At 40.0% G+C, this 144,179-nt stretch overlaps 1 protein-coding gene across 12 annotated transcripts; it reads left to right on the top strand.

Moving 5' to 3' along the window:
- The first annotated feature begins 23,640 nt into the window (after positions 1–23,640).
- On the top strand, positions 23,641–140,343 carry ENPP2 (ectonucleotide pyrophosphatase/phosphodiesterase 2). 12 transcript variants are annotated; one of them, XM_063643524.1, is made up of 27 exons: positions 23,739–23,901; positions 41,945–41,965; positions 58,868–58,970; positions 70,453–70,608; positions 75,662–75,787; positions 77,869–77,929; positions 79,629–79,726; positions 79,949–80,028; positions 80,809–80,928; positions 89,515–89,570; positions 96,027–96,092; positions 96,730–96,802; positions 101,400–101,555; positions 103,548–103,656; positions 106,768–106,893; positions 110,320–110,351; positions 111,074–111,201; positions 113,339–113,426; positions 113,584–113,671; positions 114,784–114,968; positions 117,228–117,279; positions 126,632–126,768; positions 128,116–128,251; positions 129,231–129,308; positions 132,487–132,619; positions 134,430–134,586; positions 139,738–140,343. In XM_063643524.1, exons 1-27 carry the CDS (start codon positions 23,881–23,883, stop codon positions 139,906–139,908), a joined length of 2,757 nt encoding a protein of 918 aa, XP_063499594.1. In that variant the 5' UTR covers positions 23,739–23,880; the 3' UTR covers positions 139,909–140,343. The 12 variants fall into 12 exon arrangements, with proteins under 12 accessions (XP_055143101.1, XP_063499594.1, XP_063499597.1 ...); XM_055287125.2 differs by lacking the exon at positions 101,400–101,555 and adding an exon at positions 125,233–125,307 and having other exon boundaries at positions 23,743–23,901; positions 114,784–114,956; XM_055287123.2 differs by lacking the exon at positions 101,400–101,555 and adding an exon at positions 125,233–125,307 and having other exon boundaries at positions 23,743–23,901.
- Positions 140,344–144,179: the final 3,836 nt, after the last annotated feature.

The raw sequence follows: 144,179 nt of genomic DNA, 5'->3' as shown, positions 1-144,179 counted from the left end.
GCGTCTGATACCTCTTTTCAAATCATTTTAGCTTTGCATTTTAGTGGTATTCTTTCCCTAACTATGTATGTTCTTATGGGCAAAGTACAATGTACTTGAATCTGGGTTTTCTTACCTATAAAAGATGGAGTTGGATGAAATTAACATTAAATTCTTTCAGTGTCCTACATGCTATAAGAATACGTGGTCCCTGCCTTCAAGAAACCTGCCGACTCAGGTCAGGAGCAGTGGCTCAGGCCTGTAATCCCAGAACTTTGGGAGGCCGAGGCAGACAGATCACTTGAGGCCAGGAGCTCGAGACAAGCCTGACTATCACGGCAAAACCCCATCTCTACTAAAAATACAAAAATTAGCCGGGTGTGGTGGCACATGCCTGTAATCCCAGCTGCTGGAGAGGCTGAGGCAGGAGAATCGCTTGAACTTAGCAGGTGGAGGTTGCAGTGAGCCAAGATCCCGCCACTGTTCTCCAGCCTGGGTGACAGAGTGAGACTCTGTCACCAAAAAAAAAAAGAAAAAAAGAAAGAAAGGAAAGAAAGAAAGAGTCTCTAGTCTCTAGGCAGGTAAAAAGATAAAAAGATACTAGCAGATACTAGCAATGCTTGATGCAAATAGAAGTTCAGGGTAATAATTGAAATATCTCTTAAGGTGGTCTTGGAGTCATTGCTCAATGAATGGTAAAAACTAAGGAAGGCATAACACTAAGAGATGACAACAGTACTGTCATCAGAAAATTTCTCCAAGGGGATAAAACTTAAACTGGGTTTTAAAAAAGTTCAGCCCAATTTGGAACTTAAAAAAATTTAGAAGATGGATACATACTGTCTGTAATGAATCAAATACTACAGGAGTAGGTGAAATTGAAGAAGAACTAAAATAGGTACGGAAAAAGATGAGAACAAAGGTCTACAGGGAAGCCCTTGCCCTAATATAGGATAGTTTTTCATTTTGCATATTCCCATTAATATTTCATACACATTTATCTAACATCACACTGTATCATCACCATCTATTTATGGTCCCTTTATTTATCTGCAGCTCTTTGTCAATAATTCTCTATCTCCATACTTGGCACAGAGCCTGCATTGATGATTCACTTAATAAATAACTGATTGAATGAATATTGGCACCATTTGGAGATATTTATTCATTCATTAAAAGAAGACAACTCTATTGAGCATTTTGTGGGTTAGGTATACCATGCAAAGGTTTAAGCAAAATTGGTCCTGCCCTCACGTTTCTCCATAGTCCCATTCATAAATACCTGAAATGTGAAGTAAGAAGGGAAGAATGCCTCGAGGGAAATTTTGTGATTGAAACTCTGCCAATTTGGATGGACCAGAAGGAAGAGTTCAAATAACTTTTAAACTCATAGTGCCTAAAGAGAAGAGAGAACAGGCAAATATGATCCTGAACAGCTAATTTTTTGGTCTTGTTTCTCTATTTTCAGGATAGATTAGTTTCCTCAGGCCTTACATGTTTCCTCTACTATTCTAGCCTCTTGTAAGGCTATAAACAAGAGACTAAGATCATGTTCTGACTTTTTGGTAGAGGTGTATCTAATTCTAGAAGAATGCAGAACATATATAAAAGCAATGCAATAAGAGCATTGCTTCCCATCATTGACTGGAAAAAAACTTGAATGTAAATGCTGGCCTTGAGATTGGGAGGAAAAGGAGAGAGGAGGCTGAAGGAAAAATAGGTTGGTGTTTTAATTTCCATTTGTCACTTCGTAGAGAGTTAAAGCATAGGAAGTCTAGATAAGTGATGGTTTCATTTTAAAATTAATCCACTCATTTTATTACAAACACAAATGGTGTGCTTACATAGTGTCCAAGGCACTATACTAAGCTTTCAGAGACCCAGCCCAGAGACTCAACATTTGTGTAAATCTGAGACAGAATATCCAAAGTGTATACATTTGCTCAAATGGCCATAACAAAGTATCACAGACTGGATGGCTTATATAAGAGCAGTTTGTTTTCTCACAGCGCTGGAAACTAGAGGCCTGAGATCAAGACGGCGGCAGGGTCGAGTTTTTCTGAGGCCTCTTTGGCTTTTCGATGGCCATTTTCCCCTTCTATCTTCACCTACACTTCCTCTGTATGTTGTCTGTGTCCTAATTCCCTCTTCTTAGAAGGATGCCAGGCATCTTGGCTTAGGGCCTACCTGTATGACCTCATTTTACCTTAATTACCTCTTTAAAGTTCCTAACTCCAAATCCCATCATATTCTGTGGTACTAGGGGTGAGGGCTTCAACATATGAATTTTAGGCAGACACCGTTCAGCCTATAATACTAAAGCTTCAAACATCCAGTCTTAATTCCAGAAGGGGAAGAGCTTGGGGCTTTAAATTTTATTCAAGTTGTTCTTTTCTAGCTTTAAAAGGTAAATAAATATATGTTCTTCTCAAAAATTAAAAACCAATTCAAAACATTCAAAGCATTAACATTTTCCATTCACTCAGGATTTTGCTGTTTGATAAAGATGGTGATTTTTCAATTTTTTGGCACTAGGCAGTGTTAACCAGCCCTGACTGTTTTGTTTACTAAGTCCTTAGTTACAGCTTGGGGTTGACGTAGAATGTCTTGCTCTGGAAATGTGTACACATTGTACAAGCCCTAAAAGAGAAAAAAAAAGTGATACTTTGTTGGCCTTAGGTTAAGATTTACTATAAAGGAATGCTTCAAGAGTATTAAGAAAGGAGATACATGATGCCTAACAATTCCCTTCCATTGGGCACAGATTAATTGTTTGGACTTGGATAAGAGAAAACATTGTTATTTGGAATTAAGGGGAACAATGTGACATTAATATTGTTGGTTGTGCTTATCAACAGGAACCTACATGCTTGTTAAAGTCACTTCTGTTCCCATAGAGGACAATTCCATTTTTGAACTTAACAACAATGTAAGAGATGTCATGAGGTTCTTGTATTGGTTGGAATTAAACCGAACTGTGGGAAACAGGAAATAAAGGCAATAGCTTAAACAAGTAGAAATGCGTGTCTACCACACATTCAAGAGGTCTGTAGGCAGCAGCCAGTGGTCCATGGTGCAAGTGGCCTAGACAGCTTTTTTTTCTGATTGTAATGCTGAGTACAGCTTCTATTCCAAAATGGCCTCTGGAACTGTAGTGATTACATGTAAACTCTAGCCAACAGGAAGGAAAATGTAATGAAGAATGACGGGTCACCTCCTGTTAAGAATACTTCCCAGAAATTTTATATGCCACTTTTGCTTATATCACATTGCCAAAATTTAGTTGTAGCCATAGATAGCTGCAAGGGAGGCTGGGGAATGCAGACTTTTTTCTGGGGAGCCACTGGCCTCCCTAAATATGAAGGTTTCAATTACTGACGAAGAGGAAAAATCAGGGAGAAAACAGGCAGGAACTGACACAACTCCAAGCTCCTAAAAACAAATTTCAGTGCTGATATTTCAGTATGTATTTTTTTTTTTTTAAATACAAGGTGTGGGTTTGGGGGGCAGGCCCCTGGTCTCTGATCTTATGATTACAATTGCAGACTTTATAATAAACATACCTGATTGTGCACTGGCACTGCAAATTACTCCGTGTGTGAGTTTGGCACACACATGGAATGATTAAGGCACATAACGCATAGGAGTATTGGAAGAGTTAAGCCACATTCCCTGGCACATTTGCAGTATGGAATAAATGATGGTGTTTATTGCTATTGTTGTTCTTTTTAATTTCCCTGTTGAAAAAATGTATACCCCAAAACATGTCCAATAAAAGATATGCCATCTGGGCTGGGCCTGGTGGCTCACACCTGTAATCCCAGCACTTTGAGAGGCCGAGGCAGGCAGATCACAAGGTCAATAGATCAAGACCATCCTGGCCAACACGGTGAAACCCCATCTCTACTAAAAATACAAAAAAATTAGCTGGGCATGGTGATGCATGCCTGTAGTCTCAGCTACTTGAGAGGCTGAGACAGGAGAATCTCTTGAATCTGGGAGGCGGAGGTTGCAGTGAGCCAAGATTGTGCCACTGTACTCTAGCCTGGCGACAGAGTGAGACTCTGTCTCAAAAAAAAAAAAAAGATATGCCATCTGTATTAGTTCATTCTCATGCTGCTATAAATAACTGCCTGAGACTGGGTAATTTATAAAGGAAAGAGGTTTAATTGACTCACAGTTCTGCAAGGCTGGGGAGGCCTCAGGAAACTTACAATCATGGCAGAAGGGGAAGCAAACACATTCTTCTTCACATGGTGGCAGGAGAGAGAAGTGCTGAGCAAAAGGGGCAATAGCCCCTTATAAAGCCATCAGATCTCATGAGAATTCACGCACTATCAAGAGAACAGCAGCATGGGGGTAACTTCCCCCATGATTCAATTACCTCCCACCAAGTCCCTCCTGTGACACATGGCGATTATAGGAACTCAAATCTCATGTACTCACATTTCAAAACACAATCATGCCTCCCCAACAGTCCCTCAAAGTCTTAAGTCATTCCAGCATTAACCCAAAAGTCCAAGTCCAAAGTCTCATCTGAGACAAGACAAGTCCCTTCTTCTATGAGTCAGTAAAATCAAAAGCAAGTTAGTTACTTCCTACACACAATGTGGGTACAGGCATTGGGTAAATACACCCATTCTAAATGGGATAAATTGGCCAAAACAAAGGGGCTATATGCCCCGTGCAAGTCTGAAATCCTATTGAGCAGTCATTAAACCTTAAAGTTCCAAAACCATCTCCGTTGACTCCATGTCTCACAACCAGGTCACACTGATGCAAGAAGTGGGCTCCTACAGCCTTGGGCAGCTCCACCCCTGTAGGTTTGCATGGTCCAGCCCCTCCCCTGGCTGCTTTCATGGGCTGGCATTGAGGGCCACTTTTCCAAGTGCACAGTGCAAGCTGTTGGTGGATCTACCATTTTGGAGTCTGGAGGATGGTGGCCCTCTTCTCATAGCTCCACTAGGCAGTGTCCCAGTGGGGACTTTGTGTGGGGGCTCCTACCCCACATTTCCCTCCCACACTGCCCTAGGAGAGGTTCTCCATGAGGGCTTGTCCCTGCAGCAAACTTCTGCCTGGACATGCAGGCGTTTCCATACATCCTCTGAAATGTAGGCAGAGGTTCCCAAACCTCAATTCTTGTCTTCTAGTACCCACAGGACCAACAAGTGAAAACTGTCAAGGCTTTGGGGCTTGCACCCTCTGAAGCAATGCTCTGAGCTGTACGTTGGCTCCTTTTAGCCACAGCTGGAGCTGAAACAGCTGGGATGCAGGGCACCAAGTCCCAAGGCTGCACACAGCAGGGAGTCCCTGGACCATTTTTCCCTCCTAGGCCCTCCCACTACCCATCATGTCTCTGACATACCCTGGAGACATTTTCCCCATTGTCTTGGTGATTAGCATTTGGCTCCTCGTTACTTATGCAAATTTCTGTAGGTGGCTTGAATTTCTCCCTGGGTTTTTCTTTTCTACTGCATTGTCAGGCTGCAAATTTTCCAAATTTTTATTCTCTGTTACCTCTTGAATGCTTTGCTGCTTAGAAATTTCTTCTGCTAGATACCCTAAATAATCTCTCTCAAGTTCAAAGTTCCATAAATCTCTAAGGCAGAGGCAAAAAGCTGCCAGTCTCTTTGCTAAAGCATAGTAAAAGTCAAGAGTCACCTTTTTTCAAGTTCCCAACAAGTTCCTCATCTCCATCTGAGACCTCCTCAGCCTGTACTTCAGTGTCCATATCACTAACAGCATTTTGGTCAAAACCATTCAACAAGTCTCCAGGAAGTTCCAAACTTTCCCACATTTTCCTGTATTCTTCTGAGCCTTCCAAGCTGTTCCAACTTCTGCCTGTTACCTAGTTCCAAAGTTGCTTCTACATTTTTAGATATCCTTATAGCAGCACCCCACTAATGGTGCCAATTTACTATATTAGTTCATTCTCATGCTGCTATAAATAACTGCCTGAGACTGGGTAATTTATAAAGGAAAAAGGTTTTATTGACTCACAGTTGCACATGGCTGGAGAGGCCTCAGGAAATTTACAATCATGGTGGAAGGGGAAGCAAACACATCCTTCTTCACATGGCAGCAGGAGAGAGAAGTGTCAAGCAAAGAGGGAAAAGTCCCTTATAAAACCATCAGATCTTAGGAGAACTCACTTGCTATCAAGAGAACAGCAGCATGGGGGTAACTGCCCCCATGATTCAATTACCTCCCACCAAGTCCCTCCTATGACACGTGGGGATTATGAGAACTACAATTCAAGATGAGATTTGGATGGGGATACAGCCAAACCATATCACCATCCACTCAGCTAGAGAAGAACACATGCCTAGCAAGCTGCAGTCACTACAGTGCCAAAACAAGGAGTTATTCTTTGCTTCTAATTAAGTTGGTTTGGGAACCCATGGCTGTGAATATTCTGTATATATAAATCCTGGTCCTGTGGCCCCCATGGAATAGCCTTTTCCTCTTAGAATTCTCTGGGAAGAGGGGCTAGGTGCCCTGGATAGAAATAGCGTAGAGAAATTCCAGAATCTTTGAATATCTTCCCATCGTACATTCATAAAACATATCTTTTTCCCCTATTTAGGAAAACTGGAAAGTTGCTGGTACCCCTTGCCACCAATATCACTGGTTGATTGGTTTTGAATCAGTTGAGCCATGAAATTGAGCATCAGTTCTGTACTCCAGACTTGGTGTGTTCTTGGGCTTTTTTTTAAAGAGGCACATAAGTTATGGATCCACCTGCAGTGACCTCAGCCTGGAAAAAACAGCTTGGTAGAATGAACATTCATTGACCGTCTGTCATGTGATAGGCATTTTACTGAGCAGCAAAAAGCACTGATGTATTGTGGGAGAGACAGGAGCTGAAAAAATAATCCAAGAGATTCGATGATACCCTCAGAAAGAGTACTTATGATATCATCTCCCACGTCAAGGAATTTTGTGTATTCATCAACATACAGAAGTTGGAAATGAATAAACACAACTCGATATGGAAAAATTTCTGTTAAAGAAAGTACAGGGGAAGCATAAAGAGATTTTCATTGTTGCCCTTCTTTTGGTGCCAATTTTGTGACCTCTATTAGTTTAGTTTCCATTCATTGGTACTTACCATTGCCAAGAATGCTACCGGCACAGTCTGGCTAATCTGCGGGACAGAGGCTGATAAGTTAACATTATACCAAAACAGTCCTAGGTAGAATAATTATGTTTTGCATGGCAGCCAGAATTTGTAAAAGGAATCCAGCCACAGTTTTCTAATAGGAGTCCCTAGGAAACTATTATCTAAAAGCATGACTTTTTTTTTTAGGTTAAGACATTTGTTAATTTAATATAATCTGACTTGAAAGTTAGCATAATGGAAATAGGATGGTGCTTTGAATCCAGGATGGGATTGTATGTAAATCTAGCTTTCTCTATTAGCTTCAACATGATTGTGCAAGGGTTACTGAATGTCTCTTAGCCTCTGTTTCCTCTTCTGGAAGATTTTTCTGAAGATTAAGTAAAACGGAATATGCAAAACACTAGTGTATTTCCTGGTATGTATTAGATTCTTACTTAATATTCATTTGTCATCTTCCCCTCCACTCTCCTTTCTTCCTCCCCAAATTGCTGTTGTCAATTGCCAAATTCAGTGGGTGACTTTTAGTGCCTGTTTTATGACACTTTTCACCATGTGGCCCCTGTAGACTAAATCCCTTTTTTTTTTTTTTTTTTTTGGAGATGGAGTCCTACTCTGTGACCCAGGCTGGAGTGCAGTGGTACGATCTTGGCTCGCTGCAGCCTCCGCCTCCCGGGTTCAAGCAGTTATCTTGCCTCAGCCTCCCGAGTAGCTGGGATTACAGGCGCCCACCACCATGCCCGGCTTATTTTTGTATTTTTAGTATAGATGGGGTTTCACCATGTTAGCCAGGCTGGTCTTGAACTTCTGACCTCAGGTGATCTGTCCACCTCTGCCTCCCAAAGTGCTGGGATTACAGGCATGAGCCACTGTGCCTGGCCTACAAATCCTTTCTTGGTACTCTTTCTCCTGTTGGTTTTCACAACGCGACTGTCTTTGCGTTTTCTTCCTACCTTTGCAATGCTACCCTTCGTGAACTCAGCTTTCCCCACAAGTGCTTTAAAGACTGTTGTTCTTTAGCTTACATCTTAACCCTCTCTCACTTTATACTATCTTTCCTGTCAAATTAATCGTGGTTCCAGCCACCACAACTTTCAATCTATTGGTGACTTCCAAATCCATACCTGCTGCCCTGACTCCTTCTTGAATCCCAGTTCCATGTTCGCAACAGCCTGATTGATATCTTCCTCAGAAGGTCCCAGGCCCTTCAACATATTAAAAAATGAATTCGTTCCCTCTGCTGTATTTCCTGTCTCAGTTAATGCATGGCATTTACTAAGTTACTTCTTCTTTTCTGCTAACCCTAAACTTCCCTTTCAATCAGTCAAAAAGTCTTGTCAATTTGGTCTGCAAAATTTTTTCCAGACTTTTCTTCCTGTCATTACTGGTACCCCCACCCTCCGCCCAGGTCAGTTTTGGTTCATCTCTGTTCTTATTTTTGATGGCTGCATTAGCTTCCTAATTGATTTCCCTGCCTCCATTCTCTTTCCCCTTCTAGTCTCTCTGTCGATTAGTTTTACATCAATATATGCTCTCCTGCTTAACTGTTTTAAAGGGATAGATGCTGGTTAGAAACAAAGAATTAAAGCCATTTCCACCCTAACTCTACCTTCTAAAACGAACTGAACAAAAGAAAAGAACATTTCATCTTGAAAGAACTTAGAAAATACATACAATCCCCAAACTCTGAACAATAATTGCTAAACATAGTCAAATTTGGATCTAATGGGAGGAAGACACTAATAGTTGTTGAAGTCGAATAAAAGAGAGAGACGAATCTTTGAAATTTGAACACTTTATTTGGGAAGAAAGAATTTCAATTTCAAGCCCAGGTGTGATGGCTCACACCTATAATTCCAGCACTTTGAGACGCTGAGGGAGGTGGATCACCTGTCAGGAGTTCAAGACCAGCCTGGCTAACATGGTGAAACTCTACTAAAAATATAAAAATTAGCCAGGAGTGGCCAGGCGTGGTGGCTTACACCTGTAATCCCAGCACTTTGGGAGGCCAAGGCGGGCAGATCACAAGGTCAGGAAATCAAGACCATCCTGGCTAACACGGTGAAACCCCGTCTCTACTAAAAATACAAAAAATTAGCCAGGCATGGTGGCCGGCGCCTATAGTCCCAGCTACTTGGGAGGCTGAGGCAGGAGAATGGCATGAACTGGGAGGTGGAGCTTGCAGTGAGCAGAGATCACGCCACTGCACTCCAGCCTGGGCGACAGAGCGAGACTCCATCTCAAAAAAAAAATAAAATAAAATAAAAAATAGCCAGGAGTGGTGGTGCATGCCTGTAATCCCAGCTACTTGGGAGGCGGAAGCAGGAGAATTGTTTGAACCTGGAGGTGGAGGTTGCAGTGAGCTGAGATCATGCCACTGCACTCCAGCCTAGGTGGCAGAGCAAGACTCTGTCTCAAAAAAAAAAATTTAATTCCAGGCAAACATGCAGACCAGGTGGTTTTCAGTATGTCGAAAGAATAAAGAGAAGGTCGGAAGTTTTATTTTTTTAAGAAGATAAGTGTTATGTATTTCTCTTTGACAAAGTTCATTGGCACTAGTAAGGTTTTGGTAAGCTTTGCAAGTTTTGATTGGTAGGTGATGGCAATGGATAAGACTATTCTTAGAGTCACAGCAGGTTGTTTCATCAGCTGTTAGATAAAACTGCTTTCAGCTTACAGCAGACAGTTTCAGCAGCCAAGCTCACAGAGAATTACATTCTTGGAGCAACATTATGTGCCCTGAGTGCTTTTTCCTCCTGATCCTACGACTCTGATTTAGTTGGGTGTGACAAGGATGACCCAATTTGTATAATCAACTTTCACATTGTAAATCCACATTTCCACAGAGGTCTCCAAAAGGAGGCAGCACATCTCTGAAAAGCCATTTGTGCCTGAAACAGCAACACATGTGGTTGTGCTTAGACTAGGAGAGCATCCTTGTCCCTGTTCCATACTGCAGAGCATCATGGGAAGCAGAGTCAAAAGAGAATCCTGCTACCATGCCATCCTTATGGGAATTCTCAGTGAGAGAGAACATCATAACCCTCTCAGAGGGTGGATGGCATCGTATCAGAGTCAACTGAACAACACAGGCAGATGCAAAAACACACAACACTTGTGATAGAGGAGGCTTTACTGTGTGCCAGGTAGAGCTCCTCTTCTTCCATCAGATAATTCTCCATAAAGAAAAACAAATTGCAGATAGATCAAAGAAGATGAAAACAGACCATGTAACCAAAAAATGAAAAACTGAGAAAGAATAAAAAAAAAAAGAGAAAACAAATCAGAGAACAGAACTAAGAACAAACATATGTATTATGACAATTTTAGTGAGGGTAAAATAATCTATTAAAAGAAAGACATAAAGAAGGAATAATAAAATAAAATCCAGATCTCATACCCTACAGCAAAACAAGATCTTAATTTATCAAAAACATAAACATGAACTAGGAAGTCATAAAAGTGTGAAAGAAAACATGAGTGGATTTAAAAATAACATTGGCATGGAAGAGGTCTTTCTAAGCATTGAATAGAGCCCAGAAGCCGTAAATGAAATGGTGGTCAATTTTCTTATTTCTGTAAAATATAAATAGCTCTTATAAATCAGGGAGGAAAATAAAACAAACTAATAGAAAAATTGGCAAGGAAAAATAAAAAAAGTTTTTCTTAGACAAAGAAGTGCAAATGGTTTATAAACATATGAGCCATTGGTTATCTTCACTCAGTTAAAGAAATGTAAGTCAAAACAAGGGAATAAACAATGTTCAGTTATCAGATTGGCCAAGACTTAAAGTTTGATAATAGAGTGATGTAAAGAGTATACAGAAGTAGATACAGTCATATTCTAGTTGTGGGAATATAAATAGGTATTTTTTTTAATGGGCAAGTTGAAAATAACTCTCAGATTTAAAAAGCACATACCCTTTGATCCAGCAATTCTCGTTTTAGGAGTTATTTTTCTACAGCGATACTCCCACATGGTTGCAAAGGGTAGATAGTGCAAGAATGGATTGAAGCCTTGTTTGTAATAATCAACAACTGGGGACAACCTAAAAATCTGCCACCTGGGGACTATTGAGAAGATGATGTAACAATCTGATGTGTGGAATACTGTATAGCTATTTAAAATAATGAGGTGAAATTATACATACTGAAATGTAAATATCTGTATGCTATATTGTAAAGTGGAAAAGAAGCAATGCGGTAGTGTATAAATATTTATTCATTAAAAAGACTTATAACACTATTTATTATACATGGACAATTTCTTGAAGGAGAAGGAATAAAGATTTGACACTGGTTACCTCTGAACAACAGACCCCATAGTCTGGGATAAAGAGAGGGATTGATTTTTAAAAGTGTATCTTTTTGTACTGCTTGAAATTTCTTTTTACTACATGCATGGTTTTTATAATGAGGATAGAAAATACTAAAAAGAAAATATAATAAAATACAAAAGAGAAAATTTCAAAGATCTTTAATGAGATTTGCCTTAAGCCTGCATTATTTATAGAACTCAGTCTAGATACTCTGCATGATAAGAGCTTGGTGAACTAGCTCAGTTCACCTTGCCAGCCCCATCTCTCAGCATTTCTTAACATACTTAACCAGTTATTGTTTCTTGAGCACACCATGGCCTCCGTGTATTTATTCATATACCTCTTTTGTATAAAATTTCTCTTACTCCCCCCAAGAAAATGTTACTCATCCATTAAATCCCAGTTCAAATGATACCTCATCTATGAGGTCTGAGCTGATTATTCTAGACTATTCCATTGTCCTTGCTCTTGTAGGGGAGACCAGATTTGTTTTTGTCTCATGCACTCGGAGTCAAAGGACAACTGGATGAAACTAGGCCCTCTACAGAGCACTCTGATCAGGTCACCAGTTGCTGTGTAAATTGGCTCCAGTTCCTTGGGACTTCTGGGTATGAGAGTTGCGTTCAGTGAGAGTTTGGCTTTAAACTTGCTTTGGCAGGTCATCAGACAGAAGGAAGAAGGGTCAAACACATTTGTTAACATCACGTAAGTGTATGTGTTTTACATAAACGATTGCATTCAGTCTTTACAGCCCTCCTTCAAAGTAGGTCTCATCCTTGTTTTGCAAACAAAAAAACCTGAGGCTCAAAGAGGTTAAGTGAATTACTCAAAGTCAATGGGGAAATTTGGTTTCAAATTTGGGACTTTCTGTTTCCAAAACCTGTGTTTGTTCCACTCTGGAATTTGTGTTTGGATAGGAGGCAACAGTGCTCTCACGTGAGAGGCTCCATCCTCCAATTTCCTCTGATACGAAGGTGAGCAGAGACCAGGCTGAGGGCAGGGGCATGGAGGCAGCATTGGCAGCAGGGTAGGGGAAGCTGGAGGAAGTAGGTGTGGTGATCTCCATTCTGCATGCCATTTGTTCGTTAATTTTCTCTCTATGAAAGTCCTGGATTTGTTGGATGCTCTCCTGACCCAGGTTCTGTCCTTCCAAGGGCCAGCTGGGGTAATACTGTTTTCTGGAATATCATAGGGTATATGATTATTAATACTTGGCAAACTTTGGCCTAGGAAATGTGAAACACGTGCATGTTTGTGAGGTTCCTTCACATGTTTCTAATCAACCAACCAGATTTCACTTGAATCTTTTATGGCTTCCCTGAAATTTGTAGTGAAACTGGAAGCCAAGTGTAGCTCTGGGCCAATTTGTGGTTGCTGTAATAACCATCCCTTTTCCTGACTCCTTCAACCACTTAGTGAAAATTATTATTGCAGGAAAATTTTTTAGTCATACTTTCCAGGGGGTTGCAATTTCTTTACTTGTCCTATGGATAAATATTATATTAGAGCAGTATGGTTGGATAGGTCTTTGCATGTTTTACAAAAGACACACCACTGACAGTAGGAATTAAATATATTGAAAATTTTATAAGTAGGATGAACTGCACCTTCAATTCAATTCAAGAAATATTTTGAATACCTCCTATGTATAAATTCATCTCCATGAATTTAAGGCATACCAAAGAGGGGTATACAGACACAGTTACTATCTTTGTTTCTTATGAAAGTTCACAACTTAAACTGAACACATCTTAAAGAGAACTCAATATCTTTTGCACGGTTCTGAGCTTGGATGATAGCACCACCGGGACCCAGTGCTGAAACTAGAAACTCTGGAATCATTTCCAATTTTTCTCCTCCCCTTACATCCATCAAGTCCAGGAGATTTTGACCTCCTAAATGTTTCTTGATTCTTCATTTTCACGTTCACTGCCATGATCCCTTCCCTGGTCCAGGCCTTTATCATGTCTTGCCTGGACTGTTCCACTGGCTTTCTCTCTGCCTTCCCTGGCCTCAGACTCTCATATTTCTTACTCTGCCAGAGTGATTACTCAAAACACAAGTATGAGCATGTCACTCCCCTGCTCAAAATGCTTCATGAACTCCCTATCCCCGATAGGGTGAAAACCAAACTCCTCAGTAAGACATTCAAGGCCTTTTACTGTGTTGCCTTGGCTGCCATGCTGGGGAAGGGTGGGTAGACCTGTGAGTGAAGACATCTTAGAAAGACTGTTATCTTTTCATATCAAGACTCAAAGGAAAGAAATTTGACGTTTTTTCATCTGTAAAATCTGAAAGTTGTGGTTTTGGATGAGCTAAGATAGATTCTCAGTCCCTAGAACTGCACCTCTGCAAGGGCATTCTGTAAAGGCAGAGAAAAAAACTCTTAAGATGAATATCGGACAGTAAGTAAGAAGAAACAGAAATTCAAAATTTTTAACGTATTTATGCATCCATCCATTCATTCATTCCTTTGATCAACAGATATCTGTTGAATATCTAGACAAAGAGATTACAAAAGAACATGGTACAGACCCACTCTCAAAGGAAGACAGATAAATAGGCAATTAAAAGACTATAGAGGCTGGGTGCGGTGGCTCACGCCTGCAATCCCAGCACTTCAGGATGTCAAAGCGGGTGGATCATGAGGTCAGGAGATCGAGACCATCCTGGCCAACATAGTGAAACCCTGTCTCTACTAAAAATACAAAAATTAGCTGGGCGTGGCGGCGCATGCCTGTAGTCCCAGCTACTCAGGAGGCTGAGGCAGGAGAATTGCTTGAACCCAGGAGGCAGAGGTTGCAGTGAGTTGAGATCACGCCACTGCACTCCAGCCTGGTGACAGAGCTAAACTCCATCTCAAAAAAAAAAAAAAAAAAAGGACTATAGAATGATCTCTCTCTGTATGAAAAACACTTGGTGCTTTGGGAACACATATTTGAGGCACTTAACTTATTCCAAGAGGGTCTGGGAAGATGATGTTTAAGTGGAGAGCAGGAAGAAGAATGTGACTTACCCAGGTGAAGAGAGAAAGAAAGAGAAGTTAAAGCAGAGGAGAACATGGGTAAAGGGTCAGAAAGAAGATAGAGGGAAATTTTGAGACACTTATATGGTGGGATTATAGTGCTGAGGTTAGGATGGAAGCAAGCGTAGGGACGACTAGATCTGAGTTTACAACAGTATGTAATAAACCCTCGGTGGCACCTCTAGTTCTCACTAGATATTAGGCAAAAGTAGGCCATTGCCCGGGTTCATGGCTTAGCATGTGGGTTCCAGCCCCACTCAACTTCTTAGCCAGGTGCCTGTGTCTGTAGGCAGCAATCTTGGCCAGATGATTGCTAACCTATATTAAGGAGTTGATGCTTTCTTTTCAGGACAGTGGGAAACCCTGCAGGGTATGACTCAGAGGAACTAGGAGGTCAGGTTAGAATTTTAGGATGATCTCTCCGGCTGCAGCATGGAAGGTTTTTTAGAAGATTTCAAACTGGAGTCAAGGAGAACGGTTAGGAGACCTACTCGGTGGTCCAGATGAGAGATGATGGTGGCCTGACCTAAAGTTGTGGCATTCATTGGTGTCAGTGCCATCATGACTAATTAAGAGAAGTGTATCAGCAGCCTTCATGAGGCAAAAGTCTTGCTCTTTCTCACCAAAGCCTGTCTTGGTGAGAGACACAAAATAATGGATTTGCTGAACCATTATTTAGACTCAATGAGAAAATAGATTCTTCTATTTTTTAAAAACAACTTTATTGAGGTATAAATAATATACAAAAACTACACTTGTTTAATGTATACAATTTGATGTGTTTGGGCATATGCGAATATCCATAAAACCATTACTACAACCAAAGTAATGAACGTATCCATCACCTCTATCCAAAGGGAAATAGGTTCTACTTTTTTTTGAAACAGGGCCTGGCTCTGTCACCCAGGCTGGAGTGCACTGGCACCATCACAGCTCACTGCAGCCTTGACCTCCTGGGATCAAGGGATCCTCCCACCTCAGCCTCCTGAGTAGCTGGGACTACAGGTATGTGCCACCACTCCTGGCTAATTTTTAATTTTTTTTTTTTTTTTTTGTAGAAACAGTCTCACTTTGTTGCCCAGCCTGGTCTGGAACTCCTGGGCTCAAGTGATCTTCCCAAAGTGCTGGGATTACAGACGTGAGGCATTGTGCCCGGCCTGGAAATAGGTTCTTAATAGAAATTACAAAGAGCAGTAGGAAGAGAAAAAGGGATTTCATCTGCCTCCTAAGCTGGCCCAAAGGAGCATCCCCTTGCTTCCTTCATTTGTGTAATAACCTCGCTTGAGCGAGTTGTTTGTGACAACTTATTCCATTTTTTCCTTCCAAGGGGGTATTGAAGACTTTCATTCATTGCTTCAAAAAGCAATTCATGCTTTCAAGATTGTGCAATTGCGCTGAGTTAAATTTTTACAGGCCCTGGCTTGGGCGAGACATGAGCCTGCAGGACGAAGGTGTGAGAAGTGCAGAGAGTCAGGCAACAGTGCGATTAGCCACAGGGAGAATTTGGGTTGGTGTGTGTAGATATCCTCAGCCACCAGCCCAGGGGTGCTTGGAGGGCTAGTCCTTGAGCTGGAAAAACCACTAATGAACACAATCACTCAGATTTTTCTCTAGTTTTCTTTTTTTGAGACAGAGTCTTGCTCTGTTGCCCAGGCTGAATTACAGTGGTGCAATCTCAGCTCACTGCAACCTCCGCCTCCTGGGTTCAAGAGATTCTCCTGCCTCAGCATCCTGAGTAGCTGGCACGCACCACCACACCTGACTAATTTTTCTATTTTAGTAGAGATGGGGTTTCGCCATGTTGGCCAGGCTGGTCTCGAATTCCTGACCTCAAGTGATCCACCCACCTTGGCCTCCCAAAGTGCTGGGATTACAGGTGTCAGCCAGTGCATCTGGCCTTTAGATGTTTCTCTAGTTTTCTAACCAAGTTATAAAAATTCTGCCATTTCAACCAAAGGAAAAATCCCTGCCATAAAAGAGCAAGGTGTATTCCTAGAGTTTTCCCCACCTAGGCATTGGGATGCTCAATAAGACCTACTTTCTCTGGGGCCTCCTTTGGTCCCCTCAAAATTCCTGTCAGAGTTAAAATTCCATGCTTTCATGAAATGTTTGCATTTTGAAGTATCAGCACACAATAGGATCTCAATGCATATCTGTCAAAGGGAGGAATGAGCATTTTTTTGTGCTAGACCCAAGGCTAGACTGGGAGACACAAAGATAAAGGAAAAAGGTCCTTATTAATGCTCACAGTGCAGCAGCAGAGATGGTCATATACACAGGTGATAACCGGGCACTGTCCTAGGCGCTGTCCTAGCTGGGGAATCATAGAGAAGGGAATGGCAAGAGGGATGGTGGAGCGGAATCTGAGCAAAGGTTTGTCAGATGTGCAGGCAAGCCCATTCAAAGCCGTGGAAATGAGACAAAGGTCCACTAATTATGCTACATGACTTGAAATAGACATGTGAGGCTTACATGCGAGAACAGCTCCCCTGGAGCTTGCAGGATAATTGTCTGACCAGCTGACAGCAAAATCAAGATACCCTGTGGCTCCTTGCTGCAGTGTCTGATGCAGACAGATGGTTGTATCTGACCAGTGGATTGCCCACGGAGGGTCAGCAGCCCAAGTACTGATTTCAGGTGTATTTTGGAGACACCTGCTGAGGGCTTGTATTCAGATCTATTTAGGAGACAGCACATACAGGTCTGGCACATAAGACTAGTACAAAGAAAATAAAGAAATTTTGGGAGAGGGGTGCAGGTGAATAGATGATCTGCCCTTGGTGAACAGAACCAAGTTCCATAAAGCCAACAGACTCTGCCTACTAGTGGCACTGGTGAATATATGGTAGGAAGAACTAGATCCTTTCCATCAACTTTAAAAAAAAATTTATTTAAACAGTCTCACTCTGTCACCCAGGCTGGAGTGCACTGGCACAATCTTGGCTCACTATAACCTCCACCTCCTTGATTCAAGCAATTCTTGTGCCTCAGCCTCCCAAGTAGCTGGGACTACAGGTGCTCACCACCACACCTGACTTTTTTTTTTAAATTTTGTATTTTTAATAGAGACGGGGTTTCACCATGTTGGCCAGGCTGGTCTCTAACTCCTGGCCTCAGGCAAGCCACCCGCCTAGGCCTCCCAAAATGTTGGGATTATAGGCGTGAGCCACCCTACCCAGCCTTCATCAACTTTTTGTGCTAGGAATGAACCTAACCTATCTCTCCCTTCACTTTCTATGAATTACTCTTCAACTTCATCTAAATCTTTCCACTGTCCTAGCTCACAGTAAGCAGAACACAGATGATCATCTGGCATTAGAATCCTGCATGGTGTGTGAAGTTTTCCTAGAAAAATGGTTTGCAGTACTTTTTAAACCATCAGAACCCCCTTTTAATATTAAATATTACTTAGAAGAACAATATATAAACAGCTGTGGTCAAGCAACAAGTGTAAACATGCACTGGTATTTACAATGTCCCAGGTGCTGTGCTATGACTTGTATGTGTGTTTTTTCATTTAATCTTCACAATTCTATGATGTGGTATCTATAAAGTAGGAATTACTTCTATCGTTTTTTAAGAGATGAGGAAGCAGGACATAAAAAGTTACAGGTAATGTGTGGCAAATCTAGATTTTCACTCTGGAAGTTTGCCCTCAGTGTGGGGGTCTTGATGGTGCAGGAGGTCCTGTTCATACGGCCCAGCTGGGACAGGCTGGGGCGGCAGGAGGCACAGCTGAGCCCTGTTGAAATCCATCTCTGCTTCCCGTTCTTCTGGGGTAACAGGTGTAGCTAAGTGTCTCCATTCTCCTTCCTCCTTATACTCTCTCACCTTGGGGCTCAGGAATTTGGATGATTTACCAGGCTGCTGTGAAATATGGTCTAAGAAATATTGCCTTGATTCATCCTTCAAGATCTCTACCAGAGTCCATATTCCATCGTGTACACTCAATAGGAAAGAGATGCTTACGGCCAAATGGGTCTTCAAAAATGGAAGTTAATGCCAATCACAACAGACCAGGTGTTGTATGATTCTATTTATATGAAATGACCAGAATAGGCAAACCTATAGAAACAGAATTCTGTCTCTATGAATGGTTACTGAGGCCTGGGAGAACGAGGGGTACAAGAGGAATGACTGTTAATAAGTATGGGGTTCCTTTTGGATTTGGAGTGATGAAATGTTCTAAAATTGATTGTGGTGATGGTTATATACTTTTGTGACTATCCTAAAGACCATGGAATGGTACCATTTAAATTGGTGAATTGTACATTATGTGACTAGGTCTCAATAATGCTGTTAAAAACAACAACAACAACAACAAAAATCACCCGAAAATGAAAGTAGAGCATCTCGTTTAAAGTTCATTAAGTGTGTTACTTCATTTCCTTCTACAATATCTGTGGAATGCCATTGCTGACTAGGCAGCCTGCCACACATGGGGCACAGGAGAAAAGAGCTCTTGGTCAAGAATAATCATGACACAGCAGCAGGAAGCAGCCTTGACTGCACTAATAGCATGTCATGAGTAAGCAGAGAAGAGGCCCAGAGCCTGGCAGAGGAGCTTGTGTTGAGCCCAAACCCAGATTTTACCAGTAGGGGAACTCCTTAGGGAGCCAGGCTGGGGCGTGGATGTTTTAGTAGAGCTAGCGCCACTTGAAAGGTTGGAAAAATGAGAGGGCAGGGCTTGTTTGGGGGTTTGCATGCCTAGATAACAGATTATGTGGGGAGAGACCAAGGAGAAGAGGACTAAAGATAAGCAGAAGCTGAATGACCCCATTCCCTGAATCATTCATTCATCTCCTTTATTGAGCCTCCCTTGTGTCATGCAGAGGCTAGGTCAGTGGTTCTCAAGCTTGGCTTTTGGAATTACCTGAATCTCACCTCAGTGATAGCTGGTCTGAGTATGCTTTGGGCATTAAGTTTGTTAAGAACCTGGGAGATTCGAATTTTAGTTGATGTTGAAATTCAGTAGGCTGTATGATAAAGAAAAAATTAAAAAAAAAGATTAAGGCAAATATGATGCTGGCACCTGGCGTGTACAATCAACAATGCTTTCTGAGTTGCATACTAGGTACGAGATACAGTGCTGAGTAAAACATAAGAGTCTCAGTCCTCATGAGGGTTCAGACTAGTGGAAACAACAGAAAATAAGCAAGTGGGCAGACTGAGAAGCTTTTCATCACAACGTGAGATAACTGATATGAAGGAAACAGGAAAGGTTAAAAGATAGCCAATAATGAAGAAAAAGATGGCTCATTCGATCGGCTGGTCAAGGAAGAACTCTTTCTTTTTTTTAACATTTACTCACATATGTACATATAAATGCATACATATATATACAATCATCAACACAAACTACCATCTCCAAAAATTTCTCATGCCCCACTGTATTTTTTTTTTTTAAATTTTGCTTTGAGTTCTGGAATACCTGTGCTGAACGTGCAGATTTGTTACATAGGTATACATGTGCCATGGTGGTTTGCTGCACCTATCAACCTGTCATTTAGGTTTTAAGCCCCGCATGCATTAGGTATTTGTCCTACTGCTCTCCCTCCCCTTGTCCCCCACCCCCCAACAGGCCCCGGTGTGTGATGTTCCCCTCCCTGTGTCCCTGTGTTCTCATTGTTCACCTTTCACTTATGAGTGAGAACACGCAGTGTTTGGTTTTCTGTTCCTGTGCTAGTTTGCTGAGAATGATGGCTTCCAGCTTCATCCATGTCCCTGCAAAGGACATGAACTTATTCTTTTTATGGCTGCATAGTATTCCATGATGTATATGTGCCACATTTTCTTTATCCAGTTTATCATTGATGGACATTTGGATAGGTTCCAAGTCTTTGCTATTGTAAATAGTGCTGCAATAAACATACATGTGCATGTGTCTTTATAGTAGAATGATTTATAATCCTTTGGCTATATACCCAGTAATGGGATTGCTGGGTCAAATGATATTTCTGGTTCTAGATCCTTGAGGAATCTCCACACTGTCTTCCACAATGGTTGAACTAATTTACACTCCCACCAACAGTGTAAAAGCGTTCTTATTTCTCCACATCCTCGCCAGCATCTGTTGTTTCCTGACTTTTTAATGATCACCATTCTAACTGGCGTGAGATGGTATCTCATTGTGGTTTTGATTTTCATTTCTCTAATAATCAGTGATGATGAGTTTTTTCTCATATGTTTGTTGGCTGCATAAATGTCTTTTTTTTGAGAAGTGTCTGTTCATATCCTAGGAAGAACTCTTTGAGCAGGTGACATTAAGCCAGCACCTAAAGTATGAATAGAAACCGGCCTTGGAAGATCTATGGAAGAACGTTCCTGGCAGTGGGCACATGCTGGGTGCGCGTGCTGTTGTTGTTGTTACTGTTGCAAGGAACTGGCACATATTCAGACTCCATGAGGAAACATGGTGTGTGGGAGGGACTTTAATGTGTTTATAGGCTGTAATGTTTTATTTATCCGTGTATGTGCAGAATCAAAGATGCTCGATTATAGTTGTTTTATAAATGCCTACTGAATGAATGAACTGATGTTATCAGTAGAGAAGAAGTTGAAAGGAAAGATGATGGTTGATGAGTTTTCCAAAGGAAGTGGGAAGAGAGGGAATCTATAGTGCACAGAAAAAGAGGTACCTCTGAGGTAGGAGGGGAGAAGTGGAGAATAGATATATTTTTCTGGTGCAGGGACAGGAAATAGAATTTCCTTCTGATAGCTACTGTGTTCTTTATTGGGGGAAAAGAGTTTGTTTGCTGAAAGCAAGCCAGGTGGGAGTGAGATCAGGGTTCTAAAGAGGTGAGAAGTGTTACTTTGCATAATTAGAGAAGTGAGCTGGCTGGGGACATTTGTAAGAACTGAGGTGGTGCTGAGTGCCCAGCCAAGGGTAGGCCAGACATCAATGGTGGTGCCAATGGTCATTATTTTGGAATGATGTCTAGCTCTAGCAGATAGCTACATCTTGGGTGGATAATTTGCAGATGGGTATGGCAATGGCAGGACAAAGAAATGAACAAATTAAAGTGGAAGGAGAGACAGATTGAAATTGATATTAAAGACTAGTCTGAGACATAGAGGAAGTATTTTCAAGAAGGAGCTGAGGTCAGATGCAGTGGCTCACGCCTGTAATCCCAACACTTTGGGAGGCCAAGGCAGGTGGATCACTTAAGGTCGGGAGTTCGAGACCAGCCTGGCCAACATAGTGAAACTCCACCTCTACTAAAAATAGAAAAATTACCCGGTTGTAGTAGTGGGCTCCTGTAATCTCAGCTATGTGGGAGGCTGAGACAGGAGAATCACTTGAATTCAGGAGGTGGAGTTTGCAGTGAGCAGAGATTGTGCCACTGCACTTCAGCCTGGGCGATAGAGCAAGACTCCGTCTGAAAACAAACAAACAAACAAAAGAAAACCCTGAATATAAGAAGAGAAAGGAACAAGGGATAAACTTCTAATGAATCCAAAGCCAGAAGTATGATGAGAATGAGGGAGTGAGAGAACTGGGAGAAAGAGAGTGCCTTGTTATTCCACGGTAGGCACTGCACATATTAAAGTACTTTAAAATATAATAGCCATCTTTTATTGAGTATAACTCCATGCCTGCAGAAAGGCCAAGGGTTTTATCTACAGAATTTCATTTAATCCTCATAGTATATATCACAGCTCCAGTTTTACTGATGAGAAAACTGAGGCTTGGTGAGGTTAAATGTATTGCTCACATTTTCGCAGCTAGGAAGAAGAAATTGCATCTGTCTGATGAAGCAAATGCCCCTAACTACCGACCTAAGTGATGTTGAGCTATATCTTTTTGTTGTTGTTGGAGAACAATGCATGACTCCTGTGTCCTTTTCTTGTGAGTTGATGCCCCAGAGCCAGTTATATTAACACATTCAGCGCTGCAAGATGAAGTCCACATCCCCTATAGTGACACAGGAGGATGGTCAGAGTCCATCCCACACCCCCTTCTCTAGATTCACCCTCCCACGCCGTCTGCTCCTGCTTGCCCCAACTATTTTCAAGTTCACTGAATGCACCACAGCAGCTTTGTACCTGGTGCTGTCTGGGTCGGTGAAGTCCTTCCCCCTCTTCTTCTCCTGGCTGGCTCCTCCAAGTCCTTCAAAATCGAGAGTGAGGGTCACCCCCTTTCCCCTTTTCTGAGCTGAAAACAGTGAAAGTACTATTGCCTTTCACACTGGGCAGGTCTAGGTCTAGGGCTTCTCTGCAGACCTCCACCGTAACTCTCTGCTGCCCCTCAACCCCGCCTCCATCACATTAAAATTCTGTGATGCTGACTGCTTGTCCATTGTTCATTTCACAAGCTCACAGCCCCTTCCCTTTTGTTTAATATTTCACTGTCTGGAAGGACCCAGAAATAAGATAGAAAGAGGTGCTGATAGTAGTTAGTGATGGACTTTGGTAGCAGCCCTGGGAACACCTGGCTTATACCTCTAAGTGGCTAGTCTGGTTACCACAGCATCCTTTTAGCAGTAGACTATTAAAAAAAAAAATGTAGCCAATAGATTCAAGATATCTGTGAATATCAGGGAACAAAACATCTATTATCTAATAAAACAATTTCTGACACTCACTTTTGTAATCCAAAAATTAAAATAACCGTAGCTACTATTGCTTTATATTAATTGTGTTCTCGTTAGTAGTGTGGGTCACTCAGCAGGGTGGTAGGTGGTTTCGTGGATGTGGACTGGATGCCAATTAAGAAGACCAGGATTTCACTTTCTGGTTGGGTGATGGGGCAAATATTTTTCTGAGCTTCTAATTTTTTATGTGTAAAATGGCAGTAATAGGAGAGCCTCCCCGGCATTGTTTGGGAGGCCAAATGACAGCATGATTGTGAAAAGCCCTTTGTAAACTGTAGCGTGTTTTAGAAAAAAAAAAAAAAAAAAAATGGTGGTGATATTTTCCAGAGTGTCAGAGGAACTTAAACAACATAGGCCTGCCCCTGTTTGACCTGGAAATGCTAGTTCAGGGAATGCATTAACAACACAGCAGGAAACTTCTGCTGCGAAATCCTTTTGGAAACAGACTGAATCCTACAGAAGGAAAGAGAAATGGCAAACCAAACCTCACAGAGGTTCTCCTTGAAAGATGAAAAATTAACTAGGCACTGTCGGGGGTGGGAATGTGGATGGCGGCGCTGGAAGCCCCGTCTTCAGCCTCCCGACACTTTCCTTCCCCAAAGCCATTTTAGTCAAAGGTCATGTGTGTGTCTTGTCAAAGGCCAGCTTCCAATGGAATCATTGTCCCCCGGGACAGCGGCCCCCTGACTACATCTGCACTGGAGAAAGCCCAAAAGCAAACGGCCAGTGCAAACAAGAGCAGTCCGCAGCAGCCGTCCCGAGCACAGCTCCCAGGTCGCGGGGCTGCAGCCCAGGCCGCGTCCGCAGCGCCCGGGCAGGAACAGACGCCGAGACTCCCGCAGCATGACCCGCCACGCCGATCGGGTACGGTATGCGCCTCTCTCTACCCGTCCTCCATTGCTTGGGCTCCCGGGTCACAGCTGCCATTCTGTCAAGCAGAGAAACCTTGCAAAGAGGGCCTCCAGGTTTGCCGGAAAACGGTCCCTGTTGGGCTGCGTTCCCGTGCACTCAGCTGGAGCAATTTGCAGGCGCGCAAATGCGGAGCTCAACTTATTTCGAGTTTTCATTGCCAGAGAACGAGTTTGTAAATATCGAGTTTACCTCTGGTTTCTGGAAAGCGAGCCGGTCCAACTTGCAAGACTCTCGGTTCACCACGGCTCCAGACTGCAAGCGGGCGACCCTTACTTAGCCTTACCAGCCGCAGGGCACTGCAAGCTCTGCCCTCCTGGGCGGCGAGACGGGCCCGGCTTCTTGTTTATTACCGGTGGGACAGAGGCTTGGCAAGAAGGACGGGGATTTTTAAAACAATATGTTTAGTAATGTCCTCTGGACTCCCACACTTGCCTCCAGGAAACAGAATCATATCCCTGAAGGAGGGAGCCCCTTCCCCACAACGCGCCCCTCGCAGGCTCCACAAAGATGTTGATTGACGTGAACAATTCGGCACAGCCAGTCTCTTGGCCCTTTGTCCTCTTCTATTTGAACAAGCCTTTCAAACGAATCTGGCTAATTTTGGATAAGACTAGAGGGAGCCTTGGGTCTTAACTGATTATGGGTGCTTTTGATTTGGACTTGGAAATTTCCAAGGGTGAACACTGGGGAGCGTCCGCCGGGGCAGCGGGCACCGGCACAGCCGGTCTTCAGGTGCGGAGCGGGGGTCAAAGGGTTCCAGCGATTGCTGGGCTTCCACACTCTGGTTTCATTTTAACAAGTGAAGCACGAGCCACTTCTCACTGATAGAGGGAATGGAAACAAAAGCCGCTCTAGTGCCCAGCAGGATGGAGAGGGAACCCGATTCTGGTATTGCTTATGTATTTATCACATACCCGGTTCCACGGTGCACAAGAGGTTTTCTGCACTTCTGCTCATCAGGTATTTAATGGAGCTTCCGGTTTCCCCTGCAGTGATCACCTCTGGCTGCCACCTCCGTTTTCTGCTCCTCTTCCCACCAAACTCCTTGAAAGAGTGTGGGTGGCATTTGCTGTCTCCCGACATGTCCTCACTACCCTTTTGCTCCTTCACACCCAGTCACCTGGCGTCCGCCCTCACCTCTGAGGGCCAACCTTTGGCAAGGCCGCCGAAGACCTCCTTGTAGCAAAACCATAGAGCATTTTCAACTCCCCCACTCCCACGCACACACACAGCCTCTGTGTCATTTTGAATTATTGGTCCTTTCCTCCTCCGTTTTTGACTCTGTCCTGGATGCTACCATCCCATGCTTCCCTGGCTCCCTTCTGACCTTTTGAGTTACAATTGAATACTTAAAGGGCTTCACTTCATAAATGTTTGTGTGCACTGCTCTTTCTTCTTGACTCTTCCCTTGTCATCCTGCAGTCTCTCTGGATAATCTCATCCACTCCAGTGGCTTCAACCACTACAGATACATGGTGTCTCCCAAACCTAGCTTAATCTTTCTTCTAAAATTCCAATCTCTACTTTGATGTTCCATAGAGCACCTCAAAATCACCGAGTTAGGACCTGGATCTGTCTTCTCCCTTCTTCTCCCAGGCCTGCTCTTCCTCTTCTCTTTGCCACTGCAAATGGAATTTCTCAAGTTGTCCAAGTCAGACACAACAGAATCACCCTAGGTGACTTCTTCCCTTTCATTCATGACAATCATCACTAAGCCCTGTCTACTGTCATTGCTGAGTATAATTCATACACATACCTGTGTCTCCACCTCCCCCACCACTGTTATAGTTATGGCCAGTATTCCCTCAAATTCCATTCTGGCCACAACTTCCCATTAGTCTCATCTGGGGCCAGTCCTGCCCAGCTCATACCTCCATTTTGTTTTTTGTTTTTTGTTTTTTTTTTTTTTTTTTTTTGAGACGGAGTCTCGCTCTGTCGCCCAGGCTGGAGTGCAGTGGCGCGATCTCGGCTCACTGCAAGCTCCGCCTCCCGGGTTCACGCCATTCTCCTGCCTCAGCCTCTCCGAGTAGCTGGGACTACAGGCGCCCGCCACCACGCCCGGCTAATTTTTTTGTATTTTTAGTAGAGACGGGGTTTCACCGTGGTCTCGATCTCCTGACCTCGTGATCCGCCCGCCTCGGCCTCCCAAAGTGCTGGGATTACAAGCGTGAGCCACCGCGCCCGGCTCATACCTCCATTTTGTTTCCACAGTGTGTCAAATGATCTTTCTTTCTTTTTTTTGAGATGGAGTCTTGCTCTGTTGCCCAGACTGGAGTGCAGTGGCACAATCTCAGCTCACTGCCACCTCCACCTCCTGGGTTCAAGCAATTCTCCTGCCTCAGCCTCCCAAGTAGCTGGGATTACAGGTGCTAGCCACCATGCCTGCTAATTTTTTTTTGTATTTTTAGTAGAGGCGGGGTTTCACCATGTTAGCCAGGCTGGTTTTGAACTCTTGACCTCAAGTGATCTGCCCGCCTCGGCCTCCCAAAGTGCTAGGATTACAGGCGTGAGCCACTGTGCCCAGACTGTGTCAAATGATCTTTCTAAAGTATAATATGATCATGCAGTTCTTTTTGGAAAAGTCTTCAGCAGATTCCCATTTTTATTTTCTTTCAAGAATAATTTTGGTGGATACACGTTCTCCACAACTTGCCTTTTACCTTCCTCTTCATTGTTATATTTTACTACTCACTCCCTCTCCACATTTTATGCACCATTTTTGTACATTTTATATACATTTTGTCCATATCATATATGAATTTAGGCATGTTAAACTATTTATTAAATAAGACTTTCTTTCTGTATGTCTGTGAGGTCTGTGTCTAACCTCTATTTTTATTTAGACCCAGCTGAAAGCCCCTTTCTCTTTTTTTTTTTTTTTTTTTTTTTTTGAGACAGTCTCACTCTGTCACCCAGGCTAAAGTGCAGTGGCGTGATCTCGGCTCACTGCAAGCTCCACCTCCCGGGTTCACGCCATTCTCCTGCCTCAGCCTCCCAAGTAGCTGGGACTGCAGGCGCCCGCCACCACACCCAGCTAATTTTTTTGTATTTTTAATAGAGATGCGGTTTCACCATGTTAGCCAGGATGGTCTTGATCTCCTGACCTCGTGATCTGCCCGCCTTGGTCTCCCAAAGTGCTGGGATTACAGGCGTGAGCCACCGCGCCTGGCCCCCTTTCTCTTGGAAACTATGCGGATCATCCTTCCTAATGGGTTAGGTGGCCCCCTCTTGTTCTCCCAGAGCTTCCTTTATTTCTGTGGGTCAGAGCACTTACCATTCTTTATTACAACTATCTATTTACTCGTCCATCCCACACCAGACCTTAGGGATCAACTCTTTTTGTCTTAGTATCATTACAGTTAGTGCTTAGACCCAGCTGGGATGCTCAATGAATTTTTGTGCAGTTTTTGTGAATGACTATTTATGTTTAAGCATTGAATTAGATGACAGAGATACAGAAGCTTTCAGGAAATTATCATCCATAATATGCTAAGGAATAAAGATTAAGCATGATTGTCAGGGAAAACATAGTTTTCTACTTATTTAGCAATGGAAAGATTTAGACTTTCTGGGTATTTGAGAATAATGCCTCGAGTCTCTTGGTCTATCAGCTCCCTCTCTAATTCACATCTCAACAGGTGGGCTTCTCCTATTGCTATTGCACCTATCCTAACCTTCCCCAAGGAAGAGCTGCAAGAAAGGCCTTTTGCAGTTTTGTCTCTGTTGACTTTGTGAAGGCAAAGGAGTCCTCCTTAGGCTGGAACCTGGCATGGGACAAGGACACTAAAGGCCTAGATAGGTGGGCTTCTGAGAGTTCTTTGATAAGCTTGATTCAGAGAAGGCATCCAGAACCTCAGAATGGGCCAGTGGGCAAGCCCTCTAAAAACTCTTTAGAAAGTGATGGAGAATTTGGGATGCTAGAGATAAGAAAATGCAGTTTTGATTTCCTAAAAAGAGAGATGTGTGCAATCTAAACCTTCAGACAGAAAGGTGAATGATGATTAACTTTGATAGGGAGTTATTTAAACTTGAAGTTGTTCTCAAACTGTTTGAGACCAAGGTCCTTTTCAGGTATAGATACACACTACTCTTCTCAGAAAAAAATGCAGGATATACCACATATTGCACTTTGTATGAACTTTCAGTGGGTTCATTACAAGTCAACTCTGAGGCTCCTTTGAGTTGTAATGAACCTCCTGTTAGGAATCTCTAATCAAAGGAATTAATTAATTCCACAGATATTTGGGAGAGTGAAGTAGGTGGCGAATAGTGGAGCCAGCATAAGTCAAATTATGCATGTTTTCTTTTTTGAGATGATCCCAATATCATGTGTGCTAATGACTATGAGCTTGGAGTCACAGGACCTGAGCTCACATCCCTGCTCTGGCAATTGCTACTTGTGTAATTTTCTGAGAGATGATTTTATTATCTGTTAAAAAGGAATAATAGATGCTGGAAGATTTAACTAAAATAAAGTATGTGAATGCACCTGGAACATGGTTACAGTCAATACACTTTAATCAGTTTACAGCATTGATTTCAGGAAGGCACAGATTCTGTGATCTTCTTCTGGATTAGAAAAGTGCATATGGGCTGGATTAATGACTGGTTGAATGCATTTATTAAAGGAGAGCTGATTAAGAGATGGATTGACATGTGAATGTCTTTAGTGGCATGCTACTGGCCTCTGTCTTCATTCCTGTTTATTCAGCATCATCGATATCTATAAAGGCATAATATAAGGCTCCCATTTGCTAAGAGAAAAGGCATAAGGATTAGGAGTCTAAAAGTTATCAGTAAGTTATAATCTGTTTTGACTTTTAATTTTTGGGGTGTGTGTGTGCAGAGACGGATATAAAAAGTCTTATGTGTGGATCCCAAAATTCAATTGCAAATTACTAGGTATGTGTGTATGTGTATGACAGAGGGAGATGGGAAGTAGAGGGAGAGGGAAAGGGAGATTGAGAAAGGAAGAGACAGAAAGAGGAAGAGACAGAAAGAGAGAAGTGGCAGCTTTATATAGTTAAGGTTTAGAGATTTAAACTGATGATAAAATCAGTAGTGATATGTTTCTTTTAAAATAGAATTTTGTTGTATTAAAAGAGGTCTAGAGGCCGGGTGCAGTGGCTCACGCCTGTAATCCCAGCACTTTGGGAGGCCGAGGCAGGTGGATCACAAGGTCAAGAGATGGAGACCATCCTGGCCAACATGGTGAAACCCTGTCTCTACTAAAAATACAAAAATTAGCTGGGCGTGGTGGCAAGCGCCTGTAGTCCCCGGTACTCGGGAGGCTGAGGAAGGAGAATTGCTTGAACTGGGAGGCGGAGGTTGCAGTGAGCCGAGATTGCACCACTGCACTCCAGCCTGGGCAACAGAGTGAGACTCTGTCTCAAAAAAAAAAAAAAAGAAGAAAAAAGAAAAAAAAAAAAGATGTCTAAAGTATAGAACATGAGACATGATAGTCGTTGCTCTCTGTATTGTTCAGACCATATTTAGAACAATTGTATCTAGTTCTGGGTGCTATACATTAATTTATTAGCAACTGCATTGTCTATTATTATCTGAGCACCTACTATGTGACAACCACTCTGCTAGATATTGAAGACAACAGTGCTGAAGAAGACCTGATCTCATGGTATTTACAACGGAGCGGAGGTGTTAGATGAGGAACCAGGTGATTTTAATTCAATATTATACTTGCTTTGATAGGGGAAGCTTAGGTCCCCGTGAGACCACCTGAAGGGATATTTAATCTAGACTTAATGGGACCAGGGTAAACATTCTATAGGAAGTGATATCTAAATTGAGACCCAAAGGCTGAGTAAAGATGAGGAAGGTGAAGGTGATGGAGGGAAGAGGGCTCCAAGCAGAGGTGTCGGTACCTTCAGTGGGCTGTGCAAGGGACTAAAGAAGGAATGCAAGAGAGGGGAGGGGAGGGGAGGAAAGAAATGAGACTGCAATGGTGACTGAGGCCAGAATGGCATGACGCTGTCCTTCCTGAAGCTGTAATTGATCTTTACGAAAATGGGGAGCCAATGAAGGTTGTAAGCAGGCCAGTGTCACAATCGGTTTGGGGTCTTGGAAAGATCAATCTGGCTGCAGTGTGAACAATGAGTTGGAAGGATGGCTGGTAAGAGAGAGACCACTTAGGAGGCACTGTGTCATAGAAAGAAGAAAAGATGGTGGCCCTAAACAAAAGGGTAGCAGGGAAGATGACAAGAGTGGATTAATTCAAAAGCTAATTAGGAGTTATAAGAGTACAGTGACAGACTGCAGGAATGCTGTAGGAAGGATGGGTACAGGACATTTTACCTGCAAAAGAGAAGATTTAGAGGGTCACGTGTCTGTCTTTCCCTCTAATGTGGAGAGAGATAATCATTGTGTTTGTCTTTGAGAGGGCAGGATGAATGAATGAATGAGCCAAATAAATAAGAGACACAAGGAGATACATTTCAGCTCAATACAATAAAGAATTTTCTAACAGGCATCCCAAGGCAACGAGTTCTTTGTCACAGAGAAATTTAAACAAAGCCTTGATAGCAATTCTTGGAAAAGTTGGAGAGGCAGGAATATGGTTAGCCAGGCTGGAGGGCATTTACATTTCTTTTCAACCCTAGGATTTCAAGATTCTGTGTATAAAGTTCACATATCTGAGCTTGGCATTTAAGGCATCCTGGGATCCAGTCCTTTGTTGGGTGGACATATGTCCTGGTTTCCTGGCACTGTCCTAGTGTATGCTTTTGTTTCCTGCAGCTATTAACAGCAGACTTTTTCATGCTTGAAAGGGTCTTAGTTTGAACAATAAATTTTATGACCATCCAGCCCTATGACTTGATTTTCCTGCCTCGACCCCTGACATTCTTTTAGAATTCCCATGAACTACTCATACTAAACTATTTGTTACTCTCAGAGTAGATCAGGCATTTTACTACAAGTGGGTTTACTTATGCCATTTCCTGTGTCAGGGATACCCTTCCTCTCCATCCTCTATGTACCTCCTGGAAAATGTACCTTTTCATTAAGTCCTAATCTAAATCAAATGCTGAGTCCTTCATTAAGCTTTTTTTTCTTTTTTATAGACAGTTTTGCTCTTTTTGCCCAGGCTGGAATGTAATGGCCTGATCTCGGCTCACCACAACCTCCGCCTCCTGGGTTCAAGCGATTCTCCTGCCTCAGCCTCCCAAGTAGCTGGGATTACAGGCGTGTGCCACCACGCCTGACTAATTTTGTATTTTTAGTAGAGATGGGGTTTCTCCATGTTGGTCAGGCTGGTCTTGAACTCCTGACCTCAGATAATCTGCCCGCCTTGACCTTCCAAAGTGCTAGGATAACAGGTGTGAGCCACCATGCCCAGCCTTTTTTCTTTTTAAATTGTCTTTTTATAATGTGATAAGTTGCATTATATTGCTGAATATATAATTATTTTTATACTTTTTTGAGCCCTTTCCCTAAATTATCATCTCCTAGAAGTAAGGTACTAAGATCTTTGAAAAATACAGTAACCCATTGGAATGAATGGTGCTTTGTTTGAAGCAATAATCTTTCAGAGGGAAATTTTCGTTTATTAAAAAAGGTCATATTTTCTTTTTTTTTTTTTTTTTTTTTGAGACGGAGTCTCGCTTTGTCACCCAGGCTGGAGTGCAGTGGCGCAATCTCGGCTCACTGCAAGCTCCGCCTCCCGGGTTCACGCCATTCTCCTGCCTCAGCCTCTCCGAGTAGCTGGGACTACAGGCGCTCACCACCACGCCCGGCTAATTTTTTTGTATATTTAGTAGAGACGGGGTTTCACCGTGGTCTCGATCTCCTGACCTTGTGATCCGCCCGCCTCGGCCTCCCAAAGTGCTAGGATTACAAGCGTGAGCCACCGCGCCCGGCCTCATATTTTCATTATATGAGTGATGCATGCATTTTGTGGAAAAAAAATCAAAAAAGGAAAGTACAAAGAAGAAACAAAAATTATCTACAATCTCACTATTTAGAGATAAGCATATTAACTCATTAATGAATATCCCTTCTATATTCTTTTATGTGTATGTAGTCTTAAAAATTGGAATTGTCCATAGCCTTCTGTAACCTGCTTGTCTTTAATGGCATACCACAAATATCACCCCATGCCATTATATATTTTTCAAAAACATAATCTTCAATGGGTGCATTGTATTCTAGATGTAGCCTTCTCATGATTTGTTTGGCAAACTCCTGCTCGATATTAGGCTATTTCCACATTTTTGATGTTGCAAAAAGAGCTATAATGACCAACTCCCAAGACAAACATTTATGCATCCATTTGGTCTGGGACATTTATATATTTCTAAGATGGCAAGACAATTATTGATGGAAAGAAGGATATTGAGTCACTAAGAAAGGATGAGCTAAAAAAAGGCTAACTTTGCTTTTAAAAATGTCATTTTTATTTTATGTTACATATATCGATTATATATGAGATTTTTATATATGTGTATATACTTATTAGTCCTATAAGTTAATGAAGGTGCCTTGTCTGATTTGAGAATGTGACAACAACCTGTAGGCTTAGTACAGAAGGGACTGATAACTGATAAGTAAGTTTCTTGAACAAAAAATTGAGTTTGAAATCTAAAAACTTCAGTGCCTTTGTATCAATGTGAGACATAATTTCATTCATAAGCTAAATATAAGGGAGAGTGACATGTTTGCCACAGAATAAAGGCATTTCTGTGAAAACAGGGGCACTGCACTGCCTAGTGTTTTGGTGTTTGGAGAAGGTATGAGGCCACAGACTTGAATCCTCATTCCAAAGTAAATAATTTATCGTCTTAAAGACCCAACAAACAGGAATGTGTCCATTGTAGAGTGGAATGTTTTTATCTGAGGGGGAAGCAGGCTTTGGGACACACTCTGAACCCATTTGACCACTTTTTAATAGAATAAATGAAAGATGTTGTTATGGGTTGAATTATATCCTCTCTCAATTCAAATGTTGAAGTCATAATCCCCAGTTCCTTAGAAGGTGACCTTATTTAGAGACAGAGTCTTCAGAGAGGTATTCAAATTAAAGTAGGCCATAAGGATAGGTCCTAACCCAATATGACTGATGTCTGTATAAAAAGGAGAGATTTAGACACAGGAACACACACAGGGAATAGATGGCCATCTACCAAGCCATGGAGTGAAGCCTCAGAAGAAACCAATCCTGCTGCCCAACACCTCGATCTCAGACTTCTCATCTCCAGAATGTGAGACGATACATTTCATTGTCTTCTTTTGTTGTTGTTGTTTTGTTTTTGTTTTGGTTCACTGCAACCTCCACCTCCTGGGTTTAAGCGATTCTCCTGCCTCAGCCTCCCAAGTAGCTGGGACTACAGGCGTGTTCCACCACACCCGGCTAACTTTTGTATTTCTAGTAGAGATGGAGTTTTACCACGTTGGCCAGGTTGGTCTTGAACTCTGACCTCAAGTGATCCGCCTACCTCTTTCTCCCAAAGTGCTGGGATAACAGGTGTGAGCCACCGCGCCTGGCTGATACATTTCATTGTTTAAGCCACCCGCTACTTTGTTATATGGCAGCCTGAGCTAACTAACCCACATTTCTTGAAAGAATAATGTCCTTAGCATGGTTTCAGCTGGTAACACTCAGTACAACATTATTTCACTTCCCAGTCACCAGAGAGTTTGCTCTTCTTCATGGAAATGATCGGGAGAGTGCTTTGCAGTTTCACGACTTGCAAAGCATTTTCATTTCTATTATCTCCTTGACCCTGACCGAAGCGTGTGAGATGGGAATTCTCATCCTCTCTGTTTTAGAGAGAGAAAATAGAGTTCAGAGAGACTAAGCGAATTGTTCAACGCTGCACGGCTTGGAAGCGGTAGTGCTGAAACTCAAACATGGGTCTTCTGATGCTAAATACTGTGGTCTTTTAATTAAAACTCAATGCGTTCATCTTCATGGACATGTCAAATACCATCTTCCTTCTCTGAAGTTTGAAAAGACATAGGTTGTAGCATGCTGAGCCACATTTCCCCATTTTTATAACTTTCATGAGAATGATTTTATAAGCCCTCTTGTTGGACTATATCTGAAGCCTGAAGGCACCTACTCTGCCTGTGCGTCATCATTATCAAATATTTACCAGGAATCCTTGATTTACGCCCCTGTGTTTACTTGCAAAGAATATTTCGTCTCTACTTAGAAACTTTGTTTACTAACAAAATAGGCTTTCTCAGTACACAGTTTGATTACCCACAAATCCAACTGCAAAACTTTGGATATGTTGGATATATTTGAGTTTTTCCATCATTAATACTCTTCAGATATTAATTCAACATAGTGGCGCGAGGGAAGCCTACATTTTCCTGGAAGCTGCTTGACTTTAATCAGCAGGAACAAATGCAAGATTATTGTACTTTTTCCTTGGGTGACCTAAGCTTGTTCTTGGCACCTGTGAGTGCAGAGTGCTTGGTTGTCTCAGAGTGTTTCAGTGGCTTCTACACAGGGGAATTATTAGTTTTTAACCTTGGGGATAATTCCATAAGAATGCAATTCTTTTCCTCCCTGAAAGAACAAAATATTGCTTGTGTTAGGTTACCCCTGTTATGCAATAAAACCAGTGGTTCCCAGATGGTGAAACTGTAAGAGATCTATAGGTAGGGTTGTTAGATTTAGCAAAAATCATCAAAACAAAAGAGACAAAAACAACAAAATCCCAGGATGTCCCAGTTAAATTTCAATTTCAGATAAACAATGTATACTTTTTTAGGATAAATACACCCCTGATATTGAAAATACTAAAAAAGTATTGGACCTGGCAACGCTATCTGTAAGATAATTTTGTAGGTGGAGTGTTAATAATTTTTCAATATTTTAAAAGTCTATGAAAATTATGCATTTACGCAAGTAAGACTTCAGAGGTTACTGACAATGTGTTAAATTTCCTTGAGTTTGGTTGGGATTTTGTTTTTTGACCTAACTTGAAAAAGCACGCTCATTTTGTGGGAACCGCAACAATTGTACTACCGATTTTCTTTTCTTTTTTCTTTCTTTTTTTTTTTTTTGAGACAAGAGTCTCTCACTCTGTTGCCCAGGCTGGAGTGCAGCAGCGTGATCTTGGCTCACTGGAACCTCTACCTCCCAGGTTCAAGTGATTCTCCTGCCTCAGTCTCCTGAGCAGCTGGGATTACAGGTGTGCGCCACCACACCTGGCCAATTTAAAAAAAAAATATTTTTGGTAGAGACGGAGTTTCACCATGTTGGCCAGGCTGATCTCGAACTCCTGACCTCAAGTGATCCTCCCCCCTTGGCCTCCCAAAGTCCTGGGATTACAGGCGTGAGGCACCGTGCCTGGCCTATACTACCCATTTTCAATGACTTATATTCTAGGGATCATGCAAAGCCCATACATTATCTGTTGCAATGCTCAAAATCAGGGGTTGGTTAACTATGGCCTGCGGGCCAGATACTGTCCTGCCTGTTTTTGTTGTTTTCTCCAGCACGTGTCAAAGTTTTATTTCACACTTGCAAAGCAAAAGACAGTGAAAAGAAAAAGCTGGTTCAGAAAAACAGTCCTAGGAAAGGGTGCTATTAGAAATAGAAATATGTAGATCTGTAAATCTCAAATTTCAGCTGCATCAGAATCACCTGGAGGGCTTGTTTGACCACCTGCTGCTGAGCCCCACCCCTAAAGTTTCTGATCCAGCGGGTCTGGTGTGGGCAGAGGATTTGCATTTTGCACTAGTTCCCAGGTAATGCTATTTTGACTGGTTTGGGTTCACACTTTGAGACCCATTGGTCTAGATTCTAAATAAAATTATTTGTTTATATAACTATGCAATTTACTTTATTGTTTATTTAATTGACAAATAAAAATTGTATGTATTTATAAGATACAACATGAAGTTTTGATACATGAATACACTGTTGAATGTATACATATAAAACAAACTAATTAACATTAGTTTATCACCTCACATCCTTATCATTGGTGATGAGAATATTTAAAATCTGTTCCCTTAGCAATTTTCAAGTATATAATACATGATTTTGCCCTAGTCACCATGCTGTATAATAGAGCTCCAGAACCTATTCCTCCTGGAGGAATAAGATATCTTTTCTAACTAAAACTTTGTACCCTTAGACCATCAACTTCCCATTTCTCCCACCCCTAGCCTCTGTAACCACCATCCTATTCTCTGCTTGCATAAGTTTGATTTTTTTAGATTCCACATATAAATGCAATCATGTGGTATTGGTCTTTCTGTGCCTGGCTTATTTAATTAAGTATCATGTCCTCCAGGTTCAACCAGATTGTTGCAAATGACAGGCTCTCATTCTTGTTTAAGGCTGCATAGTATTCCATTGTGTATATATACCACATTTTCTTTATCAATTCATCTGTTGATGGACACTTAAGTTGATTCCATATTTTGGCTATTGTGAATAATGCTGCAATAAACATAGGAGTGCAGATATCTCTTCAACGTGCTGATTTCATTTCCTTTGGACATACACCTGGTAGTGGGATTGCTAGATCATATGGCAGTTCTATTTTTAATTGTTTGAGAAGTCCCTACACCGTTTTCCTTAATGATTGCACTGATTTACAATTCCACGAACAGTGCACAAGGGTTTCCTTGTCTCCACACCCTCGCCAACACTTGTTGTCTTTCATGTTTTGGAGTAGCTGTTCTAACAGGTCTGAGGTGATATTTCACTGTGGTTTTGCTTTGCATTTCTCTGATGATTAGTGATGTTGAGCATCTTTCCTGTACCTGTTGGCCTTTTGTATATCTTCTTTTGAGAAATGTCTATTCAGGTTCTTCATCCATTATTTTTCATTTTACTTTAAGTTCTGGGATACCTGTGCTGAACGTGCAGGTTTGTTACATAGGTATATATGTAACACAGTGTTATGTGTATACTAGAGCACAGTGGCCCCTCCTTTTCAGACGATAGCTAGGAGAGATACATTTTCAGCTTCTCAATATTTATATTTATGCTTGTACTTTGGCCTGTCTGCATTTCTTAGTCCCTTGGCCAGCCAGGGTTGCCTTGAAAAGGCCTGTGGTGAGATAAGATGTTTATCCAGTGATTGCTGAACCCTGAACCTCTTGTTATTGTTACCCCTGATATTTATAGTCCCAATATCCATTCCCAGTGGCTCCAGATTGATTAAAAATGTAGTCAGGGCTGCCAGAAAATGGCCTTCTTAAATAATACAAGACAAGCAATTTTCCTCAGAAACACCTCCATCTATAATTTGATCCTTAGGCAAAAGCAAGAAAAGCAATCAGTTTTTTCACAAATATTCCTCACCCTTTGAAGAGCATTTTCTTATGGAATCGCTAGGAATAAAACCTGTGTGTGGTGTGTTAAGCATATTAGAATGGCCTTGATCATCTGACGAGATTAGGAGATAAAGTTGTTCCCTGAGAGGGATGGGACTGGAAGGCTTGAGACATTGTCCATGAACTAGTCAATGGATGGATAATATGATGGAGTCAAAGTCCTGGCAGGGAAGCCTGGAGGCTTTGCTGAAGTGAAGCCTCATGAATGCGTGAATGTGTGTGGATAACATTAGCAGGGTTTTGTAATTTTTCCAGCATGTTTTGGGTGCCTTGGAACAGGGGTAAGAAAATAGTGTTATTTTTCTAGGGTTGGGGATTAGTACTGCACTAGGAAGTGACAAAATTCTTAAGAACTCTGTTTTGTTTTTTTTTTTAATTGAGACAGAGTCTTGCCCTGTAGCCTAGACTAGAGTGCAGTGGCACCATATTGGTTCACTGCAACCTCCCTCTCCTAGGTTCAAGCAATTCTCATGTCTCAGCCTCCTGAGTAGCTGGGATTACACGTGCACACTACCATGTCTGGCTAACTTTTGTATTTTTTTTTGTAGAGATGGGGTTTTGCCATGTTGCCCAGGCTGGTCTTGAACTCCTGGCCTCAAGCAATCTGCCTGCCTTGGCCTTCCGAAGTGCTGGGACTACAGGTGTGAGCTACTGTGTCCAGCCAAGAAGTCTGGTCTTGGGTGCCCAGGTTGGGGAGGGATGGAGGTAGAAGGGCCCAGCAACCCTGCTGCCACTGACAGAGAATAAAGCTGCAGGGAGTTGCCTGATCCCTTTTCTCCTCTGCCTCAACCCTCCACACTCCAGTTATATCTTCCTTCCCCTTTCTTCGGCATTCTCTTCCTTTGTTAAATTATTCAAGCAATGTTAGTTGAACGTCCCTGTGTGCCAGGGACAGTGCTGGGGTCTGGGGACTTAACGGGAGGGACATAGACTTAGTGTCTACACTGGTGGAGCTTATAGTCCTGTGGCCTGGGGTGGACAATGTCAGGAGTTGGGTGAGTGCTCAAGGCATCAGCACAGTGGAGAGAAGGGTGAATGGGAGGGGATAAGGTGGTCAGGGAAGGTCTCTGTCTGAGCTGAGAACCGAGGATCCAGTGAAAGCAGGGGTGGAGAAATAGGAGGAATTACATTTTCCAAACTTAGCCAGCTAGAAAAGTGGCAGTGCTGCAGTTTGAACCTAGATGTGCCTGACTCTAGGAACTGTCTGCTTTTAGCCTGGGCAACACAGTGAAACCTCTTCTCTACAAAAAATTAAAAAGTTAGCCGGCATGGTGGCACATGTCTGTAGTCCTAGCTACTCAGAAGGCTGAGGCAGGAGGATCTCTTGAGCCCAGGAGTTTGAGGCTGAAGTTAGCTATGATTGCACCACTGCACTCCAGCTTGCGTGACAGAGCTGAGACTCTGTCTAAAAAAACAACAAAAACAGAAGCCCCAGTCCTTACCATTACACAGGCAATATCCACATAACAAAGAAGCACATGGACTCCCCAAATCTGAAATACAATTTTTGAAAAAAGAAATATAAAGTATTTAAAACAAATGCTTGGCACATAGTAAACACATAATCAATATTATGTGTTATTATTTTAAAAACTGTCTACTTTTCACTAAATCTTAACAAAAACATTAAACTTCCTCTGCAAGCATCTATATGTAACTGTATTGCGTTGCCGTGAAGGAACTTGAACAACAACAAGACAAAAAATCGTTCATTCACCCATTCTAATAATTTACTATGGCTTAGCCGCGTTGTGTGTTTAAATGCACAAGGCAAAATCCTATTGTGCAGCTGTGAACACCAATGCTGAGGAATGCTGAGAAAAGCATTGTTAGCCTGTGATTGGGGCAAGACAGCAAGAGTCCACACACTCTTCCAATTCATCACAATGCCCCCTTCACGCCATAGGATGACAGCTCTCATTGAAATGCAGGGCATGTACATCCCACTTGTTGATTCCTTTCATTCCTAGACAAACACACATCTAATAAAGAGGCACACATGTCTGTCCAGGTCACAAGCCTGGTTGGGAATGAGGGTATTTCAGAGAGGTTAGGCTGATGCTAGCATGTTGCCATTGCATCGTGAACTTTGAAGGTCCTTTAGCACTCTGGTGTTCAAAAGTCATGTTGACTGCATCGCTAATTACATGCTGCAACCCACTGCTAAGGGACGATGAGAAAAACTGGAAATTAGAATCGGCAGACTTCGACATACAAAGTTCAACACTTTCTAAGCCAGATATTGTAGAACTTTCGGGAGATGATGGAGATGAAATCTCTGTTCTTGAGAAACTTTCAGTTTAGTAAGAAGAATTTCCAATAGAACAAACTCAATAGAGGAGGCATGGTACGGTGTAAAAATCATGGACTTTGAACTATGCAGACTGGGTTTAAATCATTTCTCTACCGCAGCCTAACTGTGTGGCCTTGATCAAATTATGTCATCCTTCTGAGTCTTGTTTTCTTCACTCATAAAATGAGATTATAGTCTAGCAGCGGTGGCTCATGCCTGTAGTCTCAGCACTTTGGGAGGCCGAGGAGGGTGGATCACCTGAGGCCAGGAGATCGAGACCAGACTGGCCAACATGGTGAACCCCTGACTCTACTAAAAATACAGAAATTAGCTGGGCATGGTGGGTGCCTGTAATCCCAGCTACTCGGGAGGCTGAGGCAGGAGAATCTCTTGAAACCGGGAGGCAGAGGTTGCAGTGAGCCAAGATAGTACCATTGCACTGTAGCCTGGGCAACAGAATGAGACTCCATCTCAAAAAATAATAAAAATAAAATAAAAAAAGATATTATATAAATACTTCATGCAATTCTATAACTACCTTAATAGATGGTAACTATTACAATCATTGCTGTGATATTGATTACTGTTATTATCAGAATATAGCAAATTCCTGCTGTATCACTGATGTGGTGACTGCACAAATTACTGAAACTCTTCATCTATAAAATATGATAATTCTAACTGCCTTATTTGTGTAATTCAGGAGGTAACTGTATTCGGTCATTACCAATTAATATATTTATATATTTTCTGTTTTATTCTATCCAATAAAATGTAAGCTCTGTGAGCAGAGACTTGGATTCTTGTGTTAGTTGCCAGACTCTTTTGTGCCTAGAACAGTGCCTAGGCCATAGTAGATTCTCAGTAAAATATGCTGCTGTGTAAGTAAGTGGACAAATAAATAAATGAATGGTCAATCTTAGGTTAAATGTTCGGCAAATGGTAGGCTCTTGGTACATGGTAGTTGTTACTGCGCTTAGTATCATTATTATCATTAGAATATGGTGGGTGCCGTGAGAGGAACCAATACAGAGAGATCGCTCCCAGCTCTGTCAGTCGGCGATCCTTGTTCTTAGCACTGGCATGTCATCAATTGTGTTATAGTTGGGAGAAACAACCAGGCCATTGTCAATAGTAAGGTCACATGAGATTAATTGCAAAAATAAGGGTTTCTGAATTTTTATCAATTCTTAGGAGGAAAGGGAAATAGCTGCAGAAAGGGAGGGAAGATTGAAAAAAGGAGAAAAACAGCATCTTTTGCAAAATATTTTATCACATGAGGCCATAGGCTACAAGTCTGTGATCAGGATTTACCCAGCCCCAAACTTAAAAGGCATGCAAAACCAGCTGCATCAGTCAGATGACACAAAGACAGTATTGGTATAGTGGCTCCAACTTGCAGCTGGGAGCAAAATGAGAAACTGTCCGTGATAGAATCAGTTCTGCTTCTGAACTTTTAAAGAGACTAGGGAAAAACTTCTCAACTGCCCCTCACATGAGAGATTGGAGGAGTTTCTTTTAATAGTAATAAAACTAAATGTCCCATTGCATAGTGTGCTGTTGCAAGAAATACCTAGAAACTGCGCTCTGGCTGGGCGGACCTGAATTTGAATGACCTGAATCTGTCCCATGCTAGGTATGTAAATTTGGGCCAGTTACTTAAACTTTTGTGAGCCTCTGCAAAAAAGAGAAACCAGTATGTATTTTGCAAGATCATTGAGAGAATTCAGTGAGATAATCTCTGTACAACATCTGTGACACTTTAGTTCTTCGAAATATGGTGGCTACTATTATTAGCAATTAATGCTACATGGATTATTGTATTTAATTCCCACAGCAACCCTATGAGGAAGGGATTATATGCATTCTCATTTACATATGAAGAAATGAAGGTCTAGAGAGGGTTCCTAACTCAGTCAAGTCCATAGAGCTAGTGAGCAGCCAGGTCATGATTCTAACCAAGCCAGAGAGTCCAGATTTTCAGCAATTAACAAGTTGTACAGCATCTCTCATAAGAGCAATGGAAGCTTAGCAGGGCAACATAAGGTCCAGAACTTCTGGCATTCTCTTGCATAATACTCTGGTGGCAATCTGAGGTAATTGTATTTCAAATATGCAGTGACTCTCTGTTTACAAAGGATTATGAGAGACACAGACGTATCAGAGAGGCAATGTCAGGTCAACTTGGTCAGCTTATCGTATGTCTGTCTTCTTGATCAATCCAAAAAAACATTGCTTCATCTCTTGCTTAAGTCCATCATAGGATTTTGTGAAATGTGTTTCTTTCTTCTTTTCTTAGCTTACCTTTGACAAGTGTTCTGTGTATTTGGCATACATTATATTGTGCATACCAATATTTTCTTTCTCTCTCTGTTTCCTTAGGAGGTGAAAAGTAAGAACAAGGTATGTATAAAGATCCTTACCTTTCCTTTTGATTTATCCAGGAAAAAGTAAGACCAAATTCTGATTATTTAATTTAATTTGAGTAACTCTTTTTTGGTTATTATAGGGAGAGGACTCAGCTCTCTGAGAGAGTTTAAAGAAGAGAAAAAAATAGTAGATGCTTAGAGTTGGAAAGAAGCTTAGATGTTGTATAGCCAAACTGCTTCTGAATTCAGATACCTTTTAAGAAATCCTGACGGCCACCACCTAGCCTTTGCTGAATAGTGACTGTTAGTTCATTTTTTATAACTATTTCATTATCTCTTTTATGAGACAAAATATGCTTCTCTGTAACTTCTAGTTTGCCTAGAAAAAGCATGCATGGGAGCCTGGGTATGGTGGCTCATGCCTGCAATTCCAGAACTTTGTGGGGCTGAGGCAGGAACGTTGCTTGAAGCCAGGAGTTGCAGACAAGTCTGGACAACATAGCAAGACCCTCTCTCTCTCTCTCTAATATTTATTATATATAATAAATATATAACATATTATATAACATAATAATATGATAGATATATAACATATTATATAATGTAACAATATAATTTATATTAAGTTTATAAATACAATATAAATTTATACTATATTTTATATTATATATCTAGATATTAATATTGTATAGATATCTCTCTATATAATATAATTATAAATTAAATATTATACAGAGATATATCTCTCTATATAATTATATATTAAGTATTATATATAATACTTATAATATTGGTATTATATATACTATATAATATTGGTATTAGTATTATAATATAATATATATCTATATATATCTTTTATATATATACATAATAGTTATATATCTAGATATATAATAAATGTAATATATATAGAATACCTAATATTATATATAGATATTTATATTATATGTATCTCTGTATATAATATTATATATATATCTCTGTACATGTTATATAGATATATAACACATAATATATAATATAATATATATGTCTCTCTAGATAATATTATAACATAGTAAAATATTATAAAGATATATAATATATTTAATATATAATATTTTCTATAGATGTATAATAATATGTAATCCATTATATTACATATTATATATAGAGATAAAAAATATATAGAGAGATGCATAATAAAACCTGTGCATTTTGCATTAACTTTCAAATGTTTGAGGAAGGGCAATGCACACCCACCTTCTCCCCTCATCTATGCCATACGTTCAGGCTGCACAGTCACAAGCGTGCTCATTAAATATCCATTTCCTGAGCAGCAGTAAGAGTGAGACTTTTGAAACATAAATTGGACCATGTCATTGTCTGATTAAATCCCTCCAGCGGCTTTTCATCACATCCAACATGAAACATGAAGCCTCCATTATGGCCTGTAAGGTCCTGCATAAACTAGCTCCCAATTACTTCTTTGACATTGTCTCTTACTGCTGCCTCGTCTGTCACTCCACTCCAGCCACACTGGCCTCACTGAGCACACCGGGCTGCTCCTACTTCAGGGCCTTTGCACTTGCTATTTTTTCCAAGACACCTGGCTTCCCCCTCACGTCATCTGGGTCTCTGTTCAAATGTCATCCCTTTGGAGAGATCTTTGTTGCTGCCTAACTGAAAATAGCTCCACCCATTACTCCTCTGTTTTCTTGCTCTTGTGCTCTTTTTTCTTTATCATTTATCAGCTACTTGACATTATTTTCTTCTCCTACTAAAATGTGGGATTGCTGGTGCAGAGTCTGCATCCTCAATGCTTGACATATACTAGGTGCTCAATAGAAGTTTGCTGAGTAAATAAACAAACCAATGAGTGAATTAATGAATTGATTGAGTGATAAGGACCTCTCCTCATCCTGGTCATGCCTCTCTTCATGCTGTTTAGTTTTGTAGTGACCTCTTAAAATGAGCTATCCAGAGGTGAACACAATCTAGATGGAGTCTGTTTAGGCTCAGCTGAAACTTTCCTCTCCTGGATGTGGGCAGTAATCATTATTAAAGAAGCCTAGGATAAAATGAAGTCATTTAGGGTGGTAGCCAGACATGGGCTTCTATAGAGCTTGCAGGTAACCCAAATGCCTGGGTTTCTTTTACAAGAATTGCTGTTAGTGCTGGTCTCTCCTAGTGCAAGGTTGTATAACTAAATTTTGTATTCTGCTTCAAGAATGTTGTCCCAGATAGATTGATCTGGCTGTCTCTCTCAGATCTTATTTTTTAAACTCTTGATTTCAACCTGTCGATATATTTTTGAAGTTTGATTCAGTCCATGGCACATTTTATGTGGCGGCTACCTATCACTGGAATATTGAGTTCAAGAGCATATCTTACATCTGTGATTCAGGAATCAGGAGGCTACCATCTCTGTCACCTCCACGGGTGTCTCTTGATGCTTAGGAAGCTGGAGAATAGATACTGAAATAATATTGCAGAAAACCTGTCATTTCTGATCTTGTTTGCACAGAGAACCAGCTGAAAGGGACAGGAAGAGGGATATCAATTCTGCTGTCCAAATCTCATGTGCATAACGACAATCTCAGGAGCATAGTCGGCAGAGTCTATAAACTCTTTCTATAACCATTTATGCAAAAAAGCTGCAGGTCACGAAGGCAGCCTGGATGTGGGATGAATAGATTGAGGGAGCCAATTCTCAGGATATGGCATTTTAACAAACTGCTGACTTCCTGCTATAGTCTAAATGTTTATGTCCTTCCCAAATTCATACGTTGAAATCCTAACTCCCAAGGTGATGATATAAGGAGGTGGGGGCTTTGGGAGATGATTAAATCATGAGGGTAGAGGCTTCATGAATGGGTCAATGTTCTTATATAAAAGACCCCACAGAGACCCTTACCCTTCCATAATGTGAGATTACAATGAAAAGACAGCTTTCTATGAGGAAGTGGGGTCCTCACCAGACGCAGAATCTGCTGGTGCCTTGATCGTAAACTTCCCAGCCTCCAGAACTATGAAAAATACATTTATGTTATATATAAGCCACCCAGTTTATGGTTTTTTTTATAGAAGCATGAATGGACTAAGACACTTTACAATCTCCCGATTAAAACATGCCTTTTGTCTTACTATCCTTGATATCAAGTGGTACTTGACACAGAGTAAGCTTTCAATAAGCATTAGCTAATACTGCAGTGGATGCTTACTAAATCTGTGTTGAACCACTATTATTTGAATTTGGAAAACTCTGGTTTCCAAAATTTAGGCAATTGTCTGATAATGACCAGCATTCTCTCTGAGCTCTTAGGATTTTGAAATGACATGTCCAGGATGCCCAAGGTTCTGGTCACTTTTTCATTTGCAACCTATTCTTTTTGGGGGTCACAAGAAGGTCAGCCTACAATAAAGGTTAATCTGTGGCTTCTATTATCTTCTGAATTAGGAAACATTATCAAGTATCAAGACTCATCAAACATCTATCAGATCCTCTGCCTTTAGTAGACTCAGGTTTCTTTCAGCACACAGTTGAAATTCCCATTCCTTTGAGGTCTTCCCAGTTTTGTAATTCTTATTGGGAAATCAAGAGAAAAGATGATTCCCCCACTTAATAGGCGCTTGAACTTGGGCAAGTTGTTTGATATATTTGAAGTTGTTTTCTTATCTATTGACAATGATAATACTGTGAAGGTTTTATAAATATTAAATTATGCACTATGTAAATGTCCCAAGTTGGTTGCCTGGCGAAGTGCAAACACTTACCAAATACTAGCTACCACTTAAAAGAATGTCTGTTCCATGTCAAATGTGGTACTATGTATACATATTTGCTTTTTCTTTTCTCTTCTCCCTTTCTGAAATTTTTGAGTCTTTGCTCCTGGAATTTCCTCTGCTTGCAATGCCCTTCCCCTCTTTATCTACTTAAAAATCCCCTATCTATAATTCAACCATTATAATACATGCCCATCTGCCATATGAGCTGTCCTGATCTCCCTGTCAGAGGTCCTTTAGCTCTGTGACATATCTATGGACAGCCTTTCTGTTTTATTGATTGCAAAGTTGGAAGAGTGAGTGAGCCTTGATCTATCTAACATTAACTCTAGTTCATAGGGCTTTTTTTTTTTTTTAAAGAAGTATTCTCCAAATGAAAGGTATTATTGTTCTTAAATTCTCACAACGGCCCCACAAACTCTGTTTACAGTTTGTTGCCATTAAGTTTCAGGATACTTGAGATGTGTACGCTAGAACTAGGGTGTCTTCTAGACTGTTTTATTTAAAAGTAAAATGAAACAGAAAACCTGATGAAAGAGATATGGCAGAGGGCCAAGTTGCTCTGACAAAGTCCCAGTAGTTCTTCTAATTCTGGGGGATGCAGAGGGTTTCATCACACACACAGGGCCTCGTTAAGAGCAGTCCACACCATGACTCAAATGCATCAGTCCTCCTGTTAATCATCAGGTTCAGAGGATAACCGGGTTGACTCTGGGGACAACGTTGAATGCATGAACCTGAGAACTGAAAGTCAGGGTTAATGTTCCTTTTCTGTGCATCCAGATGCTTTGGAATTTGCTTCTCTGCAGGTATAATCTCAGTTCTTTTTTAAAATAGCTCTTTTGGGATATAATTTATATGTTATACAATTCACTCTTTTAAACTGTACATTTCAGTGGTTTTAAATATATTTACAGAGATGTGCAAACATCACCATTATGCAATTTTAGGACATTTCATCACTCCAAAACAAAAACTCATACCCGATAGCAGTCAATACCCCATCATCTGACAGCTGCTAATTGACCTTTTATCCCCTGTGGGTTTGCCTGTTCTAAGTGTTTTATATAAATGGAATCATAAAACATGTGGCTTTTGTGGCTAGCTTCTTCCACCCAGCATAATGTTTTCAAGGTTTGTGATGTTGAAGCACATATAAGGGCTTCATTCCTTTTTATTGCTGAGTAATATTTCACCGTATGGATATACCCCATTTCGTTTATCCATTCATCAGTTGGTAATGCTGCTGTGAACATTTGTGTTCAAGTTTTGTTTGGACGTAGGTTTACTTCCTCTTGGGTATATACATAAGAGTGGAACTTTTGAGTTATATGGGTAACTCTATATTTAACATTTTAAAAAACTGCCAAACTGCTTTCCAAAGTGACTGCATCATTTTACAATTCATGTTTCCACATCCTTCCTAACAGTTTGTATTAACTGTCTTTTAAATTTTAGCATCCTAGTGGGGGTAAAGTGGTATCTCACAGTTTTGACTTGCATTTTCCTAACAATGTTGAACAAACTTTCATTTGCTTATTGTCCATTCGTATATCTTTGGAGAAATGTCTATTCTAATCCATTGATCATTTTTTAAAAATTGGATTATATGTCTTTTTATTGCTGAGTTGTAAGGGTTCTTTATATGTTCTAGATATTTGAACATTATCAGTTATATGATTCGTAAATATTTTCTTCCATCCCGTAGGTCATCTTTTCACTTTCTTTTTTTTTTGAGACGGAGTCTCGCTCTGTCGCTGGGGCTGGAATGCAGTGGCGCAATCTCGGCTCACTGCAAGCTCCGCCTCCCACGTTCACGCCATTCTCCTGTCTCAGCCTCTCCGAGTAGCTGGGACTACAGGCGCCCGCCACCACGCCCGGCTAATTTTTTGTATTTTTTAGTAGAGACGGGGTTTCACCGTGGTCTCGATCTCCTGACCTCGTGATCCGCCCGCCTCGACCTCCCAAAGTGCTGGGATTACAAGCGTGAGCCACCGCGCCCGGCCCATCTTTTCACTTTCTTGCCATATTGACAATAATGTCTTCCAATCATGAAAAAGCAGATCTTCCCAAATTTAGGTCTTCTTTAATATATCTCAATGATTCTCTCTAATAGTTAGTGTGCAAATCTCACTTATTTTGTCAAATTTATTTCTAAGTATTTTAGATCTTTGATACTATTATAAATGCAATTTTCTTTTCTTTTCTTTTTTTTTTTTTTAGACGGAGTCTTGCTCTGCCACCCAGGCTGGAGTGCAGTGGCGCAATCTCGGCTCACTGCAAGCTCTGCCTCCCAGGTTCATGCCATTCTCCTGCCTCAGCCTCTTGAGTAGCTGGGACTACACGTGCCCACCACCACACCCGGCTAATTTTTTTTTTTTGTATTTTTAGTAGAGACAGGGTTTCACCATGTTAGCCAGCATGGTCTCGATCTCCTGACCTCGTGATCCGCCCGCCTCAGCCTCCCAAAGTGCTGGGATTACAGGCGTGAGCCACCGCGCCCAGCCATAAATCCAATTTTCTTCTTAACTTTTGATTGTCTATTGTTAGTGTATAAAAATACAACTGATTTTTGTATTTTTGTCTTGTATCAAGCAACATTCATGAACTCATTTTTATTAGTTTCACCTTTTATTTTTGGTAGATTCATTAAGATTTTCTATATACAAGATCTGTGAATGGAGATAGCTTTATTTCTTCCTTCCCAATTTGGATGGCATTCATTTATTTACTTATTTGCCTAATTCCTCAGGCTGGAAGTACAAAGTTGACTAGAAGTGGTAAAAACAGACATTTTTTGTCTTGCTCCTGATCTTAGGGGAAAGCATTCAGTCTTTCACCATTAAATATGATGATGTTAGCTCTGGACTTTTTGTAGAAGCCTTTTATCAGGCAGAGGAAGTTGTCTTCTCTTCCTAGTTTGTTGAATGCCCTTCACTGTTGTATGATTGCAAGGGGAATCACAGAAATGGCAGTTTTGCTTCCTCCCTGAGAGAGTTCCATTGTGCTGGTAAGCACACGATGACACCTTTGCAGCGGCAAGTGTAAACTTCCTTTTAGGTTTGAATCCAAACACATTCACTGAGTTAAAGCTCAACTTTTTGGGGCTTTCCAATCCAAATAGAGGGGCTTTATTATTGTGGTTGAAATGTGTCCTTCAAAGCTGTTTCTAGAGTCACCCTACCCTTTGCCACATAAGAGCTGCTCATTTTCTCATGAGGCTAAAAAGAATGTGAAAAAGGTGGATTGAAACATTATTAACTTTACTTACATATAATCTCTCCATAAATAAAGGGATTTTCTTAGAACCTATGTCACTACTAAGCACTCTATGCCCAGCACTTTGGAAGATGCTGAGAGCATGATAGCAGATGACGCAGACCTTACTCTCTTATATATAGAGTAATGGGGAATATTTGTTTATTTTGTGTGTTTTAGCACTGAGGTACTTGCTTAACATCCATTACATCATTTGGTCTTCATATCAACCCTGTGTGGAAAGAACAATTAGTTTTTAAAAGAAACTTATGTTTTAGAGAAGTTAAGCAAGGTCTCCTGCTTGAAACTGGCAGACTCAAGTCAGCTGGGCTCCAGAATCCAAACTTTTTTTTTTTTTTTTTTTTTTTTTTTTTTTTTTTTTTTGAGACGGAGTTTTTTTCTTGTTGCCTGGGCTGGAGTGCAGTGGCATGATCTCGACTCACTGCAACCTCTGCCTCCTGGGTTCAAGTGATTCTCCACCCTCAGCCTTCCAAGTAGCCAGGATTACAGGCGCCCACCACCACGCCCAGCTAATTTTTGTATTTTTAGTAGATACGGGATTTCGCCATGTTGGCCAGGCTGGCATAGATCTCCTGACCTCAGGTGATCCACCCGCCTCTGCCTCCCAAAGTGCTAGGATTGCAGGTGTGAGCCACTGCGCCCGGGCACAGAATCCAAACCCTTATTCTCTATAGCACATTGCTTTTTTCCCCTGCTCTCTAAGAATTTATGCTTTTGTTCCTGAGACAAGAAATACTGAAAAAACAGGGAACCCTAAGAGAGAAAAGTATTCATTTTAAGATTTTATTTGGAAACATAGTTTTAATGTTAAAAATATGGCTAAAAGCCACTTAGCCTGCTAACTCTCCTTTACAAGTGAAGAGGCTTGGGTTTGCAGTGACAAAGCTGGTGAGTAACAGAGGACGGACTACAAGTCAAATTTCTTTGTGCCAAGTAGTTCACTTGGGAAATATTTATTGTATTCCTATTATATTCCAGGCAGGGTGAAAAGCTCTGTGAAGTGCAAGGATAACTGGTCCCTGCATTTGGAGAGATCAAAAGGGATGGAGCTGCCTTAAAAGAGGTTGCAGACAGGCTGGGCACAGTGGCTCACCCCTGTAATCTTAGCACTTTGGAGGGCTGAGGTGGGTGGATCACGAGGTCAGGAGTTCAAGACCAGCCCGGCCAAGATGGTGAAACCTCGTCTCTACTAAAAATACAAAAATTAGCCGGGTGTTGTGGTGGGTGCTGGTAATCCCAGCTACTTCAGAGGCTGAGGCAGAGAATTGCTTGAACCCGGGAGGCGGAGGTTGCAGTGAGCCAAGATTGTGCCACTGCACTCCAGCCTGGGCGACAGAGCGAAACTCTGTCTCAAAAAAAAAAAGAAAAAAAAAGAGAGATTACAGACAATATGGTAACACAGTTCATTGTTGTTCTGTGTGAAGATGAGGGCAAAACTGGGGAGGCTCACAGCAGAGTGACACCTGACTTGAATTTTCATAAATATGTTGGTATTTGCCAGGGAAATTAGGCAGAGAAGGGCATTCTAGGCCAAAGCAACAACGTATGTTAAGGAATGGAGGTATGAAAGAGCACAACTTAATCAAAGAACAGAAAATAGTTCTCTAATTAAGAAAACTTAACATTTATGAACACTATTCTATGCTGGGCATTGTGCTAGGTGATTTACATGGATTATTTCATGTAATACTCTCAAGAATCCTACGAGATGGAAACAGACAAGAAAACTGAGTTTTAGGATGGAGAAGTAATTTGCCTAAGGGTCATATAAGGTCTCACAGTTAAACTGTGGTCGAGCTGGGATTTGAATTCAGGGAGTTTAGTTTTGGATCTAGGGTTCTATGAGCCTGGTTAAGCAGCTTGAACTTACCCTCTAGGTCAGCGGTCCTTAAACTCACATCAGAAGCACCTGGTGGAGTTGCGAAAACAGATTCTGGGCTTTACCCCAGAGTTTCTGATTCAGTAGGTATGAGGCAGGCTCCAAGTATTTGCACTTCTAGCAAGTTTCCAGGTGATTCTAACCCTGCTGGTCCAGGGACCATACTTTGAGAACTGCTTTGATAGGAAGCCAAACAGAAAAGTTTTAAGTTTGGGAGGAAAAGGCCGGGCACGGTGGCTCACGCCTGTAATCCCAGAACTTTGGGAGGCCGAGGCAGGCGGATCACGAGGTCAGGAGATCGAGACCATCCTGGCTAACACGGTGAAACCCTGTCTCTACTAAAAATACAAAAAAATTAGCTGGGTGTGGTGGCACATGCCTGTAATCCCAGCTACTTGGGATGCTGAGGCAGGAGAATCGCTTGAACCCGGGAGGCGGAGGTTGCGGTGAGCCGAGATCCTGCCATTGCGCTCCAGCCTGGGCAACAAGAGTGAAACTCCATCTCAAAAAAAAAAAAGTTTGGAAGGAAAATTATTAGATTTGCATATTGTTTAGGGCTCTCTGGGTAATTAATGGGAATAAATTATAAGAGAGAACTTAATGAAATGGTGGTCAGAGGGGACAGAGAGTACAAACAGGAAGAGCAGTTATGAAAGGACCTTCTTTTTTTTTTTTTGAGATTGAGTTTCGCTCCTGTTGCCCAGGCTGGAGTGCAATGGTGCGATCTCGGCTCAGTGCAACCTCCACTCCCTGGGTTCAAGCGATTCTCCTGCCTCAGCCTCCTGAGTAGCTAGGATGACAGGCATGCGCCACCACGCCCAGCTAATTTTGTGTTTTTATTAGAGATGGAGTTTCTCCATGTTGGTCAGGGTGGTCTCGAACTCCCAACCTCAGGTCCACCTGCCTCGGCCTCCCAAAGTACTGGGGTTACAGGCATAAGCCACCGTGCCCGGCTATGAGAGGACCTTCTAATGTGTGTCCAGAATAATGAAGCTGCAGGGATGAACCTAAACATTATCACATAGGAAGATAATTTAGGAACTAACAGCACCTGGTAACGAATGGCAGTAGTTGTCATTATTAACTAGAATCTGTAGACATGATGTCTGGCAAGAAACAAGAGAGGAAAGGATTGAAATGAACAAAAAGTGAGTTGAGTTTAAGGTTTTCCTGAAAAATGAAATTGGGAGGGTGAACTTGTGTATGTAGCTGTGTTTTGGACGTGTTGAGTGGAGGCCCTCATGTGGTGTAGTAGAGAGGCATCACTCTGCGGGGGAGAGAGGAGTGAGCTGGCGTAGGAGACCTGGTTTTTAGAACTGGCTCAGTCAATTATTTGACCGTTTTGGAGATGCCTCATGCTCTTCGAACCTCCATTTCTTTATCTGCAAGTGGAGTTTGTAGCCTGCCTATGTGAGTGAGACTGGAGGGTAAAATATGGGAGTCCTCAACTCTAGGGTAAAACTTCTGGTAAAACAGTTGTTTTTCCTAATTATCCTGTCACTCATTTGCGTTCGCATATCACATAGTCACATTATCAAGTAGACTCAAAAATGAAAACCTTCACATGGCTTACAAGCCTGCTGGCGACTCAGCCCTTCTGCAAGGGGGAAATTTTCTCCATTCATCTGGACACTTAGCATGCAGGGTTTAGAGTAGCTGAAAAGAAACAGTTACGTTGAGTTTTGAGTTTTAAAATGTTTTATTATGAGCTAGAGTTAGGAACAAAGCTGAGTTATTTCCTAGGGGGAATGCTTTTTAAAACTTCAATATGAATAAATGCATTTTTAGTGTTTAAAGTCCAGTACATATATATATATGTATATATATGAGTATATATATATATGTATGTATATATGAGTATATATATGTATGTATATGTGTGTATATATATATGTGTGTGTGTGTGTATATATATATATATATATATATATTTTAGTAATCTCCAGTCACAGCAGAAAATGTTTTAAAGCTGTTAGCTCTGTCCTTTATTTTAACTATTTAATTCTAGGGTGTTAGCAAATGGATACCTATCTCCATGTCTTTCTTATGATCTAATTGAAAAGAAGTGACTTCACTGAGTATATATATGGTCATCGTAATCATTAAGTATCTATTAATTCAGGAGTCACACTTAATACCTTCCTGACCCTCAACTCCCATATCCAGTTCATTAACAAGTCTTTTTTCCTAACCCCCCCACTTGTCTTCCTCTCCAAGCCGCCATAGCCTCCTTGGTGTAAGCTGTCACGATCTTTTGTCTGGCTTACTGCCAAAGTTTCCAAACTGATCTGCTATATCCATTCTTGACTCCTTCTGATTCATATCTACACCGTACAGAGATTAATGCTTCAAAATCTGATTAAGCCTCCCCCTGCTTAAGCCTTTTAAGGGCTTTTTGTTGCCTTTAGGGTAAAGACAATATCACCTAACATGACCTCCCAGGCTCCACATGACCGGCCTCTGTTAACCTCTCCAGTCTCACTTCTCTCTATACTCACTTCTGCTCTCCCTGCACTAGTCAAACTGGCTGCGTTTTTGTCTCGTGGATGTGCCATACCTCCATCTTACACAGGATCTTTGCCCGTTCCCTCTCCTCTGTCTAGAAGTCTTTGCCCCTCTCTTAATCTGGTTACTCACTCCCACACACCCTTCCAATCACAGCTCAATGAACTCTTACTCCACAAATTCTTCTCTGACCCCCTTGACTAGGTAATCTGAATGATATTTGCTTACATCATGATTTACCTCTATATTTCTTCATTTTCCACAGTTGTAGTTTTACATTTATTTCTGTGTCTACTTGATTAATGTGGAGAGCAGGAACTATGTGTGGGTCAGCTCCCTACGTAGTACGACCAGTTCCCAGAAGAGTGCTTGGTACATTGCAGAAGCTAATGCATATTTGTGCAATATTCATACAGGGCAGAGATTATTCTGGTGTTGGGGCTCATGGGCAGATTCCATAGGGAGTAAATGTATGCATAAAATTTATGCCATAAGTTAAAGTCATTGAAAGTTGCAACAGTGTTGATGTCAGCTTTCGATTGTGTAACACTTAATAGCACAAGTCTAGTTTGCATTTGAACAGGTATATGCTGTTCTTCTGCTGGAGAATCCTGTAGGACCATAGACTACCCATAAAACTTTGCTTTTGTGGTTTAGAATTGTAACTGTAAGACTTATACATGTTTGCAGCCCTGGATTGTGGGAGCAATTGAGCCAGCTTGTTCTTCTATTAGCCATCAAAATTTTCTGCTCAGTTTAGACTAGTAAATCCTTTTGCAAAGATTGTTGTCCAGTTTTTATCTGAATTTTCTAATAGTTCTCAACCACAGCAAAACTTAAAAACAAGACAACAGACTTTAAGATAGAATAAGAAGAATATATATGGTGTTTTCTTACTTTTGTAGTGTATGTGCTATAGTTACTGCTAAATTATACTACAGAAAATGACATGGTTAATAATTATCTAACATCATACACAATGAGGATTATTCTGGGAATAATGTTAAATCTAGTGATGTCAATTCTGCATAATGAGAAACTCTGGATGTAGATACAGTTTCAATCAGTTCATGACAATTAATTACTTCAGGAAGCAAGAATGACAACCCTCTATCACTTATCTTTCAAATCTCACTGTTAACCTCAAGCTCTCTTATCTTCATCAGGGCTAGGGAAGAAGGACTCATAGAATAATTTCATGAAAAGATAGACTGTGCATTTATATAAATGCAACTACTGTATTACAATTAAGCAATACACACACTGCTGCTTTGTGTCACCAGCAGAGTAAATAAAATACTACTCTGCTTCTTACAGTTTGGAGATGAGTCCCCTGGAGGAAAAGCCATAGTTTGTCTTTAAGAGATCTAAACTTTAATGTCCAATTAATAGTGAATGCTATTAATAACATATTAAAATTCCACTATGAATTAGGCCAAACAATTCAACATGCAGGGCATAAATACATTAATTCAGAGTAATTTATTATAATGCTCTACTTCTCTAAATGTGGTACTTATCTTTTTTTTAAGGAAACATGGATATTGTATTTATTAGACAAAGGCTTTATGTTACCATCATTAGCATATTAAAAAAGCTAAAAATAAAAACATGAACAAAAAGTAAAGCAAATGAAGAGAACAGTGTTTCCTTAAACAAAGTATGTCAGTAAACAAGTAATTCAAAAAATAAACATATAGAAATTCTGGAGCAGAAAAATACACTAACTTAAATAAAAAAATTTACTAGAGTGATTTAACAGTACATTTGAGCAGGCAGAAGAAAGAAATGGTGAGCTTGAAAATGGGTATTCAAAAGAGTATACCAAAAAGTCGTTTAAACCTCAAAGAAGGAAGTAAAGGAGAAATTGAGAAGCAAAACTTCTAGATTTCCTAGAAGTCTCAGGTCATCATCCAGTTATAAATAGTTCAAGGCATCAAGTGGAGCATGGCCTAAAATTAAAGCTCTATATTATGCACTGCCTGGATGTCTGAAATCAGGAGGACCTCAAATGATCTAACTGCAAGTTCCTCCTCTCAGTGGATAAGATCCTCTAGCCATCAGTTTTTCCTGTCTGGGAATCACAGTTTTTGTTTATCCCTAGGTTGAATTTTCCTGCCAGACCACAATTATTGAAGTCAGTCAATCACATCTGCTGCAGGAACCAGGTCTTATCTCCATAAATATGGTTCTTATCTGACTTTCACTGAAGTAACCTATTGTGCCAGTTCTTGTCTGACCTCTAAACTCCTCTTTCTTCTCTCCACCTGCCAGACCTAATGAATCAGGATCTTGATAAGCAGGGCGTAAACATCAGCATTTTAAACAAGCCTCCAGGGTGATTCTGATGCCCAATAAAGTTTGAAAACCACAGAATGATTTCTAGGGACTGAGACTGTTGAAAGATTTGTTTCTAGTTCTAGGTTTTCTTCTGCCAGGGGGCAGTGTTCTCTGAAATATGGCTGGGCTAATAAACCATGTTGGAAGTTAATTTTTCAGTCTTTCTTATGCACTTCTTGTTTACTGAGCCAGCCACATGTATCCTTACTACAAAATCTCAAACACCATAGCAAGGAACTTCTCGTAATTTAGTTTTCTTACAAAAGGTTTTGGACAAATTCCAGTCATTTTAATTGAATTTCCTAACCTACTTTATGCATTATCAGGCTTTTGTTTTTTTTTTTCAGCTTTAGGTAATGAGGGATAATTTTATTTTGTAGTTAATTTGATAGCTGAGGTAGGGACTTTGGTCATCTTGGTCATTCTCCTGACAGTTAATTTATAACAATAATCTCGTAGTAAAAATCTGTTTAACTGTGGCAAAATGATGTGTATATGCACATATGTGCTTGTGTGTGTGTGCGTGTATGTGTTTATGTTAACACGTTCCTTATGCACGACAAGCTGGTAAAAGACAAAATTCTTTGGCAGAACAATTAACAGAAAGTGGCTGAGGGCTGGGCGTGGTGGTTCACACCTGTAATCCCAGCACTTTGGGAGGCTGAGGTGGGCGGATCACCTGAGGTCAGGAGTTCGAGACCAGCCTGACCAACATGGTGAAACCCTGTCTCTATTAAAAATACAAAAATTAGCCAGACATGTTGGCATGCACCTGTAATCCCAGCTACTCGGGAGGCTGAGACAGGAATCACTTGAACCTGGGAGGTGGAGGCTGCAGTGAGCCGAGATCGAGCCATTGCACTCCAGCCTGGGCAACAAGAGCGAAAACTCCGTCTCAAAACAAACAAACAAACAAAAAAACAAAAACAAAAAAACAAAGAAATAGCGGCTGAGGTTAACTCTTTTGGATATTAGGTAACAAGCAGATCAACTTGGCTATTACAGCTTTTTCCCCTGCACAGCTAGTCTGCATATAAAAGAAAAATAAATGGATGATGTTCAGCTTCTGAACTCTAACTTTTTTTCCAAGGGAACCCTCATCGTCTTCTAGCTAGGTTTATACAATCAAATATCAGACAAAGTCAAAAGTTGTTAGACTCTGGCAAGGCAAAAGAAGAGGCTGTTTTTGTTTTTGTTTTTAGAACATTTAGAGCACTGTGGCATATAATGAAATAACAGGATTGCCTTGATATTTTTCTTTGGAGTTTATTGTTTTCCTCTATCATGGCAGGCTTGTATCTTGAAATTTAACATAGATTATAGAAAAATCTTACATGTAGTTGACATCTTTTATAAGCCTTGCTAAATACCCTACTCCAAATTTGATCAGTGTGGCATACAGACAAAAGCAAGAGGCTTACATATAAAAATGTATAAGTCTGTCCTCTTTGTAACAGTGCAAAACTAAAAGGATTTTAGAAAGGCAATTAACAGTTTGGCAGTATGTATATTTTCTTTTTTTAATTAGATATTACTAGATTCTAAAAATCTATAATAAAACCCAGGCCTGCTATACCACCCCCTATAAACAAGTTTTTGCTTTTGTGCTATCATGTTTTATTTGAGCAGAGCCACTACTCTGTTAGTAATTTGTTGCATGGTGAGTCTCGTATTTGTTTACACACGAACACATGTGCTGTGCAAGAAAGATGGTCACTGGACCTGCTGAGGAAGAGGCCAAAAACAAATCTTTTTCCCTCATTTGAATCCTGAAGGCATGTAATATTTAAACAACTTTCAGATTTAGAGGCCTTGATTTTTTCTTTTGAAAGTGTGCTGGTTGCTAAATTGCGTAGTAAAGAAACTTTAGTACCTACAATAGCCTCAAAGGACACAGTATTTGGTGTCTACATTTAACCAAGAAATAACTAGGGAAACAATTCTTTACATTTCAATTCTTGCTGCCATTGAGACTTCCTTCCTAAATTCAGTTGCTAATAAAGCTTCCCATGCCATCCCCTTCCCCCACCCATCCGCCTCTCAAAAACCACCCCCCAACCCCCCGGCACCCCCCCTGCCCGTTCCCCCGCCCCGAAACAAGCTGACAGTCTTTTCGGGAAGAAGAGGCAGAGACTGAAGTTATTTTGTCCGTCCTCCCAGGGCAGAAGGACTTTATGCTGCTTGGCTGGCATTTCCAGTATTTTGATAAAAGTTACTTCTCTAAACTTGAACGACAGCATGGGGAAAATAATGTTATCTTTTATGTTAGTTACAATTTTGCGAAATTTCATCATGAGAAACTTTCAAGGAGGCAGAAGTAGCTGAGAATGTGATACTAGGGACAGGGTCGCTCAAACTGCCAGCAAAAGAAATAGATGGGAAAGACAGGAACGTTATTAGGCTTATAAATGATAAAACTTTCCTTGCTTAAAAAAATAAAGTGGTGAGGTTGATGCCATTGAATGACTGCATTGTAAACCTTAAAAGCGTAAAGCTGGTGGAAAGCCCTCGCACAGCCCTGTTTCATTTTTATCGGATGAAATGCATTTGGTTTCTTTTTGACAAACCATGTTTTTGTGAGGAAAGGAAAATGAACATGCACTGTTATGGGCCACGGCAATGTAACAAACCCTCCTGTTGCCAGAGGATACCACATGAAAGTGTCTGTGGGTTAGGGGAGGGACCTGTAAGGGGGTGGGGATAAGGAGGATGATAGCTTAAGCCTCTTATGCTCAGAGCTGCGATTTGTGAACACTCCGTGATGTAATCAAGCTCTGGACAAATCAGAGGAGTCTGTCAACCTCCCAGGTGGGATTGCTTATAGTTAATAGACTAAACTCAGAGCCTCAAAGCAGTGCACTCCGTGAAGGCAAAAAGAGCACGCTGCAAAAGGCTTTCCAAGAATCCTCGACATGGCAAGGAGGAGCTCGTTCCAGTCGTGTCAGGTGGGAGAACGGAGCAATGACGGGGGACATGCTTGATCTTCAGAATCAGTGACTGATTGGCATTTTCCTTTTTGTTGTGCAAATTAAGATATCACTTTACTATGCGTTTTGGAAGTGGTAGGATTGGGCGGTGATGTTGAAGCCGTTTGAATCGCCTTTGTGTAATTTGATTTAGTCTTCTCCAGCTGTATTTGACAACTTGGTCTCTTTATTCTCTTAGATAATATCCCTGTTCACTTTTGCCGTTGGAGTCAATATCTGCTTAGGATTCACTGCACATCGAATTAAGAGAGCAGAAGGATGGGAGGAAGGTCCTCCTACAGGTAAGTGTCAAAACGATTTGCATTTTCAATTCTTTAAATATATTACATATGGGGTAATCAATGTAAGCTTATTAAAATATTTATTTTTAATACAATCTTGCAGCATAACTAAGTTAGTCCTAAATTTCTCTGGGTAAAACCACCTATGTGTATAATTCAGGTGGGAGAGTGTGGTTTTCATTAGAGAACATTTATGATTGTTTCATAACTGGCTGTTTCCATTTTTGTACTCAAATTTGTAAATGTTAGGATACAATTAAAACTCTTGTTCACAGACAAGGCTAAAGTAGAAGTGGTGAGAACAGGTGTTGCTTTAATATTGGAGCTACCCAAATCTGATTGCTGTCACATGATATAGGATGTAGTATTTGCCACTAGAAAGTTCTGACGTAGGAAAAAGGAATGGAAGTAAAAAAGGCAGTGAGCTATCTTTATGAAACTTCAGAAATTTAGGACTTTAAGATTAAGATTTACTTAAAAAAAAAAAGATTTACTTAAAATTGGAAAAACATAAAAGAGAGGAGGTGTTTAAAGAGTTTTCAGGATTGATTTGTCCTCATTGTGTGTTCTTTTGCCAAAAGAAGGGTAAGTTTTAATAATGTACCTTGACTTAAATAATAGAACCAAAGTGAAAGAGTTTCTTTTTACAGTACACTACACCATAAGTAGTGTTCCCATACAGTGTTCTTATAAAGGAGCTCCTTGTGCAGACAGAGGGGGCTTAACTGACCAGGTCTTAAGCAATGAGTTGGTTAATTTCCTGGAAATTGGAGCTGCTGATGGTTTTAGAAATAAAAAATTACATTTTAAGTAATAGGCACTCTAGGGAACAATATTTTCTGGACTTTTCCTGACATCCCAGCTGTTTGTCTGTCTTCCTGTGAATTTTGTGTTTCTCTGTATTTCTTGATCTGACTGTTATAAAAGACCATCACTTGCCTGTGTTTAGCCAGCTTGAAATTTTATTATTAACCGAGTTAGGACACATACATTGATGGAATACTAAATCTTCCTTACATCAATTAAGTTAGTTTTGAATCATGCCAGTAGGTTGAAAGAATAATATTAGAAGTGAATTAGTGAATTGAAGTGGGGTGTGGCCGGGGTGAAGAGTGAGAAAATAGATGATAAAACTTGCAGCCCCAGGGAGCCAAATGGACAAAATGAGTCGTCTTCTGTTGGGGAGGCAGAGGACAGTGGATCACTGAGCTAGAGAATGCTGTTTTTATTAGCAGCAAATGCTCTCTTCAAAGGCCTCTTTTTCACTCCCATTAACACTGACTGTGAGGGGAATCAGATCCTTAGCATGGTCATGTGGGAAAGCTAGCAACTTGAGAGCCAACTGCTGGTTCTTTTCAATGAACACTAAAGGGAACTTTTTTTTTTCTGTTTCCTCTTAATATATTACTCTGGCTAAAACTGAGATTGAAAGAATTAAATGCCGTTTCCTTAATGAATGTAAAATTGAGTCACTCATTATTTTTAAAGTTGACTTCTTTTGGAAAACAGTCATTAAAATCCTAGACTGGTAACCTGGGGTCCTATAACTTGCTGTGTGGTGTTGGGCAAGTCACTTGTGAAGTCTGTTCCCTTAGCTGTACAATGAGGAGCAGACTTAGATGATTTCTACTTTTCTTTCTGGATTAAAAAAAAATCCCAGGAATTATTCTGTTTCATTCCCTCTTGAATTTCTGTGCTGACTACTGGAAAACTTGAAAAGTATAGATTGGATTTATTAGTCTTTGAAAATATTTTGTGTATAGTAAATTATTTCCATGTTATAAGGATAGCTATATGAACTAAGGAATAAATGCCACTTCTAGAAAAATAGTATAGTCTATGTTATAATTTATAAACCTAAACGGTCTTAAGTGTGCTACACAAATTTGCTCCTTGAATTATTTAATTAAGTCATTGGTTATTTTAGGCCTTTATGATATCATCTAAAATAATTTATTAAACTTCTAACCACGTGAAGCTTAGTCTTAGAATACAATGCAACCTAACTCTGAATTTTATGGTTTGGGTATGCCTGAACACTTTAATTTTTCTTTTGATGTAGCTTATCTGCTTTTTAGGAACTGTGGTTGATTTCTCCTGAATAAAAATCAAAGATGTACTTAGTAAGCTAGGTAAAAGCATCCTGCAGACAGTGGAAATATCTTTATCTTTTTAAATGCTGCATATGTTTAGAAAGGATCTCTCTCAATTGATACATGTGACTGGTTATTCCGACTATTAGAAAAGCCTTCCCATCAGAAAATACTGGGTAAATTTTATAAGCCTGTAAGAATAAGATGCTAGGAGGGGAGGCAGCCATTCCTATTTCCAACAACACTTTTAGGCGCCAAAGAAATCCTGGGAAGCTCAGTGCTCCAAGGGTGCAGCAAATAGAAGGAACACAAAGGGTATTGATTGATGTATGGCTAGCTTCGGATTGATCAGAGTGAGATCCACCATTCAAAAGCATGCAGTTGTTTAGTAACCATAGCTTCTCAGAGTCCTCAACAATAGCTGAGAATGTTCTGCACACATGGATGCCCTCGCTGCTGTACTATGGACTGGGGTGTTAGTTTCAAGGTTGTGGCAGTGCAAACAGACTGTTATAATTAATTAACTAACACATTTGTTACCTGGATTTATTGTTAGGATAGGAAATAATGGCTGAACAGGACTTTTTATACCAGGTCATAAAAGATTTATAGATTTATTAGGAGATATGAAATGAGAAAAGCTACTTATAATTCTGTTGGGTAAATATAATGGGCATTCAGGTTAATGAGATGGTGAGATGGCTGGAATAAATTTTCTAAGAAAATATAAGCCATAACTGTGATTTAGTTTGACATCTTTGTCTCATATGTCTGATGTGGCCCACTTGATTTGCCTTTAAGACTGCAAGAGAATTTATATGTCTACAGGTGTCTGTGCACTCATGTGCACTTGCAGTGTGTATGTTTGTGGTGTTATGCAGGAGTCTATTTTATTGAAACTTGTGATTTAGAAACTGTCTCCAGGTGGAAATAGAATATCCTCTTTGATATGTAAGTAATTTAATTCTTAAAAGACAAAAGGAAATTTGTGAGCTTGTGAATAGCTGGCTAACAGAGACTTAAAAGCTCAGTTTAATTCATCATTGTTTTTAGTGGCTTGAAAGGAAAGTTGAAAAGTATGTGAATGAAATTCATAGGTTCATAGGAAATGTAGACTGTCACTAACAACTTTATGGGTAAAGCTTTTCTTTGAGAATCATAGGGAAATCAGAAAATGGTACTAGATGTGAGAAGGTTTATGTTCATTTGATAATTTTAGAAATTTTGTTCTGCAATGAAAAGCTATTTAAATGTTGGCATGGGAGAATGCAGGAAACTGTAAAGGGGACATAGATCAGCCATTTGCTCTGTGAGCAAAACTCTGTCATTAGGATTATCCTGTCATGGGGCTTTATGTGAAATTTCAGGTAGAAATTGGGGAGTTTAAGTCAATGGAATGAAACTATCTGAACTGGAAGCTAAGGAGGGTACAGATTTTTCAGTTCTTTATTAAATGGGGCTGTAGTGTAGTGATTTTTCATTTATCTGAAAACTGTAGAGACTCCTCTATCTAGTTTACATACTCACAAACCTCAGTTTTCCATGAAGTTCAGCCCAGATTTTTGAATCAATAAAATCAGCAAATCTTCCCCAAAATTATATTTTGAAAAGAACTTCTAAAATTTGAAAACTATGTACAAAAATTTGAAAGACCTTTTGTTAATGAAAAAAATACTGTAGTTACATTGAGATGATCTAAAATTTTATCCAGGCCTTGCTAATTCATACAAGGCCTAGAGATCTAATTTTCCAACCAGGAAAATGGTGATAAAGTCACTTTTATTTATCTGAAAAAGTTTTTGAAAATGCCTTTAAGGCTGATGAGAATTATAAGGTGTTAAGTATATGATAATGCATTTAATTAATCTTCAATTAGGTTTGAAGGCCGGTGTTTAAACTTATACCTTATCGAGTTAACAATACCTTTAATTTTAAATGACAACATTTCATTGTTTGGAACAGATGTGCGAATCATTCAGATTTATGCTACTGATAATCATTAAATTCTATTTAAGTGGTTTAGATGTTGAATTAAAGTTTTTAACTTTTAACTTCAATTACATAGAAATCTTTTTTTTCCTTCTAGTTTGTGAGGTCTTTATGAGGACATTGTTCGTATGTATGTATGTATTTATTTTTTGAGAGAGAGTCTCACTCTGTCACCCAGACTGGAGTGCAGTGGCGTGATCTCAGCTCACTGCAACCTCCACCTCCCAGGTTCAAGCGATTCTCCTGCCTCAGCACCCCTGAATAGCTGGAATTACAGGTGCCCACCACCACACCCGGCTAATTTTTGTATTTTTAGTAGAGATGAGGTTTCACCAGGTTAGCCAGGCTGGTCTCGAACTCCTGACCTCATGTGATCCACTCGCCTTGGCCTCCCAAAGTGCTAGGATTACAGGCATGAGTCACCGAGGCCGGTCAGGACATTGTATTTATAAATGTTTTGAAAGCACAGGTGTTTAAAAACTTGCCAGGTGGACCTCTTTATTAAAAAAAAAAGTTTATGAAATCTGGCCTAGCAGCTGTGAAGAGGAGAGAACAGTGATGTTGCAGTAATGGATATTTATAAAAAGTTATATATTTAGAAAGCAAAGATACTGACACGTAGGCCTGTGTGTAAGTTCTATTTACTAAAAAATGAGGCCAGAAGCATCAAGAAAAAATGGCAAATTCAATACAAAAAAAGTATGAACAGAAAGAACGAACCATATACTCCAGAAGAGGCATAATACAATATTAATTCTAGAGCTGGGCAGCATCTTGAATGCCATGCACACTGTCCTCTGCCTTGCCCTGTGGGTTATGCTTCAAACAGGGCAGCAGACACAGGGGAACTTGTCCTGTTTTAATGCTCTTGAGAAAAGGAGGTGGTATAACCACAGCTGGTAACACATTTTAAGGTTTTACTCTCACTTTCAGGAAACACCTGGGCTAAGAACCAAGGAGAATGGGAGGAACAGATAGAGAGCAGTATCATAAACAGGAGCAGACAAAGCTTAGAAGAACCTTCCAGCTTTAGGCTAAGTTAAATGTTTCCAAACTTAAATACTGCCTCTTCTATTGGCCATCATCCAGATTTGAGTATTTGCATCTTGTAGGGGGGGATTTCGAGGGAAATATGATTGGGAGCCTAAGACGAAGTAATGTTTTGGCCGTAACTTTTGTCATCAGTTAGGCTCCTTCCAATAATTTAAATCATCAACAGTTTTTTTGTATCTTCTGGAACAAGTGGCACTATAATTCTTTTTGTTGTTGTTGTTTTTTGAGTCAGAGTTTCACTCTTGTTGCCCAGGCTGGAGTGCAATGGCATGATCTCGGCTCACTGCAACCTCCACCTCAAGTGATTCTCCTGCCTCAGCCCTAGCTGGGATTACAGGCGTGCACCCCCATGCCCGGCTAATTTTGTATTTTTAGTAGAGATGGGTTTTCTCCATGTTTGTCAGGCTGGTCTTTAACTCCTGACCTCAGGTGATCTGCCCGCCTTGGCCTCCCAAAGTGCTGGGATTACAGGCATGAGCCACCGTGCCTGGCCGGCACTAGAATTCTACAACCCTACCTCTCCATACATGTTGTAAGATGGAATATTTTAGACATAAAGTTGACTTAAGTAAAAGTAATTGTACCTGTTTCTGTCAGAATTATGAATTTGAATGAAATAAAGTACGTTTTACATTGGTGTTTCTTTAAATCATGAAATTATGCTTCTGTGAAAGATAAGAAATGCATTGCATTGTTGTTATACATGTCCTATATGTACCTATGTGTATTTTAAAATTTGAGGTTTCTATTTTTAAAAAGAACACTATATAAAACTATGAAGATTTGTTTTTCAAGATTCTGGAACTGACTTGCATCTTTGAAGTAAAATAACATCATTTCAATATGTAATTTAAAAGGCAGCAATAGAATTTGAATCTCATAAAGGTATTAGCAAATGCCTCATAAGAAATTCCAAGCCTCCATCATACTTATCACACATTTCTGCCTTGATACACTTGAGAGTACTTTTTGTTTGTTTTAGTTGTTTTCTGAGCTTTTATGGCTATCTCAGTAATGATGAAAAATTTGGGATATCACAAGTTCATTGATATTTTAGTTTTCATCCCACCTCTCAATAAGTTACACATCTGAAGTGCTTACATCAATGTTGTCTTGATTTAGGTCAAGTAAAGGAAGACAACAGATTTTAAAACTCACACTTCTAATAAATCAGATAATCTTTCCCTATTTGACATTACATCAGGTACAATAAAGAGAGAAGTCCTAAAAACTTCAAATGCATGCAGGAACAAAGGACTAAGGGATGATCGGAATGTTCAGATTAACGGCTTGGGCGAGCCTAGAAATGACATTTAACATTGTTCTCCTTCTGCTTCTTGCTTTTTCTTGATTTTAAACACCTTAGGCTGGGTGTAGGGAGAAGGACAGGGAATGTGAAGACTCAAGTATACTGACGTGATTTTTATCAACTACATGAATGTATTATCACCCCAAAACTATGTACCTCTATTATTCATCCATAAAAAATGATTAAAAAAAGAATATGAAGGTGGATTGCAGAACTCCTAGGAAAACAGTTGGGACTAGAGCTTGTCACGAAAGAAGATGGCTGGGATGCAATAGACCCTGGAAAGGCAGAGTGAATATTCCACTCTATTGTTCTATTTTATTTATTTGTTAATTTAATCATTTTATTTATCTATTTTTTTGTACACTCATCAAGATTGTCTTTTCCATTGCACATAGGAGTGTGTGGCATTACTGAGTGTCATCATACACTCACTCTATTTTATTTAAAAGAGATAGACTGGGTGCAGTGGCTCACGCCTGCAATCCCAGCACTTTGGGAGGCCAAGGTGGGCAGATCACGAGGTGAGGAGATTGAGACCATCCTGACCAACATGGTGAAACCCCCTATCTACCAAAAATACAAAAAATTAGCTGGGCATGGTGGTGGGTGCCTGTTATTCCAGCTACTCGGGAGGCTGAAGCAGGAGAATCACTTGAACCCAGGAGGCGGAGGTTGCAGTGAGCCGAGATCGCGCCATTACACTCCAGCCTAGGTGACAAGAGCAAAACTCTGTCTCAGAAGGAAAAAAAGAAAAACAAAAAGAGATAGCAGCTCAAATTTATTTGGGTTATTGGTTTATAAGAGGTTCTTCTTCTTTTTTTTTTTTTTTTTTGAGACGGAGTCTCGCTCTGTTGCCCAGGCTGGAGTGCAGTGGCGCAATCTCGGCTCACTGCAAGCTCCGCCTCCCAGGTTCACGCCATTCTCCTGCCTCAGCCTCCCGAGTAGCTGGGACTACAGGCGCCCGCCACCACGCCCGGCTAATTTTTTGTATTTTTGGTAGAGAAGGGGTTTCACCGTGGTCTCGATCTCCTGACCTCGTGATCCGCCCGCCTTGGCCTCCCAAAGTGCTGGGATTACAAGCGTGAGCCACTGTGCCTGGCCTATAAGAGGTTCTATGTGGCTCAAACTACCTTCCCTTTTTCCTTCCTGTCATTCTCAGCTGAATTCAAGTCATCCAAGAATGAATTTTGACATAGGTATATCCTAATCCACCCAGCCCCAGGAATATACTCTAATTTGAAGCTGTCAATAACTTGATCTTAAGTACAGTACTTCTTTTGAGATACATCTTGGCATTATGAGTGTAAGGCTAACCCTAACAAAGTTGTCTTTAGTTTTGCTTGTCTTTAGGTTTGGCAAGAACTGTAACTGATAGGGACCGACTATTAAGTGAGATTCAATTATTTTTCAAAAACAAAGCAAAGGACAAATTTAGAGAATGACTAATGTTGTAAGAAAATAGTAAAAATCAGGTGAATGAGTGAAGAAAGATTAAATGTGGCTAAAGATTCACACAGATATCCTGAAAGTAAAGAAAGAAATAGGCTGGGTGTGGTGGCTCAGGCCTGTAACCCCAGCACTTTGGGAGGCGTAAGCAGGTGGATCACCTGAGGTCGGGAGTTAAAGACTAGCCTGACCAACATGGTAAAACCCCGTCTGTACTAAAAATACAAAAATTGCTAGGCATGGTGGTGGGTGCCTGTAATCCCAGCTACTCAGGAGGCTGAGGCAGGAGAACCCTTTGAACCCGGGAGGCGGAGGTTGCAGTGAGCCGAGATCACATCATTGCACTCCAGCTTGGGCAACAAGAGCAAAACTCCGCCTCAAAAAAGAAAAAAAAAAAAAGAATGAAAGAAATAGGGAAGAAATGATGATGAAGGAAAGCAAGGCGTGTGGTTGCAGGACAATTTCAAATGCATGCAGGAACACTGCACATCTGTAAACAAATTGCCTTTAGATCTCTTTGAAGTATCTCAGCTATCAGCATAGCTAAGCTTATTTATTTAAGCAGCTCGTGGGAATGAATTCTACTGAAAATTTACTAGAATGCTGTTGAAATGAGTCTATCTAAGCAGTATCCTTAAGGAATATTCAATTGTAAGTACTTTCCTTATATTTATTTTTACTGTAGGACTTTCTCTATTTTTTTCTTTTTTTTCTTTTTTTTTACTTCTCAATCCCTCCTGCCTCCATGGTTTCTTATGGTTCAGCATGCACTGTTGATAGGTTGGTCAAAGACCATAGAAAAATGTGCTTTATGGACCACTGCATTGGAAATGAATATTATTTTCTAAACTGAACTCAGATGGTTTGTATGTCTTTCAACATCCTAGGAGCAACCATGCAAAAGTGTTTCACATCTCGTGGTCTGGTAAATCTGTTTGCTCTAGTTGAACTGATCTGATGCCATAAAGGCTGGGATTGGATGACTCTGACTTTAATGAGGACAAAGGACTAAGGGATGAGCAGAATGTTCAGATAAATGGCTTGGGTGAACCTAGAAGTGACATTTAACATCTGTTCTTCTCCTGCTTCTTGCTTTTTCTTGATTTTAAAAGTAAGACATGAATTATAAAAAATGAAAAATTCATAAACATGTAAATAAGAAAATAAAATTATAAATCACATGTCAATAACATTTGTTAGGAAATTTACATATATTATATGGTATATATTTTATACATATATACACATACCCACACACACATATATTATATGGTATATATTTTGTACATATATATACATACCCACACACACATCTATTATACTGTATATATTTTGTACATATACACATACCCACACACACATATATTACATGACATATATTTTGTGCATATGTATACATACCCACACAGACATATATTGTACAGTATATATTTTGTACATAAATATACATATCCACACACACATCTATTGTATGGTATGTATATATAATGAGAGAGAAGGAAAGAGAAAGTAAGCAAACGAAAAGACCAGGCAACTACCTGTGAATTTGTAGAATGTTAGAAATTTCAAACAACAGGAAGGTAAAAATCTTCTTCCCCTTTCTTTCTCATTTTCCCTAAGTGTAATTCCATAAACTCTTTCTTGCAGAAGGAAAGAGTTTATTCACACCTGCATTTTAAAAATGTGATGCAAACTTGGACATTTTCTCCCTCCTTCTGCCCTACCCTGTCTCTTACTCGTCTGTAGTTCTGGCTCTGTTTTTATTTCTATCTTCATTTCTAGCCTTATTGCCCTGTTTATCTCTATTTTTAAACACAAAGTCTAATATATAACACTCTATCCTGTATTTATTCTTTAAACAACTTATTTATGTATTTTGTAGATCTTTCCATATTAGCCTACACAGATATGACTCATTCTTTTTTTTTTTTTTTTTTTTTTTTGAGACGGAGTCTTGCTCTGTTGCCCAGGCTGGAGTGTAGTGGCATAATCTCGGCTCACTGCAAGCTCCGCCTCCCGGGTTCACGCCATTCTCCCGCCTCAGCCTCTCCGAGTAGCTGGGACTACAGGCTCCCACCACCACGCCCGGCTAATTTTTTTTTGTATTTTTAGTAGAGACGGAGTTTCACCGTGGTCTCGATCTCCTGACCTCGTGATCTGCCCGCCTCGGCCTCCCAAAGTGCTGGGATTGCAAGTGTGAGCCACCGCGCCCGGCAAAATATTTTATTTTTAAAAAAGCATTTAATACTCTTTCAAGTTTCATGAACTCAATATTTTTGGCTGTGATTGCATTGAGTCGTCGGTTTGTTTGGAAAGAATTAATATTTTTATGATATTGATATTTTTACCTTTAAGGTGGTATGTCTTTCATTTTAATTAGATTATATATATATTTATACATATTTTTATATATTTATATATATATAAATATATATATATATATTTTTTAAGACAGAGTTTCACTCTGTCACCCAGGCTGGAGTGCAATAGTGCGATCTCGGCTCACTGCAACCTCTGCCTCCCAGATTCGGGCAATTCTCCTGCCTCCGCCTCCCGGTAGCTGATATTACAGGCACCTGCCACCACGCTGGGCTAATTTTTGTATTTTTAGTAGAGACCAGATTTTACTGTGTTGGCCAGGCTGGTCTCGAACTCCTGACCTCAGATGATCCACCAACTTTGGCCTCCCAAAGTGCTGGGATTACAGGTGTGAGGCACCTCGCCCCCACCTTAATTAGATCTTAAAAAATTTTTTTGGTAAACTTTTCTTGTGTTCTTCATGTAGGTTCTACATACATATGATTAAATTTATACCAAATAAAATACCTAGCTATTTTATCATTTAGGCGCTATTGAGAATGAAACTTCCATTTAATTTTGAAACTATATTGTGTGCATATTACAAATTTGTGGAATTTTTATCTCACTGAATTCTTTTTTTCCCCAAATTTTAGTTGATTCTTTTGATTTCTGATATACACTTATATCATGTGAAAATATTGATGGAGGATTTTTTTGAGAAGCTGAGATTGTAGAGCTTGTATTTGTAAAACACTAGCTGAAACTGTAAAAGTCTTCTATTCCAATCTCATATATTCATTCTGTTCTTGGAACATTTGAGCTGAATTTTCCTTGCAAAAAGTTTTGGATTTTTAAATAGGGACATGCTCTCTTGTTTCTAAGGATATAGATCAAGGTACTGTTCTCTGTGGTCATCGTTAGCACCCAGAGGGGCACTAACCATCACAGATTTGCAGTAATAATAATTATAAATAGTAATTGAACAAATCACCAACACTTGTTACTCTCTATATGTCTGACATGCGGCTAAGTGTTTTACATGGATTGGTTCATTTAATTCTCTTTTCAACATAGAGTTACTTTTATGAGTCCCCCACTTTACAGATGAGGAAATCGTAGAACAAGGAAGTTGGGCAACCTGCCCAGGGTACATGGGTAGCAAGTAATGGAGCCAGTCTTCTCCTCCAGAGTCCACTGCAGCATCACACCGCACAGCTTCCCAGTGCCACCTTTCCATGGTGACATGACCACTCTCCAGTCCATTGTCTTTGCCTCTTGTTCTTTGCAGTGCTATCAGACTCCCCGTGGACCAACATCTCCGGATCTTGCAAGGGCAGGTGCTTTGAACTTCAAGAGGCTGGACCTCCTGATTGTCGCTGTGACAACTTGTGTAAGAGCTATACCAGTTGCTGCCATGACTTTGATGAGCTCTGTTTGAAGACAGGTACGTAACTTAAGAGTCCTCTCTACCTTGAAGTAGATGGCTTAAAGACTGCCTGCTATTGTATGCATCCTGGAGTGGCCACCCTGCTTTGGTCTATCCAAATTGTGGATTTTAGTTTTGTTTGTTGAATGACTATTGGTTGTATGAAGAGCATACCCTATGTCAATGACCATTGTTTCCACACAAGGTCCAGTAGAAGAAGGTTCTTTGCAGCTGCAGTCATGATGTGCTGGTTTTGCAAATGTTTTTTGTTTTTGTTTTTGTTTCTTCACCTTCATCCTTTCTGTATCTTGCTGTCAATTCCCACATTCACTGCTAGGGCGTGTGGGCTAAAATTGTGTATGTTCTTTTTTATTATTTATTTATTTATTTATTTATTAAGAGAGAGCATCTCACTGTGTTGGTCAGGTTGGTCTTGAACTCCTGGCTTCAAGCAATCTTCCCGCCTGAGCCTCCCAAAGTGCTAGGATTATAGGAGTGAGCCACTGTGCCTGGCCTAATTGTGTACATTCTTAAAAAAAGATTTTTTTTTCTTGCTTATCCAGCTTCTAGCATTTGTTTTACTTCATCTTATTGTATAGTAACTGTTAGTGTGCCTGTCATTCCCTGCTGTCTGTGCAAACAGAAAATTGTTACGGAATTCTGTTTGGAGTCTCACGCTCTGGGTAGCTCTAAAATCTTCCTCCACACTTTTTGTGACTTTCTTTACATTTCTTTTATCCTGGAACAGTTATTAGGGTATACAGGCTTCTGTATGAATGCACATGAGTTGAGAAAAACACCTCTGGGGACTTCTGCCATCCCACCTACTCTGTTTTCAAAGCCCAATATTTCAGATAGGATTTTTGAGATATCTTGTAAGCTATCCACTATGCTTCTGGACAACACCATATTCAAATGATCTGAGAAAGACAACCATCAATCCTGTTCTTGACATCGCCAGAAGCAGTTTCCACAGTTTCCTTGGCAGGTTATTTCTTGTTTTTGGACTTTTATGCTTAGACAATTCTTTCAAAGACCTAACTCTTACTATCATTGCTGTTAGTTTGATCTTTCACATGTTATCATTAGAAACAGATATTACTGTGTTTTGCTTAAGTGGTAGCTCTTGATTTATATGAAGTCTAACATAAACTTCCTTACTAGTTCTGATTTGTTTTCCTCCTGCGACCCTGCAATAAGAACAGCTTCATTAGGCTGTTTTTTGCAGAATCCATTTTCCAACCATTTAACCACTTTTTTGGGGGTTGCTTTCCTTTGGAACTTCTCCCAGTTTCTTTTAGTTGTGGGTCTGCAAACTAAATTGCTGAGACTATTGTCAGCTGAATGTATAGATGGAACAGATGTTCCAGCAGAGTTTTTTTGGCTCTAAAACATTATTTCAAGCCAGCAATCTGTGTTTGCTTGGCACTAAGGAATTTACTGATGTTTTATGTTTCCTCCTTACCTTGAATATCTTGTCTGTGGCATGTCATATCAAACTACTGGATTCCTGGTCTTAGAATTCTTTGCAAAATGTAATGAATCCCTGACTCTAGCTTAGTTCTCTTTTGAATGTAGTTCATGCCTTTGTTCCTCAATTTATTAAGGATGGGATATAATAATATCTTATAGTCCGTTTCCCTGTGTACAAAGATAACATATCCTGTATGTGAAGGAATCAAATATCAAATAATAATAAAAGGACGAAGAGAAAAACAAAAGGTTCTGAGATTCTCCTTTGCTGAGGGAGCACTGCCTAGAAAAAATCACAATGTTTCAGTGAAACTTTGATAACTCTGTGTGTGTGTGTTTTCAGTAGGTATCTATGTGTATATGTGCACTTTTCCAACTGTGCGTATATATATGCATGTGTGCGAAAGTATCTGTATTAATAAATCTTTATACACATCATCTTTTTGAATGGCTACACAATATTCCATTGAACTGTTGCAACCTAATTCACTAAGTAATTAAATGAATATTTCCCTGAGTTTTGCTATTATGAATGATGTATCAATGAATATAATTTATGCGTATTCATACTTTTGCCTATTTTCCTTAAGATAAATTTTTGGAAGTGGGATTTTGGGGTCAAAGTATATATGCATTTTTTAAATTTAAATATACGTTACTAAATTATACTTCTGAAAGTTTGTGTTTCTACCAAAGGACACAAGGGCCTTTCATCTTCACTTCCTTTTCAGCATTGAATACTCTTATTTTTAAAAATATTTTTAAAATAATCTGGTAGGTGACCTCCTCCTTATTTTCCAATAAGGTTAAATATTTTTTATGTTTATTCCCATGTTTGCTTTGAAAATTACACAGATGACTGACTTGTCCTTTGTGTGTAGTTCACTTTAAACTCTGGATTTATTTTTTATTTCATTCATACATAAAGACAATAGTTCCTCAATAAACATAGCTTATTAATAATGATATTCTTTTATAAGTAATGTAGATGTGATTTTCTTATGGAATTAGGAGTGGAATACAAGTTTATTCGTGGATAGAATCACCTTGAATTGAAAAAACCCCACAATATCTATAGTCAAAGCAACCTTAGAAAATTGCTCATCATTGGGAAGAGCAGGTCATGGGAAAAGCAATTCTAAGCACTTAATCTCCTCGAGAAGAGATAGGAATGGAAACGGGATATTAAAAAATCAGAACGGCTGGGCATGGTGGCTCACGCCTGTAATCTCAGCATTTTGGGAGGCTGAGGGAGGCGGATCACTTGAGATCAGGAGTTCGAGATCAGCCTGGCCAGCATGATGAAACCCCATCCCTACTAAAAATACAAAAATTATCCAGATATGGCGGGAGGCGCCTGTAATCCCAGTTTCTTGGGAGGCTGAGTCAGGAGAATCACTTGAACCTGAAAGGTAGAGGTTGCAGTGAGCTGAGATTGCGCCACTGCACTCCAGCCTGGGCGACAGAGCTAGACTCTGTCTCAAAAAAACAACACAAAACAACAAAAAATACTAGAGAGCAGAATCAGGATGCAAAGGTAATTCTAAAAGAATAAAATTAAATAGTAGTTGCATGGTTTTCTGGCTAATGATTTACCAAAAGGGGCAGGGGTAGCACTTATGCCAAACAACTAATATCTCTCTTTTTTTTTTCTTTCGAGATGGAGTCTCCCCCTGTCGCCCGTGCTGGAGTGCAATGGCGTGATCTTGGCTCACTGCAACCTCTGCCTCTCGGGTTCAAGCGATTCTCCTGCCTCAGCCTCCTGACTAGCTGGGATTACAGGCATGCACCACCATGCCCGGCTAATTTTTTGTATCTTTAGTAGAGATGGGGTTTCACCATGTTGGCCAGGCTGGTCTCAAACTCCTGACCTCATGATCAGCCCGCCTCGGCCTCCCAAAGTGCTGGGATTACAGGCATGAGCCACTGAGCCCAGCCCATAATATCTCTTTATTAATGTATTCACCTAACAATAGTTTCTCTTGGTAGAATATTACTAAGAGGCAGGATTGCTTTCAAAATCATTCTTTTCCACTTATCACATATTTTAAGAGATAAAGACCTGAAGTGTTCATTTAGCTCAGTGACACCTTTCTTGACCATTCTACTTCCTGCAGTAGCACCTATTTCACCCTGTCTTTATCAATGCCACCTGTTACTTTCTTCACAACACTTGGCACAAGCTGAAATGATCTCGCTTATTGGTTTACTTGCCTAAGATCTGTCTTTTCCAATTGGAATGTAAGCTCCATGAAGACAGACCTAGTCTCTCCTGTTCTTTATGACATCCTGGCACCGAGAACACGGAAAACATGGTATAAGAGTCAATGAGTAAATGAATTAACTATGAAAGTTCTCAGTAGAGTAGTTCTGAATTTAAAGAGTTATATTTTATCTCCACGGTCATTTTCAACTTAATTTAATACGTATTGATTGTACACCTAGCATGTGCCAGGTGCAGTCTCCCAGGCTTACAGTCTGCCACTGGAAATAGAAGAGCGAAGAGAGATGTGTCACTTTTCCTGCCATGGTGCTTATACTCTAGCAGATGAAAAAGTCAAAAAACACAGCACTCCTTTTAAAATGGAAAGGTTATTTTTCTGAATGTAAGAATTAAGCAGTGAGCTCTCAATCAGGTACGCTCAGAGGGAAATCTGTAACCCATTTACTTGGCTTGTTGAAAGTAGGACCTCTGACCTGTCTTTGTAGGTAGGACCACACTGGGTCAGTGGTTAGAATCTTGAGCAAATATTGTAATGCCCCCTTTATATTCTTCACATCCTATTTAGGACTTTAACCTCCAGGTGCAGATTGAAACCATGTAGTTGTCCTGTTATTTGTGTTTGAATCACGCTGATTAACGCTAAGCACAGCTACTTTAGGCTAGGCGCTGTGGCTCATGCCTGTAATCCCAGCACATTGGGAGGCCAAGGCAGGAGGATCATCTGAGGTCAGGAGTTTGAGACCAGCCTGGCCAACATGGTGAAACCCTGTCTCTACTAAAAATACAAGAATTAGCCAGGTGTGGTGGCATATGTTGGTAATCCCAGCTACTCAGGAGGCTGAGGCGGGATAATTGCTTGAACCAGGGAGGCGGAGGTTATGATGAGCCGAGATTGCGCCACGGCACTCCAGACTGGGCAAGAGAGCAAGACTCTGTCAAAAATAAATAAATAAATAAATAAGTAAAATAAAAATAAAGCTAAGCACACCCACTTCAGAAAGTAAAAGAGCCAAGCTATAGAGGCTGTCCCTACAACAATAGATAGCCCTATCATAAACCTTTGATGCCATAAATTTGTTGGGTCCTTTAGGACAATTCGAGAATGGTAGGGATACTTGCTTGCCTTTCAGGGCCCCATTTTTCCAAAGGAACCCAATTGCATTTTGATGTTGTTCTCTGATTTGAAAACTTAGAAATTCAAGTTATCTGTAAGTTCTCCAAATGTCCTCTGGGCCTCAAGCCAACTCAAATTTCACAAGCAGAGTAAATGATGTGAGATTTTAGCTCTCTTCATTGGAAATCCTGTAAGCAATTGTAGCTTCTTTCATTTGGTTAGTGTGCAGCAGTGAAAATGTTTTATTGGGATGATTTTAGCCCGTGGCTGGGAGTGTACTAAGGACAGATGTGGAGAAGTCAGAAATGAAGAAAATGCCTGTCACTGCTCGGAGGACTGCTTGGCCAGGGGAGACTGCTGTACCAATTACCACGTGGTTTGCAAAGGTACGTGTTTCTTTGGATTGGCCTGAGCTTTAAAAGAATAAACACTGGAGGTGCTCCAGGAGATCCTGGATGCTAGGAATAGACCACATTGGGTATGAGTTTGGGAGGAAGGAATGAATTGTCCTTTTTAATTTCTCATGCTTCTTCATTAGTTTTGCTACTCTGCATTTCACTGATCTAAAGTAACAAGGGAAGAAACCAGAATTTCTTAATTAGACAGAACCATAATAATGAAGAGATTTCTAAATTTCCTGTCTTGGTTTTCGGTCAAATTTTCTAGAAGCAGAGCCTGAGACAGGAATTTGGTACATGCAGTTTATTGAGGAAATGGATATGTTACACGAAAACCATGTTGGAGGAAAGGGAAGCAGGATAGGGAAGTAGGAGTGTGGAGAGACAAGTGAGGACATGCTCTCAGTTAGCCTCGCCTCCCTGTATTGCTTGCTCTGAAAAGTAAATCCAAGTCACTACTCTTGAGGCAAGGAGCCAGGGCTTTTTTATCCACTGGATGTACGCTGTTCACCAAGGCATTGGCAACTGCCCAGGGATGGGGGTACTTGCTGGTAAAGGGGATGAGGGGGCCAGCATTTCCTGTTACACCCCAAAGCCATACATGCATGAGTGTTTTCTTTGTCTGGTTGATTGTGGAATATGATGCTTTTATTCCAATAGTTAACAATAGTCAATGGACTACAGAAAATATAAAAGGTGCACTCACTCTCTTTAATGGGTTTAAGTTGCCATGCAACCCACTTATAGAAGTTGATGGGAAGATCCAAGAATCTTTATCTATTGTTTGTAAGTCACTTTTTAAATTTCGAAGTCAAGTCCTTTTCATTATCTCTGATGTGGAACATTTAAGAAGTTCATTAAAAGATTTCAGGAAAAAAATCAAGTCAGTTCTGCAATATGTAAGGTGTTTAGTTGTGGCAAGAGGGTGTTATATTAATATATTTGAAGAATTTCCCCATACCCAAACAATTATTGTATTGTTAATTTCCCCTACTCAATAATTATGCTTTTATTTTGAAGCATAAAATTGGTTGAGAATTTATTTCCCTTTCCTTTTGAATTTTCCTGTGTAGTAAGTGTACCAGGAAGCCACAAAGGCTGTTAGAAATAAATTTTTTTTTTAAAAAGAAGCCCTTGGTATCATTGATCATTGAATCATTAAGCATTGGCTTTTACTGGTTTAAAATTCTAGTTTCAGTACTTTTGTGAGGCCCGCATGTGTGCTCTGGGTTATTATACGTGTAGTAAATCTTTATTTTAAGGAATATAGTAGTTACCCCATTGTCCAGTAGTTAGAGTCTTATTGACCAGAGAAGATTTCCAGTTCTCTTTACATGGGAGCAATTTCTTCAATGTGTTGGTTACAAATTTTACTTCTGTTCAGGACATGTAACTTTTGATTGTCTTAAAATAATTTAAGGCATATTCTTTTTGATAATTTTTATTTTCTTCAAAGGAAAGCTTATTTTTTTATCTGAGGCCTTTTCTGTTCTCCATTCTCGATATTATGCTCTTAGATCTTGGTGGAAGATAAAAAGTGAAATTTAGCATTTTTTTCTTTCTAAATTCAAGGGCTGTATGGAGATTTATTGGCAAATAATCTTTCTATTGTAATCTTCCACTTATTATCTCTGTAGATTCTAAGCCTTTTTTTTTTTTAGCATCTAAAGGGAAGTTTTGCCATGCTTTCTATGGCTTTGAGATCTCCAGCAGTGGAGAAAAGAATGTTCCATCTAATGACCAAACAGTTTATTTCTGGAGGGATACAAACATGAAATTTTGTTCACTGACGCCACTGGTTTTTTTAATCTACAAACCATTTAGACTCGAAAGGCTCAAATAAACACCTCACCACTTGTGGTTATTAAATCTTAGCTTTCCCATCATGTATGGGTGTACTTTATAAGCCAAACCAGACACTAGATTTTTTTTTCAGAATTTTTTTTTTTTTTTTTGGTGATATCCCATAAAGAAAGTATCAAATAGGACACAGATCCTGGAATTGTGAGCTTCAAGGCATGGCATTTGTAATTAGATTCAACAATACATTTACCCATTTTTCCTTATAGGAGAGTCCCATTGGGTTGATGATGACTGTGAGGAAATAAAGGCCCCAGAATGCCCTGCAGGGTGAGTGTATTTTATGACTATTTTGAAGTTTGATGTATTAGCTGATAAACTCTCACAGGAAATGAAAAGAGAAGTATTTAGAAACAATGTGGAACTGAAATCCTCTTGTACAGGCAAACTTATGAGTACTTAGGAGTAATTCGTGTGTCGAAAGGTCGAAGGTATGTCTTGAAATGGTGATAGTTTTCTTCCCCCCAGTTTTCTCCAATCACCTCTGCACATATTGGGGTCTGAACATCCCCTATATTCCATCTCAGCTGAAGATTTTACAAAGTGCATCTGAATGTTTTGGCTAAGACTTTTTTTCAGTATTGTTTTTTCTGGAGTTCTTGTTTTGCCTATTTTGCGGGGAGTGGGGAATGAAAGAGGAAGCCTAGAGAACCTTTAAAACTATGTTATCCAATAAGTAATTATTACTTATTGATTACACACCTGTAATCCCAGCACTTTGGGAGGCTGAGGCGGGCATATCATTTGAGGTCAGGAGTTTGAGACCAGCCTGGCCAGCATGGTGACACCCCGCCTCTACTAAAAAAAAATACAAAAAAATTAGCCAACACTTGTAATCCCAGCTACTTGGGAGGCAGAGGCATGAGAATCGCTTGAACCCAGGAGACAGAGGTTGCAGTGAGCCCAGATTGTGCCACTGGACTCCAGCCTGGATGAAAGAGACCCCCTCTAAAAAAAAAAAAAAAAAAAAAAAAAAGGCATCCAAGGCAGTGGGACATCTGGCTTCTGAATGGGAACCTTTAGAGCACCAGCGACCAAAGAGAGAATTAAATATGGGTGACGTTGAAAAAGGCAAGAGCATTTTTGTTCAGAAGCGTGCCCAGTTCCACACTGTTGAAAAGGGAGGCAAACACATGGCTGGGTCAAATCTCCATGGTCTCTTTGCGGGGAAGACAGATCAGGCCATTGGATTCTCTCATACAGAGGCCCATAAGAACAAAAGCATCACCTGGGGAGAGGATACACTCAATGGAGTATTTGGAGAATCCCAAGAAGCACATCCCCGGAACAAAAATGATCTTCGCAGACATGAAGAACAAGAACAGAAAGGGCAGCCTTGATAGCTAATCTCAAAAAAAGCTACCAATGAATAATAACAGGTCACTGTGTTATTTGTTACAAAACAGAAATATTTCATGACTGTTTCATTTGTACCATAACTTAACAGATCTCATACACAAGAATTCAGATAATGAATGACTGACAGAATGTTTTTGTTGGGCAGTCTTGATTTAACTACGACTGGCTTGTGGTTAAATGGTTAAATGAATATGTTCGGTTTTTTTATTTGATTTTATTTTTTTGAGATGGAGTTTCGCTCTTGTCACCCAGGCTGAAGTGCGATGGTGCGATCTCAGCTCACTGCAACATCCGTCTCCCCTGTTCAAGTGATTCTCCTGCCTCAGCATCCCAAGTAGCTGGGATTACAGGTGCCCGCCACCACGCCCAGCTAATTTTTGTATTTGTAGTAGAGACGGGGTTTTACTGTGTTGACTAGGCTGGTCTCAAACTCCTGACCTCAGGTGATCAGCCCGCCTCGGACTCCCAAAGTACTGGGATTATAAGTGTAAGCCACCACTCCCGGCTGAAATTTTTTCTTGGAAATTATTGCTCCCATTATTGAGAATCACTGGGCGTAATGGCAACTCTGTGGCAATGTTTCTAAAAGCTTAATGTGTTACTGTTTAAGGTTTGTTCGCCCTCCATTAATCATCTTCTCCGTGGATGGCTTCCGCGCATCATACATGAAGAAAGGCAGCAAAGTCATGCCTAATATTGAAAAACTAAGTAAGTAATTTCCATACTCTGTGTTCTTATCTGTAATCCAGGATCTCCACAGTAACCAGTGGGCTGTGGGCTTTGAGATCTATGGGCACGTAGTTTTAAATGTGTTTTATTATTTGAAATACAGAAGTGAAGGTAACACGTGTCTGAGTGTTTACAAAATGGATTTTCTATAAGCAATTCCTGTTGATTCTCTTGTTCTAATATTTGCAATTATCTTTCCAGGGTCGTGTGGCACACATTCTCCCTACATGAGGCCGGTGTACCCAACTAAAACCTTTCCTAACTTATATACTTTGGCCACTGTAAGTATTTTTTCAAATGATACACATTCAAAGGGCTGATTTCATCCTGGAATGACTTTAAAGGGGAGACTTTACTTTTAGAACGTGTTCCTTAGTGCTCAAGAAAATCTTTCTGTTTTCCATCTTATCTGGGTCATTTGTTCACAGCAAATGCCTTTTACAACTTTGTGGGTGATTGAACTTCATTCCAACTTTAAAGCTGAAACCTTTTCTCAGGTGCAGTTCTGTTTGAACACATACATCAAACTTCTCTCAAATACCAGAGGGTCTATTGTTTATTTTCTGAATTTGCAAATAAAAATATTGACTTCAGGGCTATGTTTTAATTTTCAGGTACTTCAAATTCTACCACTCTTTCTTCTTTAAAACATAATTTATTTATTTATTTTTTTATTGATTTGGGGAGCAATAGAATTTAGAAAGAAAGAAAAGTGTATTTAGAAATAGAAGCTTCTTTGGAGGCACATGTATACATTCCAAACTAAAGGTTAATTTATTGTAATAAAAATTATTGTCATCTTCTTAAATTACAGTAGTAAAAAACCCCAATATTAAATTTCTTATAATCATATTAAGTTTCTCAGATGGCTTATAATTTGTCCCATAGATATTATTCATGTTTGCTCAAACAGATACACAGTGAAGGTTATATATGTCTTAAATAATTTTGGAAATTAAGTATTGCTATAAAACCTTCTATGCTAAGAAAATTTATACTAGAACTAATGTATGTCGATTATTGTATTGTTATTTTAACAATAAATTTACTTTTACAAAAAGGGGCTATATCCAGAATCACATGGAATTGTTGGCAATTCAATGTATGATCCTGTATTTGATGCCACTTTTCATCTGCGAGGGCGAGAGAAATTTAATCATAGATGGTGGGGAGGTCAGCCGGTAAGTTTTGCATTTATTGTGTGTTCAGGTGTTGAGACATTTCATCCCCAAATTTGTTAGATGTGGAAAAAATGCATATAATTTCCTCATACTTGGCAATGTTTCTGTCTTTTGATACTTTTAATATACATACAAACATGAAATATGTGTATATATGCATTATATATGTATATATGTATCTGATATATGCATATATATTATGTATATATGTATGTATACATACGTATGTGCACATAGAATATACATGTATGTATAAATATATGTATGTGTCTCTGTGTGTATATATGCATGCATGTTTGTGAGGCTATGATTATAAAAGTGAGATGAAGAGTGTCTTCCCTAGGATTATGGTGATGACAATGGTGACGAGGTGAATTTCAGAACCATTTTGACAAAGAAATAGTCAGATCTCGTTGATTTCCCAGATTTAGGGGTATAATAAAAAACAGAAGTGTATGACTGTGACTTCCCCAATATGTTAGCCCTGATGCTATAATAACAGAAACGGGGAAACTTGCTGAAAAAAAGGGAACTCACTGAAATCCACAGTAAATTCATGAATTTTTTTATTTAATCTATTTTTTAAAAATCATGGAAGTTAAATATAAAAAGCAGAATTCTACCTTGATACTGAAATAGCAAATTAATACTTTGAAAAGAAATCACCCTGTTTACTTCAGATCAAATGACTGGGCAGAAAATAAAAAGGTTGTAGGTGGCATTCTACCTAATGTTTTTCCTGTGACTGTGTGTATGGTTATGCAACTTGCTTTGGTCAGACATGAGCAAAGCAGCATAAAGCCACAGTTGTTGAATGTGCAGAGCTGGGCTGAAGTGTACAAGCTTCTGGCCAGAAGTATCAGAATTACCTAGGAACATATCCCAGGGCACACAGGCAATCAGAAACATGTAGAAGTAAGATGGTAAGTGGTTCCATCTCATGCCAATTCTGATTGGGGACAGTGGCTTCCTGGAGCACTGGTTAGAGAAGAGGGCTGGGAGAACTTTGTGCACTCAACCGTGGCATGAGTGGTGGGCAGTGTCTGCACACATCCATGTATCCACTATGCCTCAATGAGCTTGTACCTGGAAATGTTTGCTGCAATTTATGGACAAAATAAGGACTATAAATAGAAATTTTTTCTTAAGGTATCTCACTTTAAGAAAAGGTCATTTGTGATCAAAATATTTATATTGCATAATAGGTAAATCAGTATGCAAGGATAAATATGAGCTTTTTATTAAAAAAATAAACACCGGAAGACTTCTTGCACATCTGCAGAAAAGTTTCCTCATAATAGATGTTCTGATTCTGCTGTCTTTATTCAGGCTGGACTCCCAGAAGTCCATAATGGCCTAGGGTGTGATCATAGTGAAATCGGTTGACAGGGTGGATTTTTTCAAAGTTTATGATAGGGGAATATTTTATGAGTAAACAAAATGATTGAAATTAGAGCTCCATTAAGCTTTCACTAGTGAGTCTTTTATATTAATTTGATCATGGAAGCAAACTTACCTGAAGAACCTTAAAGGATTAGAGATAAATAGTAATTTTATCAAATTGGATCACCTTACACCAAGTGTTGACATAAGGTTTGCTTTGGGTTAGGATGACTCAGAAGAAGATGAGGCCACATATTCATTAACTTCTGTAAAAGCGGAGCAGAGGAAATGCTGTTAACCTCCCCAATGAAGTGAAGTCTCTGTTTCAACTCTGTTTACCCGTTTCCTCACTAACTCCCAAAGTTGACGCATCTGACCAAGTTTAGTACTCTCCTCATGCTGACCAAGATTTGTGGTGAAACTGACTAGTGTTTCTGTCATCTTGGGCAAGATGGCCACCGTAAGAATTCCTAGGAGGAGCTGGGCACGGTGGCTCAGCACTTTGGGAGGCTGAGGCGGGTGGATCACGGGGTCAGGAGTTTGAGACCAGCCTGGCCAACGTAGTGAAACTCCATCTCTACTAAAAATACAAAAAATTAGCCAGGTGTGGTGGTGGGCGCCTGTAATCCTAGCTACTCAGGAGGCTGAGGCAGGAAAATTGCTTGAACCAGGAGGTGGAGGTTGCAGTGAGTTGAGATCGCACCATTGCACTCCAGCCTGGGTGACAGTGCGAGACTCCACCTCAAAAAAAAAAAAAAGAATTCCCAGGAGCATAGTAACTACAATTTAAAAACACATTTTATTGAAATTTGGCATATTGGAAAAACATATAGACAAAGTATTGTTTTATTCTATTATACAGTAGGGTGTTCTATTATACAGTAGAGTGACTATAGCAAATAACAATGTAGTGTATTTAAGATAGAAAATTTTAAATGTTGTCACCAAAAAGAAATGATAAATGTTTAAAGTTATGGATATGGTAATTACCGTGATTTGATCATTACACAATGTACACATGCATTGAAACATCACACTGTATCCCATAAATATGCACAATTATTATATCTCAGTTATAAATAAAAAGTAATTAATTAAAAAGAAACTTTAGTCAAAGTATAAGAATATAAGCAACTAAAAGTACTATAAGAAAAAAATTAATGAATATTCTACAAGCATTTATACCATCCTCTCAGAGGCTTCCACATTTTAAAATCACCAGTGAAAAAATATTTACAAAAGTCTTATAAATTTTTATACATTTATAAGAGAAAATATTTATACAAATCTTAGACAGATAATTAAATTAAACTCAATTTATTTTTACTGAGGGACTAAACCATGCAAGACATTTAGCCAAATGGCATAGGGGTCAGATTTCATGGTGAATAAAAGCCACTTCTTGTCCTAGCATAAACTCCAGTAGATGGGATGAGTCAATTGTACAATGGCCATTTGAAAATTTGAATCTAACTAGGCGTCTTCCAAAAATAATTTAATTTAGTCTTTTATAATTTAATTTAATCTTTTTTTTTCAGCCTTGATATAGCCAATTAAACAAAGTCTAATCTGCTTTTAATTTGCTAATACTCAGCATGCACTGCTAGAAGCAGTCATTTGCTGTAGGACCCTACATTTCTCATATGTAGTTTAATGGAGTTTCTTAAGTGGGTTGGTTTCTTTGGAAATTCTCTCTGCTACCGTCCTGCAATTTCTAATACAAAGATACTTCCATGGGATTGTTCCCTGTTCAGTTTAAATCTGGATTCTCAGCAATGGGAGGAATGAATGGGATTCCTAGGAGTTGACTAAATGTGGAGATTTGAGAAACAAGTCTAATACCCCATCATGATCCAAGTCCTCTGAAGTCAGCATTTCTGGAGTAAGGTGTTTCTAAGAGGAGCAGATTATTATTTTTAAAAAATTTATTATTATTGTTTTTAATGAGACAAGGTCTCAGTATAGTCACTCAGGCTGGAGTGCAGTGGCATGATTTTGGCTCACTGCAGTCTCAGCTCAAGCAACCCTCCCACCTCAGTCTCCTGAGCAGGTGGGACTATAGGCACACACTACCATGCCTGGCTAATTTTTGTATCTTTTGTAGAGACAACATTTCGCCTTGTTGCCCAGGATTGTCTCCAACTTCTGAGCTCAAGCGAGCTGCCTGCCTCAGCCTCCCAAAGTCTTGGGATTACAGGTGTGATCCCAACTGCAACTGTCCAGCAGATGCGTTCTTATCACTTAAGTTGCTTGACGTAGAATTGCTCTCTGCCAGTATTGGTGACACAATGAGTTGGAACAGAAACCATTTTATTGAATGACTGCAGTGTAAAAATGCAAGAAATGTGTGTTTAAGACAGAGACAGCAAGGAGAAGAAGAATGACACAGAATAGGGGTGACTTTCCAGGCCAAAAGGGATTGACTTGATGGAAAGTACAAGTCATTGCTAACCTCTTTTTATCTGTTTTATTGTCCTGATAAAGGGACAATATTTCTTTTCAGGAACATTTAACCTATTCTTTATTCTGTTGTTTCTTTTCCATATACTACCGTAGACCTGCAGTTTTTTCTCTTGGTGCTGTATCCAAATGTACCTAGTTAGGGCAAGCTCTGCTTACCTGGAGCCTTTGCTTACCAGCCTCTTATTTTTCTTCCAAATTTCAGCTGAAGTGTCTGTCCCCAGGAGGCCTTCCTTCCCCCAGCATTTCCAGCTCTGGCTAAGCAAAGTGACTGTCCTTTGGGCTTTTATATTTTTTTCTATCATAAATTTGACAACCTCTTTTTATTTTTATTTTTTTGAGACAGAGTTTTGCTCTGTCGCCCAGGCTGGAGGGCAGTGGCACAGTCTCGGCTCACAGCAACCTCCGCCTCCCGGGTTCAAGTGATTCTCGTACCTCTACCTCCTGAGTAGCTGGGATTACAGGCGCGTGCCACCATGCCTAGATAAATTTTTTTTTGTATTTTTAGTAGAGATGGAGTTTCACTATGTCAACCAGGCTCTTGAACTCCTGACCTCAAGTGATCTGCCTGCCTTGGCCTCCCAAAGTGCTGGGATTACAAGTGTGAGCCACCGTGCCCAGCCTGACCACCTCCTGTTGAAGTTGGTTATTCACAGGTCTGCTTTACATTGTGGGTCCCATGCAGGTAGGGACTTGGTGTATTTCTGTTTTGAAGACCCAATCTAGAGCCTGGCTCCGCTATTGTGTTTTGGATGGAACTGTTCTTTGCTTCCTTCGGGGGCATGTTTGGCCTGTGCTTCCCCTAGGGTAGGTGGCCTTAAGGACAGCACTCCATCTCAGCCTGGGCAGCTCCTGGCCACTTGCCAACAGCTTCCTCACTCACCTCCTTCTGGCTCTAATCACATGGAAACCAGCTGCATTGGGCCGCAGTCTCTTCTGCTGCCTCCCCCAACCCTCACATCCTTAATTTGTTCTGATTCTCAGCGATTGATCTGCTGAAGCAAGTGCCCCACCCTGGTCTCCTAGAATTCTGTTTATCCTAGCTCAATGCTTTTGAATGCAAAGGAATTATTTCCCTTCAGGAACTGCTAGAAAGACGACACTAGTAGTTTACGTTTTTTGAAAAAATGTTTTTGGCTAATATTTTTCTTTTTCCAAACTTCTCCTTTTCTCCCAAAGCTACATGCTGAATTTGAGAAAGTGTTGAATTTCATTTTTAACCCACTTGGTTCCTGTGGAGGAAGCCTTTTTGATTCCTAATAAATAGCATATCACAAGATACAATATCATTCCCATTTGTCCCCTTTTCACAAAGCAGCATCTAGGACACAAATGTTGAAAGCTGGGCCTCCAGATAAAGGAAAGCAATGCAGGGAGTTTTGGGATTAGAGGGAGAAAGCCCAAACCCAGTGTTTTCTTAAGCTTATTTTTTTAGCTGTGTGATTTTTATTTATTTATTTATTTATTTATTTATTTATTTATTTATTTAAAGACAGAATCTCACTCTCTTATCCAGGCTGGAGTGCAGTGGTGCGATCTCAGCTCACTACAACCTCTGCCTCCCAGGTTTAAGCGATTCTCCTGCCTCAGCCTCCTGACTAGCTGGGATTACAGGTGCCCATCATAACGCCTGGCTGATTTTTGTATCTTTAGTAGAGACGGGTTTCACCATGTTGGCCAGGCTGGTCTCGAACTCCTGACCTCAGGTAATCCACCCTCCCTCGGCCTCCCAAAGTGCTGGGATTATAGGCGTGAGCCACCGCACCTGGCCTGGTTTTTTTTTTTAAACCACCCTCTGAAGAAATTTATATTGCATTCAAATTCAGAGAAATTTTAACACTTATATCTCTAAATTGACAAGGAACCGGGAAGCTTCTCTCTCTCTCTCTCTTTTTTATAACTTTATTGGCTTGTATTCACTTTTCTTCTTCTGGACAAATATTTTAGTGCCTTTTTTTTCCCTCTTGGGAAAATATGCTTTTCATTTTGAGTATTTTATCTTTTTTGTTCAGTTTTTATACCTTTCTGATCATGCTCTCAATTTTCTTTTTGAAAATGTGGTCAACCTGACTTTTACCAAGAAACAGGCAGAATTTTTCTGCTTTTTGATTTTTTTAGAAGAAATACAAATTTTACCTTTAAATTGCCTCCATCGTTTACACTGTATGCTTCTAAGAACACTGTTTTTTAAAACTGTTTTTTTTCTGATTACAAATAAGTTGATTGTCACTGTAAAATTGTTGGAAAGTATAGAAAAATATAAAGAACAAATGATCTTAATTTTGCCATCATAATAATTTTAACATACCCTGTCATTTTCACTCTGTGTGCTCCTTCCTTTTGACACTGCAAAGATCTCTTCCAGTGATCTTTTTTCCCTAAGGATTACTGAGTTAAATTAACTCTCAGAACTTCCTGTTGCCCTGATAATGCCAACGTCAGCATGTATTCTACAGTATAATTTTTGAAAGTGCAGGGTCATTATTTGACAAATTTGTATTAACAATTTGTTTTCCTTTAGGAAACTCCATATTAATCTTAAATTTCATAGATGCCAAATATTGCCTAGTATAATCTCCTTGGAAATAGCAAGGCAGTACATCTAGGAAGTTGTTTGGATATTGAATATGCTAAGATTGTATATGTGCAATTAAAATAAGTATGAAAATAGGTTCCTTAATATAAGGAAATGACCTCTTTGGGAACTGGCATGGTTTTATTTATTTTTTATTTTTTATTTTTATTTTATTTTATTTTATTTTTTTGAGATGGAGTCTCGCTCTGTCGCCCAGGCTGGAGTGCAGTGGCGTGATCTCGGCTCACTGCAAGCTCCACCTCCTGGGTTAATGCCATTCTCCTGCCTCAGCCTCCCAAGTAGCTGGGACTACAGGCGCCTGCCACCACGCCCAGCTAATTTTTTGTATTTTTTAGTAGAAACGGGGTTTCACCGTGTTAGCCAGGATGGTCTCGATCTCCTGACCTCGTGATCTGCCTGCCTTGGCCTCCCAAAGTGCTGGGATTACAGGCGTGAGCCACCACACCCAGCAGGAACTGGCATGGTTTTATAGTGTGTCCAGCACTTCACTTGAGCTCATCTTCTTGCTGGTGGAGGTGCTGGAACAAGAATGAATGAAAGTCCAGGACACATTCTTAACCCTGGTTGGGCTGGGGTTCCTGGAGGATGCCAGAATTTGTCTTTAAAGCAGAAAGAGCTTTGGACTAAATGGAGTGAAGGGCTCTCAGAGCAATCTGAGATTCTTACGTCTGCAAACATCCCAGGGAACCAAAAGTCTGGCCAAGAAGGTCTGGTCCCTCAGAGCCGTGTGAATAGGATGAGGCCCCTACCTCTCCCAGGCTGATGAAATTCACCAGCAGCTCAGAACCCACAGACTGGAGTGCTCTGTACGTTCTCCTGCCCCATCCCTCATCTGCCAGCTACAGTAGCTGTGAGTTTGGGGCTGAGGATTTTTAGAGGCTCCAAGGGGTCTGGAACCCTTTTCAAGCTTTCCCAGGGGAGGTATACCAGATGATTTTGAAACAATGGTTAAGCTCCTGGATGTTCTCCACCTCCCAGTTACCTATTTCCTCAAAAAAATAAGTTGTCACTCTTTAACGATACTCTCAAAGCCTGGTGACAATGAAACTAGAAAAGGGGCTGGCTACAATTCCCAGATCATTTTTGTTTTGGTCTTAGGCAAACCACAGTTCTCTCTGGTATTTGCTTCCATTCTTTTTCTTTAAGTGAGGGGGTTTCTTCTCATAGACTTCTGTTCAGTGGGACACTTGGCATCTTAGGCTGTTTTTAATATTACTAGAATAACTGGATTATTTATTTCCATTATTGCATAACAATAAATACGTAAATTTATCGAGTGTTTGCCAGATGTTAAGACACTGGTTTAAAGACTTTAAATGTATTAACTCATTAAAGCTTAGAATAATCCTATGTGCTAGATAATATTATTTACATTGTAAAGGAAACAGAAACACAAAGATATTAAGTCACTTGCCGGAGGACTACATGGCTGGTAAGTGACAGAAACAAGGCTTAAAATCCAAACTGTCTGGTTGCAGAGCCTGGGTTCTAAACTCCTATATCTTATGCCTCCTCAATAGTACATGGTATAAAGAATATTTTAAAAACCTTAATGAAATGCTTGGTTCACTTAACTTATTCTAGGAACTTTCCTCTAAAATAACATTTACCAAAAGGCTAGGTAAAAGATACAGGAAAAATCAAAATTAAAAATTAGCCTTTTCCCCACTTCTCATTCATCTAGTTTAAACTAAAACAAGATGATCTGGGTTCCAAGATTCTGACATCTGGGTGCCAAATTGGGGCACTCCTCCTTGAGGCTTTCAATAGTAAAGGAAACATATGGCTCACTCTTGGGTCCTTTGATGAGCAGAATTCTGCTGCATAAGTTAATTGTTCAAAACAATGATCAGAAAAGACAGGTACAGAAGAGAGAGGCTTTTGAGATAAAATAAGAGTTTTAAAAATATGTCACTAGAATCATAGCAGGAGCTTTTGAGAGCTTTTGCAGAGAATATATTGAATAACATTTGTGGAAATAATGATTCTGACTTCCAGATGTGAAAATAAATGGTTGCAAATAATGGGAAATTTATGTTGGGGTATGAGTAGAGTATAAGATATCTGATCTAATGTGTTTCAAAACCTTTTTCTTCTTTGACAAAAACTCAGAACACATTTTAAGCCGCTTATATTTTCCTCATTAGCTATGGATTACAGCCACCAAGCAAGGGGTGAAAGCTGGAACATTCTTTTGGTCTGTGTAAGTTACCTTTATTTTGTCACTGTTTATAAAATGACAGCTATGATTCAATTTATAAAACATCAATTTAAGTTTTATTTTGTTTCAGTTAAATGTGAAAATATAGAACTTTTGAATATTTACTAAATCAAAATAACCTTCCAGGTGTTTTTTTTCCTGAGATTCTCCCTCTGTGCCTCATCCTACCTTCTCTTTCTCCTCTGGCTCTCCTTTTTTCCATCCTGTCTCGGTTTTTTTTTTTTTTTTTTTGAGACAGAGTCTTGCCCTGTCACCCAGGCTGGAGTGCAGTGGCGTGATCTTGGCTCACTACAACCTCTGCCTCCCGGGTTCAAGCGATTCTCCTGCCTCAGCCTCCCAAGTGGTTGGAATTACAGGCACCTGCTACCACTCCCGGCTAATTTTTTGTATCTTTAGTAGAGACAGGGTTTCATCATGTTGGCCAGGCTGGTCTCAAACTCCTGACCTCGTGATCCGCCCGCCTCTGTCTCCCAAAGTGCTGGGATTACAGGCATGAGCCACCGCGCCCGGCCCCATCCTCTCTTAACAGAATGTAAGTAAGATGGTCTCTCCTCCTTCCGGATGTCCTTTAGATTTTTCTATTCCTGTTTGTAGGTTTTTGGTAACTCGCCATCTAGGACATGTATATTTCTCTTAGACTGTTTATGGCAGTGGCTTTCATTATTATTTTCTATAAATATATGACAACATATTATTTTTATTTTGGTTCACAACTTAAAAATATCTAGATGGTCTCAGGCCTCTGGGGAGCCAATGGAGTGGTCTGGAGATTGAAAGTTCCAGACAGGAGACCAAGGGGAAGCCTCTATTTTCACCTCATTTTCCCCCTGAACTCCAGGATTTTTTTAAATAAGAAAATGGGGCTCCTTTCCATCCCTAAACAAGTGATGGGGGGATAAGCAGTTAATGTTCATAAGCCTTAAGATGAATTTTACCTCATAAAAGTATTAACATGTTGATGATTTTTAAGGTTCCTTGGTAAGAAAAGGAATCTGTTTCAACTTTCGCAGGGATTTTGTTCCCACTGAGATGTTCTTTCCATCTTTTTTTTTTTTTAAACCACCTAAAGCTGTTTCTGTATTTGCCTCTATGCCTAACAAAAATCTGACTATTCTATAATAGCAGTGTGCTGACAGCCATTGCAGGCTCAAATTAATCCAGAACGGTACTGTCTATATTCTCCAAAATCAGAAATAAAAGTAGCTTTTTCAGATTTGAAGGGCTAAATTGAAATTGGATTTGGTGATTTGAATGTAGCACACACTGTCCCTTTAAAACATTTCTTTCTTTTTTTTTTTTTTTAAAGAGGTTTCTGAGTTGAGAAGTAAGTGTAGGTAGGTTGGAAATGATACTGCTTAATATAAACAGCATGTTGATTTACCAATGTTATCCTATGCGTGACATTTCTTTAACTCTTGACTGTCATAGATGCTTATAGAAGTAATTTCTTCTGTTCTGTAACATATTTGCCTGGCAGAATGGAGAGGAGCCAACAACATAATTAATACTGAGTCCCCACCTTTGCCCCCCTGAAACTGCTGCAAAGCCTCATTGAAAAGGCCCAGTGTTCTGGTTTTGAATGGCAATTTTCTCCACCCGTTTGAAACCACTTATAAGAAGCTGGCTTTTGTATGCTCCAAAGATGTCTGTAACTTTCATTTGCTTCTCAGACTATTATTTTATCTCTGTATCCTGAAAGTGACTTAGATTCATTTTTCCCCCTTTTTTTGAAGCATTTTACAACTTCAAAAAATAGGATCACACTTTCAGTTAGTTAAGAGAATATATATGTCAAGGAAATCTACACAGTATATATTTTGAAAACTTAAAAAATTTAGAGCCTGATTCAAACCATAGACTTAGACTTTGAAAGCCATCTAAAAAACACGGTTCTGTACTGCAACCTAGAATTATTCTTGTCTTTTAAATGATAGTATTTCATTCCGAAATAATCTTCGGCTGATGCTCCATTGTTTTGTGCGAATTCATGTTCAAAGACAGTAATTCCCATTATGTATGATTGTTTACGTTGATTCTCATCCCAGCTTGGCTGCTTATTAGATTGGTGACCTTGGACTAGTGATTTAATCTCTCAACAAATCCATGTCCTCATCTTCAAATAAAAATTATAGTTTCTTCGGCTGGGTATGGTGGCTCACGCCTGTAATCCCAGCACTTTGGGAGGCCGAGGTGGGCAGATCACCTGAGGTCAGGAGTTCGAGATCAGCCTATTCAACATGGAGAAACCTCGTCTCTCCTAAAAAAAAAAAAAAAAAAAAAAAAAAATTAGCCAGGCATGGGGACACATGTCTGTAATCCCAGCTACTCGGGAGGCTGAGGCAGGAGAATGGCTTGAAACTAGGAGGCAGAGGTTTCGGTGAGCTGAGATCATGCCATTGCACTCCAACCCGGGCAACAAGAGTGAAACTCTGTCTCAAAAAAAAAAAAAAAAAATATATATATATACACACACACACACACACACACACACACACACACACATATATATGGTATCTTCATCATGGGATGTTGCAAAGATGCAATGAGCTAACATATTTAAAATGCTTATGGCCAGGCATGGGGGCTCATGCCTGTAGTCTCAGCACTTTGGAAGGCAGGTGGATCCCTTGAGCACAGGAGTTTGAGACCAAGGTGGGCAACATGGCAAAAACCCATCCCTACAAAATATACGAAAATTAGCCAGGCATGGTGGCACGTGCCTATAGTCCTAGCTACTTGGGAGGCTGAGGTGGGAGGATGACCAAGCCCGAGGAGGTTGAGTCTGCAGTGAGCTGAGATGGTACCACTGCACCCCAGCCTGGGTAACAGAGTGAGATCCTGTCTCAAAAATAAAATAGGCCAGGTGCGGCGGCTCACGCCTGTAATCCCAGCACTTTGGGAGGCCGAGGTGGGTGGATCCCAAGGTCAGGAGATTGAGACCATCCTGGCTAACATGGTGAAACCCTGTCTCTACTAAAAATACAAAAAATTAGCCAGGCGTGATGGCGGGTGCCTGTAATCCCAGCTACTCAGGAGGCTGAGGCAGGAGAATAGTGTGAACCCAGGAGGCGGAGCTTGCAGTGAGCCGAGACCACGCCACCGCACTCCAGCCTGGGTGACAGAGCGAGACTCTGTCTCAAAAAATAAAAAATAAAATAAAATAAAACAATGTAAAATGCTTATTAGGGTATTTGGTATGTAGAGAACAACTAATAAATGGTATTTGTTTTCTTATTCACATTCTCTCAACATTGACTAGACAAGGGTTATATATGACTTATGATAATTTGCTTTCCTTTACTAGTAAATACTTAATTTAGTCTTTTTTTTTTGACCATGTCTAATATACTTGGTCTCATGACAAATTCTCCATCAATCAGTGGTGGTGAAGACAGCAACATGTACCCCATCTCTTTTTTTGCTCTTTCTTGGTTAGATTTATTTGTGCTGTCTGTGCATTGTATTTGAATATTTGAAACGCTAATGGCTAAGGGCCATGTTCTTTTGGTTTCTGAGGTTATTTCATAAAGATAACCTAGAACTCCTAGGAAACTTACAGACAGCCTTGCCCAACTCCTCATTTAAGAGATTAGAGGCCAGGTGTGGTGGCTCATGCCTGTAATCCCAGCACTTTTGGAGGCCGAGGTGGGTGGATCACTTGAGGTCAGGAGTTCAAAACCAGCCTGGCCAACATGGTGAAACCCTGTCTCTACTAAAAATACAAAAATTAGCCAGGCATGGTGGCAGGCACCTTTAATCCCAGCTACTTGGGAGACTGAGGCAGGAGAATCGCTTGAACCGGGGAGGTGGAGATTGCAATGAGCCGAGATTGTGCCACTGCACTCCAGTCTAGGCAACAGAGCAAGACCCCATCTCAACAAAAAAAAAAAAAAAGAGAGAGAGAGACAGAGAGAGATTGAGAGGTTAGAACACTAAGGCCTAGAGAGGTTAAATGTCGCACCTAAGGTCAGAGGTAGGATGGCTACTCAGACCTCCAGTGTCCTCATCTTAGTCTCTTAACACAAACACAATCAGCCCCTGCCCAGAAAAGAATAATCACTTGCTTATCTTTCCCCCAAAGAAAATGACGACTCCTCCATAATAGTCTTTTTGGTAGGAATATCTTTATTTATGTTTACACAAATGCCTTAAACCCAATATGCCCTTAACAAATATTTTGTGAATGAATATATCATCTCTGTGGATCTATACCTTTAGTATATAACTATAAAAGCTAACATTTTTCTAAACCCTTTCTGTGTGCCCAGCACTATTCTAAATGCTTTTCACTATTCTAAATGTATTCTCTTTTCACCTTTACAACAACTTTATGAGATAGGTACTATTATTGTCCTCATTTTCCAGAGGCATCAAAAGTTTAGATAACTTGCCAAGTCTTATCACCAGCATTTGTTGGAGTCAGGATTCAAACCCAAGCACTCTGGCCTCATAGCTGGCGCTTTTAATTCCCTGTCTACTGTTGTTCAAGTACCCCATCCAATGAGGACATTCGGGGTGAGCATTCTGAGCTTGACACAGATTCTGTTAGTTTGTATTTTTCCATTAGTATTAAAAGTGGGTTCATTAGGGCCCATTTCTGCGGCTTAACACCAATTACGTAAAATAAAGCAGCTTTTAGGCAGGTAGTGAAATAAGGTAAAATGAAAAGGCTCTGGCATTCACTTTTTTTTTTAAACAGGAAAGAATTCAAAGTATGCAATTATTTTGCTCAGATACAAAGGATTTCTAAAGCTGAAGAATTAAATTCCTCAAGTGATTAACCTGGCTTTGTTCTGCCTATTTCTAATTCAATTATAGGATATAGTGATCAGGGTCATATTTATCCAATAGCATTGGAATATGTTTAAATTTGGACTCATTTTATGGCACACATGATTTTCTGGTCTCGTGTGATAGTTCCAGAAAGAGAGGATGCCTGGGGAATGACAAATCCCTGTGAGCTGGATGGTGATGGGGGAGGGAGAGAAACCACTTGAGGAGAGCCCCAGCTTGAGGATTTATCCTTCTCCCGGCTCTCTCACTGCTCATGTCCACCGAGAGTAAAAGTTTAAATGGCTCACCAATGTTCCACAATAATTTTTCCTGACCACATTTAAACTTGTGCTTTAGTGTGAATTCATCATGAACATGCCTCTCATGCCTGGTCTTGGATAGGGGAGTGAAAATGCATTTTGTGCTCCCTGTTGGGAAAGAGTGGGTGAATTTCCTCTGACTAAAGATATCACTCAGCTTGTGAGCATCTTAATGTAACTCAGCCTGGGATGCAGTACTGTCATGTTAGCTGAGAGCCCTTAGAGCCCTTAAAGCTAGTGCCAGACTTAGGGTAATTCTATTTCAACAGAGGAAAGAGACTTAAACACAAAAGTCATTGTGGATGAAGATTATACCCTTTTTGTCAGTCTCTTAATTATATGTGCCTATTCTTTTTTTTTTTGAGATAGAGTTTCACTCTTGTTGCCCAGGCTGGAGTGCAATGGCGTAATCTTGGCTCACTGCAACCTCTGCCTCCCAGATTCAAGCGATTCTCTTGCCTCAGCCTCCCAAGTAGCTGGGATTACAGGCATGTGCCACCATGCCTGGCTAATTTTGTATTTTTAGCAGTGATGGGGTTTTGCCATGCTGGTCTGGCTGGTCTCGAACTCCTGACCTCAGGTGATCTGCTTGCCTCAGCTTCCCAAAATGCTGGGATTACAGGCATGAGCCACTGCACCCGGCCTATTCTTGGTAGATTTTTATAGGGCTAGAAGAAAATGGCAAGAATACCTTCCCTAACCCATTATTTTATAGAGGAGGAACTTAAAGTTTCAGGTTAGATAATGTTTCTAAAGTCATACCGTTATTTAGAGGCAGAATGATGACTAATTATGATCATTAATAAAAATATGTTTTTAAAGAACTTACTGTGTCTTCAGCACTGGACATGCCCTTTCCTTGTCTTGTCTCATTTCATCCTTACAACCAAGCTGTACAGTGTTCTTTGCTGTTAGCTTTATCTTACCGATAAGTAAACTGAGACCGAGTGGTCAAGAGAGGTCACACTGCCAGCAAGAGGCAGATTGGGGATCCCTTTATGGCCATAGCTAAAGGCTTGACAGAATAAATGACATTGATTCTGAAACCAGGGTCCTTTCTACTTGTAGTGGAGTTTCTGATTAGCAAGACAGGTTCCTCATTCTGACTGTGAATCAGAGTTTCCAGTGTAGTCTTCTGTGGAAGAGGTTGAGCAACGTAATATGTTGCAAATGGAAATAGTAGTTTAAACGCTAATTCGAAAGAGGGCCTTTTACTACAAATGAAGTGAAAACAGATGGTGGTAAATAGAGAGCATTTGGCCTGGGTGCAAGAGCAAGCACTCATCAGGCTTGAGTTTGTGGAAATGAAACCTAACAACATGCTTTGCTTGCTTTTACCCTCCAGTGTTATCCCTCACGAGCGGAGAATATTAACCATACTGCAGTGGCTCACCCTGCCAGACAATGAGAGGTATTCGTTTCTCTCCTTCTTCTTTCTTCAGTACATTTCTTAGTTTAGAATTGCATGAAACGCTAGACTGTGGAATAGAAGCACAGTCAATATTTGGAATTAAAAGTTTTGTGGTTCTTAGCCTTAAGCGTTACTTCCCTAAGAAGGATTCAATAGACTTTGGTTATTGGGACCATTTAATTACTTGGGTTACTGCAGCTATTAATTCTGTCCACTACAGCAGAGCCGAAGGGAGTTTCTGGCTTTGATAAATGAACCAGCAGCATCCCAAGGATTGCAGGAGTATAAAGAGAGATGCTTTTCTGTAATGGAGTTAGTTGTTCTTTCAGGCTGCAGATTGCACAGCCCATGTGAATTACCACCAGGCTCTGTTATCTTGAGGGTCAAGGACCCGAGTACAGGTTCAAGTTTTCCTTTGTGACTTTTGAGTCCTGAAGGTGGTTCCAGGCAGTTACCACAGTTGGGGTGGTGGTCATAGAAGCAATAGAAAAAAAAAATTTCCATGCTAATATGAATAGTAGTTAAAGGATAAATTAAACTTGAGAACATTTTTTTAAAATGCGTCTTTTAAAAATATGTGATATTTTTTGTTACGTGTGGTTTAGGAGAGATTCTGAACCTTCCAATTTTCTTATAGGCCTTCGGTCTATGCCTTCTATTCTGAACAACCTGATTTCTCTGGACACAAATATGGCCCTTTCGGCCCTGAGGTTAGTGGTTTAGCATCTGCCTGAGAAGAACCTGTGGCCCTGGGCTACCTGACCTACTGACCTTATTTCAGGATTTGTATAAAGTCTAGATGGATGTTTGTATCTACAAGGTTTATGCAAAGTCAAGTAACTACAAGACTAAAAATATTTTTTTAAAATCTTAAAACTTCCTGTTTCTCTTACAGGAGCTTCATTTCAGATTGCTTTGATATTTAAATAATAATATATCCTAAACTTGATGTTAACAGGAAATGGGGTACATTCTAGCCTTGTGGGCATCAGTTGGAGGGTGAATAATCAGGAAGGGTTGACATTTGCCTTCAACGGGATAGGCATGGAAAAAAATCTTGAGATGAAACCTGCAATGCAAAACATTGTAAATGAATTTCAGCACCCTTAAAATGATTAGGTAGTTTAGAGAGGGTAGATCAGCTAAGCAGCTCAAATAACCTTAGCAGATATAATACAATCAACCTGGCATAAGTTATAGTAATGGACCCTTTTGAATTTAATACATTTTGGCATAGGTATATATACTGTGAAATTGTCACCACATTCAAGATATGAACATATTCATCACCCCCCAAAGTAACATAAATTCTCGAGAGAAATATACCACTGAATGAATCTGCTTAGCAGAGCAGAGTGACTTTTTTTTGTTTTTTTTGAGACGGAATCTTGCTCCGTCACCTAGGCTGGAGTGCAGTGGTGCAATCTTGGCTCACTGCAACCTTCACTTCCCAGGTTCAAGTGATTCTCCTGTCTCAGCCTCCCAAGTAGCTGGGATTACAGGCGTGCACCACCACGCTCAGCTAATTTTTGTATTTTTAGTAGGGACAGGTTTCTGCCATGTTGTGCCAGGCTGGTCTCGAACTCCTGACCTCAGGTGATCCACCAGCCTTGGCCTCCCAAAGTGCTGGGATTACAGGCGTGAGCCACCGTGCCCAGCCGAGGGTGACATATTTTTATCAAACACTCAGCCCTCATCATGGAAGACAATCTGTGAGGTAGTGTCCAGTATAATTTCAAATTCAGAAGGTGGGAAAGGAATGGTTAGAAATGATCCCACATTTCAGCATAGATAGTAAAAAATATGATGGAGTTTGCAAATCTAAACTTTTAAGTATTTTTAAATACTTAAGTAGCCTAGTAACCCATAGGACACTGCTGACTATAATAAAGTTCATTGTTTTCAGATGAATTAGAAATACAGGTAAACATATCTTGGTTTAAGTATTTTTGACAAATTGCAGCATGTGACCAAGGAGTCATAAGTGTTTCTGAATGCTTTGACATCAATTCAGAGGTGATTTATTTAAGCACTAGTAACTAATATCTATGTAAAACCATTCTTAGTTTGTCTTAAATCACTGAAGTTATATAAGTCAGATGCTCTTTTTCTGTCCCTTTGAAGTTTAACCTGTCTTGTGTGATGGTGAAACACAAATGATAAAATGAGATAAACATCTGCATACATGATGCCAGTAAAGAACACCAAAGCAAGAATGGCATTTTTATTTTTAGATTGACTTTCTTTGAGATTAACCTAAAGGGAACAAAAGGAACCACATTTTATCAAAATGTTCACAAAACAAAACACCTAAGCCGTTCCATGTTCCGTACTTAAAAGTTTGACTTCTTGGGTAATAACATCCCCTCAAAGAACCTGTGGGGTAGGCAAAACGGATTGGTGTAGCTGTTCTTTTAAAGGTAGGACTCTGGTACTTTCGCTTGCCTGCTAAGTGGAGAACTTGAAGACAGCACCACAGAACTTTTGACTCCCAGACCACAGTCCCTTCCATGGAACCATTTAACCCTCCTTCAGTCCAGGAGATAAGCAAAGTGGTCAGTTAATAACTATGTTCAAATTACACAGAACATTTTCTTTATGGCAAAAGTTGGCTTTTAATAATACGGATGAGGTATAACTCAAACCTTGAAAGTTATATGGCTTAATGATAAATGTTCTTAATCAATAAACATCTTTGGGTTTCTAATATGTGTAGTTCAGTTACAATTACATGCATGAAAGTATGTTTGTGTGAATTAAGAAACAAATAAGTTTTTTTGAAAGTACTGAGTAGGGAATAAATGAAGCAGGATACAGGATGCTTTAATCTGCTATAATAATTTTTCTATGTCCAGGGTTGCTCATAAATATATAAACAGAGATTTTTCCTACAGTACCTTTGAATTAAGAATTGAAAGTATTCATGTTATGTTTTTTTCAGTATTACTACTTCTTGCAGCTAGGGTATTTTCATATGTCTACTGGATAAATGCTTAATTGGATATCTTGGAGTATATCTTCAGTAATGGTAATCTGATAACTTGGTCATTTTCTTCTCATAAGGCAAAGGATATTTTCAGATTTCAATTATTTCTCATCTGGTTCTAGGAATCTTATTTTAACTGAAAGAAAAACAAAATAGTTTACACTTTTAAAACATGAAACCAAAGCAAGTCAGCAAAAGTTCTCTTCTATTGTAGGCTAATTGGTTTATATACCTATGTATCCTATATGCCTACCTATATGTCATCATTTACACTTATTATACATGAAAAGATTATAACATACTAGTTGAAAGATTATTTTAAAATTGGTAACTTATCTTTCACATATAAGAAAATAACTTATATTTGAAATTTCATTGAAATGATTTTAACTACCAAAATGCTATATGCCACAATGAGATGAATTCAGTTGAAATGTGTGCTTTATTTGCTAAATATTTGAGTACACATTTTTTCAGGATGATTCTCAAAAGCTATTAAATGAGATGACCAAACATTGAGCTAATAGCTTCAAGAAATGGTGTATTGCTCCTGGTTTCAGAGTGTAATGGTGAATGTTCAAAAATATGCTTGCTTTTGATTATTGGCGCAATCTTTTTCTTTTTGACCTTCTATGCTTTTTCTGTGACCCCTTGTTCGGCTGCTCTTCCGGGCCTACAGGCAGAGCTTTGGCTGGCTAGTCTCTACCTTCAGATGGCAAAGTATCCTGAAATGCAGGGAAATTTGCACCTCTACCTCCCATCCTCTTAATAACCTTAGGCTAAAATTTCTAAATTCAGGCTAAAGTATGGCTGGTCAGTGAAAACTTAGTTCTCATCTACCTCTAACATTTGAAGAAGGAAATACATGCAATATAATCACTGGATGAAAACCCAGTTTGACTAAACCCTACTCTTCTGCTCCTCTAACCTGCTGCAATCGGAAGGGCTCACCTTTGGAGTCTTTGGAATGTTGAGGTCTCTTGCAAATGGCATAGAGTTTGATGGGCCGACTTGAGCGCTAGCAGAATGTATTCAGTGACTGTGAAATGGAAAATCCTCTTTTCCTTTTGCTGCTTTTCTTATGGAGATTTGCCTAAAACTAGGAGCATTAAAAAACAAACAAACAAAACCAAAGTCTTTGAGGCTGTGTCTTTTGATCGCTCTAGTGGAGACAGAGGAGAGGATGAGACAGAAACAGAAGTGCCTTTGCCGTGGCTTGCCCTGGAAACAGTGAAATCGCATGGCAGATGTTCCCCTTCTTGGATACACTAACATTGTTCCTCCTCCCGCCCCTTCCTGCATCTGAATGGCTCTCAAGACATTCCTCCCAAGAGAAGTCAGTGAGGTAGACAGCAAGGCTTGCTGCTTTAATTCACCTTTGCACCATCAGCAAATCAGGGGCCTGTTTTTCCTCCAGCATTTGGAAATCCCAAAAGGTTATCTTCAGTTTATGTGTCAACTTTACTGCTCTCTGGATTTTCAAAACAAAATCCATAGCATGCAACTCCCCTTAAAAGCAGGTTTCCGATAGCAAGAGCATAAGTAGACTCTTTCTTGGTCTGTATATACCAAGACAAAAAAGAGATGACTTTTTGATGACTTTTTAGATTTTACCTAAATTTAAAAGAGACTTTAACTTAGAGTTCCTCTGTACTGAAAACCTCAATTGTCAGTGAGTTTTCTGTCCTGCTGAAAGTCCTGATTTGTGGGAGTATGTTTATGATTAAGGAGGATTACTTATTATTTATGTTTCATTCCATCCTTGGTTTTAAAATTTTTCACTGGATCCTTGCCAATGAAGGTGACAGTTGCTTTGACATATTTGCTGGCGTGAACAGAAAGATAACTGTCAGGTTCTGAATTGGAATCACTTACATGAACCTCATTGTCATCTTGAAATGACCAAGTGGCCAGTATTTGGCCTACTTTTCAGTTAGTTCTTTATAGATGGAGAGCTTTTCATAACCAAAGACCAGCCTCTCCATAATGTAGGAGTAATGGAATACAGAGCTTGTCTAATGCCACCTTCCCATACATCCATAAATATCAGCCAGAAGAAACCCACATGACTAGATTTTCTTAAATTGGATTCTTGTTCTCAGAGAAGAAGCTGTGACAACAGCATCAACATCAATTTAGGAGGCTTCTCTCCATACAGTTCCTTTAATCATCCATCCCTCCTTCCAATTTTTTCTCACTTAAGGAGTCTTAGTTATTCTAACTGAGACTCTGCTGATCCCAGATGGGAAAGTGTAAGCTTTATATCTGACTCAGAGGGACAGACGACTTCTGAGTCCAGACATCTCTATCCGCCAGTACAGGAGAGTAGTTATGGCTCACCTTTTACTCCGGCTAAGAGACCTAAGAGGAAAGTTGCCCCTAAGAGGAGACAGGAAAGACCAGTTGCTCCTCCAAAGAAAAGAAGAAGAAAAATACATAGGATGGATCATTATGCTGCGGAAACTCGTCAGGACAAAGTAAGTTTATCTATTGTTCCAAAGCTTTGTGGCGGGCAGGTCTGAGTTGAAGGTTGCCTTCAGTGCCTTGGTTGGAAAATCGGCTGAGCAAGTTTTAGAAAAACTCTGGTGCATTGACCTTGGCTTTGAGTCCAGAAGAATGTGGTACTTCAGAGGTTAACACTGATGTGAAGACTGCCTGAATTCAACATGACAGGAAAAAAAGAAGTCTTTTCCTTTTTTAAAGAGTTAGTTGCCCTAAAACTAGTATTAACATTTAGGCTGGAGTTACTATTAAGATTGGTTTTGTTTGTACTTATTCACAGAATCAGTCACTTGGTTTGTGGCCCTGGTTCTTGAGAACAACCCTGCAAGGTAAAAGGAGGTATTCTCAAAGACAATGTGGATTAGAACTCAATAGGAAGTTGGCTTAGATTAGAGGTCTGTACCTTCAGAGATCAGAAAATGTGTAGGTTGTAGAGAAGGACATAGCTAAGACAGAAAGAAAGAGAAAATAATGGGCGGATAGAGTTGTATGTAATTTCCACAAGTAATGTCTACTCTTCCCAGTATGTTCAGAAGAGCCTATCAGTTGTTGCTTTTTCTGAAACCTTTGAATACCTCTGAAGCAGTATCTTATTTGTGATCCTCTGAACTGATCCCTAAGAAGTAGGTTCTGGATTTTACCTGAGTCATCTTGCTGAATAAAGGAAAGTAAGTCATTGCCAAAGATCAAAACATGTTGTGCATTTGGTATTTCTTTATCTAGACAGAGATCTTCGAGGAGAACCTGATTTTCTCAGAAGCAAATACCACTTTGTTCCACACCTGTTAGTCCCTTCCGATTATTCTGCACATTTCTTTCTGAAACTTTCAACTGTGACTTCTTCCTTGGGATAGGACTTGAAATACTGACTCCCGTCATGAAGAAAAAACCAAAAGTTTACACCTGATTTCTCTAATGAAATAATATGAGGAAAGGTCTTGATTCATCTGAGAAGATGCTAGTGGAAGATGATAATATGTGTCTGAGTAAAAATGATTTCACATCCTTTCTGTTCTTAATCATTTTGGGTATATTTATGTGATTGTTAGCTAAGCTATAAAATTCATCTAAATATACTCCCTGTATCTTTCTATTCTTTGTCTGATCAGATGTTTCTTAAAAATCTTTCCATTGCACAGCTAAAGATGAAAGGGGGACAGAGAGCCTCTAGTATGTGAGAACATTCATGCTGTTAGAAATTTCCATTTGAAGTAAGAAAATGAGAGACAGATAATGTTTTTTAGACTTTGGAAATGGTCTTCAGAAAAGAATTGAGTTTTCATATGTTGTTAAAGAAGAAACCTTCTAGAACAAACTCATGGTTCACTTCTGTTTAAGTTAGGACTCTTATAGATTCTTGTTTCACTCAAAGTCAGCTTTAAAAGAACTAAAGTGAGAAGCAATACCTTGTTTCTTAGAATAGGTTCTTCTGTTAAGAATTTATTGCTTTCAGATGCCAATAGTTAAATTACTTAGAACAAGATGGATCTCATTGTATTAATGATATTCTAATTTATTATCTAGTGGAAGGTTATGATTTTAACCTCAGAACAGCTTTGGATTCACTTAGTGTCTATCTTCTTGCCATGGTTCAAAATCTAATGTGATTTCACTTAGGGACTTTCTGTTTACTCTCAAAACTCTTGGATTTAAAGGATGCTGTCACATTTTAGAAAGTCGATTTTATCTCTTAAAGAATTTTCATTAACAATATTTTTGACACTTTTATGTCAAAGAATCTTTAAAGGGATTGGATGAGGAGAGGTTTTAATTCTCTCAAAAGAATACAAATATAACGTGCTTAGACCAGATTTCCATTAAGAATGGCAGGCAAATCTCCCCAGACAAAGCTCTGCCTCTGGGCCGGAAGTTTTCTTTCCAAAATGTTCTAGGGGTAGAAGATCTATGAGAGACTGAAAGGGAAAGAAAGAAAACCCTGTGGGGACTAACTTGCTTCTTTCTCCCAGATGACAAATCCTCTGAGGGAAATCGACAAAATTGTGGGGCAATTAATGGATGGACTGAAACAACTAAAACTGCATCGGTGTGTCAATGTCATCTTTGTCGGAGACCACGGTAAAGCTTTGTTTTTTCTTTGCTAATAGGATAGATGGATAATGTTTCTGATCATATTGAGGAAAAGAATCCTTGCCCTTAGAAGCCAAGATTCCATTCTTAACTTCCTTCCCCCTTTCTTTAAGATGGGGATAGAAATCAGGCCATGATTCAAAAGTGTGAGATGACTTGAGAGATCCCTGGGTTCATTTTGATCAAAAGCTGGGACTTCTTATATATTTCTGTTATTTGCAGGAAAGACCTTTCTACAAAAATCTGTCTCTTGTTAAAGCGACACAGACAGTTTCCTTGTGATATTAATAGCTTCTTCTGTGAATGTGACATATCAGGTGATAATCCCCTATCCCTGCCAGCCACATCCCCAAAAGGAGTCCATGGAGTTTATATGGTTAAAAAATACATCTAAATATGATAAAGAAGCAGAGACATAGGGTTCTTGTCAAAGAAGTGGCATGTAAGCCAAATGATTTCCCCGAATCCACTGAGGGAAGTCAAGGTCCAAACCAGAAGGCCCTGCTGTAATTCAGATGACTGTTACAGAGAAGAAGAAGCATTATAGGAAGTAGTTTTTCTAAATCACTTTATGAAGTAGAAAAATTTATGACCAATTCTTTGAAGAGATCAAGAGCATCATAAACATTATATGACTATAGAGCTGTGCAGGGGGTGGGGGCTCAGAGACATGCAGACTGAGTTCTAGAGGGTGTCTCCTGTATTCCGGAACTATTAGATTGAAACAGTAGCGTTGGAATTTGGGGCTTCTCCCTTCTAGTGGAGTTTGGAGGATGAAAATTGGCTGACACTTTGGCGGTTCTGTTAAGAATGGTAGGCAAATCTCCCTAGCTCTGGTCCTGAATGTCTTTCCAGAATGTCCTAGAAGATCTATGAGAAATTAGAAAGAAAAAGCCAAAGGGATTAACTTTCTCCTCTTGAGTGGGCTTCATGTAACCCTTTGCAAAGTCATGCTCCATGCATTTGGCTTAGTGGAGAGCTACACACAGGTCAGAGAAGTTGGAGCATGTGTCAAAGCTGATTCAATTTAAGTTGCCCAGAGGTGTCAAGAGCATTTGCTCACATGCTGGAGCCAGATGTCTAAGTAGAAGGGTCCCAATGAGTCATGTGCTAAGGCATTGTAAAGGTCATGGATAGGTTAAAACCTTGGCTTGTCAGTGTGTCAGTGTGTAGGCTTCCAAGATGAGTAGATCCATTTGGTTTGGGACAACTACAGCACTTCTTCTTCTTTTTTTTTTGAGGCAGAGTTTCACTCTCATCGCCCAAGGTGGAATGCAATGGTGCGATCTTGGCTCACTGCAACCTCCACCTCCCGGGTTCAAGTGATTCTCCTGCCTCAGCCTCCTGAGTAGCTGGGATTACAGGCGCCTGCCACCAGGCCCAGCTAAATTTTGTATTTTTAGTAGAGATGGGCTTTCACCATGTTGGCCAGGCCAGTCTCAAAGTCCTGGCCTCAGGTGATCTGCCCGCCTTGGCCTCCCAAAGTGTACAGCACCTCTCTCTTAAAAGATGGTATGGTTTAGTGTTTTAGGGCATGGTCTTTGGAGTCAGAATGAATTTTAGTGGAGTTCAAATTGCACTGTGTCATTTAACAGCTATATGACACTATGCACCTTTTGTGGCCTCTCCAAGTCTCAGTTTCCTCATCTGTCAGGCAAGAATATTAACACCCCTCCACAAAGTTAGTCTGCAGAGTGAAGGCTGATGACGCTTGAGGAGCACTTAGCATAGTGCCTGATGGGCTTCAAAAGTAAGGGAGATTGCTCACATTTGGGGTGGCATAAGGGGCTTCCTAGAAATATAACCAATGGGAGAGACTTTCAGCCCTCTATTAATATGTATTTGGGGACTTTCCCTTCCTGGGCTAACATTGTACTAAAACACAGTAGCTCTTCATTGCTCTATTTTTCTTCCTAAGGGTTTAACTTTTAAAGTGCAAGATATATAATCCTTATGCTATGTGTTTTTTCTTGCGTTTCATTCCAATTTGTATTAAACAAGGGAAGGTTCTGGATCTGGGATCCTGGGAGGTGATTATTTGAATTTTACCAGATCTGGGGTACTCTGGGTGGTATTTCCTTATTTTAAAACCTTTGGGCATCCTTTACAGGATGTGAATATCTGAGTATTCTCCAACAGGGTTATTTTCCCTGTTAGAGAATATGTACATATTGAATTGTACTGAGCAATATATTAAAACGTTCCAGGTCATCTCATACATTTCAGTAAAGTCTCTAGTAGCCTCCATAGTCTATGATGCTAAGATTTGAGTTTACAACAATGTTTTAAATAAAAGCATTTTAATAAAAGAATTTTCCTTGATGGGGACACACAACAAATCTTGGGGTGGAGGAGAAATATTTGTTGTTTAAAAAAAATTCCCTACCTAGAACCTTCTTGCTTTAGTTGCTAGCTTTCAGTTCTGACTAATTACATTGTTTACAACTTGTTTTCAATGTTATTTTGTTTTTCAGTTTGGGTGGTCATTGGAACTGACATTTTTCTTTCTCATCTCTTGTTGCCAGTATTGTTTTGTCAGGAACATCCAAGGCCACCAGTGGAGGCAGTGAGGACTGCTGATTATGTACTCAAGACAGGAGATATATTAGAGAGTTGGAAAATGACATTTTGTAAAAGAGACACAGAACCATATATTCCATTTATACCACCCCCAGCTGGGAAGAGTTTGATGCAATCTAGGGTTTTTTCTGTTTTTTTTTTAATAAAAGAATAGATCATTTTCATAAAGACTCTGTCAATAGTTATGTTTGTTGTTGTTGTTGTTGTTGTTGTTTAAATCATGGTGACTTCCTTTGTCTTGCTGTGCTGGCTGAGTGACTTAAAATGTAATCGAGGTAATGCATTTTCAGCCTTCTAGTGCTTGCAAGATGATATGGCTAAGTAAAAGTCTAGAGAAAAGATTATACAGAGAAGCCTTAAAACATTTAAAGTCAAATACAAAAATCTCAAAAGTCAGGGCTCTTCCCATTAAGTTACTAAAAACTAACTAAAGAGATGCCTGGATGTTATCTTTAGTGTCTATGTTACGATTTTCATTTTAATATTGCCTGAAAATATTCTTTTTCTCCCTCCCCATAGGAATGGAAGATGTCACGTGTGATAGAACTGAGTTCTTGAGTAATTACCTAACTAATGTGGATGATATTACCTTAGTGCCTGGAACTCTAGGAAGAATTCGATCCAAATTTAGCAATAATGCTAAATGTAAGTTGATTCTTAAAATACTAAGTCGTTAGAGTGGTAATACAATGGAATAGGTAAGGGCTTGTTTTCTAAAGCTGAAATACTTGGGTAAAAATTCTGGCTCTGCTACCACTTAGCTGAGTGACCTTGAATAAGTCATTTAAACTCTAAGCCTCAGTTTTTTCATCTGAAAACTGGGGATGATAAATGCTAGCAGCTATCTGTAGAAATTAATCGATGCATATTGCTTAGAGTGGTTCCTGGCACATAATAGCATTATATAAATATTTGCTGTTGTTCTTATGTGGAAATTGCACTTAGTTCGAAGCATATTCATGACCAAAAACTTCTGTTTATAAGGTAAGAATTTTTTCAATAAGAAGTTCAGGCTGGTCCTTTATAGATGGAACTAGAGGGTCTATGTAAGCGTTGGCAGAACCACATTTGGACTGTGAGGGTTCCTAGGAGCCTTGTGGAATGGAGTCCATTCTCTTTGTAAAAGTGATTGGTAGAATCTAGTAGGAAAAGATACTAAGCCCTTGGGAAGTGGCAGCTGTCCTGAAAGGTTAGACATAAAAAGAAACAGGAATAATCTTGTCACTTATGTTTTACATGTTCAGGTTATGATCTACCACTGATACGAACTTAATTTGTGGACTATGATTTTTAGGTGCTGTCTACCTAGCTTTTGAGAAGTCCATAGTTTTCTTGGGGTTATGCCGCACTTTGAAAAAAAAATTCTTTAAAGTTTTTAGCCTTGGGAATAAGAAACCATTGATACCAACCTTACAGCTTTGGAAAATTAAATTTTTCCCTAATTATGTTCCTGAGTCAACACAACTGGAACTGTTCCAAGGTCAGCTCCAGGCAATGTTGTGAAATAAACAAAATGTGGGTGTTTCTGCCTTCTCTCCTCCATGACCTTTCCTGTCCCTGTGTCCTCCCTTTTCTGCCCTCGCATAGACTGGACACAGTCACTATGGCACCGCTCAATTTTAGTATTTGCACTTCAGGGCTATGCCAAAAAGATTTTCTCTATTTTCAACGGAATTTCTGACATTAGTACATGTAATGGGGAGATTGGATTGGAGGGAAAAAAAAAAAACCTTCCCATGGCCCATGAAATCATAACTATCAACGATAAAATGTTTTGTACTTTACAAAAACACTTTCCAATGTGGTTTCATTCTGTGGGAGACAGTAGCATGGGGTGGTGACAGACACAGACATCTGGGTTCATATCTTAGCTCTGCTCGGTACTCACCATGTTAGCACCCTGTACCTCTGCTTCCTCATCTGCTATGTAAGGATTGTTGGGAAGATTAAATAAGAGATTGTGTTTACATAATTTAGATCAGTGCTTAGCACATAGTCAAAGCTATATAAAGGTTGGATATGATGATGATGTCTTAGTCATACCACTATTTCAGATACACACACACACACACACACACATACACTCTTATTTAATCCTTTTAATAGCATTATGTGATAAGTATCACTATCCTTTTTATAGACAGTAGAAATCAAGGCTCAGAGAGGGGTGAGGGAACTAGCTTCGAGAATGATGGTTAGTAAGTTACAGATCTGAGATTTGAAGCCAGAGTAGCTGAATCACTGCCCTTTCTTCACACAAAATGAGGACTATTAGCCTGCAAAGACTGAGTTCTTCAGAATTGAAGGATTGATGTCCCCAGCATGGACTCAGGCATTGGATATTCCTAGTAATTCTCTGGGACTTATCTGAGTACATGCTATTTACTTCTCTTCATTGTCAAAGACCGTGAACTTACTCTATTTCGTCCCTTTGAGGAATATGATTTATGAGGCCTGGCCTGCTCAATCAGATTGCTTGAGTGCCAGAGTGCCAACTCCTCCTCCTTCTGAAAACCCATTGGCTTAGTGAGGATTTGAACAGCATTTACCTCTCAGGGTTATTGTGAATGACCAGAGAGAAAGTGCCTGCAAAGCTCTTTATTTTTTTTTTTTTGAGATGGAGTTTTGCTCTGTCACCCAGGCTGGAGTGCAGTGGCTTCATCTTGGCTCACTGCAACCTCTGCCTCCTGGGTTCAAGCAATTCTCCTGCCTCAGCTTCCCAAGTAGCCAGGACTACAGGCACATGCCACCATGCCTGGCTAATTTTTTGTATTTTTAGTAGAGACGGGATTTCACTGTGTTAGCCAGGATGGTCTCGATCTCCTGACCTTGTGATCCACCCACCTTGGCCTCTCAAAGTGCTGGGATTACAGGCATGAGCCACTGCACCCGGCCACCTGCAAAGCTCTTATAGAAAGACAGGCACATGTATGAAATCTATTCGGGCTATTATTATTACATTATTACTTATTTGCTTTCCAGTAAGAGATGCAATTAAGGCCAACGGAATACACATTTTAGTTTTGGATTTCAAGCTTTAGAGCTGAGATTCTGAAAATAGTCTTTGGAGTCTGTATATTTATACCCCAAGGCAAGTTTATTCATGCATTTTTAACAAATATGAACAAATATTTATTAACAAATGTCTATTGAGTGTCTACTCTGCACAAGCCCAGGGATGCAGCAGCATGTGATACAGATAAGGCCTGCTCCACTGGTATTTAGATGCCAGGGAGGGCTGCCTCATGATAGTTGCTATCTCTTCTGAATACAACTTTCCTTTTCTGCTGATTCTGTAATAACATACTGAAGCAAACTTCCCGAAAACAAAACAAAATCCAAGCAACCTACAATCTCCTCTTTCTCCCCACATTCCGCCCAAAAGGGGAGCTTCAGATAATATAATCCTGTCCACAGTTTATGCACAGCCATCATTTACATAGTTTTGCTTTTAGCTAGTTCAGTGTATTGACTAAAATCTTTTACTTGATGCTATTGAAAATAAAGGAGGTGCATGCACATGTGTGTCTATGGCTGGAGAGGTGTGGCTACCTATGTAATTACACCCAGGATATAACCAGGGAAACAAGACTCCCTTTTAAAAAAATAACTCAATGGATTAGAAGTTTCATCTTTAAGTGGGTGAAAACTTGTTTCAAAAATCTGCAGATAAATAAGAAGTTACATTAAAAGCCCCAAATGCCCAGTTTAGTTCCTGAGGTCAAACTGCAAATAAACTATGTCTCAAGGGGAACAATTTGGGGGAACTTAAAACAAGAAGCAATTTACCTAGCAGTATCCTGGTGCTGTGGAAGGAGGAATTGCCTCCAGAAGAGCAGAACTGGACCTAGGAGGGCAGTTTACTATAGGATTTGTTCCGCTTGCTTAGCTGCATGTCAATGACTGAAACGTTAAATACCCCCACACAATTATTTATCTTTCAAACAAAACACTGAAGTGATAGTCTTCTGTGGGATGGAAGGAGAAAGAATTGAGAATCTTGCTGCAAAAATGATTTCTCTTGGTAATGATTGTTATTTCTTTTGAAATCTTTCTCCTCTCTTTGAACAGACGACCCCAAAGCCATTATTGCCAATCTCACGGTAAGTGTTGCCAGTTGTCCCGCCTCTGCCCTGCCCAGGCCTCTGCCCCTGGAGCAGCCTCCCTCCTGTGTGTGCCTCCCCCGGGGGGCCGGAGGAACACTTTCCTCACTGCCCTGCCATCCTGTATATTTGTTTCCTTAAGAGCTTTCAAAACTTCTGGCCTGTGGTCAGCTGCAGGCTCCCTAATGGTCTTGGCAATGATGCAAATGGAGAATATCTGATCCTTCCATTAGAACTGAAAAGTATTCATTCATGATTAAACAAATCTTTGCTTTCTCTGAACCAGAACTGCCCACCCACTCTGCTCCATTGTTCCTGGATGCTGGGTAGCGACCTTAATGGCACAAGAGCATCTAATCAGATAAGCCTAAACCCATGTGTTCCTCCCCTCCCACCGACACCCCACCCCCAACTGTTTGATTTGAAGGAGTTGGGAAAGGCCTTGGAGTGTGACTTGCTCTTGGCGATGGTCTCACAAGCCAGGAATGCATCTTAAAATTCCTAACTCTCCTCAGATAGCCTGTCATATCATCTCCGAGGTTACTTAATCTCTTTTGAATCTATTTGTTTTCAGCGTACATTATTTGATAGAAACAAATTTCATTTATTCACTAACTAACCTTTGGTTAGGCTTAAAATCTCCTTCAGCTTTCTAGAGAGAATTTGTAAGAATCTTTCCAAAAGACATTCCATCTAAAGTCTGATTTCCATTTCTATTTCAGTGTAAAAAACCAGATCAGCACTTTAAGCCTTACTTGAAACAGCACCTTCCCAAACGTTTGCACTATGCCAACAATAGAAGAATTGAGGATATCCATTTATTGGTGGAACGCAGATGGCATGTTGCAAGGTAACTGGTATATGGGCTATTTCTGTTTCTCATTTCCACAACCACCCCTTTGGCAACTGGAAATATTTTATCATCCTTAGTCATCGCTGAAAGAAATATCAGTTGGAAATCTCACTGTTTCCAAAGATTTTGTGGGCTACATAAACCATCAGTGCTGAGACAATATATCTCTATTTTCTTGGTCTCAGCATCGTGGTATCTCTTTGTAGTCTGTCAGTGCATCTGTGTGTGTGTGTTTGTGTGTGTGTGTATGTGTGTGTGTGTGTGTGTGTGTCTCTTTCATTCTTTGAATTTACATTCTAACCTTTATTCTTACTACTTGAGTAAGTGAAAAGTATAAATGGGACCTTGCCTTAGTATATTGGGCTGATTTGATCTCATTTGTTGAGACTTTGCTCGTAGCAACATTTATAGAGGACTTTAGAAAATGTTGTTAATGTTAAAAACTCTGTTATTGTGGGCACTTTTTACATTGCTTTAAACATTCCCAATGTTTGCCTTCTATTGAACTACAAAAGACTCTCCAATGTTGAAGAGAACGTTCCTTGCTTTTGAATGTGGTCTAGGACATGTTTGGAGGCTCTAACAACTTCCAATGAGTTAATTATTAAGGATTTATCCATTTTCACACAGAGCTGGAAGTAGCTGTTTCCCACTCACTCTTGCTCCAACTTTCTACTTAAGAAAAGTGCTGTGAATTTGTCTATCTCAGTAATTGAACAACTGCCACATGTACTCTAGCTAGGTACTAGTTTGCAAGAGAGAGAAGATAACAAGAAAATATTTAGAAACTCTAAGTTCTAAGAAGAACTTAGAACTCTAGAAACTTGTATCAGTATGGGACATTTAGAGACACATGTGACAGATACATAAATATCATGCTGTAATTTTCCAGGGTGTACTTAGAGTTAAATATGTGGGATTATGAAGAAAGATGTACGAAGAACAGGAATTATTGGAGTCTTTTAAAACAGTTGTGGGAAATCCTCATGGAGAATTTACAGGGATGTGACTGAAATTAATTGGCCCGGTATGTGCTCCTGAAGGATCTTTTGTGTATGGGGCAGCTTGGAAAGGGTCACACTGGCGCAGGTAGTAGGTTCATATGGCAAAAACATGGGAGCTGAGTAGAAGTTAAGTGAAAGATGATGACAGTTGGGCAAATTAGTGTAGCCCAAAACCAGGCATGTTGGTTAACAATACATCTTTTAAATTTAACTCTTCTTGCGTTGTTGAGGTATTGTATGCATATGTCTTATTATCCCAAGCCCTTATTATTCCAAGGGTGGAGACCCATATATTAGATTTTTTGTTTTCCGAAAGCACTTTCAGTGCTATATACCCATGGGTACTTAGGAAGTACTTGTATTAAATTAACATGAAAGTTATTTTGGAAAAGGGTCACATGACACTTTTGCAAAAGGTGTCTTCTGTCACAAAAGGAAAGATCAGATGGTCTCGATGTCTAGAGAGCAGTATTTCTGTTTTCTGTTTCTAAATAGAGATATTGTCTAGGTGAGGCCATGCTTTTGTCAGATATGTCACGATTACTGTTAATTGGCTGCTTAGTTGTACTCTAGTTGTATTGTATATTGATAGATAAATTTGCATGCAAACATTTTTATAGAATATAGATCTCCATTCATTGTTTAAACATCACAAATTTATTTTATTTTAAATTTTAAATTATTATGGGTATATAATAGGTGAGACATCACATTTTTTCAAAGTGCCTACTACGTCTTGACACTGAGCCTGGGGAGGGGTACATAGAAGTGAACCAGACAAACATGGTCCTAGAGTTGAGAATTTTACAGTCTCAGAGCTAGCCAAGCACCTAGACAGGCCGAGCCTGACTTTTGACAAGCACCCTACTTGGTGTAAGCACGAGGTCCAAGGAGGGCATCGTGACTTCTGTTCACAGGTCCCCATTTATCCTGCAATAACTGTCAAAGAAAAGTCACTTGGAGAAATGCATAGGATCCTCTTTTCATGTCACAAGAAGAATGCAATTAAAATAGAGACAAATAGACTTTCAAAAGCCCCTTCTTAGATATTCTTTGTACCCCGAAATTACCTTTTTATCAAAGTAATTTCATGAGAAATCCTAACTGATCATGAAATTGTTTCAATTTAGGAAACCTTTGGATGTTTATAAGAAACCATCAGGAAAATGCTTTTTCCAAGGAGACCATGGATTTGATAACAAGGTCAACAGCATGCAGGTATGATGGCAGAACTGTGAGTTGAAATTGTGTTTTAGTGATTCTTCGAGAGGGGAAGTAATGGTGGTGTGAGTGAAGGTGTACAGTATTCATAAATAGAGGAAGTGTTCCTACCTAACAATGCTTAACTGTTTTTGTTTTTCTTTTCTTTTGGAAGACTGTTTTTGTAGGTTATGGCCCAACATTTAAGTACAAGACTAAAGTGCCTCCATTCGAAAACATTGAACTTTACAACGTTATGTGTGGTAAGCCACTCGTTTAATCAAAATCATTGAAACAATCTTTAGTGAGTATATATGATCTTTCTCAATGTCAGAGAAAGAAATGTGGTGTCTATTTTCTGGGACTACCTCCCCTTCCCCACAAAAGGTTGTAACTTGCCCATTGGTTCAAAGACAGAATATTATCCCCTTCTAAGGCTTCTTTGTCTTCCTTCAACAGTTGACTAATGGGGCGTTTTCATAGTGTTGCTGTTGGCAGCCTCTGGCTGGTCTAACATAGCATTACAGTTTGACACCACTGGTCAGAGACCTGATGAAGCAAGAGTTCTGCACGGAGTCCTCTCCATCTCCATCTCTCGCATTGCAGCCCAGTTAAAAATGTTGCCAGCTTGCATCCTGGCCAGCTATTTATGTGCTCTTAATTATTTTTCTTCCTTGAACTTCTAGTTGCTGAATGAGGGCAACTTTTCCTATTTAGTAAGGGAGTGCCAGTCTGGTGGTTAGAGGGGGAGTCTGCAAGTCGGGTCTCCTGGGTTCTTTTCCCATCTTGGCTGCTAGCTCTCCCCTGTCCTGCCTCTGAGCTCAAGCAAGTTACTGAATATGCACTTGGCAACTATTTACTTGCTATGAAATCAGCCTGTTCATTGCTCAGTGGCACTTCAGGGGACAGGGCCAAAGCCTCCTCACGTCCCCACACTTCTGTGGAGTCATTAGAGGGCAGACTTCTAGTTAGTTGTTGATTATAAGTCTCATTTCAAAACGTGGAATTAAATAGTCCCAGGGAAGTGCAGAAAAAAGTGATACTGACATTGATCATCCTTGGGTTGTAACTATCACAGATACAGGCAATAGTTAATCAAGGTCTTGTTCCTTCACTCTTTCTTTCTGGGAATCGCTCTCTCTATTCATGGTCAAGCAATGAACTTGGCTATTTCAGAAAGCTGTGGCAAGAAGTAGTTAGTCCAGAATGGTTCAGGAGGTAAGGAGGGGGTGCCTGACATCTACATTTGGTTTTGTCCAATTCTGATTTGTGTTCACAGTTTTCAGACCCATAGAAAGTGAAGGGTTTTAAATCTTACCATATCTCATCAAAAAAATGTAAGAAGCACCTGCCTCCTTTTCTTAATTTTCATTAGATCTCCTGGGATTGAAGCCAGCTCCTAATAATGGGACCCATGGAAGTTTGAATCATCTCCTGCGCACTAATACCTTCAGGCCAACCATGCCAGAGGAAGTTACCAGACCCAATTATCCAGGGATTATGTACCTTCAGTCTGATTTTGACCTGGGCTGCACTTGTGATGATAAGGTAGAGCCAAAGGTAGAAATAATCTTTATGTTTATTACGGAGGAGTTTGTTGGGTGGCTAACAGTGCTGGCCAGTAGAACTTTCTGTGACAATGGACATGGTCTATAATTATGCTGTCCAAAATGGTAGCTACTGGCTAGTGTGACTGAGGAACTAAAATTTTTATTTCATTACTTTATAATTAAAGAGCCCTATGTGGCTTGTGGATACCATATTGAATAGCACAGGTATAGACCATGAAAGACAAAAAGTAAAATTCATGTTGCTATTCTGTGCAGTCACAGTTCTCAACCAAAATCTTTTTCTATGTTCTTCAACTGTGGATCACATGTCTATTAGTCATGGTCCCGATGGGAAACAGGTGGCCCATATAGAAGAGGTTTTGAAAGAGAGTTTAGGCCAGGTGCGGTCGCTCACGCGTATAATCCCAGCACTTTGGGAGGCCGAGGCGGGTGGATCACTTGAGGTCAGGAGTTCCAGACCAGCTTGGCCAACATGGTGAAACCCTGTCTCTACTAAAAACACAAAAAATTAGCCGGGCATGGTGGCGCTGGGAGGCTGAGGTGGGAGAATCGCTTGAGGCAGAGGTTGCAGTGAGCCGGGATTGTGTCACTGCACTCCAGCCTGGAAGACGGAGTGAGACTCTGACTCAAAAAAAAAAAAAGAAAAAGGAAAAGAAAAAAAGAGAGTTTAAAGGAATTGATTCAGTCATGTTTAATGAGTAATTTACCAAGGCTGAGCAGGGTGGATGGAAGTCAATGAGGAGTGGTGAAGTGCCCTGGGGTTTGCATAGTACCTTCTAAGATTTAAAGAGTGAGGGGAAGGAGTAAGTTTCCAAAACACGGAGAGAAGGCCGAATAGGAAGGAACTATTGTATTTGGCCAATGAGTGCAGCTTGTTCATTGCAACCCAGCAGGGAGCACTCCCAGATAGGGGAGTGCTACCCTCATCTTCCTCCCCTGTACTTCCTTTCACATGTTTCCCCTTGGTAGAGCCCAACAGGGAGCCACAGGGCAAGTTTGCTCTTTGATGCCATCCCTAGAGGTCAGCCTCCCAGGACACAGAGCAGGGTGTGGGAGGGTGCAACAGGGATGTGGTGGTGGTGCAAACAGAGACTACCCCCACACACTATGCTTGGACAGGTTTTCTTTTCTTTCTTTTTTTTTTTGAGGTGGAGTCTCGCTCTGCTGCCCAGGCTGGAGTGCAGTAGTGCGATCTCGGCTTACTGCAACCTCTGCCTCCTGAGTTCAAGTGATTCTCCTGCCTCAGCCTCCTGAGTAGCTGGGATTACAGGCTCCTGCCACCATGCCTGGAAAATTTTTGTAGTTTTAGTAGAGACGGGGTTTCACTATGTTGGCCAGGCTGGTCTTCAACGCCTGACTCAGCTGATCCACCCGCCTTGGCCTCCCAATATGTTGGGATTACAGGCGTGAGCCACTGTGCCTGGCCTTATATATCTATTAAATAATGTATGAAATAATCTTTTGTATAGTTTCCTAAAATAACCTATACTATAGTTTTGCATGTTGTAAAATTTTTAATAAATGCTATTATACTATATGTATCCTGCAATTATTTTATCATTATGTTTTTAAGACTTATGTATATTAGTATATGAAGTTTTAGCTCACTTATTTTTACTGCTAATATGGTAGATGGTAGTTAATATTTAATTGTATAAATGTACCATAAAATTTTATTTTCATTTTCCTACTTGAGAACATTTAGTAATTTGCAAATGTTAGCTCTTACAACAATGTTGCCACAGACATTACTGGAAATGTCTTCTTGTACACATATGCTAGGATATATAGTGAAGGGTAGAGTTGCTGACTCATGATGTTTCAGAATTGCTGAGTCATTACTTTTTAGCTTTGGTGAAAAGTGATTTCATAAATTAGTTTGGGAATCACTTCAGTGTGCCTAGAGATTAATCTGAAACATTTAGGCACTATCCTAATTAACTTACACATATATGCCCAAGTCATCATCAGTACCCACATGAGAAATTGGTGCTGTGGTGATTATCCGCAGTTTTAAGGAAGGAAACAGAGATTGAAGAAGGTGCTTACAAACATAGAACTGCTAGAGGTGGGGCCCAGAATGTCAGTTTGAGAGAAAATAGTAATTCCTCAAAAGAATGTATGCTATAGATGGAGTTTAGAGTTCGCTTTTGAATTTAGCAGGGTGCTAAGTAGACAGAAGGGCACAGAGGGAAAGAACATTTCTGATTTGCTTTCTTTTTTCCTTTACTGGCTTTCACACATGAAGAACAAGTTGGATGAACTCAACAAACGGCTTCATACAAAAGGGTCTACAGAAGGTAAGGGGTTGTTGCAAAACAATCGGATAAGGTTTTTCTAGTTTTCGAAAATCGAAAAGGCTTCTTATTTACATTGTAGTGTAAGCACAATATTGTTTAAAATTAAAATTTGTATTTCAAAGTGACTTTCATACCTGTCTGGCAAAGGATATTGGTTTATTCCATGTGCACAAGATGCCAGCTATGTAATAAAAAAATTCCAATAGCTTTTCTCCTCCCTCAATAGCTTTTAAGCCCTCTGAAAAATACACAATCCATTTTGTATCTGATGAGTCATAAGTTAAGACACTGTGGGACACTCCTATAAAGGGAATGATAGTCACAATGATAAATAATAGCAGCTGGTGCCTATCGTGAAGGTATCTACCTCGAGAGTCAGTATATATATATATATATATATATAAAATATATATATATAATATATATATATATAGTGATAGGGAGAGATTCACAGAAGGAATCAAATCAGAACTCCCTCCTACATGAAGGATCATCTCGAGCCCTAACTCTGACTTTACGTACAACGATAACAAGCACATATTAGTGAACTTTTGCAAGCTTATGATGTGACCAAAAAAAAAAAAAAAAGTAGTGATTTGTACTAAGATGCGCTTCTTGCTCCCATCTTAGTGTGCTGGCTATAGGCCAAGGGCAGCTTTGCTCCATGTGTATTCTTTATTCTGGAACCCAGGCTGAAGGAGTAGCCTCCATCAGAGACATGTCCTGCTCTTGGCAGAGGGAAAAGAGTGGCGGAACTGTTCACTGGGTCTTAATGCTTCTGCTCTTATGAGGCATGTGTCACTCCATTCACAGTTTGCTGGCCAAAGCTGAGCACATGATAGCAATGGTGTAGGGAAATATATTTTTTCTGTGGGGACTGTATCTTGTAAGTCATATGGCAATGGGTGGAGGCAGTAAATAATGAGGAACGATAACACAATCTACCATGCAGGCTCTTTTTATCTGATTGTGAAGTTTCACAAAATTGGAGGAAAATAGAAGGGGAGGGGAAGCCTCCTATACATGCTACTAAAGTAAATAGGATAACATGTTGAAACAGCCAGGAAATGACTAAAAGTGTATTTAAAATGCAGAAAGAACTCAAGCATAGCAGCCACAAGTCATGCAGCAAAGATGCACGTGGTCAAATTCTCCTGAGAGCATCGCTCGAGTTGTTAGCTTACATATGGTTCTGTTTATCATATATGCTCTTTCCAATCTGATTAAGTAGAGTTGAGGAAACCGGTAGAAGATTTGATTTACTTGACTTATTTTTCCTCTTTTAAAGATCTTTATCTGCCTCCTTCTTCCTTTTCTGTATCTCCATCATCCCACTTCTCCCTTTGATCACAGAACACACGGACTCTGGCATAGAACTGAATGAACCTCACTTTGAAGATAGGCCATTGTTGGTGGAAGGCACACAAATCTTTCACAAACTCTACAAGTGATTTGCAATGTTCGACACCTAACCTCTAGTGGACTATAGTGTCATTATAATTAGAACAATTAGAACATTGCTAGAGTCAAAAGATGGGGAGTCTCATGATTCAAGTTTTTCAGATATTTAGTTGCCAAGGCAGAGAAATGCTACTCAGATGCTTCTCTTCTAAAAGTCTCTAATGAAATTAATTATGGCAACTTCTATTGGACTCCCATGATTTTGCTGATTCAAAGTCTGACTGTTCATGGTACTACAGCATTTCTGTCTGAGGAAAACATTCCTGCATTTAATTTGTTGGTGGCAGTGTCCTCATATGACAAAACCAGTCTCACAATTCATTATAAACGATAACCTCAGCCGGGCGCAGTGGCTCACGCCTGTAATCCCAGCACTCTAGGAGGCTGAGGCAGGTGGATTACCTGAGGTCAGGAGTTTGAGACCAGCCTGGCCAACATGGTGAAACCCCTTCTCTACTAAAAAAAATACAAAAATTAGCCGGGCAGTAGTGGCGCGTGCTTGTAAGCCCAGCTACGTGGGAGGCTGAGGCAGGAGAATTGTTTGAACCTGGGAGGCAGAGGTTGCAGCGAGACGAGATCGCACCACTGCACTGCAACCTGGGTGACAGCGCGAGACTGTCTCAAAAACAAACAAACGAACAAACAAAAAAACCACACAATCACCTCAAACTTAAGAGCATAAAAATAAGAGACATCTTCTTAGTGAATCACTGACTCTCAGGGCTGTAAGGAGCTATGGTTACTAAGGTCACATCTCCATTGCTCTGCTCTGAGTGGAACATGAGTTTGTTACTTATATCCCTGAAGTGTCTTTTTATACTACTGAAGCTTAAAGTTTATGTATTTTCATGGAAACAAACCCTCATGGATACATTCAGCAAGCGTTTGTTGAATACTGACACTGGGCTGGCACTGGTTACTCTGACACGACTGTACCACTGATAGTTTCTAATTCATGGCTTCAAAGTGGTGGCATAAAATATTAGGGGGGAATCTAGAATAGCTCATGCTATTCTAAGTCTGCTCATGGCCTAGTGGCACCAACCTTTAATGATACAAGAGAGCCTTCAAAAGTATTTATCTTATTATGTGCAATGCATTTCCTTGCTTAGATGCTGGAATATGTATAAACCTCAATGCTCTTTCTCCTGTTGCTCTCTCCCTATCTCGTTGTCTCTTGGGCTTTGTCTCCTTTTGGGCTCTACCTTGGTCATTTCTTCAGTGGCAAAGCGATGTTTTCTTGGTCTGAGTTCTTTCAGGCCTTTATGGTGTTTCCTGTGTCATAAATTTGGCCTCCCATTTAAAATATTCAGTGTCTGCCCTACTGGAAGAGATCCTTGTGAATGTGAACCACCATGTATGTGAGCACACATGTGTTATGTTCAGGGGAATTACTTCCCCTTTCTAGGTACCTTTGAATACATATCAAGGCTTTTAAAGTACTTTGTAAACCTAAACTTCTATACAGATGTAAAGTTGTACTATTTTTATTATTAGTTTTTTAAAACACAGATGTAAGTAGTTGATATTTTTCAGAATATGTCATGTGCTATACACACTTCACCTGTAACATTTATATGTGACTGTTTTAATGGCATATGCTGTAAAATCAGTCATACATCTGTACAAAATACATGAGTAAAAGCTGCATGTTCCAATAGTGAAACGATCACAGGGATATCTGTGATAAAAAAGAGGTATATTAAACCAATCTTGGGCAATATTTTGCTATAAATATTTAAACTGTTATGGAATCAAATCCTTTACTAAAATGAAGAGAAAGAAAAATGTAATCCTCAAAAAATGGCAATCTAAGCTGCTTGCTAAACTTTAATATTTCTAGATATGTGGTAGATTCCAGATCTTAATTGCATGCCTGTTGTTATTTCTGGATCTCATATACCTAATGTCTTGGCAGACTTTCCATTCAATGAAAACTCATTTCCTCGTGGCATTGAATCGATGGAGGAATGAATGAATGAAAAGAAAATTTAAAAAATCTCTTGTAGCAAGCAATTCTGGCACTACAGCCAAGTATAATTTGCACTGCAAGAATAATTGCACCATTTATTTTTACCTTAATCTTTTCTCTATTTACGTTGCTATTAAAAATGTTTCACATTTTCTTAGGTTAGCCCTCACCATTATCTTTGTAAAAAAGGAATTAAAAATAATTTTAACACCTATGTATACTTGGCTCCTTATTATACACAATGAGAAGTTAGTTTGGATAGGAAAATGACTTAAACACAGCTGGGTGTGGTCAATGGCTCACACTTGTAATCCCAGGACTTTGGGAGGCCGAGGTGGGCGGATCACCTGAGGTCAGGAGTTCAAAACCAGCCTGACCAACATGGTGAAACCCCGTCTCTACTAAAAATACAAAAATTAGCTGGGCATCATGGCATCCACCTGTAATCCCAGCTACTAGGGAGACTGGGGCAGGAGAATCGCTTGAACCCAGGAGGTGGAGGTGCAGTGAGTCGAGATCTCGCCATTGTACTCCAGCCTGGGCAACAAGAGCGAAACTCTGTTTCAAAAAAGAAAAAGAAAATTGACTTAAACACTAGTAATTCTTGTTAACTTTAAAGCAGAGTCCTGAATATGGCTACAGAGGGAACATCTTCTTTAGCTCTTGTCAATTTTGGAATGTTTCTCATTTGTGTTATTTCTTTGGAGATATTAGTTGTTCTAGAGAAAGAAGGAGATAGCATTCACTCCTGCTTCTGAGTGTTTGTGTCTGCATGTGTATCTGTGTGTTTTTGGGAATACTTGGAAGAAATCAATACATAGTAATTGTTTATTGTTTATAGTAGAATTCAAGATGAATTTGATGGTAGATTGAATTTTAACAACTTTTACCTAGCAATATTCTTTGCCAGTATTGAGGTAGAGCCCATATCTTTACTAAACAGTACAACTGCAACAGCTACAACTGCAGTTACTTTGGGTTAAAACCAAACAAGTCACTTTACATATTTTGCCTGTAAACAGTGCAACATTCCAGGGAGATATAAAGCTTTGGAGATTAAGTTACAGAGTACCACAACTATAAAGAGCTGAGATTAGATTTGAACGCAGTTTTATATGACACTGAAGCCCATGTGCTTTCATCTGAAAATGCTTCTTATTCTAAGAGTGGGAACAAAGGGAATATGTCAAAAGAAAATTTTGTTTCTCATATACATTTTGTTCCCTGAGTAGAGAGACTTTTTGCTCCACAAAAAATTCATGTATCAAAGTTTGGAAGTTGCTTCTGGAATACTAGATGCTTTGACAGAAACTACTGTCCTCGTTAGCTTCTCAGTAGGCATTACTCGGGCAGGGCTCATGCCTGGGAGTAGTTGGATCTTCATTCCCATACACTCTCCATAAAATAACCCAGTGGCCAGCACCCAACTGGAGACCACCCGAAAGGTCAAGCAGAGGAGTAATGGCCTAGGATTCTAGTGCTGCTATGCAGCTGAATTATTTTGTGCAAATCATAAACCTCTAGTTCCTTCATCAGTAAGTTGGAGATGATACTACTGATCTGCCCAGTGTACCTTTCAGGGTAACATTAGACAGGTCATATGTAGAAAGCCAAGATTTTTAGAAATATATATCATTAACTTACCAACAAGTGTTTGCCAAGTAGATATTATGTGATTGGCATTGTTGGAGATGGAAGATACAGTGGTGAGTAAAACAGATGAAGTCCTTGTCCTCATAAAGTTATTGTTCTGTTGTAGGATTTATCCAGTTGATACATTACAGCATAATGTTTTCAAGGTTGGGGTAAGAAAGAACAGGGCACTAAAGAGAGGCCTTGAATCAAATCTCAGAGGAGGTTGAAATGGCAGCAAATGATAATAGGCACTTGTAAGGCAAAGGAGAAAGTGTGCAGGAAAAGGAAAGATCTTGGGTAGAGATTCTGTGGTAAGATTTAAGAGCATATTATTGTGGGACTGTATGTTTTAAAAAAACAAAAAAGAGGAGAGATTTTCATGTGGCTCTCAAGACAGTCCACTCATCTGTGGGAATCTGAATCAGGAAGCTGAGGAGGGAAAAGGAACACAAACTCCAGTCTCTACGACCCAAATTTGGAATACAAAAAGAATGAGTGCTAGGGAAGTCCACACCACTTAAAAAGATTGGCCTCACAGTATTTTGCCAAGTGTGGTATCTGGAGAGAACCTTGGCATGTACCAAAACTGCCAGAGACACTATAGTAAACAGGGAACTGGGGTGTGGAATGAAGGCTCGGTCTGGAATTCCATGACAGGCATTCCCAGCCTGGGAAGACCAGGTTATACTAGATCCACGTCAAGAAATCCCGGAAACATATTGCAAAACCAGAGGCTTGCAGGCTGGTCTCCAGGGTTGCTGGTCTCGAGATAAAGATCTCAATGTGTGCCGAGAACAAGATTCAAGTACATTTTGTGGCCTGAGTAGAGAGACTTTTTGCTCAACAAAAATGCAGTGGGTGGCTCCCCCAAGATGTCATAAAGACTAGGAGAGTCAGGCTATGACTCTGAACCTGTGATTTCTTTGATACTTTGATAAACTGAAAAAATAAAATCTAAATTTTGATTCTGGACCTTAAAATGTGTGTTTCTTACTGCAGAGATTATTTCCCCCTCTTTGTTAGATGAAACTATTAAGCTCCAGGAAGACCCAAGTAGATTTTTTTGGGTCACTGGGGACCTTGGTTGGATTTTTAGGAGGCTGTAAAAACCACTGTATTTTTCCCCTTATTATGCTATTTTTGCTCAGTATTAATTGAGAAAAATGCAGTCAGATAGTGATACTTTTGTGTTACAGCTGTGTGCCAAAACTTGCAGTTATGACAATAGCTTGGAAGCTATGGAACTCAAATTTCTTTCTTTTTTTTTCTTTTTTTTTTTTTTTTCTGAGACAGTGTCTTACACTGTTGCCCAGGCTGGAGTGTAGTGGCACGATCTTGGCTCACTGCAGCCTCTGCCTCCCAGGTTCAAGCAATTCTGCCCCAGCCTCCCAAGTAGCTGGGATTACAGGTGTGTGCTACCATGCCTGGCTAATTTCTGTATTTCCAGTAGAGATGGGGTTTCACCATGTTGGCCAGGCTGGCTCAAACTCCTGACCTCAGGTGATCTGCCCACCTCAGCCTCCCAAAGTGCTAGGCTTACAGGCGTGAGCCACTACGCCTGGCTAGAACCCAAATTTCTGAAGCAAGTTGAATCTTTATATGTAGAGCAGTAGAGTGAGTAGAGATGGAGAAGCTTTATTGAGGAAACTTTTCAGGAGAAAATGAATCTTTTTTTTTTTTTTTTTTTTAGAGACGGAGCCTCGCTCTGTCACCCAGGCTGGAGTGCAGTGGCACCACCTTGGCTAACTGCATCCTCCATATCCTGGATTCAAGCGATTCTCCTGTCTCAGACTCCCGAGTAGCTGGGATTACAGGCGTGTACCACTGTGCCTGGTTAATTTTTGTATTTTTAGTAGAGACAGGGTTTTGCCACGTTGGCCAGCTAGTCTCGAACTCCTGACCTTAGGCAATCCACCCGCCTTTGCCTCCCAAAGTGCTGTGATTCCAGGCATGAGCCACCATGCCCGGCAGAGGAAATGAATCTTAAGGTATCTCTGCCCCTCTTGGGCCCCCTCGCCCTTTCCTCTTCATGTCTCTTCCATGAGGGCTGAATATTTGTCATGCACTTTTGAGAGTGAAAAGGGACACTATTAACAATTATACCAGGGCAACAAGCATAAAACTGGAACATGGGGCCAGCCTGGTTTAACTTCATATGCTCCTTAAAGGACTTTACTGATGGGTTTAACTTCATATGCTCCTTAAAGGACTTTACTGATGCCACCTCCATTCCATTTCCAGTATTCATCATCCTCTGCATTCCCATCACACTCTGTAACTATCTTTAATGTGGTGCAGACCACATGGCATCTGTTATTTGTGCTATGTTTGTCTCTCCCTTTGACTTGTGAGCTCTTTGAGGGTAAGAGCTCTATCTTAATCATCTTTGCCCAGTACCTCCATTCTACAGCCCAAGGTCTGGCACAACCAAGGCGCTCAATGTTTGATGATGAAGAATAATGGATAAATTTGGAAGGAGATAGGTGACAGACTTGGCGAAGACTGGAGAAGTTATTTCTGGTAGAGAGAAAGGAAATAGCATACACGATAGTGTAATGTTGCTAACAACGATTGTGAAGAGAGTGTTGTAAATACATTAGCCTTTGTGGAATAGAGTGTTACGTTGAATGCTTAGAAATGAGGAGGATTTAGAGAAAAAGCCAGAGTTGGTGGAGACTATAGATTGTCTGAGACTCTTGTTTGGTGGTTGCTCTAGGGAGGGGTATTGCATATGGGAACATGGCTGCTATTTTGTTGTCCCCTAATGGAATCGATTAGATGCCAAGCTTGAATTTGAGTTTGGAGGACTGTGTGTGGTAACCATGAAAACTTAAATGATAAAAAAAGAATAGCTTCTCAAAGAATTTTGATACTTCTGCTTCCAGCTGAAACCAGGAAATTCAGAGGCAGCAGAAATGAAAACAAGGAAAACATTAATGGAAATTTTGAACCTAGAAAAGGTTTGGTTTGAGTTTTGAAGGAAAGTCTGGGTTGTTTTACTGCCCCTAAGTACTACTGTTACTATTTGCGGGCTTTTTGTTTATTATATTTCATTTATTTAATATTGTCAGATTATGTTCTAATCCTTAGGGGTGGGTCCCCAAATTTGGCAGCTTAACTAAGGCTTCTACATTTACTGCAATGCTGGAGCAGCTGAACTACCCAGAACAGGCTTGTGTTGTAATAGTGTGGGCCGCTTTGTCTCGAATCCGCAGTTCTATCTGGGAGGGTCTTGCAAAGTATTCTACGAAGAGTTTTCTCCATTACTTGCATAGAATGGTAAGACTTTAATGAAAGCAACATGTATACATTACTTAATAACTGTTTTTCAGAACTGATTTTCTCTAGTAGAAAAAATAGTACAAAGAATTTTTTTTTTAATTTATCACTTAAAGAATTGTGAATTGCCTAAGCCTCATCTCTAAATATTTTGGTCTGTAGGGCCCCACATTTCCAAGAATCTATGGAAGTTTTGACTTTAGCCTATCCAAAGTGGGCAGATCAAGCTCCAGGTATTTATTGCAGAGTGTGGAATGAAGATTTTCGTACTGAACTCCCATCTCTTCTTCCGCAAAGAGTAAAGCTTCAGACCTTTTTTTCCTAAGAAGAGAGCTTTCCTTTGGAGGTCTGAATTTGCACTGGGGGCCTTAATTGAGTTCTTTGGTAACTGATGAACTTCCCTCTTCTGTACTTAGAAGACCCTCTTGAATGCCCACTTATTTTATCTATACATGTTCCTTCAAGTTCTTACCTAAAGAGTTTTCCTCTGTATGACAAAGCTGCTTACTTTAAATGCTCATTACTACTCACTTTTTATGCTGAAGGAATGCATATTTGAGTTGCTGTATGCATATAATGATCAACGTGTGCCTTCTTCTTAATTATATCATTGGTGTACCTGATAAGCCTCTTCAGGGGTCAAAATAATTAATTCTACAGAAATCCAATCCTATTGGCCTTCCATTCAGCTGAATCATTTCAAAATTTATTACATAATGTTTCCTTTATATACAAATTGTAAATTCTTTACAACTAAAAAAAGCATTACGTAAATGCAGCATTTACATTATGGTTTTGATAACTGTAAGTCTTGACCCATGGTTAGGTGATCAGATCAACCATAAAAGTGTTAGGAAAACTAGCTTGATTAAATTAAGAAGAAGGTGCTATATTAATAATAAGTAAGCTAGCCATTTTAGGTAACTTGACTCTTCCAATATTTCTTTAACGTTTGATGTAAAATTTAATATGCATTTAACACAGTTTATTTTTTTTCTTTCTTAGAGAGACACCTCCTCTATGGGCGACCTGCAGTGCTTTATCGGACTAGATATGATATCTTATATCACACTGACTTTGAAAGTGGTTATAGTGAAATATTCCTAATGCCACTCTGGACATCATATACTGTTTCCAAACAGGTCATTGAGAAAATTGGATTTTATATTTTTTATTTTAATACATTCCTCACGTTAATACAATGATTCCTTGCTTAACAGAATTTTGTCTTAGAAAATATTTTATTTTTTCTTAATGACAGAAATCCTATGTTGGATTAATTGTAAGATATTTTGTATTAGCCTTTATTCAATGTTCTGGTAATTCCATGGGAATATGTTAAACATTGAAGGTAGGTCACTAATTCTTTTATTTTCTTTTACTCTGCCTAAGTCATTGCCTGATAGTTATGGAAACTGCCAAGGTTTGTTTGTTTATTTTAATAGACTTTATTTTTTAAGAGCACATTTTATTTCTCAGCAAGATTGAGTGTAAAGTGCAGAGTTCCCACATACTCACCCACTCCCCTCCAACCTCCCCCACTATCAGCATCTTTTTTTTGTTTTTTTTGTTTTTTCTAATGTTTTGAGACTGAGTCTTGCTCTGTCTCCCAGGCTGGAGTGCAGTGGCATGATCTCAGCTCACTGCAACCTCCTCCTCCTGGGTTCAAGTGATTCTCCTGTCTCAGCCTCCCGAGTAGCTGGAATTAGAGATGCACGCCACCACACCTGGCTAATTTTTGTATTTTTAGCAGAGATGGAGTTTTGTCATGTTGGTCAGGCTGGTCTTGAACTCCTGACCTCAGGTGATCTGCCTGCCTCGGCCTCCCAAAGTGCTGGGATTACAGGCGTGAGCCACCACGCCTGGCCCTGGTTTGTTTTTTAATAAAAGTTTTATGTTGGGGGTTTCAATTTTGATGAAGATGAGATAAATAGATATATATCAGGAATTAGAAAATGTTATTTGGCAGTTGAGGCATGTTTTAAATTTTTTAATACAAAGGAGGAGAACACTTCTACTGCCCTAAACACAGTTTATTGTTAATTTGTACTGTGTACACATATGTATGTTCTTGTACATTCTATACACACACACACACACACACACACGCACATACATACAGATAAATAGTTTATTTAGAGGAGATACATCTATATTGTTTCTAAGAGTGTTATTTTATAAGTTATCTTCGATGAGATTCTATGTATTATTTCAACAGTGGGATTTCTGCTTTATGTTCTGCTTTCTATATTGTTTTACTTAAGACTTTGATAAAGAGAGTTATGTTGATTAAAAAAAGTTTGAAAATTTGTGGCTTACTGTACTTAAAACTAAGGACTTTTAAAAATAAGTCAGACTATCAAAGATAAAAAATTTAAAAAAGGAGTCAGACTATCAGTATACAAGCATAGGAGAAGCCAGATGGGTTTCGATTTCAGCTGTTCATAACAGAGCCACGGCATTGCTGAGTGCCTCTGACTCCCGTGCAGGCTGAGGTTTCCAGCATTCCTGACCATCTGACCAGTTGCGTCCGGCCTGATGTCCGTGTTTCTCCGAGTTTCAGTCAGAACTGTTTGGCCTACAAAAATGATAAGCAGATGTCCTATGGATTCCTGTTTCCTCCTTGTAAGTTAAGAGTATCAAGATCTGATGCCTTCAGAGGGATGTCACATTGTGCAATTTTGGTATTTGGAATTTCAGTGGCTTGGGTTTTCTTCAGGAGAGGGTGCTCAAAAGATTATATAAATGAATTTTTATGGGATCCTTCCAAAATCAGCCAAAAAGTGACTAGCTTTCAAAAAATATAATTCTCCAGGGGAATATTGATGTGCAAGGGAATCTTCTGTGTCCCGCCTTACATTATTAAATGAGAATCTGAAAAGGAAACAGTGAATCATTAAGACACTAGTCCTTTCTGTAATACTGTAGAGGGGATCTCTTAAGATTACCTGACGCCAGGCGTGAGCCACCACTGTAATTGCAAAGTAATCCCAGCACTTTGGGAGGCCAAGGTGGGAGGGTTGCTTGAGTCCGGGAGTTCGAGATGATCCTGGACAACATAGCAAGACCTTGTCTCTACAAAAAAATTAAAAAATTAGCTGAGCTGGTGGCACATGCCTGTAGTCCCTGATACTCTGGAGGCTGAAGTGGGAGGATCCCTTAAATCTGGGAGATTGAGGCTACAGTTAGCTGTGATCAGGTCACTGCACTTCACCCTGGGTGACAGAGCAAGATTCCATATTTAGAAAAAAAAATCTGAAGCCCTTAAACCATCTCTCATTACCTTGATGATTTTTTTTTAAGTCTAAATGGCACTGATGAAATCAAGGAGTTATTTTACATAATGTTGGTGGACTCAAGAAGTAGATAGTAAGAAAAAAACATTGTAAATGGCTTTTGGGAGAGAGCTATTGAGTGAAGAAGAGACTGAGTGGGAGGGGAGTAGGGAGATGTTGTATAAAGCAGGTAGGAGTGGGAATGAAAGAGTAGATTCATTTACTTCATGTTGTTTGGACCATTTAAGAAAATTCTACCCCCCCCTTTTTTTTTTAACTGATATAGATTTTGGTAAGCAATGTATACTATTTGTTTTCCTAATGTTTAGATCTGAGCTCTTCACCAGAGGCTAAATATGATGCATTCCTTGTAACCAATATGGTTCCAATGTATCCTGCTTTCAAACGTAAGTCCAATATTTACCTAATACACTGTTATTTATGAAAATAAACATTTTTAAATTTACCCCTTACCTTTTCTACCTCTGTTAATTTTAATAAGAATACTTTTCATGTGTTTAACCTTTATAATTTTTGAGGAACTTTCATGTAAACTTTCTACTGTTGATCCAAAATTTGAATCTGTGAGGAAGGTTGGCTGGTAGTTTATCCCTGGTTTATAAGAAATTGGTATCACAGAAAGTGACCACAGGTCATGCATGGTAGAAACTGAACTAACCCAAGTTTGTGTTTTTCTTCTAATCTGGTTGTTATTTTTATTTCAATGCTTATTATCTTAATGGTTAAAAAGGGTCTTCACTATATTTTGAAAGCCACTTGATATTTAACAGCATCTATATTTATTTGTTGAGCATTACAGTAAATGCCAGTAGCACCTCTTCCTCTTGGGGTGATAACATTTTCTGAATGTTGGCCCTGAAACCCAGCAAGAGCTGAAAGGGCCTTCTGAATCATCGGAGTGTTTATTTCAGATGATTTTAGTCCTGTACCAATTATTTTAGTTTCTTTGAACATTTGTAATTTCTTTGTACCTGACATAAATATTTGTGGATGCTAGTGAAGTCAAGAATTGTATAGGCACAATGAGCTCGGGCACAAAATACCAAGTTCCTGGAGTGTGACCACAGGCTGTGTGATCATAGAAATGTCATTAAATCTCTCATTTGTAAAATTAAGAGATATGATTGCATGACCTCTAAGGTTTATATGGATTTCTGACTTAATTATCCAGTGGCAAAAGCACTGCATTTTTTGTTTCTATTAACTATTCATCTATGTCTCCATCCTCATTCATCCATCCATCCATCCATCCATCCCCCCATCCACCCATCCATCCTTTTATCTATCCATGTGTTCAAAGATAGAGTAAGCATTATTAAGTAGCTTTTACCACCTTTCAGTACATTTGTAGTGAACAGAACTTACATCGTTATGGGAAAGGTAGGAAAAGGAAGCACCTCTATGTGCTTCAACTTGATGGAGGAGGTTCCGGCTGTGTTATGTAACTCTCAGGGCTGAAAGGGAGCCTCAAAATAGGAGTGGGCGATTGTGGAGTGTCAGCTACAGTGGCAGGCCTCCGCAGCTTAGCATTGGTGAAAAGGGCCACACGGTTTAGAGAAAAAAAATGTTTATTTGATGTCCTAGTTAGTAAATGAAGGTTTATTCAAAGAGAATTTATTGCTTATGAGTGAAAAAAGTATGCTTTTAAAAGATTTCTTGGTTTGTTCTCAGACCCAATTGAGAAGCATTTCAGAAACTCACATAGTTACATATATCACAATATTACATAGAATGCAGCTTCATTTAATTTCCGCAAATCAGGGTTCCCTGGATTTATTTATTCTTTATTGATGTGTTTTTTTGACCAAATGGCAATCAAGGCAACAGACAGTACCACCCTGAGGCTGGTGTGGAGAAGGCCTTTCATAGAGAGCTTGCTGTTCTCCACGATGGGGGTGGTTTTTCACATGCCACATTTCTGCGGGCCTGGCCTTTTGACTGTTCTCATTGTTGTTTCTTTCCTTCCCTTCCTCTCCATTTTTTCTTCATGCTTAACATTTGAACACCTTTCTTACTGTCTGGCTGCTTTCTTGACTGCAAATAATTATCTAAGGTATTTTGGCTCTTGTGGGCTGCTCTGCCATTCAGAGTTTCAGAAGGCAGGAAGAGCAATTGAAGCAGTATGAGAAGGATGGCCAGGTGCTTTTTAATAAGGGGAGGGAAGAGGGGTTAACAGCCAGAACCGCATGACACCCATGTTGAAGAGAGCATGGCGAATTCGATCTAATATTTCAGAACCAGCCCATTGCTTGCCTATCCTGTCTTCTGTTATTCTCTTGTTTTTCCCCATTTCCATTCTGCCCTTCTGGTTGGCCATTATGGAAATTAGAGGCAGAGGGGACAAGGCAATTCTCTGCAGGGGATGACAGTGAAAGTGAGAAAGAATTATAGAGGAGAAAGCAGACATGCACAGATCAGGGAATGTTTTTCAAACAAAGGAAAGAGCAAGTGCAAAAGCTTAGCCTGAAATAAGTTTGGCAAAATTAGGGGACAGGAAGAAAGTCTTGCGCGTGATAGGGAAAGGGGTAGGAAGTAAGTCACAGAGGTAAGCAAAGACCATGGTGGGGAGTTGGGATTTCATTCTAATTACGATTAAAAATAATCTGGAGTGTTGGAAATGGGTGGTGTGTGTGCACGCGTGCAGGAGAAAGAGACGATCTGACTTGTGGTGTAAAAGGATCCGTCCGGCTACGATATGGGGGAGTGGGCTACAAGGTACAAGGGAAGTAAGCGTTTCACAGGGAACCCAGGGAGTAGTCTTTTGTGGTGTGATAGTTCACTTCAGAGAGGATGGTAAGTTAGACCAAGATAGAGCAGTGAAAAGATGAGAGGTGGTCAAATTTGGGATAATTGGGATGTACCTTGGTGACAGCACTGACAGCAATTGTTCACATGTGTCTATAGCTAGGAGAGAAAGCAAGGATGACTCAGGCTTTTGGCCCAAACACCTGAGTGAGTGCCAGAGCCATTGATTATGATGGAGAAGGCGAGGGTTGGGGCAGGATTAGGAAGGAACATTAAGAATTCTGTTGGATAATATTTTGCTTGACATATTAGGTATTCCAGTGCATTAGGAGGTAGGTGGTTGGATAACATGTCTGGAGCTCCAGGAAAGGTCGGGGTAAAGCTTAAACCTGGGAACTAGCATATTGATGAGATATGAAGGACAAGAAGAAAGAGTAAGGCCTTATTTTCATTACTCTGAAACACCATACTTCCTCTTTTTGCACACTCTGTTCCCTCTGCCTGGTGTGTTCTGCCTGGGAAACACCACCTACTTATTCATGCTTCAGATCTCAGCTTGGGAGGATCCTTTCCTGACTTTTGAACTATGTTAAACTCCCCTACCATTGTTTCATAGCTCTACATTGTTCCCTTTGCTGGTTTGTAAATGACACACACTCTGGTGATGCCATAGAATGGATTCATCTCATGAATCACGACAGCTCTCTTATCTCTTGGCTTGTGACATTTGGCTCGTAGCATGCGTCCTAGAGAGAATTTGGCCAGAGTAAGGAGTTTTCTTCATGAATAATTGGTTTTTGGATTTTTGTCTTTGCACAGGGGTCTGGAATTATTTCCAAAGGGTATTGGTGAAGAAATATGCTTCGGAAAGAAATGGAGTTAACGTGATAAGTGGGCCGATCTTCGACTATGACTATGATGGCTTACATGACACAGAGGACAAAATAAAACAGTAAGCCTTTCATTTCTACTCAGTGTGTGATTCTTAAGTCCCAAGATCTCACTCAAGAAGTTTTTCAAATATTCATGTACTAGAGAAGAGATGACACCCCTTAATTTTTTGAATTTTCAATTTTTTTTTTTTTTTTTGAGACGGTGTCTTGCTCTGTTGCCCAGGCTGGACTGCAGTGGTGTGATCTCAGCTCACTGCAACCTCTGCCTCCTGGGTTCAAGTGATCCTCCTGCCTCAGCCTCCTGAGTAACTGGGATTACAGGCATGCACCACCACATCCAGCTGATTTTTGTATTTTTACCAGAGACGGGGTTTCACCATGTTGGCCAGGCTGGTCTTGAACTCCTGACCTTAAGTGATCTACCCTCCTCGGCCTCCCAAAGTTCTGGGATTCCAGGTGTAAGCCACTGTGCCCAGCCTGCATTTATCAATTCTTTTGATTAAATGGGCATTGGTGGTTGGAATGGAATTCTGGGTTTTGTGGTAAATAAATGCACTTTTTTATTCTATGAAAAAAATGTATGAAGGGATTTAATTTTGTTTAGTCATTTCTTCAACAGCTCTTCAATGGGAAGATGACCATTCCCACTTATCTTCATTATTCGGGTGGGACTGAAGAATCCCTTAGATTTTCTGAGTCAGTACCTCCCAGCAGGAAAGTGCGTGTGGACTTGGATTGAATCTGGTTGTCTCTGTCTCTTTGTTGCTGTTGGGCATATAAAAGCCATTATCTGTGCTCATAGGGGGCCCCACAGTCTAGCGGAGAAGGCAAGATTTAGAGTGATTGGGATGTATTTTCACTGTACAAAATTAAATAACTACATTCTGAATTTGTCAACAAATTTGTATTTGTTGACAAATTCAGAATGTAGTTATTTAATTTTATACAAGCATGAAACAATCAGCAGCCCAGAGTATAAGGGAGGGTTTAATTGTGATTTAGAGATAATTACAGAATAAATTGCTATTTTATAAACACAGATAAATAAGATAGAAATTATCTTACTTCTTTTCCAGTCATTCTGAAGAGAAATTTTGTGTAAATTGCACATTTATTTTATTGCTGATCACTGTTAGCCAAAATTAAATTAGTAGTTAAATCATAATTTTAATATTTGGAAAATGAATAAAATTAAGATAATAGAAAACCAGGCAAGGAATTATGAATTTCTGTACTGATCTCTACAGGAAAATATTTTTTATACCTCTAGGTCCATCATTAGCACTCAGTCCTTAGTACTTCCTTTGGTAAATGAGTTCTTTGTATCAAGTTCTGCATCTCATTGTAGCTTGAAAAGGTCATTATTCTGCTAGCTCTAATGTCTCTTGCCCCTGGTCCATTTTATACAACTCTAGGAAAGTTATCTTCCTGAAACATGGATCTAATAATGAATGACATTCCCTAGCACAAAAACCTTTAATGGAGCATTACTACCTAAATAATAATGCCCCAGTCCATATCCTGGCACTCAGAACCCACCATAATTTGGCTTTTATTGACTCTTCCAGCCTTTCATTTCTACTGCATTGGTCTATTCACCATTACCTGTCTCCAGTTCTTAGATCAATCCATTTTCTTTGCCTGGAGTATCTTTCTTACTCTGCCAGGTTGAGGAGTGAGGGGATTCCAGGCAAAGAAAACATTATCTTCAAAGACATAGAAGCGGGCTAGTGCTTAGAAGTGAAAAATGATTCAATCGAATGGGGATTAATTTTAGTGACTTAGGTAGTATTCATTGATCTCCATTTAAAAAAGAAAGCTTCAACATCAACTCATCAACTGTGACTTCGTTTTACCTTCCTGTTTCAGGTACGTGGAAGGCAGTTCCATTCCTGTTCCAACTCACTACTACAGCATCATCACCAGCTGTCTGGATTTCACTCAGCCTGCTGACAAGTGTGACGGCCCTCTCTCTGTGTCCTCCTTCATCCTGCCTCACCGGCCTGACAACGAGGAGAGCTGCAATGTGAGTTTACAGAGAGAGTCCTTTAGGATTTGCTTCCATAGTTCACCTTCGTTTCTTACTTTATATTTCCATCATTGAACTAGAACATACTTATTATAAAGCATTCACCCTAAACAGAAAAAAGAAAGGAACCAAACAGAACTTTGCTTAACATGTAGGAATTTTGCCTTCTAATGACTTTTTATTTTTCAATGTATGTGTGCATTTAACATAACTCTATCACTGTGTACAATTTTGAGAAATAAGTGTCCAAATGTTTTTCATTTTGCAAAAGAAAGTGGAGAATGACAAAATTTTATAAAAAAGTAGAAACTAGCAAAATTTTGATAATTGTTGAAACTTGGTAAGAGGTCATGGAGTTTTATTATATTACTCACTTCACTTTTCTGGATGTTTAAAAATTTCTATATTAAAAACTTTTTTCTTTTTTAGCTCTGTCGCCCAGGCTGGAGTGCAGTGGTTTGATCTTGGCTCACTGCAACCTTCACCTCCTGGGTTCAAGTGATTCTCCTGCCTCAGCCTCCCGAGTAGCTGGGATTATAGGCGGGCACCACCATGGCCAGCTAATTTTTGTATTTTTAGTAGAGATGGGGTTTCACCATGTTGGCCAGGCTGGTCTCGAACTCCTGACCTCAAGTGATCCACTTGCCTTGGCCTCCCAAAGTGCTGGGATTATAGGCATGAGCCACTGTGTGTGGCCCATAATGAAAACTTTTTTTTTTTTTTTTTTTTGAGGCGGAGTCTCACTCTGTCACCTAGGCTGGAGTGCAGTGGTGTGATCTTGGCTCACTGCAAGCTCCGCCTCCCGGGCTTCACACCATTCTCCTGCCTCAGCCTCCCGAATAGCTGGGACTATAGGCGCCCGCAACCACGCCCGGCTAATTTTTGTATTTTTAGTAGAGACGGGGTTCCACCGTGTTAGCCAGGATGGTCTCAATCTCCTGACCTCGTGATCCGCCCACCTTGGCCTCCCAAAGTGCTGGGATGACAGGTGTGAGCCACTGCACCCAGCCATGGAAACTTTTTAATACACACACATACACACACACACACACACACACAGATGAAGCAAGAGCAAGCGAGAAAGAAATCTATACCTTGCTAATCAGGTTTGCTACTAGTTATGATGGAGGTGTAACAGTCACTCTTTTCTCAGATAGCACAGATGACTCCCGATTCACTCATCCCGTGGGGAGACAGCTAGGATGCAGGATGGCATCATGAAAACACTAGGGAGGAAGACAGGAGCCATGCTATATGCTCCTGGCCCTGTACTAACTTGACACTCAGGGACAAATAGAAAAATCTTCAGGTCCTTTTAATTTGATGGAAAGTCTGTGCTCAAGATTGATTTTAGAAGTAATAGTCTATGCTTTTGTTTCACATAACAGAAGAAGTAGAGATGTAATCTACAGAAGATAATCTTTAGTCAACAAGTACTACTCAAATTCCTAAGTTGTATAAGGTGCTCTAGGAGAAACAAGAGTGTATTAGACACACTCACTATTCCTAGGCAGCCCACAGAGTGGGTCAACAAATAAAACAGGTATGGAAATTGCCACACTGAAAGGCAAGGAGCCGTAAGAATAGCTTCAGTAGAGATGATCAGCTTTGTGGGCAAGATAGTTTTTGATCTGTGACTTCAATTATGGGTGAAGATTGAGTCTATGAATGTAGAAGAAAATTAGAAAGTTTAAATATATCCCAGAAAGTGAATTAAGTTTTGCCTGAATATTAGAAATGAGGGCAAATAGTGGGAGAAAAGATTTTAAAAGTTGATTGGAATCGAATTTTTAAAAAGGAGTAGTAGTAATAGTGACTATAGCAGTCATCATAGCAGGAGCAGTAGTGGTAGTTGTTATCATTTATTGAGTACATGTTGTGATCCGATTATGTGCAGGTCCTTTACATATATTATTTCTAATCATATAATCACAGTATGAGGCAAATATGTGTATATATGATCTCTCCCCTGCCTTTTTGTTAACTGTTGAGAAATTTATAGCTACTAAGGGGAAAGTATGTTGTGTGATTACTTGGTTAGTCAGCAGAAGAGCAGAGCTTTAGATTTAAGGCCTCTGACTCCAACAGCCCATCCTCTTTCCAGTTTATTGGACTTCCGTAGTAGAACTTTGGGACTTCAGGAATTTTTTCTTACGATTAAGGCATTAGGTACCCGAGGAAAATGTTTAGTTGGAAGAGCAACGTTTTGGGCTCTGCTTTAGGAAGAGAAATTTGAAATGGAGGAGGCTGAACATTGTGCTCAAAGGGCTTTGGCAAGATTCACAGGAGTGAGGCAAGAGAGAACTTGAACTGGGGTTGTGGTCTTGGAGATCTAAAAGGAAGGATGGAAGACAACAATATTATACTTGAAGGCTCCATAGGGTTTTATAAATGATGGGAATGGGTGGTAGAGAAATGTGGAAACTGCAAGTGAGAGACAAGCTGTTATCAACTTACTGGCTTGGCCCTCTCAATTTTGGTTGTTTACAACCACAAGAGCCCCAGGTGGATGTAATGCCTCTGTAGAACATGGTATACATTCGCTAAGCTTCAGTTTTATTAGAAACTTGTGGGGAGGTGAAATTCTTGCAAATTTCTGTTGTATTATGGGATAAAAATTAAAATTGCCATACAGTTCTAAGACGAAAAGACTACAAAGGTATTTCGTATATATAGTAGGCCATTTAAGGTGTACCTAGATTCCTGGGGAATACATGTTCAAGTTCAGTCATTAGAGGAATTTGGTGATGGAGAGTTTTAAAAATACTGCTCTAAACTCAATGCAAAGGATGTTCTGTAATTGATCTAAATTTTATATCTGAAAAATGAAATCCACTGAAGTCCTCATAGGCTTTCCTCTCTCTACTGGTTCCTGACTCTGCACAGAGTTTGGAGGCATTTCTTGTAGAGTTCACGGCCAGCATGCTTCTCGTTGAAGGGTCACCTGTTCATGTAGAAACTTTCCTTCCTGTGAATTTTACCTTAAAACTGCTGGGACCTGAATTCACAAACCTGGGGAGAAAGTCAGGGAGAAAAGACGGGTGAAGAATAAATGTCCATAATGAGGAAGACAGCAAGCAAGTTCATGGATTGTGCTTTTGTTTGCATTAATATTCTAAGTGATTTATTTTTAAAGTCTTTCCTGTCCTCCCTACCTTGCTGTTCATGAACTTTTATTTGAATTTTCTTAGTTTTGCATCTTGCAGCATAGTCTTCATCAGCGAATGCTTCTGTGGATTGCCAGCTAACATCAAGACAGAAGATATTTTCTTCACAGGCCACATAGCTAGTATTTCCTAATGATGAATTATAGGACAGATTTCAGGGTGTGAGAACCAGAAGAGACTGCCTCTCCAATGAAATTGGCAAATCACTTCCCAAGGAAAGAAATAGCAAAAGACAGATGTTTTTGCAGAATTCTTATAATCCTAGCTAGCCGTCATTTAAATTAGGAAAAATCTTTTCACCCCTGTCCACACATTCAAATGACTGCATTTACAAAGAAAAAATTGGACTGACTGACCATTGAAAAATCAAACAAATGAGCTGAATATGAAAATTCTCTCAAAATACAGGCTCATGCTTGCCCTGCTTACTCTGAGGGGGTCCTGACCCATCTGGAGACCTCCTACTTCGTTAATTATAGGGTCATGCTGAGGACTGGTCAGTACCATTGTGGGTAGAGTTATATTTAGGTCTTTCCTTTCCTGTGAATCGCAGAGATCTTGGTTAGGTTGGGTTAGGAGGGTGGGACATGAAGGTTAAAATTCTTACCTCCCCAGCCTGCAAAGCAATTTCTTCCCCTTTCTTCATTTTGCCTGAGATGGCCAGGCATCAGTTTCCTGAACCAACACCCTCCCGGAACATATTTAGCACTGGCACAAGCTGCTGCAGTTCCCTGTCCAGGTTTGTGTGGGTTGGAGCTTTCCGAGAAAGCCCATTGCAGGTTCTCGGGCTTTGGTGGATAGTTCATTGAGACTACTAGTGGTAAAGAGTTGGATGAGGGCATGTCTGAATATTCCCAGACCTGGGACATGCAGCCACCCTTCAACTTATAGAAGGGCTCTTGGAAGCCATTCCAATTCCGGAGGCATTTGTGAATGGAATTACTTGCAAAGGCCCCCCTGCTCAATGTCTACTAATGAAAGTAGACACTGCTCCATATTCACAGGGCTCTTAGACCTCACTCTTTCCCTAAACTTCCCACAAAAATGAAAGAAGCTATTTTTGAGATGCAAAGAACTGCTTCCCCTGAATTACCTTTTAGTTTCAAGTTAGACAAGTTGTTTGATGTAGGACATCTGAATGTCTTTCATCTAGAACTTGTGTCAGTGGGGCAGTTTTTGGCAAGCAGCTAAGACAGAGATTCACTTCCTTTCTTCCGTGTTTCCTTGCTTTACCTTTTCCCCCCACTTCTTCCCTCCTCTCCTCCCTACCTCCCAGGGAGCTGCAGAAGTAAGCATTATTATCCTTGTGAACCAAGGAAGAAAGTGAGGCCTCAAGAAGTCAACTAGCTTGACCAAGGTTTCATAGCCAAGAAGTAGTACAGCCTCATTTCCAACTCTGGCCTTTTGGGCCCCAGAGCGCCAGATGTATCAACTGAGCGGCTTCGAGTTGACCTCATTTTTCAAATAGCAATTTATGCATTCTAGTAGATGACGTAGTTGATGCAGCAGTTTCTTTTGAAAAACTAGGAATGCACACACACAATTTTGTGCATTAGGCTTAAGTTCTTCACTTTCCTTGGGAAGCAGAAGCATATTCCAAATTACTTGTACTCTGTGCTCAATACTGCAATTTGACAGCTTGGAAAAGAAACAAATTACTGAATTCTCTAGGGCCTTTGGTTTTCCTAATTTTGATTTATGTTCTGAGAACCTATTGAGTCAAATGCCCTCTGACACCACATGTCTCGTTTATTTGGTACAGTTAATTGCTGTTGAAAATGTTTACAGCCGAGGGCAGGTATTTGTGGCACATTACCAATAGGAATGCGGTGGAGTGGCAGGGAGGCCAGGAAGGATCAACATGCAGTGGCTCTGTGTGCAAGAGTGCACAGAGGTCATTTGTGGACTTGGAGTAAACTGACCGTTTGGAGAAACTCCTCTGGAAAATTCTGATTCTGATTTTGTTCTATTTCCATTGCAGAGCTCAGAGGACGAGTCGAAATGGGTAGAAGAACTCATGAAGATGCACACAGCTCGGGTGCGTGACATTGAACATCTCACCAGCCTGGACTTCTTCCGAAAGACCAGCCGCAGCTACCCAGAAATCCTGACACTCAAGACATACCTGCATACATATGAGAGCGAGATTTAACTTTCTGAGCATCTGCAGTACAGTCTTATCAACTGGTTGTATATTTTTATATTGTTTTTGTATTTATTAATTTGAAACCAGGACATTAAAAATGTTAGTATTTTAATCCTGTACCAAATCTGACATATTATGCCTGAATGACTCCACTGTTTTTCTCTAATGCTTGATTTAGGTAGCCTTGTGTTCTGAATAGAGCTTGTAATAAATACTGCAGCTTGAGTTTTTAGTGGAAGCTTCTAAATGGTGCTGCAGATTTGATATTTGCATTGAGGAAATATTAATTTTCCAATGCACAGTTGCCACATTTAGTCCTGTACTGTATGGAAACACTGATTTTGTAAAGTTGCCTTTATTTGCTGTTAACTGTTAACTATGACAGATATATTTAAGCCTTATAAACCAATCTTAAACATAATAAATCACACATTCAGTTTTTTTCTGGTTTTATTTGGCTTTTATTTCACTTATAAATTAGAGGGTTTGTTTCAGGTGTATTCATGTGTGTAAGGAACACATTTCTTGTACTAGGCCATTTTCCTAGTTGCTTATATGACCTGGATGAGATGGTTTACGTTCATATCTATAGGAAATCAGAAGGGCAGAGGGAAAGAGGAATTAGAAGCACTTCTGAATACAATCTCTCAATGTATCTCTTTTAAAAATATTTTGAAGTTTGGAAAAATAATTTGAAGTTTTGACCAAGTTGGTTCAAAACTGTATTAGATTCAACTTAAACTGCCTTGAACATATATTCTGTACAAGGTATTGACCTAAGAACCCTGGAGGATATAAAGAGAAATAAGATAGTGGGATGAGATATGGATATAAACATGTAATTAGCCAATCCAGGTAGAGAATAACAAATGCCAAGTAAAAAGTATTAGTAACAACACAATAGGACAGAAAGGTCTGAATAGTAATATGTGGGGGTAATTTTAGATGGACATAGTTATGGCTTTAAATACTAATGATGCATGGAGTGAGGAAGTCATTAAAAAAATTTCAGTCTTTCAAATTGTGGCATAGAGAAAGACTCAGAATAGTGTTGTTATATCTCTAACAGTTGTTAATCTCCCTTAAATAAAGAAAACAAGGTCGGGCGCAGTGGCTTGTGCCTGTAATCCCAGCACTTTGGGAAGCTAAGGCAGGCAGATCACTTGAGGTCAGGAGTTCAAGACCAGCCTGGCCAACATGGTGAAACTCCATCTCTACTAAAAATACAAAAAAAAAAAAAAAAAAAAAAAAAAATCCCTGCATGGTGGCATATGCCTGTAATCCCAGCTACTTGGGAGGGTGAGGCAGGGGAATCGCTTGAACCCAGGAGGCAGAGGTTGCAGTGAGCCAAGATAGGCCCACTGCACTCCAGCCTGGGTGACACAGTGAGACTCCATCTCAAAAAAAGGAAAAACAAGCAAACAAAAAAATCAGAAGAAAATAGCCTATTGTTTTGTTTTATTTATTTTCAATTGCTCCCTTTTATGGTCAGTGAAATGAGTTTTAATTTCTATAATTTTTCCTTTAAAAATACATTAAGAAGAAAGACATTATGTCAAAAATAATTTACATCAAAAGTAGCACAGTAAATTTGATGGTATTGGGGATATGTGAAAAATTGGGAAGGCGGTAAGGGAAAAAGTGATGTCCTGGAAACAGGGCTGTAGGACTACACTGGAAGAAGTGATCATGGTGATACCAATGTGGCTGTATTTATAGAGCACTCACTATGTTCCGGGCATGCCTCTGGCACTTCCTATGGTTTGTCTTTGAATGCTGAAAAAATGGGAAGCTCAGAGATTTCATGGAAAGAGGAAGAATGAAGATATGAATGAGGAAGGATGCTTGAACTGGGCTTAGGAGTTTGGGGTAGGGTGAAAGGGTGGTAGAAATGAATTAGAATATGATTCATTATTCATTTAATATTTAACAATAATTTATTGAGCATCTACTATATGCCAGGTTGAGCATCCCAAAGCCGAGAATCTGATATCTGAAATGTTCCCAAATCTGAAATTTTTTGAGTGCCAACACAACGCACAAAAGGAATGCTTGTTGGGATATTGTGGGTTTCAGATTTTTGGATTTGGGATGCTCAACCTAGGCATAATGCAAATATTCCAAAATTTGAAAAATCAAAAATCCAGAACACCTCTTGACCCAACCATTTCAGATAGACAAGGGATACTTTCCATTGAGGATAAAACAGTGAATAAATAAACATAGTTCCTGGCCTCATAGAACTTGAACTTTAACGAAAGAGACCCTTTTAAACACCTCCAATTATATGTTATATGTGCTGTGAAAGAGTTAAACAGGTGGAGGTGAGTAACAAGAAGGTGGAAAAGGAAAGGCTTCATAGGTGAATTTCTAGCCAAGACCTAGGAGATGAGAAGAGCTGGCCTCTAGAAAAAGAGGGACAAAAAGGAAGAGCATGGTCAAGGACTGGGGTCGGGAAAGATCTTCGGGTGTGTGAGAATCTGAAAGAAAACAGATGTGCCTGAATGAAAACGGATGTGCCTGAATACAGTGGTGAGCTGGGTTGGGATCAGGTCAGGTCTCATTGAGGCCCAATAAGCTCCACTGAGGCATTTGGATTCCACTTTAAATGCAATGAGAAATAATGGAAAAGTCTCGGACAGAAGTGTGACGGGATCTGATTTAAGGTCTCACTCAGTACATGAACACCATGTATTAGGTTCGTGCACGAATTAATTGCCGTTTTTGCCATTAAAAGTGATGGCAAAAACGGCAATTAATTTTGCACCAACCTAATAATAATCACATGCTCTGCTCTAGATATAATGCCACATAAAAATACATCTGAGGCCGGGCGCGGTGGCTCACGCCTGTAATCCCAGCACTTTGGGAGGCTGAGGCAGGCGGATTACGAGGTCAGGAGATCGAGACAATCCTGGCTAACATGGTGAAACCCCGTCTCTACTAAAAATACAAAAAATTAGCTGGGCGCAGTGGCGGGTGCCTGTAGTCCCAGCTACTCGAGAGGCTAAGGCAGGAGAATGGCGTGAACCCAGGAGGCAGAGCTTGCAGTGAGCCGAGATCGTGCCACTGCACTCCAGCCTAGGAGACAGCGAAACTCCGTCTCAAACAAACAAACAAAAATCTGATAAGAGAAGGTCCACTTACTAGGTGCTGTAATTGTCTTCCAACAGTAGCATTACAAGAGAGAAGGGTTAATTTTGATTAAAAACAAAAATAATCACGAACTGTTTGCTAAGCTAGGTTCCTCTATCACCTCAGCTTGAACTCTTCTCCAGATAGGTTACACCTGAGGCTCCTGGGGAAGCCGGTTGCAAATTTAGTTGAGTACTGCTGCTCTATTTTTATCTTTAGGCTAAGTCTTTTTTTTTTACTTAAAAATAAACTCCATACCCGAAGAGGACATCAACCACTGTATATTTTCAGGTGAGTGGCTTTGCTGATAAATACGTCATTAATTGTGGAGTTATTTACGAAAATCCCTGAATGGACAGGGACTCTATTAAAATGAGGTCTAGAAGGCTATTTTAAGCTGTTTTTTTTTTTAAATATTGAGACTTAGGTCCATTCATGCTTTCATTGAGCAAGTTGCAAACCACTCACCAGCATGGTGGTCCTGTTCCAGTGGTTTACCCCATTACAGTGAGTTCCTTTTAGGGAGGCAGTTTCTGAAGCCATCCACATAGTTTCCCAAGGGTGAAAACATTCTGAGTTGTTTATAAGAGGGCTGATTAAAAAAAAAAATTATTTGAACAAAAGCAGGGTTTCCTGCCAACTGGGTTTGCATAACTCTGCCCAAGAGCCACAGCCCCAAAACTTCCTGTGCCCATTATTCCTCGTGGTGGTTGGGAAGAGGGTGGCTGCAGATGAGTCCAGATGATTCCTCTTACTTCAGCTCTCCCTCACTATCCCTCTGCTGAGTCAGAACCAGGCCGCCTTGTGGGTGGGAAGTGTTAAAGGCAATGGGAATTACCGCAAGGCTTTGAGGAGAGGGATGAGATGGGACAATGAAGAACATGACTGAGAGTTCAAGTCTGTAGGCTGGGGTGAAGAGCACACTGCTGGAGGTCCAGCCGAGAGTGGAAGTGGCTCCTGTTGGGCTGCATTTCTAGGAAGTACATGCCCTCAACACCTCATGGCAGGGGTGTCCAGTTCTGGCTGGAAGGTAGAAGTGAAAAAGATGAGCCCTGGATGCTGCTTTTTTTTTTTTTTTTAGAAGAAGTCTCACTGTCGCACAGGCCGGAGTGCAGTGGCATGATTTCGGCTCACGGCAACCT

This window comes from Symphalangus syndactylus, chromosome 7 (assembly GCF_028878055.3).
Source record: "Symphalangus syndactylus isolate Jambi chromosome 7, NHGRI_mSymSyn1-v2.1_pri, whole genome shotgun sequence".
Taxonomy (NCBI): domain Eukaryota; kingdom Metazoa; phylum Chordata; class Mammalia; order Primates; family Hylobatidae; genus Symphalangus; species Symphalangus syndactylus.
The sequence above is the reverse complement of the archived record's forward strand: the minus strand, read 5'-3'. Positions and strand labels throughout refer to the sequence as shown.

Coding starts and splice junctions, on each gene's coding strand:
- ENPP2 (XM_063643524.1), top strand. CDS start 23,881: ATGACCCGCCACGCCGATCGG. Junction 58,971..70,452: donor GGAGGAAGGTCCTCCTACAG/GTAAGTGTCAAA, acceptor TGTTCTTTGCAG/TGCTATCAGACTCCCCGTGG. Junction 80,029..80,808: donor ACTTATATACTTTGGCCACT/GTAAGTATTTTT, acceptor TTTTACAAAAAG/GGGCTATATCCAGAATCACA.